Source organism: Delphinapterus leucas, chromosome 8 (assembly GCF_059928025.1).
Source record: "Delphinapterus leucas isolate spDelLeu-1000000601 "Yukka" chromosome 8, BTC_Dleu_Yukka2, whole genome shotgun sequence".
Lineage (NCBI taxonomy): Eukaryota > Metazoa > Chordata > Mammalia > Artiodactyla > Monodontidae > Delphinapterus > Delphinapterus leucas.
Genome location: NC_143136.1, coordinates 18,850,953 through 18,992,288, shown reverse-complemented (window position 1 = coordinate 18,992,288; position 141,336 = coordinate 18,850,953). Strand labels below are relative to the sequence as shown.

The window sequence follows — 141,336 nt, the reverse complement described above, 5'->3', positions numbered from 1 at the left end:
CCTCTCAAATTCCCCTTCCTTTAGCAAGCTTCCTTCAGCACATATACCCAGGTATGGCTACTATATTGGACAGCATCAATGTAATCCTTTTTTGAACATGTATACCTTTTTAAGACTACTCAGTATCCTAGCCCATCTCTTTGAATAGCAATCTCAAAAGTAATAACAACTTCTAAGAACATTTACTAAGAACTTATCATGTGCCAAGCAGTGTTGTAAGTCCTTCACATATATTTTAATTCTTACAACAATTTATGATTAAATGGAATTGCCTTTTATTTGGCCTAAAATTATCTCTCTTCAAGTCTGGGGTTCAGCTCCCTTTTACAACATATTATGCTTTAGTAAACAATTTCATGATCGCCCTTTAGAAAGTTCCACGTTTCCATCAGACACTCTCCCGTCCCCTCCCCACTACCCATTCAGAACAAAAGATTCTGTTGATGCACTTTTTCCTAATTGGCAATATGTCCAAACCCTCTGGAGGGGATTATCTTACATTCACTCATTCATTCATTCACAAGGCATTTACTGAGTGCCTGCTATGTACCAGTGCTAGGCACAGGACAGGACAGGCAAGGCTCCTACGTTTGGTTGTGAAGTGAATGTTCAGATGGAATCAAAGAAATGCAAGCTGGGGAGATAGGGAGGAAGGTCCCATTACTTCTCTGCTATTGGATGGCTTTGTAGTACTTCCCCGGCTCATTAATGCCTGTTACCTTAGGGGATTCTACAGACAGCCCCTGCCTCAAGGCTCTGAAAAAATTTCCAATCAACACTTGTAGGAAAAATGAGAGACAGTGGGATAGAAAGCTGGTCCAGACCAGGTCTTAGGGCTTAGAAGTGAGCACTGGTCCTGGAGCAAGAAAAGCTGGGTTGAAGCATCTGCTCAGATTCGTTTAAGATGGGCAAGTTTCTCCATCTCCTTAAGCCTCAGCCTCCTTACCTGTAAAATGAGGGTTATCATATTTCACAAAATTGATGTGAAGCTTGAAAGAAATAGAGATGTGAAAAAGCCCTAGACAAACCTATGTTACTATAATGAACAATTACAACCTCCACACTACCACGTGCTACTCTTCCAAAAGATTCACACATCTGCAATCATTGTGAGGACACTGGGCAAGGGAGGTGTTGTTTTAAATATTTTTCTAATCTTGAGGATCTTAAAAAAATATCATCAGCTTCCTTTATTTGCCTAATTTCCAACCTAAAAATTCCTAAGATGACCAGTGTAAAAAGTGGCGGGTCGCCGAGTAGAGGGAGGAAGAAAGAGGTAAAAAGAAGGAATAAAATATACTTAGAGCTGTTCCACCATCGTCTAAGAGATCCCCAGGCTGATCTCGCCCAAGTCTTAGTCCCTCCGGGCTCTCTGAAGGACACCGAGGGGATCCCTGGTTACGACTTCCCAAAGGAGACCGTCTCCCAAGACAGATACCTTCCCTGGCCACTCGCGCGGCTCCCCTTGGTCGCTTGGACCAACGCTCAGAACTCACACCGCCGCCATGTTGTCGTCTCTATAGATACAGGACGCGCAGGACACGGCGTCTCCTGGTATCCCAGGGCAACGACGGCTACCCGAAGGAGTCAAGGATCAGAGAAGGCGAAAGCTCCGCCCAACTTTAACGCTCACCACCATTTTTTGTTCTCCGACTTTCCCTGTTAGCAGTAACTGTCTTCTACCAGTCGCAACACAGTTGTGACGTCTTCGCAATCCTAGCTTTAGTTGAAGACCAAATTCAGAGGAGGCTACTACAAGGACTTGTCACACCAGTGGGAGTTGGTTTCTGTTCTTTTCTGATACCCCTCGGTGACATAGGGTCAGAATTTCAACTGGAACTTTATTCTGTGATTGCAATTGTTAACTTAAAAGCAGCCGGTAGTTATTTCTTATTTGCATATTGCTTTTCAAATTAATTCCTTTTGCAGGTGGAAGAGAATGTGTTCTAGGCATTTTCTCCTAGCATTTCCTTCTGCCCAGCCAAAGCTAACTCTTGAAGGGATCTGAAGGTGAATGTATGAAGAAGGCATTATTACACATAATATGGATTTTTGGAAGCCCATTAGTTCATTTGTTTGTATGTCCTTTGGGAGGAAGAGTCTCATTTGGTGAAGACTTCTTAGGTGGGTGAAGCTGAAAATCTCAGAGTTCATTCATGGGCAATTAAAGATGTTTCACTACCCAGGACAGTGATGGAGGTGGGTGTTGGGGGAGAGAACTTAGAGACTCTAGGGGTTAACCCAGAAAACAAACTCTCATTCTGGGAAAGTTGGAGTATATCTGTGAAAGGTGAAAGATAGACTCAGATGACAGTGTTGCCTGAGTTGGCCTGGGAGATCACATGGCCAGAGGCTGGCTGGATTAGAGGGAAGGGTCAGACCAGGGGGCCCATTAAGTTATGCCAGCACAGTTAGGTCTGGAGTTTTCTTGGGATCAAGGAATGTGGAACTCAGTAAGCTTTTCACTGGTTTTAATGTTATTCTCAGAATAGGAAACCTGTACTTTGGACGTTACCACTTTTATTTTGTTTGTGGTTTCTATAATGATTTCTTTTTTGTTTTCCTCTAAGCTCTTTTTGAAATAGTCATCCTGACTCAGCTGGATCTTAGGAACAGGGAAAGGGACCTGTTTGTCCATTCTTAGGCCAAATAGGGAGCAGTGACTCTGGGGACAAGGCTTGGTGGTGGCCTCAGGAATCCCAGCAAGAAAACCCTAAGGGGGTTAGGGTTAGAAAAGCTTATTCTGTGGATTTCCCTGGTGGTCCAGTAGTTAAGACTCCATGCTCCCAATGCAGGGGGCCCAGGTTCGATCCCCGGTCAAGGAACTAGATCCCACATGCTGTAACTAAGAGCCTGCATGCCGCAACTAAAGATTCTGCACGCCACAACGAAGATCCTGAGTGGCACAAATAGGACCTGGTGCAGCCAAATAAATAAATAAAGATTTTAAAGAAAAAAAGCTTATTCTAGGAGCCACACATCCTTGTGCCTCTTCACTGAAGGAGTGTCCCTCCAGAGCTGGCCTGCTCAAACCTTGGTGGATTCTGGGCTTGAGACGGTGAGAAGGGATTCGTAGCTGGTCCTCTGTGGGCTCTACTTCTGCAAGTTTCTAGCTGCCTCCTGGGAGTTCTGCTGGTGAGTGACCTTGACTGGCATGGTGGACTCCCAGGGAGAGGCCCAAGCTGGACTTTGCCCCAGGAAGCAAACAGCATGGAAAGGGGTGTGGCAAGGCGTTGAACCCGAGGAAGGGAGAGAAAGTTGGGTTTGCCACTCATATCAGGATCCCGGAATGTGTGGGAAATAATGGGTGCTGGGTCCTGGTGACCGTCTCCTCCATGGACCCAAGAAAGACAACAGGGTGGTGCTATTTTGTTCAAGGCTATGAACAAGTGTGGGTGATGATTCAGTATACTGATGAAGACCAGGATGTGGAAGAAAGGGAGGAAAGAGGATGAGTAGGAGGACTCTGATGCTCCTGGCTGGAAGCAGAGGAGTGGGGGTAATAAAGATAAAGCACACTCCATGATCTGGGCTTCAGCACACACAAAAATATCTTTTCTAAGCCTTTTTCCCATAGCCATCCCCCCGCCAGCCATGAAATACAGAAGACTCTGGGCTGGGAAATCAGGCAGACCTGAGATTGATCCTGATTGCCACTTACTGGCTGTATGACCTTGGGCAAGTCCCATGACCTCTCTGAGCCTCATCTTTTACCTGGGGATAATTATCAAAAGGCCTATGTAGGGACTGAGTCATCAGTTATGTAAAGTATTTGACACGTGATAGACAATCAACAAAGTTACACACAGACACACACACACACACACAGAGGAGGGTCACTCACTATGTGGGAGGCCCTAGAATTTTGCCTCTCAGCTCTCTGTCCACCCTCGCCTCCTACCACGTCCCAGCCTCTCTGCTGCACACTGGAGAAATGGAAAGTTTTTCTCCTCTCCACAACCTCCTCTTTTGTTTCTCCAAGAAGGAGGCTGCCTTGCTGCTCCAGCGTGGAGAAAGACAAAAAGAGATGCCAGGGTGATCTGCTGTCCAGTTGGCAAGTCACCCAGCTCCAGGACTTGCAAAGCCCTCTCCCACTTTCCTTCCCCTGCAACTCTGACTCAGTTTCCAGTGTTGCTTCTGAAATCAGGTCAACATCGAAGACGTACTTAAGTTAGGCGAGGGAAATGAGGAGGTGTGTACTCCCACAGAAGCTCCTGACCTCTGAAATTAGTAGGGTAAATCTTCTAAGCCCAGCCTGATAGATGAAGAGGAGACTGTAGCTAAGAGGGCCACTGGGGTTGTTCAAGGCTGGATCTAGGAGCAGGCATAGAGCACTCTCTGCATTAGACTGCCGTGGTCCCCTGGGTTGCTTGGTGTGGAGAGGGTGTGTCAGGAGATTGATGGCACCTCCAGCCTGAAAGGGCTGCCAGGGCACAAATTTGGCAGGGGCTGGGGGAAGACTGCCATATGGCAAGGTAATTCAAAAGAAAGAGTTCCATTCTGCCTGAGACCCCTATAGGTTTTTCTAACTCTCTTGTGTCAGTCCAAAGCCCCTCTTCAAATTGCTTCCTATACTCATTGTCCCCATCAAATGGCGAATAGGCACACAGGCCAACAGTAGGGGGGTGGATGGAAAATGACATGAGACTCAATCCCAGAAGACCGAGTTCAAGTCCTGATTCTACCATTTAAGAGCTGAGCTGGGACTTCCATGGTGGTCCCGTGGTTAAGACTCTGTGCTTCCACTGCAGGGGCATGGGTTCGATCCCTGGTCAGGGATCCTGCATGCTGCGTAGTGTGGCCAGAAAAAAAAAAAAAAGGTTAAAAAGAAAAAGAGCTGAGCAATTTGAGGCAAATCATTAAACATTCCAGAGCCTCACTTTCCCCACCTGTAAAATGGGGGCAAACAGGGGTAGCATTCAAAATACTTAAAAATTGGTAAGTTATGAGTACTGACCTATGAGAATGGACACCAGGGGGCCTTAGAGCCAGAGCTGGGTCCTGGGAGGCCACATTGTGCCAGGCCTTAACCTTTTAGTTGCTGGGTTGTGGGGAAGCCTGCAGGTTTGGAGAGAGGACTGGGAGAGCAGCCGCAGCAGTGGAGAACTCAGCCAGTGACTACTCACCAACTAGTACCAAAGTATTTCCAGATTTTAACAACCAGTACAGCTACACTGGATAGTGATGGCATATTGGTTGCAAGTGAGACCTGAGGAAAAATCCTATCTCACCAGCTACTGTATACATGGTTATTTATTTTAAGCCAAAACTTGAAGTTCTAATTCCTTCTAATTCCTCCTGATCGGTAGAGGACCTGCGACCGCGTCTAACTGCTCTGTCCCTCTAGTCTGTGCAGGCTTCTCTGTGTTAGCTCTCCCAGCTGTCTTCCCCTACACCATCTCCTACAGGCTCTCCAGCTCCATGCCCCTCTGACCAGCACCATGGACAGTTCCAGCTGACCAGCCCATCCTAGGCCATCCCCTTCCTCCTGCCTTATCTCTCCTCTTACCCCACCCATGCCAGCACAGAAACCCTGAGGTATGAACTGAATGTAGGTCACCCCTGAGAAAAGAGTACAGTGGAGTGGTTCAGAACAAGCTCTGGAGTAAAGCCGACTGGATTTGAATCCCAAGCCACCAGCTCTCAGCTGTTTGATCGTATTCCTCCATTTCTATAACACCCAGATTGCTCTCTTGTCAACAGTGAAAACTTTAACAGCTACCTCAAAGGTCGTAAGGTTTAAGTGGGATAAAAGGTTTAAAGAACTTAGCACAGTGCCTGGCTCATTATATGTTCTGAATAAATAAAGAGCACCATTATTCTGTGACTTTCTATCCTATTTAATTCCTCAAACCCTTTTCCAATCCATCTCTGATGAGGGCCCTCTCTCAGGTATAGGTATTATAACATGACCACCAGCTTAGTGTAGCTGGCCTCCTTTGGTGTGAAAGTTGGCTTGGACTTCAAAGATGGTAAGGAAGCCAACCTTTGGTCCATGAGATTCTCTCTTTATTAGTTTTTTTTTTTGCATTTAAAAAATTTTGAGTTAATCTTAGACATACACCAAAATAGTACAAGTGGTTCTCATAAACCTTTCATCCAGTTTCCCCTTAGGTTAACATCTTACATGACCATAGGACGCTTATCAAAAAGAAGAAATTAATGTTGGTACAATGATACTATTAACAAAATTATAGAATTTATTTAGATTTCACAAGTTTGTCCACAAATCTCCTTTCCCTGTTTCAGTATCCAATCCAGGATCCCCCCTGGGGCATTTCCTGAGACTTTCCTTGTTTTTCATGTCCTTGATTCTTTTGAAGAGTACTGTCAATTGTTTTGTAGAATATTCCTCAATCTGGGTTTGTTTCTCATGATTAGAGTAAAATGTGCATTATTGGGAAGCATAACACAGAGTTACAGGCCCTTCTCAGGGCATGATATCAGAGGGTACATCGTGTCAATATGTATTTTTGGTGATGTTAACTTTGATCACTTGGCTAGAGTGGTGTCCGCCAGGATTCTCCACTGCAAACTTGCTCTCTCCCCCTCTTTATTAGATTTTGAACATGCCCATCTTTTACTTCTCTAGAATTAAGTGTTCAGAACCAAGAAACCTGTCCTCGCTGTAACCCATCCATCTGTACACTCCCAACCACTCCTGAGCCATACCCATTCCCTATGACCTGCCTGGTCACTTTCCTGTGAGTTTTCTTTGTTCTTTTATATATATACACACACACACATTCCTTTCCTATCTTTCTTTTTTTTTTAACATCTTTATTGGAGTATAATTGCTTTACAATGGTGTGTTAGTTTCTGCTGTATAACAAAGTGAGTCAGCTATACGTATACATATAGCCCCATATCTCCTCCCTCTTGCATCTCGCTCCCACCCTCCCTATCCCACCCCCTAGGTGGTCACAAAGCACTGAGTTGATCTTCCTGTGTTATACGGCTACTTCCCACTAGCTATCTAGTTTACATTTGGTAGTATATATAAGTCAGTGCTAGTCTCTCACTTCATCCCAGCTTACCCTTCCCCCTCCCCATGTCCTCAAGTCCATTCTCTACATCTGCGTCTTTATTCCTGCCCTGCCCCTAGGTTCTTCATAACCTTTTTTTTTTTTTTTTAGATTCCATATATATGTGTTAGCATACGGTATTTGTTTTTCTCTCTCTGACTTACTTCACTCTGTATGACAGACTTTAGGTTCATCCACCTCACTGCAAATAACTCAATTTCGTTTCTTTTTATGGCTGAGTAATATTCCATTGTATATATGTGCCACGTCTTCTTTATCCATTCATCTGTCGATGAACACTTAGGTTGCTTCCAAGTCCTGGCTATTGTAAATAGAGCTACAATGAACATTATGGTACATGACTTTTTGAATTATGGTTTTCTCAGGGTATATGCCCAGTAGTGGGATTGCTGGGTCGTATGGTAGTTCTATTTGTAGTTTTTTAAGGAACCTCCATACTGTTCTCCATAGTGGCTGTATCAATTTACATTCCCACCAACAGTGCAAGAGGGTTCCCTTTTCTCCACACCCTCTCCAGCATTTATTGTGTGTAGTTTTTTTGATGATGGCCATTCTGACTGGTGTGAGGTGATACCTCATTGTAGTTTTTGTTGTTGTTTTTTTTGCGGTACGCGGGCCTCTCATTGTTGTGGCCTTTCCCGTTGTGGAGCACAGGCTCCGGACGCGCAGGCTCAGCGGCCATGGCTCACGGGCCCAGCCGCTCTGCAGCACGTGGGATCTTCCCGGACCGGGGCACGAACCCGTGTCCCCTGCATTGGCAGGCGGACTCTCAACCACTGCGCCACCAGGGAAGCCCCCCCTCATTGTAGTTTTGATTTGCATTTCTCTAATGATTAGTGATGTTGAGCATTCTTTCATGTGTTTGTTGGCAATCTGTATATCTTCTTTGGAGAAACGTCTATTTAGGTCTTCTGCCAATTTTTGGATTGGGTTGTTTGTTTTTTGATATTGAGCTGTATGAGCTGCTTGTAAATTTTGGAGATTAATCCTTTGTCAGTTGCTTCATTGACGAATATTTTCTCCCATTCTGAGGGTTGTCTTTTGGTCTTGTTTATGGTTTCCTTTGCTGTGCAAAAGCTTTTAAGTTTCATTAGCTCCCATTTGTTTACTTTCGTTTCTATTTCTTTTTCCCTAGGAGGTGGGTCAAAAAGGATCTTGCTGTGATTTATGTCATAGAGTGTTCTGCCTGTGTTTTCCTCTAAGAGTTTTATAGTGTCTGGCCTTACATTTAGGTCTCTAATCCATTTTGAGTTTATTTTTGTGTATGGTGTTAGGGAGTGTTCTAATTTCATTCTTTTACATGCAGCTCTCCTGTTTTCCCAGTACCACTTATTGAAGAGGCTGTCTTTTCTCCATTGTATATTCTTGCCTCCTTTATCAAAAATAAGGTGACCATAAGTGCATGGGTTTATCTCTGGGCTTTCTATCCTGTTCTATTGATCTATATTTCTGTTTTTGTGCCAGTACCACACTGTCTTGATTACTATAGCTTTGTAATATAGTCTGAAGTCAGGGAGCCTGATTCATCCAGCTCCGCTTTTCTTTCTCAAGATTGCTTTGGCTATTCGGGGTCTTTTGTGTTTCCATACAAACTGTGAAATTTTTTGTTCTAGTTCTTTGAAAAATGCTATTAGTAGTTTGATAGGGATTGCATTGACTCTGTAGATTGCTCTGGGTAGTATAGTCATTTTCACAATGTTGATTCTTCCAATCCAAGAACATGGTATATCTCTCCATCTATTTGTATCATCTTTAATTTCTTTCTTCAGTGTCTTATAGTTTTCTGCATACAGCACTTTTGTCTTCTTAGGTAGGTTTTTTCCTAGGTATTGTATTCTTTTTATTGCAATGGTAAATGGGAGTGTTTCTTTAATTTCTCTTTCAGATTTTTCATCATTAGTATATAGGAATGCAAGATATTTCTGTGCATTAATTTTGTATCCTGATACTTTACCAAATTCATTGTTTAGCTCTAGTAGTTTTCTGGTAGAGTCTTTAGGATTCTCTATGTATAGTATCATGTCATCTGCAAACAGTGACAGCTTTACTTCTTCTTTTCTGATTTGGATTCCTTTTATTTCTTTTTCTTCTCTGATTGCCATGGCTGAAACTTCCAAAACTATGTTGAATAATAGTGGTGAGAGTGGGCAGCCTTGTCTTGTTCTTGATCTTAGTGGAAATGGTTTCAGCTTTTCACCACTGAGAATGATGTTGGCTGTGGGTTTGTCATATATGGCCTTTATTATGTTGAGGTAAGTTCCCTCTATGCCTACTTTCTGGAGGGTTTTTATCATAAATGGGTGTTGAATTTTGTCAAAAGCTTTTTCTGCATCTATTGAGATGATCATATAGTTTTTCTCCTTCAATTGGTTAATATGGTGTATCACATTGATTGATTTGTGTATATTGAAGAATTCTTGCATTCCTGGGATATACCCCACTTGATCATGGTGTATGATCCTTTTAATGTGCTGTTGGATTCTGTTTGCTAGTATTTTGTTGAAGATTTTTGCATCTATGTTCATCAGCGATATTAGTCTGTTGTTTTCTTTCTTTGTGACATCTTTGTCTGGTTTTGGTATCAGGGTGATGGTGGCCTCATAGAATGAGTTTGGGAGTGTTCTTCCCTCTGCTATATTTTGGAAGAGTTTGAGAAGCATAGGTGTTAGCTCTTCTCTAAATGTTTGATAGAATTCGCCTGTGAAGCCATCTGGTCCTGGGCTTTTGTTTGTTGGAAGATTTTTAATCACGGTCTCAATTTCAGTGCATGTGATTGGTCTGTTTATATTTTCTATTTCTTCCTGGTTCAGTCTTGGAAGGTGGTGCTTTTCTAAGAATTTGTCCATTTCTTCCAGGTTGTCCATTTTATTGCCGTATAGTTGCTTGTAGTAATCTCTCATGATCCTTTGTATTTCTGCAATGTCAGTTGTTACTTCTTCTTTTTCATTTCTAATTCTATTGATTTGAGTCTTCTCCCATTTTTTCTTGATGAGCCCGGCTAACGGTTTATCAATTTTTTTAATCTTCTTAAAGAACCAGCTTTTAGTTTTATTGATCTTTGCTACTGTTTCCTTGATTTTTTTTTCATTTATTTGTGATCTGATCTTTATGATTTCTTTCCTTCTGCTAACTTTGGGGATTTTTTTGTTCTTCTTTCTCTAATTGCTTTAGGTGTAAGGTTAGGTTGTTTGAGATGTTTCTTGTTTCTTGAGGTAGGATTGTATAGCTATAAACTTCCCTCTTAGAACTGCTTTTGCTGCATCCCATAGGTTTTGGGTCATTGTGTTTTCATTGTCAATTTTTTCTAGGTATTTTTTGATTTCCTCTTTGATTTCTTTGGTGATCTCTTGGTTATCGAGTAGTGTATTGTTTAGCCTCCATGTGTTTGTATTTTTTACAGATTTTTTCCTGTAATTGATATCTAGTCTCGTAGTGCTGTGGTCGGAAAAGATACTTGATACGATTTCAATTTTCTTAAATTAACCATGGCTTGATTTGTGACCCAAGATATGATGAATCCTGGAGAATGTTCCATGAGCACTTGAGAAGAAAGTGTATTCTGTTGTTTTTGGATGGAATGTCTTATAAATATCAATTAAGTCCATCTTGTTTAATGTATCATTTAAAGCTTGTGTTTCCTTATTTATTTTCATTTTGGATGATCTGTCCATTGGTGGAAATGGGGTGTTAAAGTCCCCTACTATGATTGTGTTACTGTCGTTTTCCCCTTTTATGGCTGTTAGCATTTGCCTTATGTATTGAGGTGCTCCTATGTTGGGTGCATAAATATTTACAATTGTTATATCTTCTTCTTGGATTGATCCCTTGATCATTATATAGTGTCCTTGTCTCTTGTAATAGTCTTTATTTTAAAGTCTGTTTTGTCTGACATGACAATTGCTACTCCAGCTTTCTTTTGATTTCCATTTTCATGGAATATCTTTTTCCATCCCCTCACTTTCAGTCTGTATGTGTCCCTAGGTCTGAAGTGGGTCTCTTGTAGACAACATATATACGGGTTTTGTTTTTGTATCCATTCAGCCAGTCTATGTCTTTTGGTTGGAGCATTTAATCCATTTACATTTAAGATAATTATCAATATGTATGTTCCTATTACCATTTTCTTTATTGTTTTGGGTTTGTTATTGTAGGTCTTTTCCTTCTCTTGTGTTTCTTGCCTAGAGAAGTTCCTTTAGCATTTGTTGTAAAGGTGGTTTGGTGGTGCTGAATTCTCTTAGCTTTTGCTTGTCTGTAAAGGTTTTAATTTCTCCATCAAACCTGAAAGAGATCCTTGCTGGGTAGAGTAATCTTGGTTGTAGGTGTTTCCCTTTCATCACGTTTTAAAATTTTTATTTATTTTAGGCTGCGTTGGGTCTTCATTGCTGTGCTGTGCTTTCTCTAGTTGCAGTGAGCGGGGGCTACTCTTTGTTGTGGTGCGCGGGTTTCTCATTGCAGTGGCTCCTCTTGTTGTGGAACATGGGCTCTAGGTGCGTGGGCTTCAGTAGTTGTGGCTCACAGGCTCTATAGCACAGGCTCAGTAGTTGTGGCACACGGGCTTAGTTGCTCGGCCGCATGTGGGATCTTCCTGGACCAGAGCTCGAATCCGTGTCCCCTGCATGTGCAGGCGGATTCTTAACCACTTTGCCACCAGGGAAGCCCTCCCTTTCATCACTTTAAATATGTCCTGCCACTCCCTTCTGGCTTGCAGAGTTTCTGCTGAAAGATCAGCTGTTAACCTTATGGGGATTCCCTTGTATGTTATCTGTTGCTTTTCCCTTGCTGCTTTTAATATTTTTTCTTTGTGTTTAATTTTTGATAGTTTGATTAATATGTGTCTTGGCATGTTTCTCCTTGGATTTATCCTGTATGGGACTCTCTGCACTTCCTGGACTTGATTAACTATTTCCTTTCCTATATTAGGGAAATTTTCAACTATGATCTCCTCAAATATTTTCTCAGTCCCTTTCTTTTTCTCTTCTTCTTCTGGGACCCGTATAATTCGAATGTTTGTGCATTTAATGTTGTCTCAGAGGTCTCTGAGACAGCCCTCAGTTCTTTTCATTCTGTTTTCTTTATTCTGCTCTGAAGTAATTATTTCCACTATTTTATCTTCCAGGTCACTTATCCGTTCTTCTGCCTCAGTTATACTGCTATTGATTCCTTCTAGAGAATTTTAAATTTCCTTTATTGTGTTTTTCATCCTTGTTTGTTTGCTCTTTAGTTCATCTAAGTCCTTGTTAAATGTTTCTTATATTTTCTCCATTCTATTTCCAAGATTTGGGGTCATCTTTATTATCATTACTCTGAATTCTTTTTCAGGTAGACTGCCTATTTCATCTTCATTTGTTAGGTCTGGTGGGTTTTTACCTTGCTCCTTCACCTGCTGTGTGTTTCTCTGTCTTCTCATTTTGCTTAACTTACTGTGTTTGGGGTCTCCTTTTCGCAGACTGTAGGTTCATAGTTCCTGTTGTTTTTGGTGTCTGCCCCCAGTGGGTAAGGTTGGTTCAGTGGGCTGTGTAGGCTTCCTGGTGGAGGGGACTGGTGCCTGTGTTCTGGTGGATGAGGCTGGATCTTGTCTTTCTGTTGGGGAAGACCACATCCGATGGTGTGTTTTGGGGTGTCTGTGACCGTATTATGATTTTAGGCAGCCTCTCTGCTAATGGGTGGGCTTGTATTCCTGTCTTGCTAGTTGTTTGGCATAGGGTATCCAGCACTGTAGCTTGCTGGTCATTGAGTGGAGCTTGGTCTTAATATTGAGATGGAGATCTCTGGGAGAGCTTTCGCCGTTTGATATTACATGGAGCCGGGAGGTCTCTGGTGGACCAATGTCCTGAACTTGGCTCTCCCACCTCAGAGACACAGGCCTGACACCCAGCTGGAGCATCAAGACACTTTTGGGAAGTCTGAGGTCTTCTGCCAGCGTTCAGTAGGTGTTCTGTAGGAGTTGTTCCACACATAGATGTATTTCTGATATATTTGTGAGGAGGAAGGTGATCTCCACGTCTTACTCTTCCTCCATCTTGAAGGTCTCCTCTTTCTTTCTTTCTTTTTCTTTCTTTCTTTTTGGCCGCACCATGTGGCTTGTGAGATCTTAGTTCCCTGACCAGGGATAGAACCTGGGTCCTCAGCAGTGAAAGTGCAGAGTTCTAACCACTGGACTGCCAGGGAATTCCCCTGAGTTTTCTTAAGTTGGGCATTCAGAGGTGTGCGCAGAAGCCAGATGCAGACACACCTGGAGTTTATGAGGGTAACAGGGTACTTCTCAGTTCATTTTCATGGACCTTTTGTCAAGGCCCGGCAGCTTTCGGCTTACAGGGACACTCTGTGAAAACGTGGCCAGCAACTGTCTATGGGAATGTCCAGCCCCTTTCTCAGGTCTGGCCCCAAACTTTGAGCACTTTCTTCAACATATAACATTTGGGTTTTTTAAATCTCTAGTAGCATTCGTTTCTTGGCAATGTATAACTCCTTGCTACCCACTAGCCCAGATCCAGGAACTTCCTTCCTTCCAGAAGGCTCTTCACTACTCCAGGAGTTTGCTATCACCAGATATCCTGCTACCAGAGTAAATACATAGCATTCTTTAAATCGAGTGTGGAGAGATGTGCTTTTCCAACCCTCCCCTTTGTCTCTCTCTGCCCCGAGTCTATTCCAAGTCAGTGTGTCTTCTACACACTGCCCCTTTAGAAGATGAAGAAGCACCACACCTCCTCCAGCCTCATGCAGACTCCATTTTAAAACAGCTTTTGTGTAAAAGTATATTAAAGGCTTCTGGAGAGCCTCAGGAGATGTCTTCATCAAATCCCATTCCCTCTTTGCCCTTTGTTCTGGTTACCATGGCAGTGTAAGAAATAACATCGAGATTTCAAACAACCATTTTATTTTACTTATGATTTTGTGGGTCAGGAATCAAGAAGGGCTTGACCAGGCAGTTCTTACTTGGACTCTGTCATACAGTTACCGTCAGATGTTGGCCAGGGCTGCAGCCTCCTGAAGGCTCCACTGGACTGGACCTCCAAGATGGTGCACTCACACAGCTGATGGTTGATGCTGGCTGTTGGCTGGAAGATCAGCTAGGCTATGGCTGGGGACACCTATCTGTAAGGCCAACTGGCCCGAGGCAGGGGAACACAATCAGATTCACAGGTTGCATCAGACTGAAATTCTCCGGACCACCCAGTTCCAGAAACTGCCCTGGAGACATTCCAGACCACCCAGTTCCGGGAACTGACCTGGGGACTTTGAACCCAGCCCAGCCTTCCCGCCTTTCGAGGGGCGGGACTAACGGTCCCCCAGGATACCCAAAAAGACCACCAAATAAGGAATACCCTGTGCCCTCCCAGATTCACCACACCCCTTTCCCTTCTTCCCCTATAAAATCTTGCCCAACCCTCGCCCGGGTGCGACTTCTCTGGCCCCTTTCTCTGGGACCAGTGAACCTCGCCCGGGAGCGCTCCCTAATAAAGCTCACCTGAAGCTTTCCTCTGTTTCCCGGTGCCGTTTGTTAAGATCCGACCTTACACTATCCATAACCTTTCCAGCTTAGCAAGCTCAGGGTAGAACCAGGCAGAAGCTACATGGCCTTTTCTGACTTAGTCTCAGGCCAGATTCAAGGGGAGAGCAGTGTCAAATAATTTATGGACATATTTTAACCATCGCCACTCCCATCAAAATGAGATCCTCTCACAACATCTAGAACATCGTTTTTCCAGGACCACCTTCCTGGAAGGTTCTTAGCCACCCCAGCCCTATCAGATCTTTAGGTGGAGGCTGGGAGTGCATCTGTCCCACTCCTCATGAGTTCCCACCTCCCTCAGTTTGCTGCTGCAGGGGACCTGAGTTCTGGTCTGGACTCTGCTACTGTGTGACCTTGGGAAAGTGACTTCACCTCTCTGGGCCTCAGTTTCTTCTCTGCAAATTAGGAATTGAAAATAACCTCACTTCACAGGATGTTAGGACTTTTAAAGGATTTTATGTAAATAGCAGACCCAGCAATTGATGCTCCTGATTGTGGAAGAAATATCTGTGGACAAGTCATTTTCCCTCTTGGAGACTTAGTTTATTTATCTCTGAAATGGGGGGGGGGTAATTGCCTTATCCTGCTTCCCCATGCACATGAGAGGGGTCTTACACGGACTGCAGGGAGTGACAGCCCAGAGATTGAGGCTCCCCAACCCCTACCTGGGTGGGAAGCCCCCTACGTCTATCCCTGTGCGTGCAAAGCAGCCTGGGTGTGGCTTGAGGCAGCACGGGCTTGCAAGGTGGGGCTGCTATCTGCCCTACCTGGCCTTATCAGATCCGGGCTGGCCACAGCTCGGCCAGTGGAACAAAGAGGCTTTGAGAACAAGGCTGGGGTGTGGGATGTGGGCCCAAGCCCCGGGAGGCGCGCTCCACCCAGGGGACAGAGGGCATGGGTTGGGAGAGCGGCCACCGCCAACACCTGCCAGAAGTTTTCCTGCAGCAGGGGCACCATCTGAGGTGGGGAGCAGGGCCTGTGCTCCCCACTGAGGGCCTCCATTCCTTCTTTGGGGTGTTTCCTGCTCCAGCACTTCCCACCAGGCCCTCACCTCTGCCCCTTTTATGGGGTGAAGAGTTTCTCCTCCCCTACTTCCATTTCCCCTCCTGGCACCTTTGAGCCCCAGTCGCACTGGCTCCCAGTCCTTGAGCATGGCCTACGCTCTCCTCCGCGCATCCGCTGCCAATCATCCATCCACCTACCCTTGCCCAAGTCACACATACCCAGCCCCAAACCACTTCCAGGCAGTGCCCAGACACTGTACATCCCATCCCCACCCCTCGTCATCTCTCCCCACTTCCTCCCGTGCGACACTGTAGGGAACTTCTCTCCAAATTTTCACCACCTGAAGAATCTGACTGAGCCTGGCAGAGGCCGAGGCCCATCGGGGCCAGAGTTTAAGGTTGTACGAGTTATATACTGCACAAGGGCTCTAGGCTGGGCAGACAAGGGGGGGGGCCCTGAAATCCAGACGTTTTGCATGCCCCGCACGACCTCAGTGTGAGGCTTTCTCCTAAACAGACTTTCTGGTGCCAGGCCAGGAGAGTTGTCTTTTCTAGTTGCATCTTCTGAAGGGGCGTTTTGCTAAGATTTTTAATGGAGGGTCACCTGTTTCCGGTTCCCATCCTGGGGCTGCAGGTGCTAACAGCAGGCCTGGCTGCCTAAAGGATTGTTGCATTGGTTCAGCCCTTCCCCTTCCCTTCCCTTCTCACTGTCAGAAGCCACTCCACAGGCATCCCCTTTGGGCAGGAGCTGGGGGAGAGGGCTGAGTGTGAGCCACAGGGCTTTGGAAGAGCCATGCCCAGCAGTGATGGGGTCTTTCCAAACGAGAGAGGAGGCTGCAAGGACAGCTTGGGGCCGGGTACCTGAGGAGAGGTCTCGCACAGACTAGTTGGGAAGGCAGGTGCAATGGTCCCTGTGTTGTGGGCAGTCTGCCCAGGCAGCTTTAGAGGCCTCACAGCCAGGAGGCTCCCCTACTTTGTCTCCTGGACTCCCACAAGCCAGGTCTCCCCAAGCACCTGACACTTCAGCATGGTCTTCTATTTTTTTTTTTTTTTTTTTTTTAGTGTTTCTTTCTTTCTTTGGCTGCACTAGGTCTTAGTTGCGGCATGTGGGATCTTTTAGTTGTGGTATACGGGATCTTTAGTTGTGGAGTGCGAACTCTTAGTTGTGGCATGAGGGATCTATTTCCCTGACCAGGGATCAAACCCGGGCCCCCTGCATTGGGAGCGTGGAGTCTTAGCCATTGGGCCACCAGGGAAGTCCCTCAGCATGGTCTTGCACCTTGCCTGGACTGGGATATCAGGGGCTACTCTGAATCTCCTCCCCATGCACTTCCGGGATGGGGGTAGGGGTGCAGGCAGAGAGAGCAGAGCCTGGAGGGTCCCTTGAACTCAGGTAGACCAGCCTTGGACAATGAAAAGAGAGGATATCTATATGGGCAAGAAATCCCTGGACATCTCCCTTGAAGGTGTGGACACTAAGGCCAGAGAAGGACCAAGGTCAAGGGCGTGGGGGAGCTGGATCTCATGTTTAAAAACCCAAAGTTGATGTGCGCCCCTTCCTTGCCTTCATTGCTCACCTGAACTGGCTTCAAGTCCTGGTCATTCTGTTGCCTAAATGTCACCTTCCTTCTGACCCCACGGCCATTTCTTCAGTCCAGGTCACCAACTTCTCTGCCCAGCAAATGAACTCCCTGCTTCCACAGCTGCCTCTCTGGTCTGTGCTCCACAGTGCTGCTGGGTGAGCTTTCTGAAACAATCTAGTTGCAAGCTTTTCCAGACTTCAAACCTCCTGGGTGCTCCCCAAGCCCCCGAGATAAAGTCCAAATTTGGGGAACACAAAGATCTGTGTTGTCTAACTCCGGCCAGCTCTACATCAGCTTCGCCATATGCCCACCTGTGCCAGATGGCTTTGAGATGCGGACCTAATGCTGGTTCTTCCAAGCCTTTTTTTTTTTTTTTTTTTTGCGGTACGCGGGCCTCTCACTGTTGTGGCCTCTCCCGTTGTGGAGCTACAGGCTCCGGACGCGCAGCCTCAGTGGCCATGGCTCACGGGCCCAGCTGCTCCACGGCATGTGGGATCTTCCCGGACCGGGGCACGAACCCATGTCCCCTGCATCGGCAGGCGGACTCTCAACCACTGCGCCACCAGGGAAGCCCCTTCCAAGCCTTTGCATTTACCATGTCTTCAGCCTGGATCCCTTCCTTTACTTAGCTGCCATGCAAACTTCTCCTTGCTCTACCTGCAGCATCCTCGCCTCCAGGAAGTCTTCCTAGTTCCCAGGATCTCCATGGCACTCTCATAGCCCCTGTGAGGATGTCAGCCACAACACTCAACATATGGTGTGGATACTTGTCTCCCCATGTTGCTCCCTGCTACCCGGGAGTTCACTGAGTACAGGGGCTGCCTCTTTCCCTCATTCTGACACAGTGCCTGGCACAAGGGTGTCCAGCAAACGATGACCAAACAATGACCATTGTGGATGCAGCTGCCTTGGGGGCTGAGTTTAGTCCCGAGAGGAAAGGCAGGCATGGCGCCAGTAGCTACCCGGGCCTGGGCAGTACGGTTGACCTTCCTCTGGGCCTCGGCATCATACAAAGGATAAGCAAGCTGGGCTCTGGTGGGAGGGATTGAGGCCATCGCGCTGCAGAGGTGGAGGATGACTTTCCAGGCTGTCTCTGCTTGTCCAGCTGGCACTGTCACTGCAGTTCTGGGCCACTATTCCCAGAAAAACTGCAGGGCCTCACCTCTAGCCCAAGGTTGGTCTTTTGAGGGTCTGAATTCCAAGTGTTTTTCTGAATCTTTGCAGCCCCCTCTGTCTGAAGAATAAATGTGTTTCGTGAGGAGACTCTTACAGAACAGAAAGGTCTAGGGACACCAAATGGCTCTGTGTCTGCAAGACAAAATATGCCCAGGCCCCGTAGGAGAGGCATGTAGGCCCCCCCCATAGGGGAGAGTCTTGATCTCTCTACCCCGCACCACCCTCTCCCCCAACCATGCAAAATTTCTATAAAAGAACGAATGTGCAAATGAATGGACAAGAGCCTCCTGAACTTGACCTTCTGTTTCTCACTGCAAATGAGTTCATAGATGTTCTGGTCCCTATGAACCTGGTCCATGAGAGTCTGCCACAAGGTGATGAGTAGTATACTCTATGTGGTCTGACAAAACAGATTTCTGGTCCTGAAATGCTAAGAGTACCTTCTGGAAAGGACCCAAGTTCACCAAGGGAAAAGCCCTGTGGTAAGAACAGTGGACCTGCGAGCAAGATGCATGAGTTCAAATCCTGCTCCTGTCCCTTGCTGCATAATCTTGGGCGAGTTACTTAACCTCTCCGTACTTCTGTGTTCTCACCTGGAAAACGGTAAGGTTACAGTATACACCATATAGGGTTGCTATGAAAATGAAGTGGGTGCTACATGTGAAGCACTTAGAACGATGCCTGGCAATGGTTAGTCTTCATCAGATGATAGCAGTTGTCATTCTAGTCTGCGGGGGCCTATTCCTCTCAGATGACACAGTCTCCAGGGCAATGAATTTTTCTCTGGAGTTTTCCATCATGGAGGGGGGGATGGTACGGTAAGAGTCTGGGCAGTCATGCCCCCCCACTTCCAACACAGAAGTCTGTCAGAGGATAGAACCTGGGCAGGGGTGTCCTTTAACAATTGGCCCTCCATGGTCAGGGGAGCTCTGATTTGTAGCATATGCCAATTTCTGTGGTGTAAATATGTCCACTATGGCCTATTTCAACTGGCTCACAATATTCCTGAAAATTTAACAACTGTATCAAAGGACCAGGGAGTCTCAGATGGTCTATAATGAGTACAGAAAAACCTGCCATGGGATACAGAAACCAAGAGACAAGGAAGAAGGGGGTCATCTTGTCTTGGCAATAAACTGGCATCCTTTAGACTAAGTTCCTGGGCCTCAATCTGGATCTATTAAAGCAGAATCCTGGAAGTGGGACCAGGAATCATTTTTAAACAAGCTGCCCAAATGATTCTGAGGTTTGAGAACTGCTGGGTTAGGGACCCCTGACTTACCCAAGAAGTCAGGATGGGCCACAAGGCAGGTGTGAATTCTACAGAATATTTTCATACCACGGTTCATTATCCACTGTGAAAAATCAGAAACCCTGGCCCTGAGAAAGACCAGAATAAGCAGGGAAAGCACCTTAAATCAGGCACAAGGAGATGGTTCTAGATGAGGGAAATGACCATGGACTAGTTACATCAGTTCTTTCTCTGGTCTAACTGTTTAGGGTAAACTTTGGAGTCAGCATGGAAAGGCCTTGCCTGGCACAGAGCACAGCTCTCTGCTGAGGCTTTGCAGACCTACTGGGTGAGAAAGGGCCCACAGAGGGGGTGGGAGCTCTAGGGGTTTTGTCCTTGGAGGAAGGTGAGCACAGCCCTGGACAGCCCCACCCATGGCTCCGGGCTATCTGTGTATCGGCCCTACTCGGCATCCTGGACACTAGGGCTCTAACAACTTAAATAATTTTTATTACAAAAGGAAGAAAAGACCAAAACATCCCCAAAATTTTCCCATGGGCTTCCCCCTCGGTGCCAATAAATAAGGTGGGGGAGACTGACCGGAGGAGGGGTGGGGGGTCATGGTTCAGCAGAAGTGGGAATGCAGAGCCTGGGCAGGGATGGGAAGGACATCCAGCCCCTCACCCAGTCCTGGCACTACGATCACATTGGCCAGAACACGGAACTCTGTACACTGATAGCGACAGTCTCTGGATGTGTCCCGAGGAGCGTGGCCAGAGAGGAAGGTCATGCCTCAGGATGGCCAGGCTGGCTGCCCCACCCTGCAGCCTTCTGAGTTCTGGGCAGCCTTGAGTCCAGCCGGCTCCCTGCTGGCTCCCAGGGAATCTAGCAGCATCAACTGAGGTGCAAGCCCACTTAAGAGGGGCCTAAGATGGATGGAATGAGCCCTCCCCATTGCGGGAGGCAAGTATGAAAAATCATAGTGAGAGCTGGCTGGGTTGGGACCCACTGGTCTCTAGGATAGAAAGAGAGGCCACCCCCCACTGCCAGCTCAGCTTGCAGCTTTGTCACTACACCAGGATGGGGGTGGAGGATGCTGGCATTGCCCAAGTCTCAGTGATGTACACCTGTGGTGGAGGAGATGGTAGAAACCAGTGTCCCCGCTCAGGCCCCTTCCAGGGCCAGCGCCCTCCTGGCAGGTAGGCCTTTGGACCCATTTGGGCAGTTCTGGGAGGGCAGTAGAGGGATCCTTTCAGCTCCCTGCCCCAGCCATGCCCAGTGAGTGGAAGTTGCCCTCTTCCAGCAAGAGACGTCCCAGGCGGTAGAGCAGCTGGGGGTACCAGTGCACACCCTCCCCTGGGGTCCAGCTGCCCCACGCCAAGCTGTGAAACAGTCGCAGGGGCCAAAAGGCCAACTGAGCCAGCTGGTGGTCAGCCACGGCCGCGAAGCAAGAGGCCACCACGTCCTCCACCACCAGTGTCCCATGCCTCGTTAATGGGGCGTAGGCCCCAAGGGCCACATGTGTGGAGACGGCTGCCACTCGGGCAGGCTGCAGGCCTGGGACCCCCGCCACCAGCACATACTGGCCGGGCTGCACTTGGCTGGCAAACGTGGCCCGGAAGTGGGTGGCCGGCTCTGTGTGATTGTTGGCCGTGAAGAGCAGGTGGGCGGGTGTGAGTGCCAGTCGGCGCGGGGGGTCCTGGGTCTCGATGACCTGGAAGGCCCTCAGCCTGTCTGGTTCGCGATCGAGGAAAATGAGTACGTCGCTGAAGGTGGGGTTCCCATCCTCCCCCATGGCCAGCACTCGGTCTCCTGGCCTCACGGCTGACAAGGCCACACGTGCCCCACTCTCCAGGCGCACCTGGGCTCCAGCAGGGAAGCAGCCGCCTGTCTTGGCCGCGGCCGAGTGCTCTGTGGGAAGAAGGGACATGAAGGCATTACTGCTGTGGAGCTTGGATTCCCGGTCACAGCATCCCTCCCCAGTCCAGCCAGAGTTCCTCTTGCTCCCAGGCTGCCCCCCATCGCCATATCCTGTCCCCTGCCCCCCACTTTCCATGCAGCTTTGAATCCACCCCAGCCCACAGTGTGACCTCCTGCCCTCCTCCCCAGCCTAATGCTTTGCCAATGAGAGGAGCACACTGAGGCTTCAAGACCCAGTGGGTGTGAGGGAAAGGGCACTCCTGAAGCCCATGTGAAGCCCCCCCATCTGCTCCCAATCCTGACAAGGCTGTGAAGTAGTCAGAGAGGCCAGAGGTCAGCTGAGCCAAGCAGTGGTCAGCTGTGACTTGACACCCAGGAGCTGCAGCTTCGTCGAGAAGGCAAGTTGCTTAGCACCTCTGGCATCTGGATGTTCCATTATTTCTCACCCATTGCTCAGATGCTCCCCAAAATTGCCCTCTCAGACTGACACCCCAAGTTCTGTGCCAGAACCGGCCCTTGGAGTCTATACCCCAAGGGAGAGAAGGACCAGTCAGTGGCGAGAATACAGACTCCTGGGGAAGCTCAGAGTGAATGGCCAGGCTAGGGTGTGGCTCAGTGGCAAGGGTGAAATCACCATCTTCGGTTCATGTGCTGGGTCCTTGTGCGGGGACGGGACACCATGGCATCAGTGGGTGGGATGCAGAATAGTGTTTGGGGGTTAGGAGTTACGAAGGCAAGTGGCCACCCTAGGAGCTGGCACCTGGCCGACGTTAGCAGGTGAAGGGTTGATGTGACTTGAAGCAGACACAGTTGGCAGGGAAGTGCTGAGGGGAAAGGTCAGGGTGGGGTCACCGCTGTGAGCCCAGGTGGGATCAGGAATAGTAAAAGCCTGCCTGGTCTCAGTGTGCCAGGTCTGTGAGTGTGACAGCTGCATGGGGCCGGCACGGAGGGCTGAGCCTGCAGCGAGGGGGGACCACGCTGGCAGTCACACAGGAACCATTTGAGGCATCCATGACTGGGTTCAATGCAGGTGACAGGGACGCTGACAAGATTTGAAGGGGGGGGGACGAGGCCCCAGTGCCTGCCAATTCTGATCAACAAGGCGGCCGATCTGGGAAAATCCACTTTATTAAGTCCACTCTGTTTATTCTTGCCCTCATGGCTGGCTTTGCCCCCAAATGTCCAGCTTCAGGGTCCTGGAGGAGAGGCTGGGGATGCCTGCGCCCCCTGAGAGGGGCGTACACAGTGCCTTAAAGGGCCTGACCTGCAGCTGGGCCGTGGGTTCTGAACCTCTGGGCTCCTGGCTCCCGCTCAGGCACGCTGGTGTCTGGGCACACTCTGGCCCCTGGTCCCACCCCACCCCCTAGCGTTCTGCACCACACTGGGTGGGGAGGCCGTCTCTGTCAGCCTGGCTTCCTCCATCTGGCCAGCTTGCTCTGTCTTGCACCTCCTGCGGCAGGCTCTGGACTGTGGACCGCCAAGTCAGCACCCAGCGTCGCTGGGACAGGGCCCTGTCTCCCTAGGCTCCTGCCATGACACTATCAGGCACGGGTCGAGCAGGTGGTCAGGAGCAGCAGCGGGGAGCGCCGCGGACGTCCTCTTCCCCGGGGTCCCCGCCTCCATCCCTGGGAGGGTCTCTTCACCTTCTTGGCCCCGGCGGGCCCAGCGCCGCCTGTCCACGCCCTGCGGCCCCGGCCCCGGGCCCAGCCCCCCGGCAGCGGCTCACCGGACTTGACGGAGCAATGCACGTGCGCCTTGGACTCGTAATACACCCAGTCGAAGCCGGCCTCCACTGCCAAGCGCGCCAGCAGTCCGTACTTATTGCGGTCGCGGTCCGACGTGGTGATGTCCACCGCGCGGCCTTCATAATGCAGCGACTCCTCCGAGTGGTGACCATCTTCATCCCAGCCCTCGGTCACCCGCAGCTTCACCCCGGGCCACTGGTTCATCACCGAGATGGCCAGCGAGTTCAGGCGGTCCTTGCAGCGCTGCGAGAGGAAAGGAAGCCGAGTTAGGGGGAGGAGCTGGCCCGCGGGCAGGTTACGGCGCAGCCTCGTCCCTCACTCTCCCACTGCACTCGCTGGAGTCGGGAAACCGGGGAGGGTGCTCTATCCCTCTCTCCTAGGAACAGAGAGTCCTAAAGTGCTCCTTCCCTTCTAGCATCAGCTGCCCCAGGGACCTGGCCCGCGCGGCGGCGCCACAAATCTGGAGGGCACATCGATCCGCTCGCCCTTGGGGGCTTTTCTCTAAGCTCTCTCTCTCTCCTGCTGGGATTACTGATCCCTCCACAGACAGGACTCCACCTTTTGAGCGCCGGGTCCCTCGGTCTCACCGCGGGACCGGGGGCCAGGGACCGCCTGCTGCCTGGAGAATAAAGGTGGTAGCAGAGCTGACTGCCGGCCGCCGGCCTGCTAGGCGTGCAAGCCTCGAGGCGCCCAGTAGGTGTCACCGTAGCCCCAGGGCTGAGGTCCCCGAAGCGGCCAGGGCACAGCAGGCGCGGCAGGTGCGAAGCGCCTCAGCAGCCTGGGGGTGGGTTGGAGGGGAATCCCAAGCCTGCCTGGATCCCTCGGCGCCACAGAGCATTCCTGCTGGGACCCTCATGATCCAAAACCGGCCCGCACCCGCTCAGGGGAGGCGACAGCCCGGGAACCAGAAGCTGGTGTAAAGGCCAGCGCCTGGCCTGGCCAGATGGAGGACCATGCGGATGGTCTCCCGCTGCAAGGGGTGCGCTCCGGGTTGATAAACCCAGGCAACGTTCTCCCTGAGTGGAGAGCCCTCAGCACCTCTGCGCCGCCCCTGTCTGGGAAGGGACCCGAGAAACTGAGCGTGTGATCTCAGGGAGCCGGCTTCATGCTCCGCCTCCCAGGGAGTGGGAGTAGAGCTGTGCCCTGGGGGAAGGACCGCAGAGATCATCGTCTGTGCTGGCTCCCTTCGTGCCTGGAGCCCAAGGGACCCCGCAGTTGACTGGGGGGAGGGGCCTGGGGGAGAGGGTCCTTTCCACAGTCCTTCACTTTGAGGTGCCAGGCGCTCCCAAGTGTAGGCAGCACATGTTTCGAACTACCCCCGCCCCTCAGAGCCCGGGCCCCACAGACCCTTGGACTCGGTCTCCCAGGAGCCAACAGCGGCTAAAACCCAAGGCCCTGTCGGTCCTCCCAGGATGCATCCCAGGATGCAATCTAGCTGGGGGTGCTCACTGCCCGGGGAGGGAGCTCCGTGTGTTCCTTGCCGCCAGGCTTCTAGCCACCCACCTATGTCCGCTCCGCGGCCCCTGCTCCCCGCCCCTCTATCCCCCACCACCCCTCCCCTCCTCGGGTCCAGAGCCCGGGCACGCGCTGTCAATGATTGCCCAGCCCGTGGCCCGGATCCTTATCTGCATTCCTCGGCGCCCGGCCCGGCCCGGCCACCAGCCAACCTTCGCCCCGACACCCGCCGGCCAGACCCGGCGCCAGAGCGCATGCTGAGGGCCGTGGTCTAGCTGCCGTTCCCAGAGCACCTAGAAAGCAGGCCGCCTGCCTGCGGTGGAAGCCCCGGGAGACCACTAAGGAAGGGGACGGAGATGTCTTCCCTTGCGAACCCGGCAGCAGGGAAGAAAGTTTGCTCTCCACCCCCCCACCCCCACCCCTTCCCGAGGCGCTTGGGTTGAGTGCTGGTCCTGTTCCGAGCACGCAGAGACTAAAGTTAGCCCTGCTGTGGGGCTGTCCGGCATCCCAGCCCCTCTCTTTCAATCCATCCCCGCCACCAAATCCAGGGACCCCCCGCTCCCCCCCCCCGAAGTTAGGTCTCAGAGCCCGGAGGCCTGGCACCTCACCCTTCAACTGCAGCTGCGCCGCTCAGCTCTCGGGACAGACACGTGGGCTTGCCCTTCAAGTTCCCTTCCCCACCTCCACCTCCTGGCTCTAATATTCCCCGCTGTTCCTTAAACCCAGACCCCGCCGGGGCGCTGCTCCAGGAGGGGGCAGCGCTGAGAACCGAGAGCGCACGGGAAGGAAAGGCCAGTGGGGCCCTCCGCGCCCGGAGCTTCTTCGCCTCAGGGGTGCCAAATCGCCTCGAAATGAAAGGGGCGCAGCCGTGCGGAAGATTGGGCCGGGAGGGACTGGTGCATCCCGGAGGCGCAGGAGGCAGTCAGGTAGAGGTACCTCCAGGTGCCGCATCTGACCTGAGCTGCCAGCACTCCAGGGCAGAGGGGCCACGGCCAACCGGCTGGGCTGTGGCTCTTGGCAGCGGGGAGCTCTTCTCACAGCCTCCGGCGGGCTCGGGGAATGCTAACACTCCGCCGGGACCCCGGCCGGCCCATCTCGGCGAGAAGGGCAGGTGCCAGGGGGCGTGCCAGCCAGTCAAGGAAAGGTGCCAGGGGGCGGGTAGGGCCGGGCAGGTGGCGGTGCTTCGGCGGCGGCGCCCAGCGAGGGCGTTTCGCGCTCACCTGGGTCATGAGGCGGTCGGCGCCTGTGTTCTCCTCGTCCTTGAAGATGATGTCGGGATTGTAGTTGGGGGTGAGCTCCTTGAAGCGCTCCGAGCTGCGCGCGATCTTGCCTTCGTAACGCCCGCTGGCGCCCAGGGTCTTCTCGGGCACGTTGGGGCTGAACTGCTTATACGCGAGCGGCACGAGCTTGCGCGGCGGCCGACGGCGGCTGCCCACCACCCGGCCCGGCCCGCAGCCCCGCGCCGCCGGCACCAGCAGCAGCAGCAGGAGCAGGCAGAACCGCAGTCGGGGCCGGAGCCGGGCGGGAGACATGGCCGGGGAGCCCGGGAGACCGGCGGGAGAGGACGCCTGGTGGGCTGATGGGTGGGCGAGTCGACGGGAGCGCTGCGGGGTCTCAGGCGTCCGGGTGGCTCCGGGGGGCTCCAGGTGGGGGCGCCATGGGCTGCGCGGCGCGGCGCAGGGCCGGCGGGACTCAGGTGCAGGGCGGGGGCCCGGGGCCCTGGCTGGTGGCGGCGCTCTGTCCCCCTCGGCGCCTCGACTCTGAGCTGCCCGGCTCGCCGGCCGCCAATAAATAGGCCGGCCCGTTTGTTTTGGCAACGCGGCGACGGCGGGGGGCGGCGGGCGGCGGGGCTGCGGGCCGCCGGTCTGGGCTGGGCTGTCCGGGACGGCGGGCTGGCGGACCCCGCGGTTAGCACCCCGGCCCGGCGGTCAGGCGGCTGGGGCGGAGCGGGAGCTGCTGCCGTCTGCGGCGCAGCCCGGGGCCGAGTGAGAGGGGAAATGGAAGAGATCCGGGCTCGGGCCCCGCGCAGACCGCACCCTACCCATGTCCCTGCCTCCTGTGCGCTCGACAGCAAACCTGCGGCAAGCGAAGCACAGCCTCCTCCCCCTCGGGCGGGCGGCCGCGGCACTAGCCAGCCCTCGTCCCGCTCGCTCGTCCGCCGCGCGTCCGCCCGCCCGCTGCCCTTGGCGCCCCCTGCACTGCCTGAGTCTGCCCTCCCCGCCCGGACGCGCCCCACCCCGCCTTGGCCTCGCCTCTGGGCTCCCCGCGGCTCCGGGGTGCCCCGCCAGGAGCTGCCACCCCCACAGAGACCGCAACCCACGGCGCGGCCGGACGCGAGGGGCGGGGGGCAGTGGCCGGACCGCATAGCCGCCTACGGTGTCCTTTGCGGGGAAGTAAACCCAAAAGGCAGGAGGCCGCTCATAACCTGGTGCCCCACCCTGGCCCAGGAGGCGCGCCCTCTCAGCTTGCTGGAGCTGAAATTCTGTATCAACCCGGTGCACATCCCACGGCCGTCCGGTCTGAAGCTGGGAGTGGGGCATTTAGCCTCATGAAGAGTAAAGGGGCGGGGGTGGGGGTTGAATTGGAAACACTGTTAAAAGGAGCAAGATGAAGTTGCGAAGGAATAGGCCAAGGTGTAGAGAAGAGAGGCTAAATGGTGACATCAACAGAATACGGGAGAACCCCGACTGACCACGTTGAAGACGGGCAGGCACAGATCGCAGGGGCCGGGGCTTGCTGAGAATGCAAAAAATGATTCAAAGCCGCAGGACACAGGAGCTGCTAAATAACTCTCTTAGTTCTACTTCACAAATGAACAAGGGCAGAGAATGCGTGGTGGCAGTCAGAGATGTAAACATGGGTTAATATGACATTCAGGAAAGCTGAATGAATTAGGATTCATTCTGTTAAAACAAGAAAAGACAAGTGTGTTAAAAACAAACACCACCATCACAAATTATGTAATGTGTTTGCAGTATTTTCTACAAATTCAATAGAGATAGAAATAAAAGGGTGAGAAATAAAACGGTTTAAAAATTCTCATTGCAAGAATATTAATACAATAGGTACTGCTTATGTGCCTGATATATGGAAGCTATTAGATATTACTATACTAAGCATTCTACTTGCATTATCTAATTTAAACTTACAACTCCAAATGAGCTATTATCACCCGCATTTTGAAATTTTGAAGATTGTGCAGTTCAGAGAAGAAAAGCAACTTGCTCCTGGCTGAGGGATTCACCCCATCCCCCACACCAACTGACCCCAGAGCCCGGGCCCTCACTGGGCAGCACTCAGCCATCCAGTACAGCCTGGGTTTTGGACACTGGTAGATTTTCACAGATGTACTCACATTTTCTCTGGATCGATTTTATGAACACAAATTCAGAATTGGAAGGGACTCAAAAGTGAGTGCTTAATTCAAGCACTTCATATTACAGAAAAGGAAACTGAGGCTCACAGAAGGGAATTTAGGACGGCTCCACCAGGGTGGACGGATGTCTGTCACTTGGAAACAAAATGGCTCGTTTCCTTTACTTCTCTTTGCCTGTACTTCCTCCCCACACCGCATGTCCGTTCTTACATTTGCATTCAGATTCTGTGTCTCCCAGTCACAGATTACTGTAACATTGCTTCTTTTCCTTGAAAGCTTCCAAAGTGCTTTAATGTATGTTTCTCGGGGTTCAAGAACTATCCCTGCAATATTCCCCACCCCCTCCCTCTCTCCTGCTCAGATTTCTGGGGCACACTGCTCAGCCAGGTCAGTACCTCTCCCAATCCAGACAAACAAGGCTCTGTTTTTCAGAGGTCCGAAAAAGAAAATCCCATAGGCTCCCATGGTCACCTATCCCGGTGTTCTATAATAACTTTTTAGAGAAGTTTTGCTTTAAATTCAATCTTTCTTTCTTCCTCGTCTCAAATGCAAATTCAACTCCTTTCCTCTTTTTCTGGCCATAGAGATTAGGGCCATTATCCTGCTTATTATCCAGTATGCATGGTCTTGAAGAGTTGTTAAATCCACTTTCAATCTTCTTTTCTCCAAGTGAAAGACAATTTCTTTCAGCTTCCCTCAGAGGTTCTACCTTATAACCATTTATTAACTTTACCATTCTTCCTCTCATTTCTTCTCTTAAGCTGTGATCCTGTTGAATACAAATCTCTGGTAAAGATCTGATCAGTGTCAAATAGGAATTACTTACACAGGGCAGATATAGCTTGGCATCAGGGGTGCTTCCACAGCAGGGCAACCTTGTTGGTTTAGATTGCGCTCCACTAAGTCTAGACCCTCCTCGGCCTAGCAACTTAGGAGCAGTGACCAGGGTGTGTCCTGGGAGAAGCAGATGGGGGGCTAACATTTATTTAGTCCTTTGTCTATGACAGGTGCTTTACGCACTTAGTAAAAACCTTCAGAATAACCCTCTGTGCACAGCAATTATTCTCATTTTGCCAGTATACAACTCTAAAGCTCTAGAAGTAAAGTAATTTGCCTGTGGCCCCACAGTCAAGACTTGAACCCAGAGCGTTTTTGCTCCAAACCTATAATCTTTTCTCAGGACACAATGGCTATTCAAGATCTGAATCTCAAATTTAGGTCGGCTTCAGTCCGATCTCCTTCAGTGGAGGAGGGGGGAGAGGACGACAGAGATTGGAAGCATCATAATTTCTACAGCAATGACCTTGGAGCACTTTTAATCCAATTTGGGGCCTAAGGACCTTGGTCATTTCTTAGCTGCCTATGTTCTTAGCTGTTCAGTTGATGTAGGATAGCTTCTGAGTTGGCGCAATCCATTAGACCTCTCAGACAAAGCCTGGTTCTTTTTCTGGTCACTGCCAGGCTTTTGCCTGCAGTAAAATTGGAGAACCGAGGTGTCCCATTCTGGAGGCACCAATGGCCTGAGGTCTGAGCAGCAGCAATAGAGCCTTATCAGGGCACCTCACATCTGAGTCCTGGGCCTGTTGGTAAAATCACTTTTCTTCTCTCAACTTTGGATCTCTTCTACCCCTCAACCATCTCTATTTTGAAGAAAACAAAGTAAAATCTATTTCTTTGGATAATATGATTTTTTGCTTACAAGAGTAAAAGTTGGGAAAATAGTTTGGAAGGAAAGGGAGGGAGGAAAATACACCATTAGAACCTGATAATTTAAACATCTGTTTAGTAGATTACCATGTTGGCATTTTTAGTCAGTCTTGAATTTAACACCATAGTACAAATACGCTGTACTAATAGCGATACACACACACACATACACACACACACACAGTGTAGGTCCACACTTCTATAATCAACTAGTCTTTTTTCTCCTGATCCTGCTTCTTGACCAGATCTATCCTGCTCTAAATCCACAAGTGCTAAGCCACAACCAGACAAGTTTCAGGAATGCAGTTAGTCAAATATCCTCCACTGATTCAGTGCGCAGCAGCCCTGGCTCAGTAGAAAGAGCACTAAGGCCTGGAGTTGGCAGATCTGTGTCTGAAAACTCTCTTTGATATCTTTTACCTGTGTGGCCTTGAGCAAGTCACTTGACTTTTCTGAATTTTAGTTCTCTCACCTATAAAGTGAAAATTAATATCACCTACCTCGTAGGGTTGTTAAGAGGGTTAAAAATACAAGCCGTAAAATACAAATCTTATGTATAATTCATTTTCATCCTCTGGACGGTTCACTGGCGGTAGCAGTTCTCTGATTCTTATTACTCGTCCACAGGAAATACATCAGGATGCTCATCTATGTGCACCCAAGACAGTGGTGGGGATTAAGAGGCCCTACTTCTTTATATTAGGGAAGTATCTACATTGTGCATGCTAGTGTAATAGGCACAAAAGGATGAAAAATGCAAACAGAAAAGTAGAAGACATAGTTGTCTTCAAGGTATTTACTATCTAACCTCAAATCATGAAAATAAAAGGCAGTTACAAAGCCATGAATGCCATTCATAAATGAGTACAGAATAATGCATTCTAAACTAGATAGGTTAATAGATAAGATGAACTTGATCTAGAAGAATATGGAATTAAGATACAATTAGCGTGGGGTTAGACCTCTTGGAAGAGATGTTTTGAAGGAGGGAAAGGAATGACTGGAAGAAATGAAGAGGATACTCAGGAAAGGACAGTGGCCCAAGCAAAGATGCTGGCATCGTAATCATGAAGAGCCAAGTTGGATGATCTAGTAGAGGGGATAAGCCCTAATATTATCTGATGTAACCTTCACAAAAACCTTATGAAGTTCACACAACCATCTTCATTTTATGAATGAGGAACTGAGGTTCAGAGCTTCTAAGTGAGAAGGTTGGAGGAGTTGGAGTTGGAATCCAGGCCTGTCTGACTCCATAATAATCCAGTTTCTTGGTGAGTGATTCCTAGCGCAAGCATGCTGGGTTGCTGACCTCTGTTCAAGTCACTCATTTTCTCTCTAAATCTAGGAAACTCTTACTATCCTCATCTTGGGCTTTAAAAATTCATACTGTCTTTGACTAACCATTTCCCCAACTGGTTGGGATCATTCTGACTCCTACTGTTGATTTTTTGAAGAGGTTAGCAACTCCACCAAATTTCACCCAAATGCTGAAATGAAAGAAGCATGCCTGTCTTTCAAGCCTCTGATCAGTGCAGAACACATTTGGAGATCCAGTTAGAGCCACTCAAAACTAACAATGCTTTAAAAGCTGGTTATTGATTAGAAATGGGAATGTCAAGTTACCTTTGCCCTAACAATAAGCTCATTACAAGGCACTTCAGAGAGATTCAAGCATTGAAGACCTTGCTTTGATGACTTTGACAAGGTAGGAAAAAGTGGCAGAATTAGTTACAAAGAGAGTATTTTCCCCTCAAGTCAGAGACTTAAAGACTGTGTGAAACTCTCATAGACAGAAAGACACTTGCAGACAGAAAGACATACATATATTTCTGTATATGGATAATAACATGTTTACTAACTAATGGGCTTTATTTCCATCCCAGTGTCTCTATTTGGGAAGAAATTAGTTGCTTAAAGAGAATCTTGGAAGATACTAGTTCAGTGAATGAATGCAGTGGAGGGGGAAGGGGTTCTACTCTTTTACTACTCAAGCGATGCTCCTGACATGCCTGTCAGCTTTCTGTAACTGGGTCTGTACTAGTCCACCCACACTCTCTCACCTGTCTCTCTTGGTCAAGATAGCACCCTAAGGATGCCGGATCTATAGCCAAGGATCTATAGCCAAAGAAAGCAAAAAGGTGTATAGTAACTTACTTTTTAATAACGTGTATTCTTAGTTTCTGTAAAATGACAAATTCATTCTGTTATGGTTATAGCTAACAAAATGGTATTTAATCCCCACTCTCACCTTATGACTGGTTGCCCCAAACAAAAAAGATTACATCCATTGATATCCACAAATTTCTAAAACCACTTCAAGATACTGCTGCTGTGGAGGTGTGTGTGTGTGTGTGTGTGTGTGTGTGTGTGATAATCCTTCTTCATATATTCACTCAACAAGTATTTCTGAGCATCTACTAAGTGCCAGACACTGGAGAGGTGCTCAAGATGGGAGAAAAAAAAAAAAGATTCCTGCCCTTATGGAACTTTATTCTAGTGGAAAGGCATTGGGGAGACAAAAATAAATATAAAAATAAAAAATATTACTATATATAAAATAGATAAAACAACATGGTCCTACTGTATAGCACCAGGAACTATATTAAATACCTTGTAATAACCTATAATGGAAAAGAATTTTAAAAAGAATCACTTTTCTGTACATCAGAAACAAATACAACATTGTAAATGAACTGTACTGCAATAAAAAATAAAATAAAAGTAAAAAAGCAAATATGTATTATAATGTGTTAGAAGGGAATAAGGGCTGTGAACACAAAACATGAAACAGGGTAAAAGGTTGAGAGTACAGCCAGCCTGTGGGCAGCAGTCCGAGGCCAGGAGGCAGGTGGCTCTGTTAAGTAGGGGGATCAGTAGAGGCCTCATTGAGATGGTGTGATTTAAGCTAAGAACTGAAAGAGGTGAGGGCTTCAACCAAGCAGACACCTAAGGGAAGAGCGTTCTGGGCAGAGAGAAATGCAAAGAGCAAAGGCCCTCAGGTGTTTGCATATTAGAGAAATAGCAAGGAGACCAGTGAGATCAAAGATGAAGGGGAGATGGAGTGAATAAGCTTGACTTTCTACTTTCTGATCATGGGAGTGTTTTTCAAACTTTTTATGAAGCTCAGAGTGAAGATAACTTATCCTTTAAAGAGATTTATGTATTGACATGTAAATACAGACACAATGCAGTTAAGTAAAGGCAGGTAACAGAACGGAATTTATCCATAGGATTCTTTTAAATTTTTTAAAAAAGAGATACATACTCATGGCCCTCACTTTCTTCTTCACACTTTGGGGGAAAAAAATCTATGCTTTAAATATCATCTTTGGATTGTAGACTTCTTGAGAGCAGAAGATATATCTTTGTGGCCATAAGACAGCAAGTAGCATAATGCCCCATTGGTGGGAATGCTAGTGAGTAAGCATTCAATATATATATGAGTTAATACATGTCTAGGTATTCCTGTTTCTTATCGAATGTGGGTTTTTCTATCTCATTCCCAACACATTTCCAACAAACCCATGCCATTCCTTTGAATTCCTTTGCAGTGATTTGGAATGTTCCTGTTGGACTTCCCCATTTTGCAGTTCACGTCTCTGTACAGCGTAACCAACTTGGTTTCTTACATCCCTTTCCTGGTCAGGAATATAGCCCATTCTTTAGAGATTCCATGGGGGATCTTTCTTCACACTGAATTCTTCCCACCAGTTACCCAAGTTTAACTGTTGAAATGTTTTCCGTCATCTTTAAATCATCTTGATGTCAGTTTCATACCTGCTTCAATTTGATTTGATGACTGCCATTAAGGTATTTTTGAGATTCCCACACAGAAGCATACACCTCTCTTAGATTCTTAGTCCAAGGAAGTATTTCCCAGATGTCTTTCTGATGGGAAGCTCAGTTCCCACCAAGCAGTCCCTGCTTTAAAATGGCTTTGATGAATGACCCACAGGAGCCATGCTAGTCCCTGAATCATCACATGGCACCCCAGGTGGGAAACATCAAATGTCCTCTGATGTTGCTCCACTCCTGCCCTATATGAAGAGATTAAATACCTGCAGTTTCGTTTGGCACAGCTATGCTATTTTCATTCTTCAAATCCTAAACAATGCATACACTTTGACCGTTCAATAGTCCACGGTGCTGGAACTAGGGCCTCGCTGTACTTCACCTCATTGATGACACCTCCAAAAGCAGTGTGGTGGCAACTTGTGCCCAGTGGGTGTGTAACAGCCAAGTACAAACTCAAAGTTGGCCACTTCGCAAGCTGGGTGCCCTAGGATCTACAACAGGAACATCCTCTGCCTTTTCCTGAACGTAGCACATGTTAATTTTCCCCTTCCGCACAGTCCAGACACTGCATCTTTCTGGTTTTTTTCAAAATGCCATTGCACAGCTTACCTATTCCCTCTGTCCTGCTATTCTAATTATATAAATTACCCTGCCACAGTTAATTCGTACTTATTCAAGAGAGCACCACAATGGACATTACCACTACCAGGAAAGCACTCAAGTTGGGGTATCAGTATCACCTTCATACATCATCACAGCATTATTTATATTGCCGATATATCAGGTTACAAAATGAAACAGAAATATTTATTACCAGCTCCCCTTCCCCCAACCAGTGCCTTCCTATTCCCCCATATGTGACATACGACCAACTGGCATTGCTTTGTGCCCTGGAAGCACCAGGCAGTAGTAATAAATGAAACTGGCGGTCTTTCCTTCTCATCTGGCAGGAGTCTTTTTCTGTCTTGAATAAGGGATCTCTTTACCAACCAGGATTCCCAGCAGTACTGCTCTTGACCCCTGAACACACACCCAGACCCAGCAGGGGCTTCCCCACCAGCTCCAACTTGTTTCACCACCCCCTGCTCAACCTTCAAGGCCTGGAGTGGGAGGGGAAAGACAGGATGGAGTGCCAGTCGAGAGGATTACCCTTCCCCTACTCCATCCTCCCTGCTCTTGTCACCCATTTCTGACTGGCTGTCGATCCTATCAGGGGTCCATAAAGCCAGGAGGACTCTGGCCCAGGAGAGGGGGGTAGGGGTTAGGCAAACAGGCCAGGGAGGCAGCTGGTTGAAATTTAACCACAATATTCTTGGTCTCTATTGTTTTGAGTGAGGCCCAATATTTCCACAGCAGGATTATAGGATCTGATTAACCATGTTAGACAACAATGCCGAGCTGGGATGGGCTTCCCCTTCCAGCTGCCAATATGAAAAAGTAAATACAACACCCAGATTTCAGAAGGGACTCCCTGCAGCCCCCAAGCCCTACTCCCCAATTCTAACCCCAAAGTGAGAGGAGGGTGGAAGAGTGTGACACTGCATGCTCCTTTAACTCCTGGTCCTCAGCCGCCGGCAGGACGAGTAACCTGGCACAATATTCCCAGGTGAGTCAATGGCTGTGTGCTCCCCACACCCTGGAGTTTTCCAATGCTTCTTCCGGGTTCCCTAGGCTGGCCCAGATTCTCACAAACCCATGAGAGTTAGGTGCTGAGAGGCTAGCGCTCACTCAAAGGGTCCAGGAGTGTGGAAAGCACAGCAAAATCTGTTGGGTTCCAGGACAGAGAAACTGAGGGCAGGTAGGATTTCACAGCTTTGAAGAGACTGAGCTTTTGCTAGAATGCTTTGGTGCTACCTCATGACTTCCCATATGCCAGGGTAGAAAAGTGAGACCCAAGAATTGAGGGGAAGCTTAAAGCCCACCATAAATGCAAGTCTCAGGAGAAAAGTATTCCTTGATAGCTCTGGGATGGAAGACAGAGGATAGATGGGCTTCTAGATCCTCAAGTAGAGATGGATTCCCTAGGGTCCCTCGCCCATCACAGACAGACAAGCTACCTCACACCCTGCCTTCTCTGAATGTTTCCCCTCAGGGTGGGATCTTCTGAAGCCCTGTCCAAGAGAACATGGAAGAAAAAGAGAGCATTAAGAAGCCCTCGACAAGAATACCCTGCAGCAGCTTCCAGGAGGTCACAGCAGCTAGGGGAAATCCTCCCTCCAGAGCGTGGACTCCCTTCTCTTCTGGCATTTCTCTCTGTATCTAAGTGCTAGCAGAATCCACCACAGTTCTGTGAGTCCGTGCATTTACTCATGTTGGTGACAGGGACTAGGAACCAAGGGTCTTGAGCTCTGAGTTTAGTGGCTTCCTTGTAGAATGTCACTTGCTCCTTTTGAACAGTTTCTTCTTCAGGAAAATTAAAAGACAGAAAAATACTTCTGGGAAGAGCTCAGAAAAGCATATCGTGATTGCATGAAAACCCAGTGAACATAACGTTGCACCCCTTAGTAGTATAATCCCAACACAGTGATATTTTTTGATTTAGCGTTAAAAACTGACCCTGTTCTCAGAGTATATGCCAATGTAAGGATGAAAACAAAAAGCCCATAGGAAATCTGTATATAAACACTGATTATATTAACAGCACAAATAGCAAGGAGGTGGGCAGAACAGATAAAGTGAGCTTACTACATCACGAGGAAGGGTAATTAAGAGGATTTTAGGTTTCCCCGATACTCTCTGGAGCAAATCCCCTTAGCTTTGTAAACAGGAGGAAATGAAGGACAGAATAATTGGAAGAAGGAAATGCCCCTGGTGACAATGTCAAGAACGAGACCAAATCTAGGACGAGGAGAAAAGGCACGGGCTTTTCCATCCCCACTCCCACCATCTTTGTACAGAATGACACACCGGCTCCCGCTGATCTCCCAGCAGACCAGGGAGGAGAAGGTAAGGGCTTCGGAAAATGGGAGGTTTAAGTGAAAAGGAACGCAAGAAAAGGGAGTTCAAATGGACCACGGGATAAAATTAAGAAGTAGCAGGCTGAGTATTCAGGAGACTTGAGCATCTCTCCCTCCCCCAAGTGCTCACCGAAGGTGAACTGTATCAGACCCGTGGAAGGATCTTGGTCCAACAGGAACAGATTCTTTCCAAGTCCAGAGTACAGGAGCTCAGATCTCACTCTTTGCCACTTTACACCCTAGGGACTCCAGGGCTAGTTCCTCAGGATTCAGTGGGCAGAGACTAGAAGCTCCTTCCTCCCTTTTCAATAATTTTACTACCCCTTGGAGACACTCCTTGATCTGGGAGATTGGATGATTGGTGACAGAACAGAGAATGACCCTCGTGGGGTTTTCCAGGACCCAGCTCGGGCTCTGCCCTCAGGGCTGCTGAGAAAGCCCTCGGTGAGGCCTGAAGAGAGGAGGTGCTGCCCAGCTGGAGTGCTAAGGGATGAAGATTTCTCTCCCAGCAAAGAGCTGGCCTCTCCTGGCTGACCGTGGGGGAGGGGTGAACCACCGGCAGGGCCAAGTAGGCCTTGCAGCCTAGGTGGCGCTATTTCTCTACTTTTTAGGTCAAGTTCCTGCAGGAACTTCCTCGAGGTCCCTACTCCTGCTTCTGGTTTGCTGGCTTGCTGCTGTAAACCACCTTATATTATTTTTTTTTCTAAAAATACTCCAAAGCAATTGAAAGAGTCCCTTCTCCCACCAGCCAGCCCTGGCCCCAGCCCCAGCCCCAGCCCCGGGGAGCGGGTGGGTAGGCGGGGAGGTGGGCCACTGCTTTATTAAACACAGGGAAAACTAATATTTACGGAATAAAATTTATGGAGCAGCCACGAGAATTCGACCCTTTTATGTGCATGTGGAGTGGGGCTGGGCCAGCCTGGGGGCCTCAGGGAGGGGCCCAAGCCAGGGGGCAGGGCTGGAATACAGCCTGGCTAGGCCAATTTGTCAAGGCAGGGATTTCCCTGGAGTTGTCCTGGGATGAATGATTTTCAAACACCACCCTTTGCTTTGGGGGGCAAGAGCTTCAGAGCAAGAATGACTGAGGCAGGGCCTTGGGGAGCAATGTTTCTCTAAGGGTGTGTTTGGGCAATACCCCCATGGGGGCAGCAACCTCTGGGGATAAAGGGGGCAGTGGGCGGGGAGGTCATGAGGCATACTCTTACTTAACCTTTTTAAAAAGTTACACATTCTTTTGAGAACATGAAAAGAAAAATTATGCTGTTAAGACTTTACTTATAATTTTAGGGGATTCTAAAACCCCTGATCCCTCTCTGATTAAAAATGCCTGCTCTTGAGACTGTGCTCTTAGGGCAGAAGGATTATCTAGGGTAAAGAACCCTTATTTTCCCCCAGCTTGCTGCGGAAGTCTTTCCATTTTTCATGTGGTCTCATACCTTGAAATCTGGCCATCTAAATTATGCCAAGAGAAACTAAACAACAAAGTAAGTCATCTGATAGATTGTTTTTACATAGTTCCCAATTCACTTCAATGACAGTCACCACCAGGGCACAGACTGGGTCTGAGGGTAAAGTAAGTTATCAGCAGCAACTGGGAATGAGCCCTGGTGGAGCTCTCTCAGGCTCTGCCAGCAGGTAAAAAGGCCTGGTGGTTAAGTCCTGGGGTCCGCCAAGGCTCCTCCCTTGAAGAGCTAATAGGGAGTAGAAAGAACATCCTCTTTGAAAAGAGGCAGCCTCACGGGAGAAAGAAGGACGTTACATCCTTCCTGGAAAATGTTTTCGGTAATGTATGTAATAATGCAGTTTAGAACTCAGCTGTCTGGGTTCAAATTCTGGCTGTTACTTATTAGCTGTGTGACCTCTGATAAGTCACTTAGTCCCTTCAAGACTCCATTTCCTAGTGGGTTAACAGTATCTTCTTCATATGATGCTTTGAGGATTCAATGCCAGGCACTTATTAGAGTACCTGGTATACATTAACTGGTAGCTGTTTTTTATTGTTATTATTATCATTATTATTTTATGATTACTTGGATCATCCTCTTTCCCCCAAGACTTGACATGGGGACAGACACACCAGTCCCAGCCAGAGAGGACATGTGGACGAGGAGGCCTTTGACCATCGTAAGTAACTGAACCAGAAAAGGCCTCTACCTAACAGCTCCCAGTGAATATCTGAGTTCTACTTTCCTTCCTGTCTCTCCAAGGTAAAGTTTCAGATGGTCTTACCTATACAGGAAAACCTAGCAGAGAAGGCCAAGGAACTCTGTGAATTCTCTTCTGCTAAATCTTCTTTTTTATTTTTTGGCCATGCCATGCAGCTTGTGGAATCTTAGTTCCCCGACTGCGGCCACAGCAGTGAAAGCACCGAGTCCTATCCACTGGACAGCCAGGGAAGTCTCAAATCCTGCTAGATTTGTCCAAAGAGTTCACTTTCTAACTAAGATTCTGCCTATCTCATACAGTCTTTACATATTTTCCTGCTAAGCACTATTCATTCTATACATCAATTCTTTTGGTTCCAGAGAACTCCTCTGGACATATTTCCTGTTCCCTGTCATCCTATCTTTTCTAATTCTTCTAGTTACTATGTTATTTGAAGTGAAGTGAAGGATGGGAAAATAAAATTCCTTTTTCTCCCACTCCGGGAAACTAACTTGGCCCTAAGGCTCAGAGCTCTTTGTAATTTCAATCCCATATTCAGTCCCATATTAACCTGTTGTCTATGCCTTGGAAATAGACCAAAATAAACCCATATCAAGTTGGACCAAAGAGCACAGAAACCATATGTTCTGCTATCTTGTGCCCACCATGGAGAGAGGTCTCAAGATCAAAGCTCCCGATTGGAGGCTTAGCACAGGCCACAGAAGAGAAGTATAAGAAGAACCTGAAGGATTAGACCGAGGGCCTAGACTTCATCCAGAGACAACAATGGGGTGGGACCCAGTAAAGTGAAGTGAGTTGGTTATGTGTTCCACAGATAAGCAATCTCAAAAGCAGGGGAGTGTGAGTGCTTTTTATTCCATGCTAAAGAGAGGAGAGGGTCTCTGAGGAACACCTGGGACTGGCTAGGGACTCTTAAGGAAGGTAGACAAGGCTTCCTAAGCATGCTGTGCCTTTCTGCAGACCTGCCCCATATACCTAAAGTCCATGGTAGATCCTGGGTCTAGAGAACCTTCACCAAAAGAAAGGAGGGTATGGGATTCCCAGAGGTTGGCATCCACTCGGACAGGGAAGGCCAGTGCCCGATGGATTGGAGCCAGGATTCCCTCAGTTAATAGTATCCATGCCTGTCAACATGAACTTCAGTTATCTTGCCCTTGCAGTGGAGTCCCTGACTGTGTAACTCTGTGTCAGAGATGCTGCTGTCACAGGACCTCCTTTCAAGGTGACACTAAGAAACTACTCTCTGAGTCCATCCTCAGCAGTTGAGACAGTGACAGGTTAACTGAAGAGCCCCCTTAGCTTCTTCCTCTTGACCTTCAACAGCTGAGGTCTCTGCATAGGGCCTGAAGTAACCTAGAAAAAAAGGAACCCAAGTTAATAGAGGTTTTAAACAGTTCCACTTAAGTTAGGAAAAGAAATTCCTTCCTCCCATGGCTCTGGTTAAGACGGGTGGCTGACGCAGGAGTTCTGAAGTCCGTGTCAGGCAGTGAATGTGATATAAGACTCTATGCAGGAGATACGCACATCACTTCTCCCCTAGGGAACAACCTCATAGACCATCACTGCAAGTGCGATAAGGCAAAAAAGGAGTCAAGGTCCATCATTCAGAAGAACTGCAGAGAGGAGACAGCAAGGGAAGATGTAAAAGACCATGACTCTGCATCCAGAAATCCACAATTTAGATGCCTGGTCACAAATATCCCCCAGTGTTGTTAAGGCAGTGTCAACTAGGTGACAGTTCCAGGGACCACTGGCTTGGGAGCTATAGGTGCAGACTCTCCCAAATCTTGAAATGCAGTCTAGGAAGCTGCTCACGACTTACTGTGGGCTCTTTTTCAGGCACTGGGAGGGATGGTGCTGAGGAGGCCGGCTCTTCTGGCTGATTCAGAAGTTGGCTATCAGTTCCTTGTGAGGAGGCACTGCTTGAGGTCTGGGGATCTTCTGATCAGAAAGATCAAGGGAAGATAGTGATAACTGCCTTCTTCTTACCAGAAAGGCATTAGCATTTACCAAGCATTCTGATAAAGGCCAGGCTTTGGTACTAATACGTAAACAGACACAAATCCACTTCCAACTAACTTCTGGAAAGCGCTGTTTCTATGATGAAGATTCTCCAGGCCACTTTAACCACGTAGGACAAGAGTTTCCCTGACCCAAAACAGCTCACTGTTCTTCTACATATTGCCTGCCATGTCTCAGGTAGGGAGATTAATTTTTTTCCTGGTTCTCTCACTAATTCTCCTAAGCATGTAGACCAGTTCTAATAAAGCTTTCTGCAGTGATGGAAATGTTCTGTATCTGAGCTGTCCAACCTGGTAGCCATTGGACACATGTAGCTATTGAGCACCTGAAATGTGCAAATGAGGGGATGAATTTTTCATTTTATTTAATTTTTATTTATTTAAATTTAAATAGTCACTATTGGCTAGAGCTACCATATTGAACAGCACAAACCTAGACCCTAACTCTAACCCCAGGAGACCAGGTACCTCTGGAGCTACTCACCAGTGCCTCGAAGCTTCTGTCCCACTTGGATCTCTTGTCTGGTGACTGCCATATACAGACTCTGTAGATTTGTGACAAAGGGTTTTCCATCACCAACACTGCATGCCTCTGGTAGTTTCTACAGGGGAGAGGAGATGCTATCATTGGTGACATGGTATTGCTAGAGAAAAGAAACTTGATATCCCACTGGCAGAACCGGCATCAACCCTAAAAGAATTTATATACAGAATTTAGATCCAATATAGGACATCCATATCCAAACCTGTTAGGACCAATATAAAGACCTCTTGGGAGGTCTTCTCCTCTGAAAGGCAACTCCAAACAAATATCTTTATTTCCTTCAATACTTATGTCTATTATGTTTCCCCATGAATACCTCATAGGTTTGTAGGCTCTTTTGTCCAAAAGGATGACCTCTTAGAGGACTGTTTTATGAAATCATCTTCCCTAAATTGTCCCTGAGTTGTACAGATTACTATTTTAATTAAATTCACTCCTAAACTTCTACACTGGAGAGAGAAAGAGGATGAAATCCAGGAAAGGGGAAAAAGAGCAAAATGGGAATGACAGACTGAGAGAGGAGAATAAATTATGGAGCTATGACATTCAGTCAAAGGAGATGGGAGAAACAAAGTTTACAAAGCTTTGGAGGCTTGCCTGCTATACTATACATTGTGCTTTACTATAATCCATGAACTCACATTGGGGGTGATATTTCCCCCAAGTGGGGAGAAAATTTGCTCTTGGGGGATGAAAAAAATCTTACTCTTTTAAAGTATAAAGCACAGATACACAAATAGTACATAAACAGAATTTTGGTTTATCTATGGTATTAAAATTTCCTGAGGGGGGATGATTAGGGAAAAATGTCTTAAAAGGTTCCTCAGGGAGGTGATAATGAAAAAAAATTGAGGAACACTGCTACAATCATATTATATTTATCTGTTTCCTTCATTATGGAATGAACTGTGGATTTATATCCACAGCAAAATGCTTTGCCTAGTTCAGGTTTCATACACTTGGCTGAACTGAGTTTAAGTAATGGCTGAAGACTTAAGAAAGTGCAATAAAAATGAGATGAAAGAGTATGGTGTCCAGTGGACCTAAACCTGGCTGTACTTCAGAATCTTGGAAAGGGCCCAGAACCACTTCGTCTGTCCCTATGCATGCAAATCGCCATGGCTCCCAGCCAAGTTAGCAGGTTCTCCAAGGGAAGCCAGGCCAGCAGCTCACATGGGAACAAGCCCAGGAATCCTGGATTGGCCCACATCTCATGTCAAGGGCACTCTCTCTGTGCTATAAGGGCATTCATTTCTGAAAACCCACTGTGGGAGAAGGATGGAAGAGAGAAAGTGGGAGAAGCAGTGAACTAGTTGCTGAACCATGGTTAAGATTATACAGCTCTTTCCCTGAGCATGGTGGTAGCTGAAAAACTTATGGATCCCCAGGAAATGTAACATAGATTTCTACTCCAACCCTACTCACATAAAGACTGTATCAGTCTTGGACTTTCACTGGAAACCGCAATCAGTCAGGAGCCTTGGGTGCAGACGTTGCTTCCAGCAGTAATCTCACTAGGAGTATAACAGCCCTCCTCAGCAGCATCCCCTGAGGAATGAACTGAAACAGGCCACCGACCTCTATCTCACCTCACTCTCCTTCCTAAGTTCAGCTCTCCAACCCCCAAGCCACCTCCTCCAGCAGAAGGTCCTCTACTCTATGGCCAGAGAGCCCTGACAGCAGAGAGGCAAACGGCTGTTCTCCGTCCTCACATCTCATGTCTCTGGGATCTCCCTTCATACTGCTCACGACGTGTGGCCTCTCTTAGGGTCACCCACACATGGTTTGGTAGGCACTGCGCTGTCTGTACAAACGGGCCAGGCAGAATCTAGGCAGTCCAGGGTCATCTCCTCCTGCCCTTTCTATGGAACTAAACAGACTCATAAAATTTCCAGGGTGACCTTTAGCCAGTTCATCTATTTAATCTCAAAATGAAGTGCCAGAAATAAAAGGCCACTGGAGCTACTGCTGTCCTGGACCTAAGTCCAAATCCAGAACCTGTATCTTAGCCCTTCCTCCATCCTTCCCCTTCTCAGGGAGATCTGGTCCTGGAGCTGCTACCAAAGGTCATCCCACCCGATTGTCTATTCTCAGAAAAGTACTAGGAAGAGAATATTGGTACATTTCCTGCATATTTACTATGTGCTAGACACTGCTCTAAGTATTTAAAGGTATCAACCCATTCTGTCTTATTCACTGCTATTTCCCTGGCACCTAGAACAACCTGGCCCACAGGGGATGCTCAATAACTATGTATGAATGGAGGACTATGGTTGGCATGAGTATGACCCCTTCTTGCTGAGGCAGTTACAGCTAGTAAGTGGTGGAACAAGATCAGAATCCAGACCATGTGGCTTCAGGGCCCTCGCATGTAACAGCTACCCTATTTACCTCTCTGAAGCATAGAATTTTAGTCTAAAGGGCAATACAGCCTTCCCCAGGATCACAGCCCTTAATTCCTTGCATCACAGACCATCAGCTGCACCCATCCAGCTCAGAAACAAGCTCCCTCAGGGGACAAGGAAAACATGAGCAGATATAAAGGAGGCAACTGGCCCTACCTGGAACTCTCAGAGGGCTGAAGGGCCATACCCTTAATCCTGTCCTAGCTGTTCCCCATCATCAGTGATCCCTTGGGTATCATTCTCAGAATACGCTAGGAAAGACAGGTGGTGAGGCCTGAGCCTGGGAAGGAGAAATACTAGTTCCCTGTGCAGGACAATGGTAGGGGTGAGCTGGGGCGGGCAGCAGAGATCAAAGGGAGAAGCTGGAGTCAGGACTAAGAAAAGCAAATAGCAGTGCCCCCTGCTATAAGTACACCTGAGCCAGGAGCAAGGTGTACCAGCCACAAGCGGGTCATTGCCCAGAATGGGGAGGGGAAGAAGAGCCAGGTCAGTCTACTGTATAATATGTTCATCTGATTAACCCAGAATCAATTCTACTCAGCAGAAAGGTTACTGAGATTCTACCATACGCCAGGTGCTACAGGACTGGGGGAGGGGAAGTGGATGCACCAGTCCTTCCCTCCTCAGAACAGGACAGAGTTAGTATAAAGATAAATAAGTCAGGGCTTCCCTGGTGGTGCAGTGGTTAAGAATCCGCCTGCCAATGCAGGGGACACTGGTTTGAGCCCTGGTCTGGTAAGATCCCACATGCCTCAGAGCAAATAAGCCCATGCGCCACAACTAACTGGGCCTGTACTCTAGAGCCCGCAAGCCACAAACACTGAAGCCCGCGCACCTAGAGCCCGTGCTCTGCAACAAGAGAAGCCACCACAATGAAAAGCCCGTGCGCTGCAATGACGAGTAGCCCCAGCTCGCCACAACTAGAGAAAGCCCGCACACAGCAATGAAGACCCAATGCAGCCAAAAATAAATAAATTAAAAAAAAAAAAAGATAAATAAGTCAGGGGCCCTGCCTCAAAGAGTTTACAGTCATACGTGGGACAGAGGCAGATGCAGGTATCCCCCACTTTTTGAAAATTTGCTTGATGTCACTTTGCTTTTAGGAAAAGCCTACATTAGTACCTGTTCTTGCTAACTGGAAGAAATCCAAAAAAGATTTTCGCTTTTATGAAAGAAGGTAATTTCTCCTTCACTTTACCCCATTTCAGCTTATGAAATGGTTCATAGGAGTGCTCTACTTTCAGATAGAAGGAGGAACCTGTATGTGTGTATGTGTGTTTTTCAGGCATTATGCTATTACAGAGTTATAAACAAAGGGTAATAAGAACCCAGAGAACAAGGAAGGGACAAAGTCTCACTAAGAGTCCTGCAAAACACTTCAGAGGTGGTGACATTGAGTTAAGCCTTTGCAAGGTTAGACTTTGAATGTGGTGGAAGTATTTGAAGCACAAAGGTGTGAAAGGACAGGACAGGTGGACAGATCTCATGGGAAATGAGACTGGAAGGCTAAATTCATATCCACGAGATGGCAAAGGACTTTGTTTTCTGAATTAAGGATATGCCCATGGGAATCCCTTTTGTTTCACAAAGTGGCTTTCTCTGCTATACAACTACTTGCCAAGGCTTCCTTGGCATCAAACTATTACTGATAAAACATCGAAGAGTCAGAAGTTTCCTCAAGGTTTCCCTTTCTAGGCTTTCTGCTACATTTAGAACCTCTTCACTACTTACTGCTGGTACTGTGACCCTTGAAGAGCCTCAAGAGCTACATCACTCTCCTGTCTCCAGTAGCTCTGTTACTCTCTCACCTCCAGTCCACTAGGACTTTGGCCCCTGCTATACGGCCACATCAGAAGCGTTAGGAAAACCAAAGTTACAGAAATCATAAAGGGCATTTTATTTCCCCTTCTTGTCCCTATGGCAGCCCATCTTGGTTGCTAGGCCCCAAACTCCCCTCCTTTAACCATAATTCCCATCTTCACTGAGTCTAAAACTCACTCCCAGTGGTCTGAAAATTCTAAGACCCCCTCCTACCCCATGATCCCAACAGGATCTGTTGGAGCAATCCCAACTGCCACTTTCAACTAGAAATGAAAGGTCTGATCCTACCTCCACTCCCCACCCCCATCTCATCCCTCCTTTCCTCTGAGGCTGCTTCAGAAAAGAAACCTTTAGAATCCTGGGTAAGGAAAGGCTGGACCCGGATATACTGCTCACCCTACTCAGTATGGACCCACTGGTCAAGTATACAGGTTTAAAAGACAGAAGAGAAGGGAGAAATGAGCAAACTGGAGCCCCCAACACTAGCCCTGAGTAGGTCTTTGGTTCTGGCACCAGCCCCAGAAGCTGGCACAGCCCCAAGGCCCTGACACTGACCGTCACAATATCATAACCGCCAGGGCAGGGCCCCCAACACGTGACTTCCCAAGGGTAAGAATTCTCTCCTCTCTCTTGCAATGTGGTAAACTGCTGTACTGGATACAAACTTCCCTCCCTAGAGGGCCCAAGTCAGGTTAGGAAATCACGGTAATCTTCGTCATTAGCTCCTCTTTGCGGTAAAAGCATATACTGAGAAACCCTTCGAACGTCTCAGATTACCAAAGGTTTACCAAAATAAATAGGGAGGAACAAGAAAACTGGTTTGGGAAGGGGACTCCAAGGAGAAAGACTCTTCGGAATAGAATTCCACCCCCCACACACCATCCATTCATTCGACAAATATTTACTGATTACCTACAGTGTTCGCGATGATGTGGGTGCTGGGGATACAGTGTATTGAACAAAAGAGATAAAAATTCCCTGCCCTCGGGCTTCCCTGGTGGTGCAATAGTTGACAGTCCACCTGCCGATGCAGGGAACACGGGTTCATGCCCCGGTCTGGGAAGATCCCACATGCCGCCGAGCGGCTAGGCCAGTGAGCCATGGCCGCTGAGCCTGCACGTCCGGAGCCTGTGCTCCGCAACGGGAGAGGTCACAATGGTGAGAGGCCCTCGTACAGCAAAAAAAAAAATTCCCTGCCCTCCTGAGGTTTACATTCTAGAGAGGGGAGATCAACAACAAACATAGCTAATTAAACCATATTCTCTACCAGATGGTGTTAGCGCCACAGAGAAAAATAAATCAGCACAGGCTGATTACGGGACGCGGCAGGAATGTGTTGCAATTTTAAATAGAGGTCAAAGAAGGCCTCACTGAGAGATGACACTTTAAAAAGACCTAAAGGAAAGTAACAGGATGATCCACTGGCTATCTAGATCAAGTGACCACATTCCCAGTTTGCCTGGGTCAGTCCCAGTTTGTGCTTGTTGTCGTTTATTAGTAGAGCTCCTCTTCTCTCTTATAAGTGTCCCAATTTGGATGATAAATTAGATGGTCACCCTATATCAGAGGAAGAGCATAGCAGGTCTGTGGATATGTGTCTGTGTGTTTATTTGAAATCGTGAGATAATGTAGCATATGATCTTTTATTCTGTAAGATGGGAAACCACTGGAGTTTATAAAGAGAAGAGTGAAATGATCTGATACACATTTTAAAAAGATCACTTTGAATGTAGAAAGACAAGTGGGTAGATCTGTTAGGAGGCTGCTACAATAACCAAGTGGGAGAGGATAGTAGCTTGGGCCTGGGTGGCAACAGTGGAGGTGGTGAGAAGTGATCAGATTCTGGATACATTTGAAGGTATGGCCGATAGGATTCATTGATGGATTGGATATCAATCCATCAATGGATGGAATCCATTGAGAGGAATCAAGGATAGCTCTACTCCAGGGCATAAGGCAGATGTTACAGAGGGATGATCCAGAAACCTAAGATAAAATCAGAGATAACTTGAAATGGCTCGTGGGTCGACAACACAGACTCAACCTGGGTAGGAAAACAGGGAGACTCAGCGGGAAAGGTGAACCCAATGCCCAAGAGAAGTATCAAAACGTTTAAAAAGAGGAAGCCATAAGTGGCTTCTCACTCAAAGAGGACGAAACAAAACCGTCTAGGAATTAGGGGGGAAAATGTCTCAGAAAAAAAAGATAAGCAGAAAAAAGCTTTAAGTTCTGGCTTTAGAGTCACAAAGACTCAGATTTGTACCTAAGGTCTTCTATTTGCTAGCTGTGACACTTCGGGCAATTTACTGTATTTAATCAACGTCCTATTTTAAGAGAAAAAAAGAGATGGAGGGTTGGGTAGATATGGGGGGTGGGGAGGGAGGACTGAGACAAACAATATCTACATCATAGAGTTCATGAGAGGATTAAACAAGCCAGTAGAATAAGTACCCAAGAAATCTCTGTCCCCTCCCTTTGCAAGACAAAGGAGGCTCAAGAAATGCCCTAATGAGCTCTAGTACTTAGAGAAACCAGGGTCTCACCCAAATGTTAACCTTTCCCCACTGTGTCCCAAAGCATATGATCTAAAAATTCAGTGACTACTCAAAGCCCAGGTCAGGGAGATACAGTCACAGAAACCCAGCTAGTAACCTGTGGGTAGTTAGTTCACTGTCCACCATGGCCACACGAGCCCAATCCTCAGTCTCCAGTAAGGACCAAGGTCCTGGCTTGAAACTCTGGCTTTGCCAGTTAGCAGCTATGTTACTAACTTCTTTTAGCCTCTGTCCCCTCACCAGAACAATGAGGAGACCAATACCTACTTTTATGAGACTGATAGAAGGATTATATGAGGTAATACATGTAAAGGTTGCCTGCTTCTTATAAATTATGTCTCCTGACCTCCCCTCAAATGCTCTTATTGCCTCTCAAATATCTCCTTTACTCTCCCAATGTGCAGGACCTACCCAAGACGCCAAGGTTTCACCTTCATTCTCCTCACCCTCCTTTTTTGGGAGGTGGTGGGTATAATAGTGGAGAGTAAAACTTCCTATTCCAGAAGCACACAAAACACAAACAGCTTACTCCCTGAAAAATTTAACTGAAGTCCAACAATGATTCCACCAGGACCCCTTTCTCACTGCCATTTCCTGCTCCCCAGTGAGGTCTGGGCAAGAGGCTCTGCTACGGTGTTTCCATTGTAAAGTAATATACACTCAGTAAAGGCTATTTGGAAAGTAGAAAAACGTGACCTGCAGATATGTCATTCAAACAGTCAGTCATATGTTTTTGATGGGATTAATCTCACAGCTTCTTCAGAGCTTGAGAGGGAAAAAAAAAAACATTAATAGGACAGAGAAAAGAGATGTGGTGGTGATGTCCAGGTTTTCAAAAGACGACCAGCTCACTCTCCCTTCGCCTCCCTTGAAATTTTTCCACAGCAGCTCACTTGGATGAGGTGTTTCAGGCAAGATCTAAGCCCAAGGGGTCCCTCTGTGTTGTCCCTCACAGAATACGCCTCTGAATTCCCTCAGTTCACTGATCACAAACCCTGGTGATTTGGGAGAGACCCAGCGCTCTAAGGATACGAGGCGCGCTGCCCTTGAGATCGTATGTGAAGCCGACGAGACAGCTGACCTGCTCCTGTGTTTCGTCTGGCTTGGCTTTGTTGGGTCTGCGTCACACGAGGCCCACCCTGACCATTGTGCCCTGCCGCAGCTGACCTCACCATGCTCTCCCTTTGGCCTCTGGTTCCTGAGCACCCACCCACTCAGCACTGGGCGCTACTAGGGGAAAAAACACAAACAGACCTGAACTTAATCTTGTGTTTGAGACCTTGCAAATTAATTATAGTCTACCCCAGCCCTCCCCACTTTTAAAACTAGGTGGGAGAATGGATGCATGCGTATACTCACCTATCCAAGCATGCATACATGCAATCCAGTTAAATCATTACAGCACTTTCTTCGTGGTCTGCCCTTCAAAATGGGATAATTTTGCTGCCTCACTCTCCCTCACAGTGCTGGAAATGCAGCCGAGATAAAATAGGTGCAGAGTTCAAAACAGTTTGAGATAAAGTCCAGATTTTTCTGGTTCTGCTTGAGGCCTAGGTAGCTCCCTGAAGTGCACAGTCAGAAGAGAAGGGAGATGGGAAGAAAGACTATAAAGGGAGGTCCAAACAGAAGGCTTGAATAATATTAGAAAGATGAACATTTTGGAATGCTTTCAGTGTACTAGGTACTAGGCTAAGCATTTTAATCCATTATCTCAATTAATATCCACAGTAAGCCTCCCAGGTAGGCACTGAAATCATTCTCAGTTTATACAGGGGAAACAAAGGCTCAGAGAGGTTATGAAACTTGACTAAGGCCACAGCTAGAAAGTTGCAGAATGGGGCAGCAGAAGGCCCAGGAAGCTGAACTCCAGAACATACACTTGAACCACTTCACTGTATCTCCTTGTAAAATCACCCACTGAGACAGCCATTTCTCCCTCCTATCCCCCAACTCCCACTCCCCAGAAGGAGGATGGTCCCTGGTCTGAGACCTAGTGGTACTAGAATGTAGCTCTCTCGCCTTCCTTCTGAAACCTCCAAAGAGCCCAAGAGACTGATAGAGGGAAAAGACAAAATGCCCTCCAGAGAAGGAGAGCCTTACTTAAGTCCTTGACTGTCCTCCAACAGGACTAGAAAATCAGAAAAATGAATCTCTGGTATGGGGAGGCTCTAGACTCTAAATCTCCTTTTAAAATAAGTACAGCCCCTCAAAGTCATAGCAGGAAGGCCCCTCAGCTCTGCCCCAAAAGAAAAATAATGGTAAAGGGAGTGGAAGTGAAGGTGGGGGCAGGGGCCGCCGCTCTCATAAGAGCCCTTTGTGGTGGCTGCCTCTGAAAGGAGGTTTTGCTAGACAAGGTGGAACTTCTCAAGGTGACAAGCAAATGGTACAGCCTGAGCGGTGACCCTCTGCTCGCTTGCAAGCACCCCCTCCCCTCCGGAGGGCCAGAGCCTACACTGTCCCCGAAGCCCCACCCAGCGCCAGCACAAACCACGGCTTTCTAACTAACAAGGAGCAAAGGGGCTGGGGGGACGCAAGTGGTTTCCTGGGGGGAAGGAATCCTCAGAGCCCCTCAGAAAGTGCAGTAGCAACTCTCATTCCTTCTTTTTCTACTCCCACTCCTTCTCCAGGAAGAACAAGCAGCTCCTGTCAGCTCTGGCTCAGGCAGGGGGTGCCAACCAGCCCATCGGGGACAACCAGTCTGAAGGATAGTTTAGCCCCTCTCTCAAAGTCAGCCACCTCACCATCCTTTCTCCAGGTGGAAATGAAACAAGGAGGTAAAAACCAAAAAGAAAAGAGCCTCAGGTTTAAGGACAAAAAGAAAATCACAACAATACAGCAGGCATCTGACTCTGAAAGCTTGTGATCCCTGCCCTGTGCCATGAGCACTACACAGGAGCACATACTTCACTTTTTCCCTGTATCAGTGGAGAAGAGATAACAGTCAACTGGGTCTGTAGGGCACAGAGGTGATTTAGAGGACCCGGCAGTATTATCTGTAGGACCTCTACCACCAAAGGGATTCTCTTTCACTCCCCATTACACGCTTGACAGCTGGGAACACAGCCCACGGCGGCTGTGATCTCATGGGCTCCTCGCCCCCGCCCTTCCTGTCCTCTCCACCCCACGTAACACACACACACACACACACACACACACACACACACACACGCTCATGATAAGGGCCTGATCTTCATGACCCTAGGTAGGCAAAGATTTCTTAACAGGACGTTCATAAAGGAAAAGATTGATAAATTGGACTACATCAAAGTTAGGAACTTCTGTTCATCAAAAGATACGAATAAGGGCTTCCCTGGTGGCGCAGTGGTTGAGAGTCCGCCTGCCAACACAGGGGACACGGGTTAATGCCCCGGTCCAGGAAGATCCCACGTGCCGCGGAGCGGCTGGGCCTGTGAGCCATGGCCGCTGAGCCTGCGCGTGTGGAGCCTGTGTGCTCCGCAACAGGAGAGGCCACAGCAGTGAGAGGCCCGTGTACAGCTAAAAAAAAAAAAAAAAAAGATACAAATAAGAGAGCAAAAAAGCAAGCTATAAAGTGGGAGAAAATATTTGCAATACATATAACCAACAAAGGACTCATTTTCAGAATATTTGAAGAACTCTGAAAAATCAATAAGAAAAAGACAAATAACCCAACAGAAAATTGACGAAAGGCTCGGTCATAGCTAAGTGATCAATAATTACATGAAAATGTACAGAACCTCATTAGTCACTGGGGGAGTTAAAAAGCCACAGTAGGATACCACTACATATTCACTATAATGGCTAAAAAGAAAAGGCAGATAACACAAGTGTTGACAAGGATGTGGTACAACCAGAACTCTCATATACTGCTTGTATGAGTATAAATTGATACAGTCGTTTTGGAAAACCGTTTGGCAGTATCTACAAAATCTAAACATATGCATAACTATGAAGCATCCAACACAAATGGGTAAATAAATTGTGGAATAGTCTTACAATAAAATATTATACAGAAATGAAAATTAACAAAGTACAACTAACATGGATGAATTTCATAAAAATTTTGTTGAGTGAAAGAAGTCAGACACAAAAGAGTACATACCATATAATTCTACATATATGAAATTCAAAACAGGCAAAATTAATCTATCATATTAAAAGTCAGGACGGCGACCCTTTGCAGGCAGTAGGTACTGAGTACTGGAAATTTTCTAGTTCTTGATCTGGGTTCTGATTACACAGCTATGTTCATTTTGTAATTCTTCAGGCTGTATGCTTATGATAGGGGCACTTTTCTGTATGCATCCTATACTTTGACTTTAAAAGTTTATTAATAGAAGAAAAACAATTTGGCAGTTCCTCCGAAAGTTAAACATAGAGTTATTATATGATCCATATAGTTATTATATTGCGCTCCTAGGTATATACCCAAGAGAATTGAAAACGTATGTTCATACAGAAACTTACACACAAATGTTCACAGCAGTTTTATTCATAATAACCCCAAAGTGGAAAATGACCCAACTGTCTATCAACTGACGAATGAATAAACAAAATGTGGTATATCCGTATAAGGGCCTATTATCCTGCCATAAAAAGGAATAAAGTACTGATACTTGCTTCAATGGATGGACCTTGAAAACAATGCTAAGTGAAAGAAGCCAGACACAAAAGACCACATACTGTATGATTCCATTTACATGAAATATTCAAGAGAGGTGAATCTACACAGAGACAGAAAGTAGATTCGTGATTTCCAAGAATGGGGGGAGTAGGGAATGGAAAATGACTGCAAGTGGATATAGAGTTTCTCTTCGGGGGTGATGAAGAGGTTCTGGAATTATATAGTAGTTGTAGTTAAACAACTTTATGAATATTGTAAAACCACGGAATTATATACTTTTGCTTTATACTTTTTTGGTAAATGTTATGGTATGTGAATTATATCTCAATTTTTTCGAAAAGATTTTTTAAAAAAGATAAAGTCTCTACTCTCCCACAGTCCTCTGCCTGTCCTCCACTCTATTCCCTCTGTCAGGAAAAGACTCTCAGGCTCCCAGCAGGCCTGGACAACGTTCAAAGGACTTTAATACAGTCAGTGGAGCAGATTCCTGCCTAGTGGCTGAGTAACTGGCGTTATCACAGAATGGGGACAGAGCACGGGATCTAGAGTCGCATGGGCCTAGCTTTGAAAATAAGCCCACCACTTACATATTCTTTTTATGATCTTGGCTAAGTGTCTATTAATCTCTTTGAGCCTCAATTTTCTCTCTATGAAATGAGTAGAATAATTCCTATCACTGAGGGTTGTTGTGAGGATTGTTAAATGAGATCATGGACGTAACATATTAATTCTGCTCTCTTGGAGTTCCAAGGAACCTCAGCTACCTGAAGGCAGCCAGAAGCACTTTAATTTGGCAAAACAGTGTGGGCTCTGGAGTTGAATTGCTTACACTCAGATCCCAAGTCCATTACTTTATCTTTCTAAGCCTTAGTTTCTCCAGTTATACAATGGGAATAAGAATACTACGTGCATTTTCGAGTAATGCTGAGGATTAAATGAGATAACGCATGTAAAGTCCTCACTACACTGTCTGGCACATAGAAGGCACTCAATAAATATTAACTGTTATTATTAATTCAGCCATTAATCAAAACTGTTGACTATGTCAGATAGTGTGCTGTGTCCTAAGGATAAGATGGAGTTCACTGCCTTCAAGGAGCTCATAGTCTGGTTGGGGAGTCAGACACATAAACAGATAATTGTTCTTATGGCTGGGCACACACTGGAGCCTTTGATTGTCAGTCAGCAACACTAGGTCTAAGGCATTATAAAACCAAGCTGGATACGTACGGGATGGTGTGGGGTGGGGGCAGCGGTGAACAGACTAACCACGAATTAACAGTAGACCCCTTCTTTTTTCTACAAATAGCCTACAAGAACCTAGATAAATAGGCAGGCAGACTTCGACTTCCTCCAGCATTGCTACTAACTGGCCAGGGGCTTAAGGGCATCTCCTGTATGTCTGTCTCCCCCTACTCTTCAAGTGGCTGGTTCCTTCTCATCCTTCAGATCTCAGATCTCAGTTCAAACGGAACTTCTCCTGGTCCCCTCACCATGTCATCTAAAGTATTTGTTCTTATAGCACTCTATTCTTTTTCCTCAAAACAGTCATAATAATTTTCAATTATTTATGTTTACTTGTTTCCTTTCTCTCCCAGTAGACTGTGAGCTCCTAGAGTTCAGGTTCATTCAGCAAATATTTATTATCTACTACATGCTAGGCTCTGAAGTATGTGCTGGGAATTCAGTTTGGGGGTACAGACATGGAGCTTATACTCTATATTTGTTGCAGAGCTTTGGGATGGAAGTATATCCCAGTCCTGGCTGAGGACCTCTTCTGACTAGCCCAGTTAGAGACGAGCCCTTGGCTGCCAATCTCTCAGAGTCCAAAACGCAAGGGGCTGGAACTCTTGGGACATCTTAGTTCTTCCTTTTGCAGTCCCAGATTCCCATGCTCACAGTCCAGCAGAGCTTAAGCGAGGGCAAACAGCACAACCTCAGAGACATTTCAGCAAGTTCTTTCCTTACAAAGCTATTCACATCAGCATTCTAAAAGCAAGAACAGTCAGTATCGGGCAAGGGACGTACTGTCTGGGATGGGGGTGGGATGGGAGGTGGGGATAGGGAGGCAAAAGGCTCCTTTTAAGTCCTGCAGAGGAGGAATAACTCGAGTCCTCAGCACTTTTCAAATTCAGTGCCCTGAGATTGCTGCTTCCCATAGTCTGAGCTTCTCTAGCATTGATCCTGACCATTCCAAGGCTGCTTCCTGCTAAAGCCAGCCTGAGGTCTAGGTATGCTCCATTAGACTTTAGTAAATATATTCAGCAGCAAACTCTCTGGGGATAGGCCAAGAGAACATTCTTTTCCAGGATTGGGAGATAATAAAATTGAAAGGAATATTTAAAAAGCTGCCTCGAATTCTTTGTTAAATGAACAAGAGTGTACATACACACACACAAAATCAATCCTTTATTGATTGATTGATCAATCTATCAATCAGTGTGACTCTGAGCCCCTGGCCCCAGCTAATTAGACCAAGGGTGGACACCTGACCCAAGAGAAGTCAATCTCTAGATCAACCAGATTCTCCTCATTGGGTGTGTGACCCGAAAGTCACAGCATGGATGCTTAGCTTTTTGTGTGTGCTATGGACTCCTTTGCAGTCTGGTGAAGCCTGGGGACCCTTTTTAAATGCATAAAATAAAATATATAAGATTACAAAGGAAATAAATTAATTAAAATGCCATATTCAAATATTTTTTAAATGTGGGGACTTCCCTGGTGGCACAGTGGTTAAGACTCCATGCTCCCAATGCAGGGGGCCCAGGTTCAATCCCTGCTCAGGGAACTAGATCCCATATGCATGCTGCAACTAAGAGTTCGCATGCCACAACTAAGGAGGCCACGAGCCACCACTAAGAGGAGCCCGCCTGCCGTAACTAAGACCCGGTGCGACCAAATAAATAAATATTTTTTAAAAATAAATAAATAAAATAAAATGTGTAACAGAATAATATGTGTACTTCTTTATTAACACATTAAATTATAAGATCTAGTAGTGGGTCAAAGAACCACCAGAATTTCAAGTAGTGATGAGTGTAAATTATATTTCATGATATCTGTAGCAACTATAAAATGATAGGAAAATATCTGTGATTTCTATTGGTGACAAAGTCACAGATACTGCTAATGACATGGTGAATTTTGCTTATATTTGTTTATTTTTTTAATTGAAATATAGTTGATTTATAATATTGTGTTAGTTTCAGGTTACAGCAAAGCGATTCATTTATATACACATTTTTTCAGATTATTTTCCATTATAGGTTAAGATATTGAATATAGTTCCCTGGGCTATACAGTAAATCCTTGTTGTTTATCTGTGTTTTGTTTTTTGGTGTTTTTTTCTTTTAATTAAAAAAATTTTTTAACAGATTTATTGGAGTATAATTGCTCCACAATGGTGTGTTACCTTCTGCTTTACAACAAAGTGAATCAGCTATACATACACACACACACCCATATCTCTTCCCTCTTGCATCTCTCTCCCTCCCACCCTCCACATCCCACCCACCCAGGTGATCACAAAGCACCGAGCTGATCTCCCTGTGCTATGCGGCTGCTTCCCACTAGCTATCTGTTTTACATTTGGTAGTGTGTATATGTCCATGCCACTCTCTCACTTCATCCCAGCTTACCCTTCCCCCTCCCCGTGTCCTCAAGTCCATTCTCTAGTAGATCTGTGTCTTTATTCCCGTCCTGCCCCTAGTTTCTGTTTATCTGTTTTATGTATAGTAATTTGTATCTGTTAATCCCATACTCCTAATTTACCCCTCCCACCCTCTTTCTCCTTTGATAGCTGTAAGTTTGTTTTCTATGTCTGTGAGTCTATTTCTGCTTTGTATATAGATTCATTTATATTATTTTTTAGATACTACATATAAGTGATATCACATACTATTTGTCTTTGTCTGACTTACTTCACCAGTATGATATTCTCTAGGTCCATCCATGTTGCTACAAATGGCAATATTTCATTTTTTACAGCTGAGTAATATTCCATTGTGTATATATATATATATATATATATATACACACCACATCTTCTTAAACCAATCATCTGTTGATGGGCACCTGGGTTGTTTCCATGTCTTGGCTATTGTAAATAGTGCTGCTATGAACACTGGGGTGCTTAAATCTTTTTGAATTACAATTTTCATCTTTTTGGGATACATGTCCAGGAGTGGGATTGCTGGATCATATGGTAGCTCTATTTTTAATTTTTAGGGAACCTCCGTACTGTTCTCCATAGTGGCTGTATCAATTTACATTCCCACCAACAATGTAGGAGGGTTCCCTTTACTTAACACCCTCTCCAGCATTTATTGTTTGTAGACTTTTGGATGACAGCCATTCTGACCTTGTTTACGTTTATAATAGAGGAAATGCTAAATTTGTTACAGGTTAATGAAAATAAAGATGCAATCCCCCCCCCCGCATCCAATTCATGAAACCCTGAATTCTAAGCATGAATTCTCAAGGTATCCATGGATCCCAGGGTGAAAAACTCCTGCTATAAAGACTTGCATTAGATAATAGTGCTTGCTTACTTAGAAAGGCCATGCAGACCTAGTCAGAGTTAGCAGTAAGGCAAGCCAAAGCCACGTGTCAGTCAATAGCTTACAGGAGCAGAAACAAATCTGTCAGTGGGTCTTGAGATGAGCGATCTTGAGATCCCAGAGAAAGACGCTAACTTTCCAGTTCCTGTGAGACATGGTTAGGTAGCCTGAAATTAGACACGGACAGATCTCCTTGTGCCTTTTCAGTTTACCTAAGCTAATTGAAGGGATTTTCTTCCTTACAATTAATTACTGAAATAATTCTTTAAACAAATGAGTGAACTGAAACATGTTTATAATATACTATGTTTATTTGTATACATTAATATCCTACCGGATTATGAATTCTTAAGAGTTCAGAGTATGTGTAATCTTAACTCTGTAAAGCCCGTAGCTGCTGATGTCCATGAGCTCGCTGTAGCAGGTACTAACAATATCAAATGCCTCTGAGGAGGAGGGAAAGCTGCCTTTCTTCTGCCTATGTGGCTAAACCTGGCAGGCAAACATAGGCAGTTTAGATAGTGAGCTCATAGGAGGCTGACGAAATGGATTAGGATGAAAAATCAAGAAAGAGGTCCTGGCACCATCTGAATCATTGTAGAGCTCTAGGTTTAGGGAGGGCAAGAGCAAGTAAAAATATTTTAAAAGACCGTGAAAACAAATCAAATCAAACATCCAAATGAAAATGTAAAAAATATTTAACACAACACTGCAGTGACTACCAAAGTCCAAGCATGGCAAACCTGTTGAGGGTCATGCTCTTCAGACTTGTACCAGTGCCTGGCCCCCCTGAACTCTGAGTTTAAAGAAGGGCACAGATTCCAAGAAATCTGAGGTTCTAAGAAAAAAAAAAATTCTAGATACAAAGTCACTTTCCAGAAAATCAAGAACCTGGCAGGCTTCAAGGTTAGGAAGCTGAAGCCCTAGCACATGAATCGCTAGGCCTGAGTCACCTGCACAGTTCAGCTCAAAACATTCATTCACAACAGGGCACCTGCCTAACACATAGCTGGGGTGGTGACGGAGGGGTGTGACCCAAAGTTGTCCACTCTAAACTCCAGTGCATAGGGAAAACTAGGCAGGCCTAATGAGGCATTAAAGAGATGCCAGAAAAAGATGGAATACTAGGAAAAAAGTGGAGGTTAAAAGATACGCTTCAGGGCTTCCCTGGTGGCGCAGTGGTTGAGAGTCCGCCTGCCGATGCAGGGGACACAGGTTCGTGCCCCGGTCCGGGAAGATCCCATATGCCGCGGAGCGACTGGGCCCGTGCGCCATGGCAGCTGAGGCTGTGCTCCGCAATGGGAGAGGCCACAGCGGTGAGGGGCCCGCGTACCGCAAGAAAAAAAAAAAAAAGATACGCTTCAACCAGACCACGACTCAGAACAGGAGTGTGGTTGCACTATGGGGGAGTTGAGGGTGGTGGGAGAAGGGGGCTGGAGAAACAGAGAAGTGTGACTCTGCAGAGGGGTCAAGGCAGGCTTGATTAGGAGGGAATTTTCCTAAATGGATGTAATCAGGCTTGACGCTAAAAGCTGCTTTCTGAGCCTTTCTAGTCCCTCAGCCCAGAATTTCTGCGTCCCTTGTCCACTCTCCCCGCTGTAGTCCAGGGACCACAGGGACTCGAAGATGCCTGGATCATTTCTAGGTACAGTACATATCACACTCCTTTGGATCTAGGTTTCACTGAAGAGGAGAGAATGCCCTGGTTACCTAATTAAGCGTTTCCTAACTGATACACTCTCCACTTCCTCGTAGGAAGCCATAATCTTGTGGGTTTAAGATTCCCACTGAGTTTGCTAAACCCTTATCCTCAGGTTCACTTAGGAGGCAAGAACAGGCAGCCCTGACACCAGGCTGACCCTAGGGAACAGAACAGCTACTCCAGGGTTCATCTCCAGGTGAGGGGACGAAGGAAGGACCAAATCTAGGCTCTGGTTACAGGGTATCTGCAACACCTGCTGATAATAAAACATTATCTGTCAAGGCTTTGGCCCTCCAACCCACCAAAACAGAGGAAGAGGGTGGGAGAGGAATTTATTCCCTGTGATGCCCACCCCAGGGGCCCCCCCACCCCCACACCACCCCAAAGGCCACTAGCCAGAGTAGAAAGGCACCTAAGGGAGAGTCTAAAGAAAAGACTGACCAAGAGATGTGAAAGGCTGTACTGGTCCCTTCCTAGAAAGGGAAGGTGGGCAGTGGATATGAGAGAAAAGCTAAGGAAACACTTGGCCAAATCAGCTTTCTTCCTTTGCCACTTCCACTGAATCTAGTTACAGAGGTGGCTTTTGTAAGATCTGTGGGAGAATAAAGCAGAGAATGGAAAGGAAATATTCAATTTGAATATGTTGCGTTTGAGATGTCTATTAGACTTTCAAGTGGAAATGTTGAACAAGCAGCTGGAAACACAAGTGTGGGGTTTGGGAAGATCTGGGCTGGAGATACAGGCGTAAAGATGGTATTTGAAGCCATGAGATTGAATGCAATCAGTCAGAGTGAAGGTGGGTAGAGAACAGAAGAGGACCCAGGACTGAGTCCTGGAGGGAGTGCAGAAGAGAAGGAATCAGCAAAGGAGCTTGTGAAGAAGTAACCAAGAAGTGGAAAATAAAGCCAAGAAAGTGCACAGCTCTGGAAGCCAAATGAAGATAGTGTGTCAAGAAGGGTGACCCGCTGTATCAAAGGCTGCTTGTAGATCAAAAGAGATGAGAACCAAGAACTAACTATTGGACTTGGCAGTGAGAAAGTCAGCAGTGACCTTTTCAAGAACAGCTTTGGTAGAGTGAGAGTCAAACCCCACTGAAATGGTTTTAAGAGAGAAAATGAGCATCATGAAAATAGACAGCTCTTGAAAGGAGTTTTGTAGCAAAGGGGGCAAAGAAGTAGGGTAGTAATTACTGGGCAAAGCAGGGTATCAAAAAATAATAGCACATTTGTATGCTAATATGATAAACTTATAGAAAGCAAAAAGTTAAGAGAGGGGAGAATTACCGGAGCAATTTCCTTCATAGGTAACATGGACTCTAACTGCACAAATAGAGGGACTGCTTTTAGATTGGTAGATGGCTAATTTATCTATGCAAACAAGCCAGTATATGAGCGTATATATGCTAGCAGTAAGTAGAAGTGGTGGCGTAAGTCTGTTACCATTCACTTCTTATTGATTCTTCTTTTTCCCCCAGCAAATTAGGAAGCAAGGTTAAGGTGATAGGGACTTAAGGAAAGAGAAGAAGGTATGAAATAGTCATCTAGAATATGATGGGAGAGTGAATGGATTAGGGAAATATAATATGACTGCCTGGCATTATTAAGGGTGCACTTGAAGTTCTTGGTCGAGAATTTAAATTGAAACTAGTCAGCATGCTTGTTTGTTTGGTTTTTTTCTGACTATATCTGGCTGCATATGCAGGTATGGGAGAGGTAGAAAAGTTGGGTTTAACTGTATATGACACAAGAGATGGGTAACAGAATCAAGAGTGCACGCAAGGGGGCTTCCCTGGTGGCGCAGTGGTTGAGAGTCTGCCTGCCGATGCAGGAGACGTGGGATCGTGCTCCGGTCCGGGAAGATCCCACATGCGGCGGAGCGGCTGGGCCGGTGAGCCGTGGCCACTGGGCCTGTGCGTCCGGAGCCCGTGCTCCGCAACGGGAGAGGCCACAACAGTGAGAGGCCCGCGTACAGCAAAAAAAAAAAAAGAGTGCATGCAAGGAAGTGATTATAATGATTGACCATAGAAGCTGGGTAAGGAAAGGAAGCAGGACATCAAAGGAGTCAAGACAATGAAAAGGAGGGTAAGGTCAATGGACTGGAGGTCTCTGTGGAATTAAAGGAATGTTGAATCGAGGTAGAGAAGGAGAGCTAGAATGATAAGAAAAGGAAATGGTTGGAAAGTAGGATGTATAAAATTGAGATTACGGAGGGGTTGCGATAACTGGTGATGACAAAGTCCAGAGGAGACCCTAGAGCAGCTTCTAAGCAGTGGCACTACTGACCCTTTGGGTTAGACAGTCCTTTGTCACGGGGCCCATCCTGTGCACTACAGGATGCTGAGCAGCATCCCTGGATGTTACATACTACACTAGATGCCAGCAGCACCCCACCACAGATGGTGACAACCAAAAATGTCTCCAGACATTTCCGAAGGTTCTCTGAGGGCACAACCTCCCCTTGTTGAGAACCAGTGCTCTAGAGTATGTCCACAGTAATCAGTGAATGAGACAGAGCAGAAGTCAAGGTAATCAGAGAAGACTGGAGAAAGTGGTGGTGAGTCAGGAGCTAAAGTCCCCAAGAAATGAGTTGGAATGACTCAGAGGTAGTGCGTTACAACAACAATGAAGAATAATGGATGATATAATCTTATGACACGAGATTCAAAGCCAGGCTTTTTAGGGAAGAGGAGGGAGAACAGTCGGAAAGCAGCAATTAGAAGCACGGAGGACACGTATCCCACCTTCAAACTCAGTGGTAAGAGGACTATGGGAGAAGAAATGTCTACCATGTGAGAGGGGTGTAAAAAAGAAACATCCTCAGGGGAAAGCCAGGTTTCTGAGCAGGAAGGAGAAAGAAATGCCCAGAGAAGAGACTGAAGCTAAAGAAGATTCTGCTGCTGATGTACTATTAATTCCAGAAGGTACAGTGGAAGGGTTCAGCAACTGGGGAAGAGTGGGAAAAGAGGACAGAATGGAGAAATGCAAGATGTGCTCCTCAAACTGGAAGGTGGAATCCAGTGGAAGGTCCACTAAGGGGAGTGGTGTTGTAGAGGACACAAATCTTCAGAACAGAAAAGAAGGAAGCCTCTGTTATCCTGGCAGGAAGGTGGACACAAGGTAACAATCTGCTGGGAATACAGCACATGCCACTAGGAGCCATGCTATAATTACCAACCGGAGGCTAGAACTAGTCTAGAACAAAAGGATAGATTTCTAAGCTCCAAAGAATAGCACCAGCTTTAATATTAGGAAGTCAACCAAACAGACACATATCTCTCAAGAGATGAGAACAGGGTTTTCAAGAGTCCAGGAGCTAAGGAAACTTTCAAGAAGGGTGAAGCTTGTGTAAGGTTAGTGAAGATAGGCCTAAAGACCTAAGTAGAACTCTTGGGGCCCATTAGGAAAGTGCCTTCCTCATTAGATTAGAAATTAGGGCGATCTAAGAGGGCCAGAGGAGCTCTAAAGAAGCAATGAAATATGGCCAAGAATCCAGAGGACTTGATCTCGTGCTTACACTCTGGAAGAGAATTAGAATTTGTAAATTCCCGGAGGGACTGAGAATTATCCCACCGGCAACACACCCACCAAGCCAGACAAGACTGAGGAAAGGAACAAGGACCAGTGGGCCCCGGAAGCTAAACCAATCAATCAGTCTAAGAAGAGGCAAAGAACTCTTATCAGGATAAGGAATTGGTGCTGGGTAAACTCATCCATTTATTTTTCTTCCTTTTAAAAAGATTACAGAGAAACATACTGACTTAACACTTAAGTTTACACTTAACACAAGCTTAAACACTACAGAAGTATATAAGTAAAAGACTCCCTCTCTTCACCTCCAGTCCATTCCTCAGAGGTAATCACTGTGAACAATTTGGTGTATATCCTCCCAGACATTTTTCTATTCTTATATAAACATACACAGAGGCGATTTTCCCCCTAAAATGGGATCATATTACACATATTTTTATGCATTTTTCTTTTTTCACTTAATAGTATATCATGGCCATCTTTTCAAGGTATAGACAGGTCTACCTCATTCTTTTTAATGGCTTCTTTGTATTACATTGAACGGATAAACCATAATTTTTCTTATTTACAGAACAGTAGGCATTTAAACTGTTTCCAATTATAAAGAACGCTACTTTGAACATACTTGTGCATATCTTTGCATGTTAATAATTCTACAGATTACATTCCTACCTGCTGGATTAAAGGATATATCTGATACTGCCAAAAATTGCCCTCCAAAACTAATGTATCAATTTACCTTCCCACTAGAATTGTATAAAGAATGTCCAATTCCCCACACTCTTGCCAAAACTATAATAATCTATCTTAATTTTTGCCAACTGATAGGAGAAGATCGCATTCTTGTTTTAATGTAAACTCCTTTTTGTTTTGTTTGTTTGTCTGTTTAGATAGGGAAGGATATTTCAGTGTAATGATAAGGAGAACTAATTTCAAATCCATTTATATACATGAACATTGAACCAAGGGATGCCATCTTTATTAATATACTGATTGCTAAATGGAAAGAAATATGAGAATAATAATTATACACATAACCAGTACCTTTGAGGGTTTATGATGTGCCCAGACACTGTGAAAAGTACCTAAGTATGTTATCTTATCAAGCTCTTACATCTCTATAGGGTACATAAATATACCCATATTACAGAAAAAGAAACTGAAGCCAGATAGGTTAAGTATCTTTCTCAAAGTCACACAGCTAGTAACTGAGTAGAACCATGCTTTGAAACCAGATCACTTGACTCTGCAGCCCCCACTCAGACGAGTTAAGTAACTTGCTCAAGCGAAGTTGCACAGCCAGCAAGTGGTGCAGTCAACCCAGACTGTCAAACCCAGGCCTGTCTAACTCCAGAGCACACATATGTAAGGTGTTTGTTTGTTTAGTAGAACTTGCATTATTTATGTGAATAATGTAGTGATGGTGTGGGGAAGAATTTAGTCCTAAGTAAACGTGGGGTTTTGTTTTTTTGTTTTTTTGGTTCTGGTTTTGGTATTTTGGGTTCTGTTTTGTCTAAGGTTTAAAAAAAAAAAAAGTACTGAGATTGCCTTGGCTGAACTAACGGCAGAGCCGCTCAGTGCATGACTCCAGGGCATCATACTTTATGTGAACGGAACTCACTGGAGTTGTGCAGTACACGACCTGCAGGGCCAAATGTGGTGGCCCCAGGACCAGACACAGACTGACTAAAGGAAAAGGGATATTTCTCCCATAATTAGGCCAAAAGAGCTAAGGGAAACAGAGTGGCCCCTAGTGGCTCAGAACGGTGTTAACAACCACAAAAGTCTGGCTAGAAATCTCCAGAACTGCTGAACTAGGGTAGTTGCTGTAGTGAAATCAGGAGATATGAAAACTAATTGCTGCTCTCTCTACCTAGAGGGCTCCCTTATAAGGGAGTGCAAGATATATCAGGACTACTGTTTATAGAACAAATGGTTCCCTAGGGAACAAAGGGGAACAGAGGGTAAGTATCACCCACATCTTGGGTCTCAAGAATAAGATGCCTACAGAATAAATGAAGAAAGGAAAAGAAAATTATTTTACTAATCTAGAGAAGGTGGTAGAGAAGAGGGGATACATAAATAGGCTCAAGACTAGATAGTCAGTCCTGGAAACTTCTTAGCAATCTTATAAAAGGCACCGCCCCCTCCAAAAAAAAAAAAAAAAAACCTAGAAAATTAGGAGAACCTTGAAAATGTTCTCAAGGGGGAAAATGATGCTAAAAGAAACCCAGATGTGGTGAATATAAAATGAATGGAATTTTGGATTCATTCCTACTGTCAGCCTCTCTTAGAATTGAGGCAAAGGCAATTGCAGACTTGGGAAGAAAGGCTTAACTTGACCAAATTAAAATGGCCTAAAGCCATGAAGAGACCATGGGTAAAACAGAAACATACATCAGCTGGGCAGAAGATGGGCCTTGAGAACCAGCACAGTAACTGAAAGAAATGGAGCAGATTCAGCCAAGGTAAATATGATTATAGTATCAATCACATGCTTGGTTGAGAAGCGGATATTCTGGTTAATCATATTTTCTGCTTTAATATTTACCATTTGTAACATATACAGATTATCAATTTTCAAAGAATTCAAAAGTATACTGTAAAGTAAAAATAACAGTAAAATATAAGACATCTCATAATCTTCTAATGATATGGGGTGTTTATCAAAAGTATCCATCATCACTATTGCCTAAGGCTTGTGCAGAATCTGGTCTCTGTTACTGACGTGTCAAAAATCTAGCTAAGAAGAAATCATCTAGAAAGATGGAGATGGCACCACATAGGGAGATGACAATGCCCAGAGGGTTGAGACATGATCTTTTTCAGTTCAAAGGACTTAGTACAGTAAGAAGCATGATGAGTGATAATAGCAATGGGACAGAGGAAAAAGGTACATTCATTTAGACAACTCACCAGACTGTCAGTTCTCTGAGAGCAAGGACTTTGTTTTGGTCAGTGCTCTATCACCGCACCTAGCACAGTGACCGGCACACAGTTGGCACTCACAAATATCTAAAGAAGGAATAAGTGTTGTTCTGTTTAATATGCCCCTTTCGCATTCTCTCAAAAAATATTTCTGGGAAGAAAGAATGAATGTTGTTTGCTGTGTCTAATATCCTTTTCCACATTCTCTACTTAGGGAAATTCTTACCCTTCAAGGTCCAGCTCAAATTTCTTCTCTTTCTCAAAGTCTTCCCTGATCCCTTCCTGCTGCCCACAACCCTACCTCCTTCAAAGAGCCAAAAATCAAACCTACTTTATTCTTTTCTTCCAGAGCACATTAGTTCGACCCATATTTGCTCTCATTTCATTCTGCACTGCATTACAGTTCAGTATATACACATCAGGGGCCCTTCCACCGGGTTATAAACTCCTTGGGGGCAAAGTTCTGGATACAATTATTCTTGAACCCCCACCTTCTAACATAATACCTTGCAAATAAATAGTCATTACCTAAATGTCTGCTAAGTTTAATAAAATAGAATTATATTCTTGGTGTCTAATAAGAAGGAAGCATATAATAGGTGCTCAAGAAATGTTTATTACATGAATGAACTGAAAGAAAGATAATACCAACAAAAAGAAAGTTCCTTGCCTCAAATCCCAGGGCTGGGAGGCATCATGCCTTGAAGTTAGAGAAATGGTCTCTTTCCTGCCTGGTTCATGTGCCCAGTATTGGGCATTCTGGCACCGAAACTGTAGAGATAAGTTTGGGGGAGCTCCAGGAAGAGTCACATAACTGACTTGGGGTGAGGGAGGAAAGGATAAAAAAGGAGTGATTAGGGGCTTAAGCCAGGCAGATGGCCTATGACGTCTGAGACTGGACATGATAACCTTCTGCTAACATTGGGAGAGTGTAAACACCCAAGAGGGGAGGAATTGTTTAGCCTGGTCCAAAGAGCTAAAAGTAGGAGAAAGGATGAAACAAGGGATGGAAGATCAAAGCCCTGGGACAGGAAAGCCAACCAGGAGAGACACTGCTCTCCCTGGACTGAGAAAACAATGTCATATACATTTTCAGATATCAGCAAGTGTTATTATCCTCATCTCCAGGCCTAAAGGAGGTCTACAAACAGACGGATTACTGAAACTAGAAGAACTGAAACCTAATATCAAAGAGCCTATGCTTGGAACAGAAAGTCCTTTTACCATTATGCAAAATATAGTCCCATACTCAGTGTTATTAAAGCAGTGTCCAAAAAAACCACTGCTTCAGACTGCACCCGTAAGTAAAAGCACCTCCAAGAGAAGATGAAAGAAGAAACGGTAAAGAGAAAGAGATCAGCAAAGCAACGGGCCTGGAATCCCGTCGTTCAGTAAAACACATGAAATCTCCCATCTGTGCTCTAATTCGCTATTTTCCATTTTACTCTAACAAAGTCATCTCTCAAAGTGGAGTGTGCTGAAAACATATTCATTACTTCCTATGCCCAATCCCCTCCAAGTCTGCCTGCCGGCCTCTCAGAGAAGTATTAGTGGGCTTTAATGCTGCCTACAACATTCATAGTAAGTGCAGTGAGTGGTAGAGATAGAGAAGATATGGTTTCCTGCTTCAAAGAACTTGTAATCTACTTGAAGAGACAAAATATAAATATGTGAAAATAGCCAGAAAATAATTGCAAAGAAACATTTGATATATGCAAGGAAAGAAGAAAAATATATCCTGAAGAAGAAAAATAGAAATGGACTGATTGAAATCAATACATGGGTTTATAAAAGCTCGAAGGAACCTAATGGGATAGTCTATCAAGATTGCTCACTGACAGATGAATTAAACAGAAGCCCAGGGAGCTTAAATAATATGTCCAAGTGACAAATAAGTGGAAGAACTGGAATTCAAATCAAAGTAACACCACTGTTCATTGCAGCATTCATTACAGTAGCCAAGTTATGCAAGCAACCTAAGTATCCATCGATAGATGAATGGATAAAGAAGATGTATATATATATATATATATATATATATATATATATGGGTGTGTGTGTGTTGGAATATCATATATATAATGGAATATTATATATATAATGGAATATTATTCAACCATAAAAAATAAAATCTTGCCATTTGTGACAACATGGATGGAACTAAAGGGTATTATGCTAATTGAAATAAGTCGGACAAAGATAAATACCGTATGGTCTCACTTATATGTAGAATCTAAAAAGCAAAACAAACAAACAAAACAAAATGAAAACAAACTCATAAACACAGAGAAAAATGGGTGGTTGCCTGAGGGAAAAGGGGTAAGGGAGACAAAATAGGTGAATGGGATTAAGAGGTACAAACCACCAGTTATAAAATAGATAAGCCATGGGGATGTGATATACAGCATAAGGAATATGGTCAGTGATATTGTAATAACTTTATATGGGGACAGAGGGTTAGTAGACTTATCATGGTGATCATTTCATAATGTGTGCAAATGTCAAACCATTATGTAGCACACTTGGAACTAACGTAATACTGTACGTCAACTATATTTCAATAATAATTTGAAAAGTCAAAGTATTCTGACTTCAAATCCAGGGCAGATGACAGGAACAAATGCAGAGAAGCAAGAATTAGCAATGCCTGTAAGGAGGAAGGTGAGCAGATTGGCTTAGCTGTGACAGAGGGCCTGTTTCATAGAGTGCTGAGAACTAAGAAGCCCTTGTCTATTCCCAGATAACGAGTGGCTCCATGTGAGACCCTACTTCTCTCCCTCCTCAGGAACACCCACCATATGTTAGTGACAGGGGCCCTGCAGGACTTCCGCATTTCCCACACAGCATGTCCTGCTCTGAGACCTTATCTTCTAGCAGTCACCATTTTTACTCCCAGATGCCCGCTAGTCCTGAGGGCCCCAAAAGCTCCAAGATACACATATGGCAAAGCTAACCCAGAAGCTACTCCACATATGAACTTCTGGTTCTGCTCACAACCCCACCCTCCTCCTTTGCCCCCACCAATGCTGAGGAAACCAGATGTACAAATGGTTAACGGAGAAAAAAAATCCCACCCAGACCACTTGAAACGCGGCTAGTCTGGCTGGGCTTCGAGTCCACTCAGCGACTGCTCCATGTCTGCTATTTATAGCCTCTGGGTGCCCAGCCCGGCTTCCAGGTCACTAATTGTGGCCCAGCCCCGAGCCAACCCCCACTCCTCCCCCGCCCTGCAACACAGGGAACGAGAAGCAAACCCAGCTCTATCCAGCCCAGGAAGAACAGCCAGGAGTGAGATCTGAATCCAAGACCCTATATTATATGTCCCGTGGAAGGTATCGAAACTGTCCCAAAGGGTCTGCCCTTGTACTGCATATCGTGGAGAGCTGAGTTGTATCTCTTCCTTCTGTAGCAGGCATCCCTTCCTGAATTCTTCAAGATCATCCAAAGTTGAATCCTGAGTTCAGCCTAATCCATTCAAACACTAGAGAGGGGAGGACATCAGCCAACAGTCCATAAAGAGCATATCTCTTTGAGTAAGTGTCTAAGCATCCATGGATTGGTAGGCTTGCCAATTCTTAGGGTCTATTTGTTAGATTATCTACCCATGTATTTGAATTACTACGCCACAACAAGGCAAGTACCCGAGTACTTTTTAGTTTTATTAGAGTTCTATGTATTAAAAATCCCTTCTGACTCCAAGACGCTATTGCTTGAGTATTATTCCATAATGCAGGTGATTCTGAGGCGGACAATGACCATTGTTTGATATGTGAAGCTTTGTGAAGTCACCCTGAGTGGAGAAAAGGGGTTTTGGGTTTTTTTTAAAATAAAGGCACAAAGATTAATGACAAAAAGACTTGGCAAAAAGACTCAGTGAAGCTTTCTGAGTTACACCTGTATCTGTGCCGCACTGGGACAACCACCAATGGGCCACATTCTCAACCATCAATTCTAATCTGAAGCCTTGCCTCCATCTCAGTTAAACCTGACCATTGTCAATGATGTTCATATTCAGAGCAAAGGATTACAACTAGAAATAAAAGAAGAGGTAAGGGCTTAGAATAAAAGTGAGAAGTCTCCTTCCTTTCCTGGTGCTCCAGTGCCTCGACTACGGTTACCATTCTTCTCAGACAGCCCAACAAGTTCCCAGCCCTCTATATCCTTGACCGATACTGCCCAAGACTATACATCCCAATGTCAGTCTTCTCCTTCTCACTTTGGGGTTCATTTGGGCCACTGGGTAATATGCCATAGATTCTGATTATTGGAGCCAGAACCAGAATGCTGCTGTGCTATCTCATCATCACCCACAAATACCAATTCCCAGCCCCAAATGGCCCCAAATCTTTCCTCCCAAGACCACAAGGGGGAAAAAAGTTTCCAAATTAAAAAACTAAAACTGGCAACAAAGGTGCCCCATGGCGGTAACCTTTAAAACTGGCCATTAAAGTTTATAAGTCAGACGGGCACCAACATGAACGATCAAGAAGAGAAAAACAGCCCCCTCCCTTGGGGACCTGGAGCCACAGCCTTCCCCCTAAAGCCACAGAGCTGATGTCACAAGAAGGGCTTGCCGCCGTCAAGGGCTCTCTGTGTCCTGACTACAACCACTCACAATGTAGGCAGCCTCTGTGTGCTGGAGGTGGGTGGGTGTCTGGCTGAGAATAAAGGAAACAGGAGGGGCAAGGAGGCATGGGTTGGGGGTATATAGGAGGTAGGGAAAGGTGAAAAGGAGGAGAAAAACAACAAACAACAAATCTCCTACCATGAGGGTTGCCTGAAATTCCCAGGCCAGGAGGGGACAAGCCTGTCAGCCTGCCTAGGACAGTTGTTCTCGACCTTTTTTTCCCACCCCAACACATATGAGGCATACCAAGTATTTTCATCAGTAACTACAGGTCATTATGCAATGATCCTAACCATCCTGGGGTTGGCGGGGGCACATATTGGAATTTTTTTTTGGTAAGGGTATGAATGCTCGGAAAGGCCTCCAAATCATTCTGATCACCTCCCCTGGGGGCTATGTACCCCCTATGAAGAATCATCGGTTTAGAGAGCCTACTTCTCCTTCCCTCCCTCCCTTCCTTCCATGTATTCAACAAATACATTTTGAGAGCTTACACGTGCCAGGCATTGTTCTGGAGGCACTGGGTAGATGGCAATCCCTGCCCTCATTGAGAATACATCCCTTCACAGAGGAGGAAAACAACATAATAAAAAGGTAAAAAGTAAAATCTGGGGTACACTGGGTAATGATAATTACTAAGGAGAAAAACAGAGCAGGGAAAGGGGACAGAGAGTACTGGTGGGGGGGGGGGTGGGGGTGGGGGTGGGTGGAGTTTTAGATAGGGTGGCCAGGAAGTCCTCAACTAGAAGGCACAGGGAAAAGGCCTGGAGGAAGAGGAGGAACCAGCCATGCAGGTATCTGGGGAAAGAGCATTCTTAGCAGAGGGCCCAGCGAGTGCCGAGGGCCTGAGGTGGGACACATGTCTAGGATGTCCAAGGAAGACTAAGGAGGTAGCCACTGAGGCTGGAGCCCACATCCCACTGTTGACATCAGAGTTCTTCCTCCACCTCAGATCCTGCGGCTCTGATCACCTGTTGGACTAAATTGTCGAAGCCAGGAACGTGATCACAAGCAGAAAAAATGTAAATACCTTGGTGAAAGGGGGCACAGGTCAGTAGGTAAGATGAGCTTAGTATTAAAGTCTTTCTCATTATTTAAACAGCTCAGAGTTCTTTTAAATAAAATCTCATCCATTTGCACAAAATCCCTCCAAGGAACAAAGGTCATATCCCCTTAACTAAGGACCAGAGGGAAAAATGGCTAGCTCAAAATCATTTGTCAAATGATTTTAAAGCTAGAAACTGGAATAGAATTTACTCTTGATACCCAGTCCGATGCTCCATTATTCATCAGATCATAGCATATTAAAAACTGGAGAGCCCTTAATAGATTATATTACGCATTCCCCTCATCTTACACAAGAAGCAGCTACCAAATTAGAACCCAGGGCTCTTGGATAAGGGTTAACACTCCTTAGAAAGCAAAGGAGGGGGATAGTGCAGATTTTAAAAGAAGGGACCATTTCTCTCAAATCTCACATTTCTAGAGTCTCTCCTGCAGAGGGAGGTGATGGTGATGACATTAGGATTACCGAAGACTAAATAGTGTTCTCTGTCCCCTGACCCCTAGAAAAAGTCTGTTATCTCCACATGCGAGGCCCACTCCCCTTTACCTAGCTCTCTTCAGCCCAAATGTCCTTTGTGAGACAGAGCCTGGCCAAGCCAGTGGGCCGCAGGTCTGGAGGCCAGATGAAGTCTACAGCATGGATACAGATACATACACACACACAGACCCACACAGTCAGGGGGAAGGAGGGAAAAGGAAAGCACACACAACACAACACACCAGGGCAGCTGCAGAAAACAACTGCTTGTTAAGTTAAAATTAAACTCTGCACAAATATTGACCTTTGGAGGGGACAGAAACCGGTCCCATATTTACCAGTTTTATAAATGGGACTGACCACAGCTGCCCCACGCGCTTGGCCAGCATGATGGCAGGATGGGGCGAGGCCATGCTTTGGGGGTGGGGGATGAATGAGAGGGGCAGGAGACGTTTTAAACACTCTCTTAAACGTAGTTACTACTGGTAGGTCAAAGTTCCCAGAAGCCTTAAAAGAGGAATTTCTAGGAAAGCAAATAAGGCAGTCTCTGAAAGTGGGGGGTCAGAGAATTAGGAATAGAGAGGAAAAAGGAAGTGTCAGAAAGAAAAAATTGCTAAAAATAGTAAGAAATATAACAGAGATTGAAACTGAATGGAGAAAACACTGGGGAGCTTATCCTTTTGAACCCTGGCCCTTGGTCAAACTAAGAGTCATAAGGTAGAAGACCAGGTGACCAACTTAACCCAGTGGAACAATCTAAACTGACTTGGATTGAGTCTTGGCTCTGCTGCTTACTTGCTATGTAACCTTGAGAAACGCAGGGACCCCAGCTTCTTCATCTGTAAAATAGGGGTAGTAATATAAAAACATTGTCCTAATTCACAGAGACCACAACCAGAAGACAATGTAAATGTAAGCACTTTGCCAACTATAAATACCACACAGATATAAATCATTACTTTTATCAATTCTATTCCAGCTAACTATGCACCTTTATGCTCCAAACTGGCCAATAAACTGCAGTCTCTCTAAGAGCAAAGTCAGGAGGGGTCAGAAGGAAGAGCCTGAGCTTCCCCTGAACTTGTTTAAAAGCCTCCTAAAGGCATATACCTAATCCTTCCCTTGCTGCAGGATGACAGGGAGGCCAGCTTGCTGAAATAGTCCCCAAAAGCCACACTCACAGCTGCAAAAGGCCTAGATAAGCAGGAGGAGAAAGGACTCATCAGTATTATTTCCCTGAAAGCTGATCTCTGGCAACCTAAGGTTTTGCAGGAACAAACATCACAGACGCTGGGCAACTTAGTTCTGTTCCAAACTCTGATGCCTTCACCCTCTTTTATCCTTTCCTTTACACACATGACTTTCATGATCAATAATAATACACATAAAAGGCCTGGATCCAATCTCTACACAGGGCATGATAACACCCTCTCCCCCAGTTGTGCCACCAAGAATCACAATTCTGAAAGTATTTCAACTTTGAACAATACATGAAAAGATTTTGCTGAAATTCGTCACCAGTTTTATAGAAAGCTCCTGTGCCTTTGTGTGGTACACTGTTTACACTCCACACCTTAAAAGCATGGGGTAGACAAGCGTCTATCACTTATGGCACATGAGAACGGTAGTGATGAAATTAAAGTCCTTTACCTCCTCCTCTGTACTAACCAGACACGTCACTAGTATCTTCCAACTCCGCTTCACTTGTTCAATGTTTTACCTTAATATATTACAGTTTATATTGTTAAACGTGTGTCATAAAACATAAACAATGTACAGCACAACCATGTCAGCAATTCAGGAGGAATTTCCAACGCTGCAGTCTCTGTGGTCACAGGACAGGAAGATGTTTTTTTGGTTTGTTTTTTTGCGGTACGCGGGCCTCTCACTGCTGTGGCCTCTCCCGTTGCGGAGCACAGGCTCCAGACGCACAGGCTCAGCGGCCATGGCTCACGGGCCCAGCCGCTCCGCGGCATGTGGGATCTTCCCGGACCGGGGCACAAACCCGTGTCCCCTGCAGCGGCGGCAGGCGGACTCTCAACCACTGCGCCACCAGGGAAGCCCAGGAAGATGTTTTTTATTTGGTGCACCAAACACGTGCTGAGGCAGAGACTCCAAACAAATTGGGGAGGGGGAGACAGGAAAGAAAAGGGGAAGAGAGTGGGGAAATTACACTCCACGTGGGGAACCAGCTTCCCTGAACTGTGATCCAAGAACTTATTTTAAAATGGAATCATTGTGAATTTCCATAACCCTCTTCCTATGGCTTTATCCTTCTGCAGGGACAAAGAGAAGTGATATGCCCCCAGGTCCAACTGCTCAGGGCCTCTAAGAGCTTTTGTTATTCTTTCATAGAAAAGAGTTCTCTCCTCACTCCCCCCACCCCCCTTTCCCATAGGCAAAGGACTCCTCCTCTGTAAGTTTTAGTTCCATCTTCCGTGAACTTTGGAGAAGCCAAGCTAGCTGAGCTAGCGGACCTTCTCTGCAGGAGCCTAAGATTCCTTACCTATTAAGCTATACCCAGAACTGATATTGTTTTCAAGTATTCCCTACTTCTAGAAAAAGGGAAATAGACGTTACCGTAATTAAGAGTGTCATCCATTTAATACTCCAAAAAAGTCCATCCTCACTCTAAGTGCCAGTGCTCCCAGGAGAAGCCCTGAACAGAACGTGTCAGTCTGTCACTCTTCAAGATCCTCCTGCCTCAATGCTCTCATCCAAATAAAATCAATGCTTTAGATAGGGAGGTATCTAGGCTTGGAAAATGGTACAGGAGCTGGAAACAAGTATCTTCAAAAGCAAACTATTCTTAAGGAGAAAATCACAGCTAAGTAAATCTCCAAGAAAATAATAAAGGGCACAATGGGACAAGCGATTATTATCCAGCAGTTAGAAGTGACGTGTCCAAAGACGCTTGACGAGGGGGTCTCTTGACCCTCCACCCACAGCTTCACCTGTGAGACCCTGGCGATCCCCTCTCAGACTAAATTCAGGCTGCCCAAATTCAACGGAATGCAGCAAAATGCAGCCCCACTTAGGATTTCTCGTTGAATACTGCTTGTTTCAGTGATCTCCTGCTCTCTCCTAGCCAAACTGGGAGACTGACCTCTCAGAGCAGCCCCTGAGCAGATCACGTGCCAGGGCAGATTCCCACTTAGAATGCCCTGGCTTGACCAAGCAAGCAAAATGTCTTTCTTGGGGGCTTCAAGACAGAAGGGCACTTTAATATCAAAGATGACAGCTCCGCAAATGCTCCAAAGGCCTATTCAGGCCTTTGAGCAATGCTTATTCAGGCCTAAGAAATACAAAATGAAGCCAAGGTCCCCAGAAATGCTCTGATGTAGCCCAACAGTAAGGTCAAGACGGGGACTCTTACACAGGGCCTGGATAAGGCTGGGAGCAAAGTGAAAGCACAAAGAAGGGACCCACAGACCTGGAGAACAGCTCCATACACAAGTGCACATCTATTTCCTGTCTGAGGCTCAGACACTGCAGAAGCTTTTGACTGTGTAAGAACTATGTCTGTTACCCAGAAACAACTAAATTTCAAGCACATTAGGCAGCATCCTTCTCTGGGAATCTCTGAAGCCCCTAGAGAAGTAAATAAGGAAACACTGCTACCGGGTACCAGTGAGTGCTGCCGACTCACCAGCCCTGGGAAATGTCTGAACAGAGTCTTATTCAAGCCAAGGGAAAGCGCTGTTAAAATACACAAAACTCCTTTGACTAATGTGAGGGGGAAAGAGCGTCTATAATTAACAGAAACTGTCACAGGCATTGGGGGCTCCGACATGTTCAACGCAAACTGCTTGAAAAGACCTGGTCTTCTAGAAGAAAGCTGGGATTTGTGAGTGGGGAATCCAAGAGGCTGGGGATAGCTTTTCCAAAAGAATCCCACCATATTAAAAAAAGAAGAAGAAAAAGAAGAAGAAAGAAGAAGAAAAAGGAGAAGAAAAAAAGGCGGGGGTGGGGTGGGGTGGGGGAGAAAGGAAAAACCCAAACCTCAGCTGAATATTTTTCCACCACTGGAACTAAAAAGCAGAACAGAAGGAGAAAAGTCTGAATGCAACCAGTTTTCAATCAGGGCCTAATTAGAAAGAAAAGTGGCAGTGCTATTATTACAGATCTGGGGAGGAAGAAATGCAGTCAATGACTTTCGCTTGGGCTGAGCCATCCACTTGAAAGCTGTGATGGTTAGAGGGACAATTTATGGTGAGAGATGCTGGAGGGGAAGGGAGCAACAGAGACAGCGGGCCTAGAGGCTGACTGCTCGTGCCAATCAAGAGCCAAAGCACATAGTCAGAAGCATTTATTGATCACTCGCAGTTTGCAAAGCATCACATGAAAGGCTGTACGGAGGAATAGAATAAAGATCGTAACAGATGTAGCTCTGACCTGAAGAGGCTTATAAACACTATCCCTGCAATAAGCACCCACCTCTTAACTCTCAGCCACTATATACACATGCACAAGTCTTCAGAGAAAATTTAACCTCGACTTCTTTTACAAAGTCCACTCTGACCACTCATGTGGCCTGACTCTGCATTGCTCCCAGCTCCCTCCTCATTTCCACACACGAGACACAGAGACCTCACGAGAAAAAACAGGCCGTCATGGAATATACTTCCTGAATAAAGCTACCTGGATTCGCCTCAGCCCTCAAAAGAAGCCAGTCAAGGTCTACACCCTGGCTCAGGCAGGCTGAGACATCAAGGTGGGGAACCTGAGAAGAGCTGGAGGAGTATTTTCTGCTTTCCTTATAATCCTGAAGGATTCAGGTCCATTTTCTAGGTAAAAGTCATAATGCATGAGAACAAGCAGAAAGGAACTAGGGATGGGCACCCTCATATACACACGGCTATAGGAAGGAAGGGGTCAGCTAGTTCCATTCCATATTTACAAAAGAACAAAGCAGTTTGATTGGTAGAAGCGTGAAGTACTTTCTTCCCGTGCTCTGGGGTACCCTCTCCTTTGTTGATTTAGTTCAGGCAACTTGGAGGAGGGACAGGAAGGGCTAGGGCAAACATGTCACAGCCTGCAGTGAATAGGGCCAACAGAAAGGAGAGGCAAAGAACAGAGCTGAGAGGAGAGGAAAAGAGGAGAGGCCTCTCTTCCCATCCCACAACCTGGGCTCCATCCAACACAAAGTTAATTCCTAACCTCGGCTCACCACCCTGCCCACTGCTTGCATGATTTATCCCCCTATCTGCCTGCGTCGCCTTTACAAGCCTCCTAGCCCTGCACACCATTATAAAAGCTGTCTGTGCTGCTGGCTCGACCTGGCCTGGCCCAGGCTCTTGCCACAGTAACCCTTCCCCACGCCTACATTTTACAAGCCTTCCACCATCATGGAAATCTGAAATCCCACGAAAGAACAGTAAACATAGCAGGGAAAAGAAAATACCTAGCCAGGCCACTCTGGACAGCAGAGTCACAAACGGACTGATGTCTATAAGCCACGGATGAAGCCCTCTAGGCAATAACAATGAGCTGCCTTCTTGCTTGAGCTCAGTTGGATAATAACAAAGAGATGTACACCCAGATGTGCCAATCCTTCATGGGGCACAGCCAAGCATCCTGGTGCCCTGGGAATTCCCAGGCTCAAAGAATCAGCCAGAATGTCAGGGAAACTCACGAGTAAACACAGGTGTCAGGTTTAGAGAACCACGTGGAAATGTGAAATTTTAAATAACATAAAGAGACTAAACATTATTCAGACCACAAACTAAGTCAGAATCAGCTCTATCACCTTCTTATGGGCTCCTTAGGGAGGCAGCATGGCGTAGTGGAAAGAGCATGGGCTCTGGATTTAGCTGACTCACTTTAAAAGCTGGCTTCATCACTTACTAGCTATGTGACTTTGGGAAACTTACATTCTCTGAATCTCAGTTTCACTCTCCATACCATGGGAAATGCCAACTCATGAAAAGGTGGTGAAGAGCAACAAGATTTGTAGCCAGAGGATCTAGCACTCAAGAGGTACCCCAAACGGTAGCTATTATGATCATTGGGGATGTTAGACATCCTAAAACGGGGCTGGTGGGGGTTCTATTGCTTCCTCACGCAAATTTTAGCCTGCTGAACAGGTTTCCCCTTTATTCTAAGAAAACTTTCCCTTTCTAAACCAGATTCCACCGTTTCATCTCCTGGCCAGAGAATGAGCCAAAAGGGAGGCCCCAGGGGGAGTATTCTTTCCTACCCACTGTCTTGAGTACCCTTGTCACTTCATCACTTTGAACTCATATGACCCAGTTGTGCTCCAGACCCTCCTCACCAGGCCCCCGTTGGCTCCTCCGGCCTCAGTTCATAAAGGCTCTTCTTCTTTCTCTTCATATGCCTCAAGGGAACCTCCCACTGGGTTCCATTCTCTTCAAGTGCCTGACTGCCCTATTATAGCAGAGTCTAAGCCAGAAGTCAGGGTTCATACCTTCCCCAGCTAACTGAGTGGAGAAATAGACACTAAAGAATTCTCCATGAGTCTCTGGAGTTCCAAAACGCTCTGCCAATGAGGCTGAGTGCTCCCCAGAGCTCTGTTACTCACTTGGGGGTAGGCAGTAGGGACACGGAGGGGGAGGGACGGGGGAGAGCAGGGAGAGAAGAGAGCCTTGATTCAGGGGCCAGACTGAGTCCGTGCCACAGGCCAGGCTCCGCTGAGGTTTCTCGGGTGAAACACGCCTCTGTGATGGCTGTGCCTGTGAAGCGGATGGAAATGCCCATAAAGCCGTATCAAACCCTGCGCAGAGAAGGACAGGGATATATATAGAACCAGGAACCAAAGGGGCCACAGGGGATTCAGGCGGACAGCTCCGCCCAGCCCTTAAACCCTCCCCGGAGAAGGGGGAAGGCCCAAGGAACAAGCTCAAGGAATGAAGGTTGGAGACAGCCCGGCGGGTTTGCGAAGGGAGTGGGGAAAGCAGGGGTGTCGGGGACAATGGGAGAAGAGAGCTAACGACTGGGCTGTGGGAATCAGTCAGGGCTGGGGAGCCGTGCCTGCTCCAACACCTGGAGGCCAAAGAGCCGGCCTCTGAGTTTTGGCAGATCCTGAGGTGACTTCTAACACTCGCTTTGGTGTCCTACAGTCTGGACAGTGTCCTGCCGCCTTCTCAGAACCAAAGAGCCTCTCATGAACCAGATTTCCCTGTCCTCCTCTGCCCTCCTGACCAGCACCTCCGGTTTAAATTCATCCAGGGGCAAGTGTTCTCCATTCCCCACTCCCTTAACCCCACTCTTAGCCTCCCAGAGAAACTGGGGTGGGGACAGGTCGAAAAAAGAGATCTACCCATGAGGAAAGTGTCCCAAAACAAGAAAGGTATCCCAAGATGGGCATCTGTCAAAAGACAGAAAGAAATTCACAGAAAGGCTCACAGAATGAGGCGAGAGCCTCAGAACCCACGGCATCTGGTAGAATCAGGCCCTGAAGAAGACAGTCTTGCCAGGCACAGAAGGTGAGCTGGCCCTTCTTCCACTCTTGGATTTGCTGGGATCCCCCTCTCCTCACCAAACCTCTGGTCAAAGTAGGACATTGGAGGTACAGTCCCTGGGTGAGCGGGAGTGAGCAGACACTGAGCCCGCAAGGATTTCCTACCTGAGCAACAGCCGGGGCAGCCAGTCCCCCCTCCCTGTCCCCAAGAGAACCCTTCCCTCTCTCCACGTCGCGTCTTCCCCAAGTCTGCGTGAGAAGTAGGACAATGTTTTGGCGCCACCTGCTGTCTTTTCCTGACATCTGAGTACACTAGACCCTAAAACTGGATGGACCTCAAATTCACCTTCTTCAATTCGTCACAAGCCCTAAAGGAACGGAGTCCAAACAATGGACAAGTCCAGAGCTCCACGCTTCTCCCATCCCTTTGGACTGATGTCTTAGGAACCCCAACTAGCCAGAACCTTCTTAGTGGGTTCTGAGTTTCAGTCTTAACAGCCATTAGTCTGTGAGGTTCCTTCTCCAAGAAACTTGCTGATTTGAGAACTGTGAACACTCAACAAGCCCTTTCTCTAGTTAATAAATTCCATATATTTAAAAAATATTTCTGTATCACACTGTCTGGTTTTCTTGGTTTTAAGGAGAAATTCTAATTTTGCACCAAGATGACATGATCCTTTGTCATCAAACAGTAGAATGAAAGCAGTGTCATCAACGAGCAGTGACTTAGATATTTCACACTGCTCTACCATTCCTGTGGTACTCACTATGGTCTGGGCAAACATTCTAATAAGCAATAAGCTCATTGAGCGGTCAGTTCATCTCACAAATATAAACATTTGTTCATCCACTTAACAAATATTTCTGTAGCACCTACTATGAACGAGGCACAAGCTGGAGGTACAGTGGTGAACAAGACACACAAGCACCCAGCTCTCATGAGGCCTCCATTTTAGCATCATTTATCTGATTCTTTAAGGTAATCTAGCAATTTCTCACCCATCTTAAAGAATATCTAGGTGAACAGCAAAGATCAAGAAAAAATGTAAACAGACTTTGTAAAGAGACAGAATGAAGAAATATAAGAGAAAGGATATAGAAAGGGACAATGAATGTGTATAGAAAAAGGACTGTTAATATTATCCCTCCCTCATATCCCTTCTGAAGAAATGTTTTTTTCCTAAAACCCATTCCTGGACCTAACTCTAGGCACTGCATGCCAGCTTCCAAGGTCAGCTTCCTCAGACCTCAAGAAGGATCTAGTAGGTCTTTAGTAGAAAGTATGGAGGGATGCCTGGGATTGACAGCTTAAATTATATGCAAGTATTTCCCCAAATGTCACCATAGGAAATATGTGTGGCTCCATAAAAAGTATTGTCATCTGGTAGAAGAGGGAGAAACTTCTGCTAGGCTGTAGTACAAACCAGCAAATCGAGGGGAATAGAGAGTTAACCATAGAATCTTAGGGCCAGCCATGCCCTCTCCTATTGCTTTCCAATTGTTTCCAAGCAGGGACAACACCTGTCGTTAGGGAAACAGTCTTAAAGAATTCTACGGAGATAGTTTCCAAAGCTTCCCTGGTAACATTAGAGTCAGGTAAAAAATTCTTCTCTCCACCTCAACTATATCCTTATTGCTATAATTCAAGTTTATCCTTTCTTGTAATATCGTGTATGAAATGTAGAAAAGCATATCCTACAGATGATAAATTTTCATGTTTAAAAAAATGAGCTACCACTCAATCTACTCTCTCAATTAATTAATCCCATTTTCCTTGAATATATTTTTCTTTTTTTTAAAATAAATTTATGTATTTTTATTTTTGGCTGCATTGGGTCTTTGTTGCTGTGCGCGGGCTTTCTCTAGTTGCGGTGCGAGGGCTTCTCATTGCAGTGGCTTCTCTTGTTGTGGAGCACGGGCTCTAAGCGCGCAAGCTTCAGTAGTTGTGGCACGCGGTCTCTAGAGAATAGGCTCAGTAGTTGTGGTACACGGGCATAGCTGCTCCGCGGCATGTGGGATCTTCCCGGACCAGGGCTTGAACCCGTGTCCCCTGCGTTGGCAGGCAGGTTCTTAACCACTGCGCCACCGGGGAAGCCTGGATACTTTTTTAAGAATTCTGTTTCCATCCCTTTTATTATTGTCCTGATCTTCTTATGGGCACTAAGGCCCCATGCATCTTTCAAACATGACACCAAAATCCTAAGTGGCCAACTAGTGCTACAATGGAAGGGTGGCCTCAGGCTCTCCTACTCTTCTTTTAATTATGCAATCTGGAATTATGTTCATTTTTTAAATAACCAAACTATGCCAAAACTATATCACAGTTGGGAGCTCTTACTAGTTAAATCTTTCAGAAAAAAAAAGGGAAATTTTCCCACCTAGGAAGTAGTAGGATACTTTCTAGGAAAGAAGTTCTATTAAATAAGATACTGGAATAGCTGAAGCATCTGACAAAAGGTGTAGCAGGCAAGGCTGGTAAGCAGGGCACCCGGGGGAGGTGGCATTTAGAGGGGCTTTACACCTTGTTGAGGGTTATTAAAGGAATCGCAGGAAATTCTATTTTTATTTCCTTTCAAGAGCTCCCTGGAAATCCTTCACTAATTTCCTCACAGAGAACGACTTCCTCGTTTGTCTTCGCTCAGCGCTTTGTGTACGTCTCCAGAACAGTACTCTCACTTTGGATAATAGATATATGAATACCTAACTGTCTCCCCTTCTCTTCCACGTGCCTCTTGGGGCAGGAATCCCTAGCACTCACTGAGTATTTACCAATGCTAGCTTCCTACCCCACATAGTACCTCATGCAAGAACCTAAACCCAGCAGTACTCAATACACACTGGACAAGGACGATGGCATGAACAGCCGTCCAGCGCAACTCCGCTAAGTTGTCAGACCAGTTCAGGATATTGGCATGAAAATTCCTCTTTCTCTTGGCCCAGACACTTACTCTTAAGGTTTGCCTTCTCCTCAAGAGACTCCAGGAAATAGAGCTAGTTTTAAGTTCTAGAAACTCTAATCATTCCTGTTTTCTCCAAGCTGAGGGCCCGAAGGAAGGCTGCAGATACCTCATGAATATTGATGAGCCTCTGCGGTCACATGAATATTAACAACACCCTGTGGCTTTCGGGAACAGCAGCCCAGCTAGAAGGTCTAATGTTAACCTTGGCTAGTCCCTCAAGGTGGGAAGAGCATATGCCCATACGACTCCGTGACGAGTAAAGAGCGAGTGGCAGAGTCTAGTTGGGGGGTGGCCCCTATGCAAACGCTGGGCACAAGGGCAGTTAAGAAAAGACTAAACATTGTGCCCACGTCCCTGGCACTGAGGACTCTGTTATCTGCTACCCAGGCAGAAATCCCCAATTCTCAAGCTCTACAGAAGTAAGGATGCAGAAGCTAAGTCTTACTCAATTCAGAGAAGAACTGGTAGGGATACCCTGACCTAGATCAATCAAGAGCTACAGTAGAGGGGTAGGGAAGGTTCAAAGTCAGATCTCATTGGACAGAAACCAGAATCAAATAATAAGGCTCAATTAGGCACCAAAATACACAGTTAGCAGGTCACACATTAACAGTAATGAAAGACCTACAGGCTGTGGAATTTCCAGCCCTACACCTTCCGTGAAACAAGCAGACACAGAGACCAATGACTTGGGTTTAAGGGAAAAGATGTTCTAACATTGAAGGAGCAAGAGATAAGAGTGATTGGGTTCCTTAAGCACCTACAGATTCTGAACCCAGGAGACACCAGTAAGAATGATGACTGTTATGAAAAATATATAAATAAAGGAAAAGTACCATGAATTGAGTTGACCAAAGAAACCCAGCCACCACTGGCCCTGGGTCTAAGCTCAAAACCTACTTCCATGGCACATGACAATACTATTAAAAGGAAAGGCAGGTTAAGTGCACCATGCGAGGATTGGAATTAATGCTAATAATAGGATTCCTGCTGTACTTGACCACCAAAGCAGACTTTGCTTAAAACTAGAAAACACCTCTTTACTCCTCTTGCCTGATCCTACCCAAAGGCCTTGACCCCCAGCTCTGTCTGCACACCTGACCCCGCCCCCTTTGCACACACTCCAGAGGAACAGAGAGGCCTGTGGGCCTAACCCCAGCTGAGGTGGTGGAGGCCACACCTAGGAAGAGGGTGGGGACTGCTCACGGAGCTGTGTTCTGTCACACAATTACCATATTATGTAGCTCTAATAAAAAGAAACACTTGAAGCTTTACTAATGCCATATAATAAAGTATTTATAGAATCCAGGGGGTGGGGGGGGCGGGGGCGGGGAGAGGAATCAGAATTGTAATTGTTCGCAAGAGCCCTGGCAACAGCACCCCCAGTATTCATCACATAGCTCAACTTCAAAGGGTCAGCCTGGGCCACCTGGCTGGCTCTCACTAGCCCCGATCAAGGTGGCTCCACTCCCTCTCCAAAACAGTCTGCCTCTGACTTCTTCCTGGTTAACAAAGAAAGAGATGAGAAATTGAAAGGACTGGGAAGGAAGAAGAAGGAATGTCCTCAGAACTGTGTGGAGGCCTGAAAAGGCTGGGGACCAGAGTACAGGGGACGGCAGTTGAAAGAATGAATGGAATGTGAACTCTAAAAGGTTCTATTCTGAGGCTAACCGTCTACATCTCACCATCCAACATACCTGACAGTTTCGAAATTTGCCAAAACAGGGTTCTCTGTCATTGCTCTCTCCCCTCTGCAACCCCTCTCACACTCCCCATGCCGACCCTACACTCCACTTTTAGCCACTTTTAGCAGTGCGCTTCACATGTATGACAACCACAGCGTGGCCCATACACACCCCCCTCACACACAGTCCCTACGGCCACAGCATCTCACACACAACACGCTCACCACAGCACACTCCTCCCCACGAGCTCTCACTGGCTGCCTGGATTTCCTGGGCACCTTCCCAACTTAAGACACATCCTAGATAAAAACATTTTCTGAGTCTACAACCCTCTTTAACATTTCAAAATTTCCTATTACCCAGAAAATCTCCCCAAAGAGAGAGCAGTGAGGGCTGTGGCATTATTACAGAGGAGACTATAAACAGAACAAATATAGAGCTGCTTTATTACAAGGCAGTGTGGGGTTGGTGGCTGGCTGATTACAGGGACACTCCCCAGAGCTCTCTGCAGTCCCAGACCTCAATAAAGGCCAGACTAGAGTCGCTTTCAACTGAGGGGCAATTGGATCCGGGGGGCCCCTAGAATCTCTTCAGATTCCAGGCCAGGATATGAACCTGCCTTGGTTGAAGATAAGAAGGAAAGCAAACACAATCTAAGAACAGCCATGCTTGGCAAAGAGCCACCAGACCATCTTCTCAAAGGCAAACACAATTAGTAATGGTTTGGGTTTCTTGAAATCAACAGATATCAAACTTCAGATTAAAAGAAAACAACTATTAAAAATCAAGAGCAGATCGATAGATTTAGAGACTACACACATCAGGGATGATGTAGAGTGAGGAGACAGAACGGATTCGAAGACAGAAAGAGAAGCAGTGCAGCTTGAGTGACTAAACCAGCCCATATTACGCATAAAATCATAGAAGGAAAGAGTGGGAAATCTACAAGTCTTCTCCTCTGGGCTCCGGGCACACGGCGTCCCTTCCTGGGTGACTCACAGTGGGATCACCTTCACCCCTGCTTCATGTGGTAAGGGCCTCTTTATAAGGAGACACACCGCGAGCCTTCTCCTCCATCGCTGCAAGCCAGGGGGATTGCGTCACTGACCTCCACACACACTCACTCCCTCCTCTTTCCAGCCGGCCACCACACAAGGGATCTTGTCTTGTGGTCCCCGCGATCCTTTCATCTAGGCTCCAAACCCACTGTCACCTTGGCCCTGAATCACTCCCCAGGAGACACTGGGAAAACATTGCTGGACAAAGAGCGTCTGGGTCCTATATGGCTAGAATTTACTGATCCCTGCTGGTGAGAGAACGCGGGCCACGCTCTTCCCTGCCCAAAGGCCAGGGCGCAGGAATAATTTTGAACCTAGCCTTGTGGCCAGCTCTGCCTACAGACTAGGTTTCCGCTGATTTGGGTGATACCAATTCCCTCCAGCCCCCAAGAGCTGAAGGATAAAAAGGGCTGAGAGGCAACCTTAATGGTTCTAGCTCTGCCTTACTTGTTCAGTGGCTGAGAAATTGTTAGAGCTGGAAGAGGGCTAGCAAGTATCCCACCCAGTTCTGTTCTCATCCCACTTGGCTATCCTGTTCCCAGGGCGGCCCCAAGGGAAACATTTTGGCAGCTGAAAATGTCAGTGTTTCTCAGATCCTTCTCCAAGATAGAGGATTCCCCTCCAACTGCGTCTCAGCTCATTTCTATGTCCCATGGTCCTAACATTTTTCCTTGACCTTCTGTGTGATAATACTCCAGTTTGGTGCTTGGCCGTTTTTTTCTATAATTTCAGACCTGTGTTTCAATGGGCAGAGTTAAGAAGAGTTACAGGAATGCTTTTTACTCTGAGTATCCTGCCTTCTGAAATATATTTCATTAGAACAAGAGTCTCTGAGGCAGTGTGAGATAGTGGAAAAAAGCTCTGTACTAGAAAGTCAAAGGATGAGGTTCTGGCTTCAACTGCAATTACTTGTGGGACACAAGGTCACTTAATTCTCTTAGCCAATCCATCATATCTCCTTAATCTGAAATGGCACTAGTGGAGTGAAAAATATTTTTATGTAAATTTGTTCTTTCTTTTTAGCCTTTTTAAAAATCTGAGTAGGTGATCAATATATTATGTTGAATTTTCCTCAATGAAACCTGCTCATTTCATCAGATAGTTATGAGAATCAAATTAAATAACAAAGGCAAAAATTCTCTGCAGAATACATAGCACCACAAAATTTGCTGAGTACTTAAAATGGATGAGACAAGTTAAACAAGACCAATAATATCCCTGCTTTCAGGGGCTCCCCTGGTGGCGTAGTGGTTAAGAATCCACCTGCCAATGCAGGGGACACGGGTTCGAGCCCTGGTCCGGGAAGATCCCACATGCCGTGGAGCAACTAAGCCTCTGCGCCACAACTACTGGGCCTGCGCTCTAGAGCTCGTGTGCTACAACTACTGAGCCCGCGTGCCACAACTAGTGAAGCCCGCACGCCTAGAGCCCGTGCTCTGCAACAAGAGAAGCCACTGCAATGAGAAGTCTGCGCCCCGCAACGAAGAGTAGCCCCCGCTCGCTGCAACCAGAGAAAGCCCGCGCACAGCAACAAAGACCCAACACAGCCAAAAATAAATAAATTTATTAAAAAAAAGAAAATATCCCTGCTCTTGGGGAACTTACCGTGTAGTGGAAGGAGCCAGAAAAACCAGTAAGTACAATGCAGTGTTGATAGGGCCTATGATAGAACAAATAAAGTAGCACATAAGGGCTTCCCTGGTGGCGCAGTGGTTGAGAGTCCGCCTGCCGATGCAGGGGACACGGGTTCGTGCCCCGGTCTGGGAAGATCCCACATGCCGCGGAGCGGCTGGGCCCGTGAGCCATGGCCGCTGGGCCTGTGCGTCCGGAGCCTGTGCTCCACAACAGGAGAGGCCACAACAGTGAGAGGCCCGTGTACCGCAAAAAAAAAAAAAAAGTAGCACATAAGAAGGGCAACTAGGGAATTCCCTGGTGGTCCAGTGGTTAGGGCTCTGTGCTTCCACTGCTGGGGGCCTGGGTTCGATCCCTGGTAGGGGAACTAAGATCCTGCAAGCCATGCGGTGCGGCCTTCAAGAAAAAAAAGGAAGGGCAACTAGCCTGAACTCAGAGGGCCAGGGAAAATTCCCTGGAGGAAGTGACATCTTCACTGAAATCCAAACAATAACAGGAGTCATCCAGGTGTGAAGGTTTTGCTGACGGTTGGCAGGAGGTTTCCAGAGGGAAGAGCATGTGCCCAGGACTAGAGATAAGAGAATAATGGGCTCTAGGAACTGACAGCCGTTCACTGCGACTGAAGTGAAGATCTGGGATGGGTTTGGGGGTGTAGATTTGGAAGTGTAGATTTGGGGGTGAGTGTGGCCTAGCAAAAGAGTGGGAGAGGTAAGTAGACGCCAGATCATAAAGGGCCATAATGGTTTTACTAAGGAGTTTGGACTTTATCTTAAGGTCAATAGGGAGCCACCGATCAGTTTTCAGCAGGAACACGTGACCAGATTTACTTTAATCAGGAGCTTCCATCTGGTTTCTTGTCCTTTCTTGAGTATCACCCCCCACTCTCCAATGAGGGCTGTCGGGTAACCCAGGCAATAGTCCACATTTCTAACCCAAGGGCCATTTCTTATCTCTTACTTGAATTCCACCAACTCTGCCAATATTTACTTTTCTCCTCAATCCTAGATCTTTCAACCTGTAGAAACAATTTGGTGGCCTCCTAACAGAAGGCTAAGATAATGCTGCCCAAACACATGATCGATCTGTATAAGAAAGACCTCATAACTGGATGATAATGACAGACTAGCAAATGAACTGTATGAAAAACATCCCCTCCTTTTCTTTCTTTACCTCATTAAGTCACCTAGAGCCACAGTTTAAGGCTTAGAATCAATACCCTAAGGGAAAATCATCATGGTCATTAACTTTATCTCTTCGCCTCACCATTTAACCTTAGAATTGCAGAACCTTGGCACTGGGAAAGAAACCTTTAATCCTCTAGCCCAGCCTTCCACCTGAGTGTCAGAGCTCTTTGGCATGACTTGGCAATTGAGATCAGATTATTTCTTACTGCCTGAAATTTCCTTAAGAATTTATTTTTAGATTCATCCCCCATTGAACAGGTTTAGGGTGGGACCTCTATGTCCAATAAGGAATAGCTCAAACTCACTACGTCTTAAGGTTCTAGAATAATGCTATTCAAAGTGTTATCAACAAATTGCTCCTGGTCCATGGACTCCTTGTTACCAGCCCACACATAAGGTAAGTACAGAAATCAAGTGTAAGCATTTGAAAACTTTTATAACAACCTGATATTGCCATGATATCCAAACACGTGTTCAGAGGACTCATCTCAATGAACAGGGTATAAAACAGTTTGAGTATTATTGGACTTGTCACATGTGACACCTGCTGCATATGAGTTATGCACAGTAAGACCATGTGTCAGATTACTTTGAAAAGCACTGTTCTAGAAGGTTCCATGGGAAGAGAAGAGGAGCGGTCTTGGGGTAGGAGGGCTAGATCTCCTCCTCCCCCCCTCCCTTCTGGGTACAAGAGAGCGAATCTGCTGCCGAGGATGAGGAACAGGAAGCTGCTCCCACTAAGCCACTGGCTGTGTGGGGTGAAGAGGAGGGCAGGAGTTGGTGGCCAGGTTATCAGGCAATAACAAACTCAGCATCCAAGCACGCGACTTCCAGCAATGCAAGGAGTTTCCTTTGTTTTGGGAAAACAAGAGCTGCAAGAAGCCTCTCCTTGACACGTTCTTGCCTGGCTTCGGGAGGAGCCCAACCACTCCTGACACACAAACAGGACAGTCCTGGCCAGTGAGAGACAAGCCAGTACCCTGACCACAACCCCTGTTTGCTTTTCCTTTTCCACCACTTCCTCAGTTGGAGGGCCACTGTGGGGCCATAGGGAGCTGCCAGCCTAGGTCACCACTCAAGAACTTCACCCCCAATGACCCAGTATCTACTCCATATGGCTCTTCCGATGCCCTTTCTACAGCCTACTTTCTCTCCCCAATATGGTACTTTTGGTCTGAGACCAAGGGCATCCTTCCCTAGAGTTGTAAGTAAAGCTAAGCCTCAGAGCGCCACTCTGACAAAGGTCATGGTATGCTCTAGCAAACTATGCTATCTTAACTCTAAAACCAAGAAAATCAGCACCTATACGAGTGCCCAAGAAGAACAATATTTGAGCTTTCAGCAAAATGTTCTGAACAAGTATTTTTAAGTTATCTGAATAGTCACTTAATTATATTAGGTTCTCAGATTCAAGAACCCAGTTATCACCAAGACTAACATATATAAAACAATGCACCTCTTCATGATGCAGAATGTTGTCAAAACTAAACTTCTAGTAGCTAGCTAGGGAGTGAGGACCCAAGACCCAAACATCTGACACCACCTGGAAGTCTAGCTCTTGGGGTATAAACAGAGTAAGAGCGTCAACCTCTCAGACTCACAGGAGAGCACCTTCTAAGACCAAAGACTTAGGAACATTTTCTCCAAGAGCACTGAAAAGTAGGGCTGGCAAGTCCTATTTATGACTTTACTATGATCAATCAAGAGCCTTGGGGACCAGGAAACCTTCCTCCCCTTCGGATTAATCAAGGGAGCTTACTCTTTACCCTGGCTCAAGAGTCCAAGTTTCTATGAAGACTCATTTGTCCAGTAAGAGGAGGGGTGTAGCGGCGGGACTCCCCCCACTCCAGGCCTCCTTCATGCCAAAGAAGGAGGAAACAGAATAAGCAAAATAAAATTCATAAAGCGAAGCAGTAATTATGGTGTGGTCAACAAGAGGCTGTCCTCAGGCCCATCATTATGTGGCTAAATTTAACGCCCTGCGCGGCCAGGGGAGCCGTGCGCCCCGGGCACCGTGTGTCCACACAGACGCCAGCTTCGCCACCTTCACCCGCTCGACAGCCGCCAGGGCTGCCAGAAAGCAGGTCACAATTTTTTTTATAGTCTGTTTACCAAGATGCTGTTTTTACTGCGAGGTTTCTCTCATTTTATCTCTTTTTCCCTTTTCCCCAAACAGACTGGCCTGTATTTTCTGTCCTGGTTTTTTTTTTTTTTTTTTTCTTTCTCCCTCTCTCAGTACTATTTTCAGAACTCTAATTTTATATGGTATGTCCCTTTTTTTTTTTTTTTTGGTAAATATTTGCCATGACTAAGCCAGGCACATCCAGTTTAAAAGGCTCCATCCCACAAAACATGGGGTCTCTAATGATATGCATCTCATTAGCCTTCCCCATGAAAGGGCGTATAGAAAAAAAAAAAAAGCAACTTACAGACTCTCTCACTTTTTATATCTAGAGAGACCTATATTTATATATGAGGACAAGCTGGAAACTGACATTCTGAGCCTCGATATGAGGTTAGTACAATGGCCATTTGATTCAAGAGAGAGGAGCTACTGGTCTGTGTGTCAGTTGATTGCTAGTTGATCCAGGCGGTTCTGACCAGATCAGTACAGCCAGAAACAATGCTCGAACTTCTGAGATATCAGGGCTCACTAGACCAGGGGAACAAAACTCCGGGAAGTTCTCTGACACTACATTTTCTAAAATGGAACAAAGAGAGTCAAAGGGGCACCGATATTTCCCTCCTCCACCGGTGGATGAAGTCAAAGAAAAGAAAGCTATGAGTTAAGAGAGCGCTGAGAGAGACCCCCCGCTTCCAGTTAGAACTTCATACCTCCCTTCACCAAAGGGCTTCTCCAGCTGGGCAAAGCCCGAGAATTGATGGGAGGATTTCTTACTGTACACGTTAGGTTTGACAAAAGGGGCCGTGTGTACATTTACTGCACTGAACAAAAGGCACAGCATCCAATACCCACTCTCCGAGGACTGATCTGTGATGCATTTAAAATCACCTTAAAAAAAATAAAATAAAATAAAATCACCTTGATCCTCCAAGAGGGAGTCAGATGAGCCCCTGCTGTTGACAGTTTTCCATAAGAAATGTTGGGGGAGGGAAATAGATACATGGATTGAGACACCCTGAGTGGCTGCCGAAGCAGCATCTCATGGGCAGTCTCTACTTTGTTGGCATCACCAAAGGTCCAGAGTCTTTAACTTGGTTTCCATTGGTTAGTTTAGGGATAATCAGACTCCAGAGGGTTAACTGATGCTAACTAAAATCGTAAGAGACCAATTTAGAAAGTAAAGTACCAATGTATTAGTTTACAAGGTGAGGGCTATACTATGCCAGTGACTGATATATCTTCAGCCGATTTTTCCTGGGACGCTGAATAAACACTGAGAGTGCTACTTGCTAAACACAGAGAAAAGGCAAACACAGCAAATGACTTTATGTGATAGTTCATATACACTGCGGGAAAACTAGCCATTCATCCTCATTCCACGATAGCACTGCTCTGGCGCTGCGCCAGACAAATTAATCAATGGTCACTCCTTGGCTTTTCTTCTCCTAAGTTCTATCCAACTCTGCTCCTCTGTTAGTACATCTCCTCAGACCTCATGAATTAACTATATAACAGTTTTTCTCAAATTGCTTGTAAGAGCCAAGAGGTGTGCAAGACGAAGAGTTGGAAGAAAGGGATATGGGGTAAGAAATGAGGCAGTACTTGGGGCAGAGCTCTCTAGCCATGGACCACTTCCCTAACTCAAAATGAAGTTACGGAGCTTCCCTGGTGGCGCAGTGGTTGAGAGTCCGCCTGCCGATGCAGGGGACACGGGTTCGTGCCCTGGTCCGGGAAGATCCCACATGCCGCGGAGAGGCTGGGCCCATGAGCCATGGCTGCTGAAGCCTGCGTGTCCGGAGCCTGTGCTCCGCAACGGGAGAGGCCACAACAGTGAGAGGCCCGCATACACCCCCCCCCCAAAAAAATGAAGTTACGAGATAGTTACGAGTCTCCCTATTGCTCATAGATGGGTCTCAGTCTTGCCTCCTGCCCACAGAAAGTTCCAGGTGTAGCTGTGTAACATGCGGCAAGGCAATGGGACATGATGGACGAACACTGGGCTGGAAGTTCAGAGCCCTGGGTCCTGGTGCTAAATTCTGGGTCCTGGTGCCAAAATCTACCACTGTTTTTCTACGTAAGAGTTCTTTTACCTTTGTAGGCCCTAATTGCCTCATAAGTAGAACAAAGAGGCTTGATATATCCTTAAATTGATAAAGTCCCTTCCAGCTCTTAAAATTCTATGGCTCTAATCTTCTGAACAAGATATCTGAGATGCCATAATTTCCTTCTTAGGTACTAGCCTAGGCCCTTGAGATCTATAACCTCATCTCATAAGCAATATATTTACAAACAGCTGGGTGGATTACTTCTGTAGGTAGCTAATCTCATCCACTTTATATTGATTCTTATTTATCTCAGTATCAGAAGTGATCCCAAATTGGGGGGGATATTCTGCTTGAGACCTGCGTCTCCTTAGGCACCCACTAAATTCAGCAGCTTCACTCTGCTCTTCCCCGGCTGCCGGGTACTACAGAAAACTAAATGCTAAGATGCTCATTGACTATTCTTTCTTTACACCGAGCAGTATCATCATCCTTGTCTCAAAGCTCCTCTTCATTCCTAGCTTCACTCACACCAAGTTGGAAGGAGTTCTTTGGAATAAATATTCGAAGAAGACAATGTACAGCATCAGAACTGCTTAGGCTTCAAGGGTAAGAGTAACAGTAGCCAAAGAGCTTTTGAAGGATTCCCTCAAACCACCACACTTAGGGAAAGCCTCTCAGATTGTATAAATGAATAAAATCCTTAGATGTGTCTTTCCTTCAGCAGCTATTCACCGTACAAAATCTCTCTGAACTTGTAGCTCAAGAATCACCTCTCCCAGAAGTACCTTACCCAAACTAGCCTGGTATGAACCCCAGATCCCATCCAAATGAATCTATTTCTTCCTCCTCTCAGACAACATATATTTTATGTATTTAGAATATTCTTTGCATATGTGTAAACATGGTCTAATCTCTCTCTTCAAAAGTCCATCTTTCGGGGGTTCCCTGGTGGCGCAGTGGTTGAGAGTCCGCCTGCCGATGCGGGGGACACGGGTTCATGCTCCGGTCCGGGAGGATCCCACATGCCGCGGAGCGGCTGGGTCCGTGAGCCATGGCCGCTGAGCCTGTGCGTCTGGAGCCTGTGCTCCGCAACGGGAGAGGCCACAACAGTGAGAAGCCCGCGTACCGCAAAAAAAAAAAAAATGTCCATCTTTCAAGGGCAGAAACCATGTTTTAACTTCTCAGTATGACTCCACGATGTTTAATATTTCACTGGTGCTTAATAAGTACTGTCCACACAGAGTTTAAATTTCCAAATAAAAAAACAAATAGACTAAAGATCACCCACACAGAATGAAAAAAATGCTTCCTGAGACTCCGGGGCAATTTCCCCTTTGACAATTCCCTTACGGGAGAGAACAAGGATGCCCACGAATCCTGCTGTCTTGTTCCCTAAACATTGGACAGCTGAGCTGCCAACCTACAGGACTCAGGCTCCCTCTCATGTTTCACTGTGGCTCATTATCCAAAACAGGTTTCACCCACAAGCGAAGGCCACTTTATATAAGGCTATATAAAGTCAATAGATCAGGCAAAGCTTAAAGGTAAGTCGTTGGATACTTTTGTTTTCTCTCTTCCTTTCTATAACCAGAGACATTTACCAATGTGAGAAACTTCTCCAATGCCAAGACCTTTGAGCTACAAGCACTCATTATTGTGTACCTCCTACTACAGGGCGCTGCAGTAGGTTCAGAAGAGGAAACAAAATGAGCAAGACAGTTTTGCCCTGATGGAATTTATCACCTAACAGGGGCGATAAGTACAGAAATCCTTATATACAAGGCCAAAGTGATAAGAGACACAGGAAAGATACAAAGCATTGTGGGATCTCAGAAGAGGGAAAGAATATAGCTTATACCTTGACTTCTGTCCGTTTCACTATTTCTAGCATAACAGAAACGTCACGGAACCATCTGATTCTCTTTTTAAGTAAGGAGAATTAAATGCCCTTGGAAAGAACTGCAAAATTCCTGGATGAAAGGCTACATCCCCCGGGGAAAGAAGAGGGAAATAGGCAGAAATCAAGTCATCTATCTTCAAAATATCGCCTGTGCCTTCATGCCACCCACAAATCCCAGAGGAAGGCCTATCCCCTCGCTTTGCTCCACTCCGTAGGTCCTTGCTTTCACACTGTCATTTTCCCTTCACCACCGTAAGTTTCTCCTTCTCCAGTGGCTTCTTTGTTTTCAAACACGTATGTGTCTTCTCTTCTTTAAAGGGGAGTTTTGCTGGGCTACTTCTAGCTCTCCAGCTAGCTCTCATTTCCTTTTCATTGTGAAACTTCCCAATGAGAGTTCTACACTCATTGCCTCCATTGCCTTATCAATCGACCCTTCTTTAGCTGCCTACAATCTGCTGATATTGCCCAAGGTTCCGAACTGCCTGATGATCTTTCCTCGGGCAGTCAGTCTAGTCTCTATCCAGCACGTGGCACGGTGGACGACCCTCCCTGGTGATGGGAGGAGCATGGGATTTGAATAGAGACAAATTCTGTGACCTGAAGTGACCCTAAGAAAATTACCTTGCCCTTGAGCTCCTGCTTCTTTATCTTTAAAATGAGGATAATATCACCAACCTCATAGGTTTGTTTTAAGGATTAAAAGTTATAACTTAGCTGAAGCACCTACTGCTGTATCTAACACACGAGCAGTATGTACTTGATAACTGCTAGTTCCCCTTTCTTAGCTAACTTACTCCTCTATCCAGATTCTCTTCCTATCTCACGTTTCCTTCACTGGCTCCTACTACCTTCCAATTAGGATTGTTCCCCAAATCTCAATCATTGGACTTCTGTTCTTTTCTCCATGCTGTTCCCAGCAAAAGATGCTTCCATTCTCATGCCTTCAAATGCTGCTCCTTTGTAGAACATTCTCAATTCTATTTCTAGAGGTCCTTTTTCAACCTAAGCTTCAATCCTATTTTTTTAACTCTTTCCTGAACATTCCCACTTGTATGTCCTATAATCAATTTAAATCCAACATGTATTGAAAAAGATTTTCATCTTATGTTTTTAAATTAACTCTAATTATATATAAGGCTTTTTTTTTTATTTTAATAAGCTAAGGCATCGTTAAGTGGTCACACTGGAATGAATGGGCTTTTATGAAACCCTTCCTCTACTAGGGGACGACAAGGGAGACTCAACTGTGTGAATTGTGGCAAAATGTTCCAGAGGTATGTGAAGCTTATAGGTTAGACCTAAAAGGACTCGATATTTGCCAGAAATAAGGTATCAGTTATCACTGCCTCACTACTCAATTCTCAGCTAAGTGGATTTCTCAGACCAGAGATTGAAACCAAATGAGAGACTAGCAGTGGATTTGGTGAAGCTAAACAGAAAAAAAGAAAAACAGTTTTCATTTTAGAAGAGTTGGTAACTTCCTTTGAATGAAATAAGGTGCACAGCCCCTGCGGCAGTGTCTGTTAAACTGTGTTAGCCAATCTGGGTCTAGATGTATCTAGACATGCAGGATTTAGTTTTCCACAGGCCCCTACAAACTCTGTTGTCTTTTATCCAGCTGGATACATGTTTCTGTTATATACCTACCCCCTGTAGTCATCTGAGTTTGTAATACCTGGTTTTGAGCGTTTTAGGATAAGAGAATTTAAATGTGATAAAGCCCTTTACTACTGGGATTCTCAGAATCAGAAAGCCCAACTTTTGGAAATGAGTAATCTTAACCCATTGGTATTCTCTATATTGATTTCCTTCTTGTTTTCCCACAGATTTTTGGTGGTTTTTTTCCCCTCAGACTTTTAATAAATTTTCTTTTGAAAGTATAAGCCCTTATAGAGCTTTGTAAAAGGAAAATAAAGAAAGAAGCCTTTTTATACATTCTTGGGGCAAAAAGAGAGAAGTGGTGACCCCTGGTAGCAGGGCTCAGTGGTGACTACAGGAATCCCAGTGAGAAAACCCCAAAGAGAAGGCAAAATTCAGAAGAAATATGGTTGAGAAACATGTGCAGCCATCCCTTCCTCCCTGGAGATTTTCATTCCAGACCTCAAATACTGGTGGACTTGTGTTTTAAATAAGGAAAACCATTCCTTTATATGCCCAAGATTAGATTTAATTGAGCCCCACCCATGATTTTTCCAGTCTGTCAATGGCACCACTATTCTTCAGATCACATAGGCAAAGCACTGACAGCCTAATCTTCCTAAAAGATCACTTTCATATGTCACTTCTCCAGTCAAAACTTCCAATGGTTTCCCACTCTCTATAACAGTAATTAACTGCAAGAAGGAAGCGCCCCATCACCCTCCTAGGAGACGTGCCGCTGTTTGAAAATCACTGCATGTAATGATAGATGTTAATAACTGGACTGAAACAGGCAAATAAATGGATTACAGGCAGAAAAGAGCTAAAAAACATTTACCTTCAGAACAAAGCACCAATCTTCCAGGCCAGCATTTAAGGCCTCCCCACAACCTAGCCTCAAGTTATTATCTTGCTAACTTTATCTTCTACTAATCCTCACCCACTCTTCTTCTTATTTTACATCCTTTGCCCATGTGTTTCTCACCTAAAATGCCTTCCACATAGTTCCCTAGCAAAATCTGAAAGAAAGACTAAAGTCCAGTTCAAGTCATGCCTTTTACAGGAAGCTTTTTCCAATCACTCCACTACTGTGGCCCCTGTAGCCATTCATTAAGTACAGCAAGCTCTTTGATGGCAATTTTGCCATTTATACTCATAATACATATGCACAACACTGAATACTGTAAGGATGAACTAGCTGCAAGTCTTGCGAGATCAGAGAACTGACACACACACAATCGTATGGAGGATGTTCTCATGCATGTAGACTTATCCTTCTTTGTGATGCCCATGAAGAAAACTGAAAAAACATCCTCTGAATGCTATGTCTTCCTCTACATATTGAAAAACAGATATATGGCAGAGGAGCAGCCCTTCCAGCCTTGGAAGTAGAGCCCAGAGAGAGGAAAGGCTGAGGAAGGAAGACACTTAATAACTTCTTTGGGTTCTATGACTAACGTTCTTCCCAGGATTTTGTCAGGTTCTTATTCCTTTGGTTTTTGAGATATTTAATTTCTTAACTGGCTCTAAAAAAAGAGGTTCTAGGATCTCTCAGTAATAAAAGATTCAAGGTTTATACTTCATCCCCAAATTGGGACTGTCTCCCAGTAAACTAAGTGTCAAAGAAACAAGGCAGGTAGTAGAATGGCAATCTGACAGTGATCTTCTCCTTAGGCTACTCCTCTGTTTACAGCAGGGCTGTCTAAGTCTCAGGCTACCAACAGGTGATGGCTTCATGGCCTAGTCATAAGACAGTAAAAATAAGGAAGAATGGGAAGATATGATTCCTTCATCCATCAACAAATACTTCCTGAGTGCCAACTATGTGTGGAGGCACTGCTTTAGGCACTTGGATAAACCAGCACGCAAAACACACATCCTTGTCCTCATTGAGTTTATACATTCGGGCAGGGGGAAGACAGGCCATAAACCATAAGCATAATAAAATAAGTAAACTTGATGGTAATATGGAAGATAAGTGCTATGGCGAAAAAATAAAAAGTAGAGCATGGTAAAGTGAAATGGGAGTGCCAGGTGCAGAGGGGCAGGGATGTGGCTTACAATCTTAAATAGGATAATTAGGGTAAACCTACTGAGAAGGTGACATCTGAACAAAGACATGATTGTAGTCCATGTAGATATGCCGGCACATTTCTTGACATGCCTCCCCTTAAGAGGTGGAGCTTAATTACCCTTTCCTGGAGTGTGGCCTGGACTTAGTGACTCACTTCTAACGAAGAGAATATAACAAGACGGTGATAAGGTGTCACTTCTGAGATCAAGTTATAAAGAGACTGCAGCTCCCATCTTGGTCTTGGTCTTGGTCTCTCAGCCGCTCAGATTATTGGCTCTGGAGGAAGCCAGGGCCGTGTCATGTGAGCGGCCTTATGGAGAGGCCATGTAGCAATGAAGTGGCACCTCCTGCCAACAGTCACATGAGAGAGCTTGGAAGTGAATTCTCCAGCCCCTTATGATGACTGCCTTTCCAGCCGAGATCCTGACTTGCGGTTTCAAGGGAAACTCTGAGCCAGAATCACCCAGCTAGCTGCTTCTAGATTCCCGACCTTCAAAACCATGTGAGATAATAAATGTTTATTGTTTTAAGCCACTAAGTTTTGGAGTAATCTGTTATACGGCAATAGATAACTAATACAGACAGAAAAGAAGGGAGGGATTTGGCCATACAAATATCTGAAGAAAGAGCATTCCAGGCAGAGGGAATAGGCAGTGTAAAGGCCTAAAGGAGGTGATGCTTAGAGTATAAGAAAACCAGCAAGAGGCCAGTGTGGCTGCAGTGGAGTGGGAGTGGGGGGAGAGGGAGGAGATGAGGTCAGAAAGGTAATAAGATCCAGATCATGTAGGATTTTGTAGGCCATCATAAGGTCTTTGGGTTTTACTCTATAAATGAAATGTGAAGCCAGCTTTGAGCGGGAGAGTATCATGATGTGATTTGTGTTTTAATAAGATCACTTTGTTGGTAATGGGCCCAGAAGGGAGGAGAAGTAGCAAGAGGGATACTAATAAAGAGGTTAATGCAAAAATGTGGGTAAGAGACGATGGTGGCTCAGACAAGAGTGGTAGCAGCATAGGTGAAATTACAGGTGTACTTTGAAGGTAGAGCCAAGAGGCTGATAAACTGGATGTAGGATGTGAAAGGACAGAAGTCAAGGATGACTCCAAGGTTTCTGGCCCTAGCAAGTAAATGGATGAAGTTTCCATCAACATGGGGGGCGGGGTTTAGAAAAGCAAATATGGGGGTTAGGATTAGGAGTTCAGTTTTGGACATGTTGAATTTGAGATGCCATTAGACTTCCATGTAAAAATGTTGAGGAGACAGTCTGAAGTTAGGGGCAAGGTCTAGAATTAAGATTAAACTTGGGATTCATCAATAAGATGATATTTAAAGCCATGGGACTAGATGAGATCACTAAACGAGTGAAAAAAGATCAGAGCATCACAGACTGAGTCCTAAGGCACTCCAACATTAGGAGGTAAGGGAGAAGAACCAGCAAAAGATTCTGAGAAGGAACAACCAATGAGACGGGGAGAAACAGGAGAGTATTGTTCTGTGGAAGCCATGTTAAGAAAGTATATTGAAGAGAAGGAACTGACAAGCATTATAAAGGAAAAACCTAAATGGGAAAGGATTAGCCAACTCGATTGTCCTCTGTCTCCCTACCCTTCTTTTCATTTCCACATCCTGCCTGATGTCAAATTCTACAGCAGTGATAAGTACAGGGGGCTGTGGGGCTAGCAGGGTAGTGTACTTATCCCTGGAGGAAGGAGAGCAGACTGAGAAAAGGAAAAACTGTCATGGAAGACTCACAAAAGGGATGACACCAGTGCAGAGTTGGGAAAATTGAACAGGAGTTTGGCCTGAGGACAAGAGAATACCCGGCAAATGGATCACGAGACGTACGGGCAGGAAGCTGTCAATACTTGAACATGATGAAAGGGTGGGGTGCTACTGGGGAGTGACAGAAGGTCAGGCTGAAGAGGTCAGCAGGACCAAATCATGAACCATCTTGTGTGGCATGCAAGGAGTTTGAACTTTACCCTGCAGCCTGTTGGGAACCACTTAAGGACTTTAAGCGAGAGCGTGACATCATCATGTTCCTGTTTTAAAGAGATCACTCTGACATAACTGCAAGTTCAACTGGAGGAAGATAAGTATTGACTGGTAGACAAGTTAGGAGGCTGTGGCATAGTCAAACCAGAAACAGGGTGGGGAATGGCTAATCTAAGGCAATGGAAGCTGGAATAGAGAAGAAGAGCAGATTCAAAAAAGGGTTGATAAGTTAGGCTCTGGAAGTAAGGACGAAGAGAAGAGGGGATAACTCCCAAGTTTCTAGCTTAGAAAGCTGAATGGATAAGGGTACAATGCCCCAAGACAAGGAATATAGACGAGAACTGGGTTTGGGGGTAGCATATGATTAATTTTGGACACGTTTAGGGTATTGCATTTGGGACATCCAGGTGGGAATGTCAAATATGCAGAAAGAAATATGGGCCTGAAACATAGTGGAGATATAAAACTGGTACTCAGGGGTGTACTAGTGATGGCTGGAACTGGGTTCTGGATGAGATCACCCAGAGAGAAAGAGAGTGAAGGGTGGGAGGATGGAGGACCCAATCCTGGGTTACACTAACATTTGAGGGTAGGGAAAGGATGGAGAGCCAGCCAAGGAAACCAAGTAGAAGCTGTCTGTGAACTTAACAGGATAGCAATTTTCAGGTTAAAGAACTCTGCATCTTCCCCAGGTGTCACTGATACAAGCTCTAGCTTCATAAGAACAGCAGTGAATATCTTCATAGCTTGAAGTCTCTGCTCTAGAATCAGGCTGCAACCAGACAGGGGATGAAAATACTAACAAAAACTAGACAGGACACAAAGGCCATGGCTACATTTAGGATGCTGAGTCAAATCAATGTTAACTATAGTTGTAGAACTATAACTATATAATAGAAATTGGTTAAGATATTACACGGAACAGATTCTTTAAGTCTTACAAGGCATTCGGAAAGCAGTTAACGGGAGTGACTGCTATGCTGAATATTCTCTTCTGAAGATAGAGAAGGAGAGAACTGCAAAAATCTCTATCTCTGCTAAGGCCTCCCTCCCCAAGGAAGCCAACTTCACGCAACTGCCCAGGTTTCGGTGTACAGGGCTGATTCCCAGCCAGGGGTTGCCAGCTGCAGAGGGCGGGGCTCTATTTTGGGCTGCCTGCTGTCCCTGAGCCCAGCCGCGTCTGGTTTGAGCAGCATGCAGCCCCAGTGACTCACACACCCATGCAAACCGCCTGTGGCTCGTGGCATGGCCTCGGAATGCCAGCTTTAGGCCAGCTCCCTCCTCACCCCATTATACTGGGATAAATAAATAAAGAGCACGCCAGCAGCCGTACAGCCTGATGGCAACCAGATGAAGAGAGGGAGGCATGGACGCGGCCAGGGGAAGGAACTCCCTCCAGTGGACCCTGCTGAGCGTGGGCCATGCCAGCCCACTCATCCTAAACTTCCTCTTCAACACTGTTCATACTGGCATGTAGTAACAGCCCTCAATTCCTTGACTGGCCTTCTATTCCTAGCCCCTAGTCCTAGGAAATGCTCTACATGGGGATGTTGCCTTCTGTGAGAACAGTGCCAGCCCTGACTTGAATGGGCACTGCCAGGAATCCCCCTCTAGTTAGGTCACCATCGATTGTCCCCCTTGGGCTCCCTGGAAATGAAAATCAGGCTCCTAAGGGGAGAGGAAAAACAAAAGGACTAAATATGGAGAAGTAACCCCTGTTCGATCCTTAAATATTCTTCCTGGCCTTAGTATCCTAGAAACCTCCCATCCTACTGCCTCCTGTGCCCTATCTCGATGTCCTCTTGCCTAGCAATAGTCCTAATGAGAAGTAGGAAAAACAGACCCCAGGCACTGACCGCATGGCCCTCTGACATCAGCCCTGGCCCCCCTGCACCTTCATCCCGAGCTCTCTGTCCCTGGTTTGTTTATCTTCCTATGTTGCTTATTTTGATGGCACATCCTTTCAGCTCAGTCTTGGGTGACCCCGTGACCCTTCTGTGTCCTGTTTGTAGGACCCCAGGCAAGCAGAGTAACTGAAAAGATGCACTGGCCATAAGAAATGCTGCAGTCCCGGTAGGAAACCTTTCAGTTCTAGCAGTTCTACAGGACATTCCGAGGACAGGGCAGTGATCCCAGAAGTCACAAGAATTCTACATTATCCTAGCCCTTGACTCTCCTCTAATTTGTGTGTACGACCAGTAAAAGTAGCAAAACAAAATAGGGATAATCCTAGACTATGAGTCAAGAAGTGTGGATGGTCCGAAACATACAGCTACCACCATATGACCTTAGGCGAGTCACTTAACCTCTCTGAGGCCCAATTTCTTAATCTATGAAATGGAAAGCTACAACTATCTATCGTCCAGATCCTTTCCAGATATAATAAAATTCTACAAGTCTATGCAGTTTGGATGTGATCCACCCAGAACCTAGAGGACCAGAGTTCTTGAAGTAGTTGGTTCCAAACACCAATCCCCTTCCTGGGCTAGCACCTGTATTCCGCATGCTTTCTCATTCGGTTCTGCAGTGTTCCTCCACCCCAATAGCATGAAAGAAATGAGACTTCAGTTCTACAAATGAGAAAATAGAGGCTCTGAGAGAAGTGATTTATCCAAAGCCGCAAAATAAATCAGGAGAATAACTGAAGATCCCAAATATGGGTCTAACAAGCAACACTATATCCACAGCCCACACCACTACAATTTTCATAAAATCCCTCCAGTGTAGGTTTATCAACATATTCACCCACAAACTCGTTGAGAACCTATTACTTCTAAGCACTATGTTTGGTGCTGGGAACATAGAAACACATTCAACGTGGTCCTTGCCCTCAAAGAGTCCATAGATCAGTGGAAAAAGACATAGCCTTGCAGACATACAAACAGCATCATGACAAAGTTATAACTAGTAAAATAGAGGCATGAACCAAGGCACTATAGTAGCAGGAAAGAAGGATTATCTTTACAAGGACAGTCCGGAAAGGTCTCCCAAAGAAGCTGAAGCTGACACTTGAAAGATTAATAGAAGTTTACAAGGTAGATAAGACCAGGGCACTGGGCATTCTAGATAAAGGAACAATGTGTGCAAAGACACAAAGGCTAGAGAAAACAGCATTTTTGGTAATTCAAAGCCATTCTGCGTGGCTGAAGCATAAAATACACAGAGAAAAATGTTGAGAAACCAAGCTGGATACGTATGCAGGCACTAGATCAGGAAGGGACCTCCCTGCTGAGCTAAGAATAAGCATCTCATTGTTTGACTAAGGGGCTGAGGTAGGGAACTAGTATGCCATCCCAGCCTACATTAACCTCCTTAATACCCAAACCTATCTGAGAGAAAGCTATCTGAGAGAAAAATGGGGGAAGCTATCTGAGAGAAAAATGGCCTAGGAAATCTCTCTCTGTCACAAGTTTAGGTTTAATGATCTCTCTTTCCCCATGAAGACCTGAAACCTATTCTGCTTCAGGACTTAGCAACACATGCTTTCCTTCTCCTCCAGAGTTACAACTGCTTCAGTAGATGGACCGAACGCTCAACTCACATGTTTTGTTCTCACTGTTGAGACCTCAAGCATCATGAGGCTACTGCTCAATGGACAAAGGCAGAACAGAAGGTTCCAAATCACCTGCTTTGCTCAGCCCTGTGAAAAGCACTAATTTCAGGTTCAAAAGAAGTAGGAGTCACAGTCCCTGTCCACAACAAGCTTACAAATTAGCCTAGAAGACAAGACAGAAATATAAATAATCTATACATAACACAATATTTGAACAGCATTATTTACTTACACAATAAAGTACCAACCTGGGTAACATGTATAATTAGAAAATAGTGCAATAATACTAGGGTACTAACTGTACAACCAACAAGTCTCAGAAGAGTTAGAGAAAAAGATCAATATTGACTGGTATTATCAAAGGTCACTACTATTAATATTACCCCTGCTTGGCATTTAATAGATGTTTCTTTTGGCCAAGCTCAATCCTTAGAAGGGAAACCTAGGCAGGAGCTTCTGACAGGCCACAATTATCTACTCCCCATTCATTCCTTTGCCAGTCCCCTTGTATAAACACTGTGATTTTCCACAGCCTACTGTGCCCACAAGACAGTCCCCAAATGGTAGCCCTGTGCTTTTCACCTTCCTCTACTGTGGGATGTCGAAGGGGCCCAGACAAGTAATAATGACTAGCCCCCCGCTCCACAATCCAGACCTGGGATCAGATCTCAGCAAGCAAAAATTTAGCAACTGGTCAACCAAGGTTTCCAAGAGAATTCCAAACAAAATCCCTAGGTACCTTAGCAGAGATGTTTTACAAATGTTAATCAGCTCACTTTTGCCTTTTACATCTTTCCCCCTACTTCTCCCCATCTTCCCCAGGTACATCTTAAGCTTTATCAGACTTTCTATAGGTAACTTTTCCACAGAAAGGGCTCTCCAACGATACAAGCAAACCTAACACCCAAAATGCAAGTCACCACTCAGGCACCTGGAAAGAGGAAGTAAAGCAAAGCTGCACAAGGAGAAAGGAAATAGCAAATACTCTACCTCTACCATAAACTGTTCCAAGAAGGAATTCTCTTCAAATGGCTCTGTCTTCAACCGATCTGTAATAAGAAGGGAGGCAGAAAAGAAATATGAGTCTTAGAATGAGTTTCCTACCTGTGAGATGGAAAGGGAACAGAGCCCAGGACTTCTTGGGAAAGAGGATAAAGATGCAACACCCAGAGACACCTAGTCCAGTGGGAGAAGAGGACAAACAGGAGGAGGAAAGGGTGATTAGCAATAAATGACAGGTTCATTGGCAGCATGCGCTCTAGAAGGTTTTCCCACCACAAAGACAGGTGAAATTGAATTTTTAGTCTGAAGTTGGAGCTATGCAGCTTCCTAAAGTCCCAGGTCATTTTTCCCTCATGCAATTTTATATAGCTGTTGGCCCTTTCCAGAGTCTTTCCTTCCCATTGTCTAGGGCATGTCTGGACTCAGTTACAGCTTCTATTGGATACTTGGGCCCCAGCCAGGTACTTGATGCAAAAGAAGTGTCATCTAGTCTCCAGTCCTGGTCAGCACCCAGCACCCACCCTCGGGAAAGCACCTCCCTAATGCAAATGAGTCTCCCCCTTCGCTAAGGCTCTTCGACTGTCTGTACCACTCCCGACCAACTCCTCAAAGAATGTCCTCTCACCTCGGCTCAGCGTAGCCCCACTCTCCTGGTAGTCCTGGATCTCCAGATCTTTCATACGAAGCAATGTTGCTAGGTCCCTCACCTGGCACTGCAGTGCCAGACTCATGCCCATCAGAGGACGAATCAAATGTTGGGAGACCTTCCATGGAAGAGATACCAATTAGCCAACAGATAAACACAAAGTACTCCCTAACAGTGTATAAGGTACTAGGAAAAAATACTGAAAAACAGATGTTTTCACGGGAACTTGTATTTTCATAGTCAAGCAACCCATTTACATGAATGTAAACACAAATATAATAATTAAATAAGTATATGAAAGAGGTTCAAGGATTTTCTTTGCGGCACAGATAAAAGGATGGGAAGAATAAAGGAGAACATGTATGAATAGATAACCTAGAGCTGTGATTTAAAGAGAAGGATGTGGGGTTCCCTGGTGGTGCAGTGGTTGAGAGTCTGCCTGCCGATGCAGGGGACACAGGTTCGTGCCCCGGTCCGGGAAGATCCCACATGCCGCGGAGTGGCTGGGCCCGTGAGCTATGGCCGCTGAGCCTGCGCGTCCAGAGCCTGTGCTCCACAACGGGGGAGGCCACAACAGTGAGAGGCCCACATACCGCAAAAAAAAAAAAAGAGAGAGAAGGATGTGATACAGGTGATAAGAGGTAAGTGTGGACTCAACTCTCAGCAAAAACTGAGAGATGAAAGCAGAAGATCCAAGTAACCTCCAAGCAAGTAGGTGCAACTAAAACAGAGTATGCTAGCTGGAGTGTAATAGAAGACAAATATCAACAGAAAGTAGAGAACTGTGAAAGTCAAATCAGACCCAGACACCAATTATGAACCATTTCAGGGCTGATGATAGCCCAGAATGAGGCCAGAGTTTCCATCTGTTCCCACAAATGCAGCAAAGTCTAAGGTCACTGTTGTAATAGAAACAAGCCAGTCACCAAGAGACCAGCCTAGGAAGGAATAAACCACCCCTCCACACAGCTTGCTCTTAACCAGAGGTAAGAAGGATGTAAGCATGGCTACACTGCAGCACAGCTAGAGTGATGTTCTCATATGATAATGCATAGCTATATAGAATAACCATTCCATTCACCTATACAAGGTGTCCATTAGCCGTCCAAAAAATTAGCTAAAATCGATAATTTGTGGCTGGGGGGTATTATGAAAGTTCCTTTCCCTTCTCCCAAGGAGATGAACTAAAGGAGGCAGTGAGAAGAAACGCCCTAGATCAGAGGTCAGCAAACTTTTTCTGTAAGGGCCAGAGAGTCAACATTTTCAGCCCTGTGGCCCATATAGTCCCTGTCACAATATTCAACTCTGCTGTTGTAGCAAGAAAGCAGTCATAGAAAACATGTAATAAATGAGGGTGGCTGGGTTCCAGTATAACTTTACAAAAATAAGCAGCAAGCCAGGTTTGGCCTGTTGGCCATAGTATGCCAACCTGTACCCTAGACCTAAAAAGGATAGCTTTTAGACAAGAAACCCCACAGAGGCTTGAAGTGAGGAAAAGGTACTAAAGTGGCCCATAAGATGTGCAAGCCAGACTCATCTGGATCAGGATCAGAAGTCTGGACTCTTCAGACTTGTACGTTTTCATTTCCATTAATTTTCAGGTAAAACTTATTACTAAAAATGTCAGGTGTATTGTGGCTCAAACTAACAGGAAATGATTCTTTTTCTCTAAAGACAGAGTAGAGGAGAAGACACTGGGTGTGCGTTAGGGTTGCGGGAGGTTAGGGTTTAGTGGCAGCAGCTTTTGCACCAGCACTAGGACCCAAGAAACGCAGGGTAACAGTGCAGAGTGGAAGGCCGGCAATCAGGTCCAGCTATAGACACCTGTCACTTCTTTCTGTCACATAGCACATCCCAACCTAGAACTGTCTCCCAGCTCAGTCCTTAGTATAAACTTAAACCTCCAGGAAGTACTGTTCAGAATGTGACAGCAGCTCTGCTTTTGGAAAATGTATCTGCTCTAGACTCAACTCTCTTTCCTAGGAATTGTTTTAAGTTTGCTCCTTCTCAAGGGAGATCAGGAGGAAAAATAGGTGAATACTTGTATGAAAGCAAGCCAATGTTTGGTGAGTTGAATTGAAAATAATTGCCACTACCAACCAAGCAGCATCACCATCCATTTGCTGGCAGCACTCAAATAACAGAAATTCCTAGAGTTAATAACCAACCTTTCTCTGGGGGCTACTTTCACAGCAATTCCTTTGAGTAGTGGTAAATATAACAGCATGAAACATGATGAGAAACAGTTTTTAATCAATGCTATGTCTAATTAAATGTGGTAATTATTGAAATTATTGATAGGACTCCAATGTCTATAGAGCATTTTTTAAAAGCTTTTTATCCTTAAATATTTCAACTTCTCAAATAATTTCATAGGATTGGGTTACACCACTCTGACTCATTGGGGTATAACTCATTTCAAAGTTAGTTGAACCCTAACTTAGATCAATTAATTAGAATAAAACATTGTGGGTGAAGCAACAGATTTCAAAGCAAATCCACAGACACTACAAAGAAAAATCTTGAAGTGCTTTACGAGGCTGGGACACTCCCTCCCCTTCATTTACAGACAGCAACATATGAAAAGATGCAGTTCAATAAATCAATTCAACAAATACCTACTGAGTGCTGAATACACGCTCTGACCCTGTGAGGCTTCTGCCCTCAAAGAGATCACAACAGTTAAGGAAGTCAGGAAGTGTGGTGGATACAGAACAGGAGTCGCCAATCTTCTCCAGAGGAAAAGTTATTTATAATTTTCCCCAGCATCTTCAGATTTCCCATAGAAATGTTCATAAGTCATAGGCAGAAGAGCAGGATGGCAGTTACCAATCCCAAGATGAAACGTATCATGTTTGGATATAATGAAAAGAATAGTAGACTGGGAATTAGGAGACCAAGATTCTAGCCCTGGCTCTCATAGCACCTAGATGTGAAAATGGCTTAACCCCAAGTACTCTCATGGTCCTTGTCTTTTTTATTTTTATTTTATTTATTTATTTTTAAAATAAATTTATTTTATTTATTTATTTTTGGCCGCATTGGGTCTTCGTTGCTGCACGCGGGCTTTTTCTAGTTGTGGCGAGCAGGGGCTACTCTTTGTTGCGGTGCGCAGGCTTCTCATTGCGATGGTTTCTCTTGTTGCGGAGCACGGGCTCTAGGCACGCGGGCTTCAGTAGTTGTGGCTCACGGGCTTTAGAGCACAGGCTCGGTAGTTGTGGTGCACGGGCTTAGTTGCTCTGCGGCATGTGAGATCTTCCCAGACCAGGGCTCGATCGCATGTCCCCTGCATTGGCAGGTAGATTTTTAACCACTGAGCCCCCAGGAAAGCCCCTTGTCTTTTTTTAAAAAGACAAATTATGGAGTTGGACTATTTGCTCTCACAGGCCCACTATAATGCTAAGGTTAAGTAATATTACATATGTTCTCTTATTTAATCCTCACGTCTCTGTGGTAAGGTCAGGATTGGTATCGCCATTTTACAGATGAAGAAACTGAGTCTCATAAAAATTCAGTAACTTATCCAAGGTAATACAAGTAGTCAAAGTGATGGAGCTGAGTTACAAATTCAGGTCTGCCTGTGCTCCTTCTACCACCCAAAAAACCTTCAGATGTGACTCCTGGGAATCATAATCTGGCCAAAGACGTGACAAATTTGAAACTCAAAATATGGAATATAAAGAATTACACTAGAAAAAAAAGATAAGAATAACAACAACAAAAAAGAATTACATTTGATACTAGGAAGAATAGACAGTGGGAAGGAGGAGGGGGTGATGAAGAGAAGTTGGCCAGAAGTGGAAATGGGCTTAGTGTTAGAAAGCTTTGTATATTCCATAATATCCTGCAGAGACATAAAAAGTATTACATTATTAATGTGAATGTGGTAGGGAGTGTGGGGAAATAGGTACTCTCCTACTCTCCGACATGACTTGGAGGAGTTAAGCTGCACAGTCTCTCTGGAAGACAACACAACATTACGTTAGCGAGATCAAAGATGCAAATACTCCTTGATTCAGCTATTCCCCTTCTAGGAAGTTACTCACACATTTACACATAGAAAAAGTAAATGCAGGGCTTCCCTGGTGGCGCAGTGGTTGAGAATCCGCCTGCCGATGCAGGGGACGCGGGTTCGTGCCCTGGTCTGGGAAGATCCCACATGCCGCGGAGCGGCTGGGCCCGTGAGCCATGGCCACTAAGCCTGCGCATCCGGAGCCTGTGCTCCGCAACGGGAGAGGCCACAGCTGTGAGAGGCCTGCGTACCGCCAAAAAAAAAAAAAAAAAGTAAATGCAGGATATTCACTACATATAAAAACAAAAGAATAGAAACAATTTAAGTGTCTACTAGCAGCAGAGCAATTAAACACACGTTGATAAACTCATTCATCAAAACGCTATGTTGCCATTAAAAAATATTAAGGCAGGTCTTCTAAATGTATTGCTGTGAATGATTTCTATGTTCTAAAACTAAGTGAAAAAAGCAAGGTACTGAACACTGTGAACAGAATGTTGCCATTTGTGAAAATACATATATCTAGATATGTATTTGACTATATGAGTATATTCATATGTACTGATATATATATATACTGATATATATATGTATATATACATACATATACACACACATATATATGTGGCTTTGCTTGAGAATTCACAAGAAGCTGACAGCAGTAATTGCTTCAGAGAAGGAAAATGAGGGACTGGAAAGGGAGTAGAAAGAAGACCTATTTCTTCCCTACATACCCTTAAATGCTATTTGAAGTGTTTGCCTTTTGCATGAGTTACTCATTCAAAAAGAATTAAATAAAAACTATGACAAGAATGAGTAACAAACAAAAATTATGACTGTGTGACCTCATAGACACACACACAAGCCTGAAATAGTATCCGCCTACATCCTCACCGGTGTCCACTGGCTCTAACTTTTTCCCTATAAAGCTTCCTCAGGTACAGGGATTTCCCTGGGATGGCATTCTTCTTCTTTTAATAATATACCTTGAAGCATAATTATTAATAAATTGTTCTCCCCATGGTCAACCAAGATTCATTCCACTCTAAACACTGTTGCCTCTTTTTATTTATTTATAATTTATTTTACTTATTTATTTATTTGGCTGCATTGGGTCTTCATTGCTGCATGCGGGCTTTCTCTAGCCGTGGCGAGCGGGGGCTACTCTTCATTGCAGTCCACAGGCTTCTCATTGCGGTGGCTTCTCTTGTTGTGGAGCATGGGCTCTAGGCATGCAGGCTTCACTAGTTGTGACATACGGGCTCAGTAGTTGTGGCTCATGGGCCCTAGAGCGCGGGCTCAGTATTTGTCGTGCACGGGCTTAGTTGTTCCGCGGCATGTGGGATCTTCCCGGACCAGGGCTTGAACCCGTGTCCCCTGCATTGGTAGGCGGATTCTTAACCACTGCGCCACCAGGGAAGCCCCTGTTGCCTCTTTTTAAATTGCAGCTCTCCAATTAGAGGAATTTGCCTAGAATAGCTAGGTTTTCTTCACCCATTACTTTCAATTATAATATCATTATACAAGTGTTCTTTACTGTATTCTTTTGAAAGAAAAAACTATTAGAGCCCATCAGCTTCCAACAAGAACTGCCTCCCCAATCTCACTCTTCTGAATTTCCAGGGCTGTGTGATATAAAATGAGAGTAGCTATTGCTAGGGCTTCCCCAAGGCTGCCCTAATGTTTTGGTGTCATAACAAGCATTATTGAGGGAACAGTGCCTCCTGGTGTTACTTAGAAAAAGTTACAGGGGTTTTGAACAAGATAAATTCTACCTAAAGCAAGGTGGAAATTTTCACAAGAAGTTCAATTAAAATCAACAAAATTGAGTGATTATTATTTGCTAAGCACTGTTAATGGGCCTTAAAAAATTCAGAGGTTAATGTTCTCTGAACACTCAAGACTAGCTTGGGTCAAAAATACTAGATCAAAAACAGGGAACAGTTTATTGAAAAGCACTTTGTTTCATCACCCTATTGTTGCCAAAGCATCATACTACCTCTGGGAAACTAAAGAAGGGAGACAGGAAATGATGCCCATTTGTCTTCAGATCCCTCTGCTGATAAACCTACAACCTTAGGACCGCCAAAGAAGACCCTGTCCTCTAATGCTAAAACAAGCTCTGTTTATATAAAAGGGTAGAAGGACAAGCAGAAGTAATTCCTGCAAACTAGTTCTTCACTCTCAACTAACTAATTGCTAATAAAAGCTCTTGGGGCCTAGAAAGCTACAAGTGAGCAGAGGACATTATCTTCTGAGTCCCTGAAAATGGGCTCTTGAATCAGACCTACCTGGGAGTCAAATTCCAGCTCATTCATTTATAAACTGGATGACTTTGGACAAATTACCTTCAATCTCAGCTTGCTACTCTGAAAAATGGCAATAATATTTATCTTGCAGGACAGGACAGTTGTGAGGATTAAATGACAAGATAATGTTCAGAAAGGTACTCAACACTGGTATGTAGCCTACCCTACTACCAGAGTGATCTTGATAAATTACAAATTGGATCGTGTTAAACCCCTGCTTAAAGTTGTTCAGTGAATCCCTGTTGCCTTTTGGGTAAAATCCAAACTCATTAGAATCCTTCAAGATCTGGCCACTGTATACCTCATTTCTCACGGCTCCCTGTAGTCATGAAGTTCCCCCACTCGCCCCACACTTATACATCTCCACAACTCTCAGAATGCATTCATGCCTAGAATGATCTTTTTATTTTCTCCCAGTTATTTCCTACTCATCTTCAAAACTCAGCTCAGAAACTCTCTCTTCAAAATCTCTTTTCAGATCCTCAATCATCCTGGGCTTATCTCAATCAAAGTATATACCATAATTTATCCTGTTTCCTGTCTGTCTGCCTTCTCATTAGATTATGAACTCCAGGAACAGGCTATATTGTTTTAGATCTGGACACCCAACAATTAGCCCATAGTAGATGCTTAATAAATGTTGAATAAACCAAGTAACGAATAAAGATACCCGGTAAAGCATGTAGGCCCAAACTATGCTCCTTTTGTAAGGAAAGAATGTACCAGTCAAGAAATCTTTTTGCCTTCTTTCTAGTCAAGGAAAGTTTTCTAATTGGAGACAAATGTCAAATGGGGTTTACCAAAAAAAAAAAAAAAAAAAAAAAAAAAACCACCTAAAGCTTCATTTGAGAAGCTTTGAGAAGGGGAAGCAGCTGGCATCCCTTTCCCTACCCTGTATTTGAATTGCACTTACCAGCGAAGGGCTAGCTAGGATGCAGTGGAAATTCCAATAGAATGGGAGACCAGAGAGCTCACTCCGCACCCGGAGTATCAGCGCCTCTGCCACACGATCACAGGAAAATGTAGCTTTGCCAGGGCAAGCAGTGTCCTTCAACAATGGGCAAAGCAGATCATCCAAATGACAAAGAAAAGCCGCAGGAGGAGCAGTCAGGCGCTTGTTCAGCTCCTAAGAAGAGAGCAAGCGTTGCACAGGGTGAGAGGGCTAAAAGGAAACTGACTCCCTGGTAAGTAACAGCAAAGGAAAGCGCTGGTTAACATGAAGACAGTGGGCAGAAGAGGAAGGGAAGGGAAAATAAAAACATCAGGAAAGAAGAAAACAAAAAGAAGAGAGATCAACTGGCCTACTTCACAATTCTGCCTTCCACTGAATGCACTACAGAAACACACATACACACACACGCGCACACACACACAGACACACACCCATATGGAAAGATCCTAGGGCTAGAGGTAGAAGTGCAGAACATTAATGGGAATTGTAGCAACCTAATTTGACCTTCCTTGGCTACCTATAGGCCAATGAGCTGGGTGATGTTAATGCCCCCTGACCTTCACTAGGAAAGAAATTATGTCCACTGCCACTCATAGCAGTACTTCTCTTCACACTTACCTTGGCTCGCTGGCTGATCACACTAGTGTCCACCTGTTCATGCCACACCTGTTGAAGATCTGAAACCAGCAAGGCATAGCCCTGCTTGGTGATATAAGCCTTGGCCAAGAGGGAATTCTCAGCAAGCTGTAGCCATGCCCACGGCTGCATCAGCAGGCCTTGCTCCAGTTCCTCCATCTGCAGGAGAGTCTTAATTTAGCAAAGTGCCCCCAGGGTGTTGTAGGCCTGGGGGGACACCACTCAGAGAGTTCTCTATCAAATACATCTTCTGAAAATCCTCCCTAAGAAAACAGAAGGCATTGATTTACATTCTACCCCCTCTCCTTCACCCTCCCAGTATATAACCAGCTGAGCACCAGCCTTACCACCTCTTGCCACTAAAAATCGATTTAGAATTTTGAGGGGTTTTTTTCCCATATTAAATTCCTAGAAAACATAAAATATCTCCTTCTTCTATAGCGGTTAAGCCTCAGCATATTGGTACTAGTATTTCTGCTTTCTAATAATATAACAATATGGAAACCTAAACCATTCTTGTTGCATCTTTATCACATTCCTAATAAATATGTCAATGCTATCCTTTCCCAGAGCTTCTAGAAGAGAAGAAATAGTTCTTGTTTTACAAAACATCATGTCATAAGTGTCATGCGCAGGAAATTCAAATTATTTGATCATTATCTAAAAGCAAAACTCTGGGCTTCCCTGGTGGCGCAGTGGTTAAGAATCCACCTGCCAATGCAGGGGACACAGGTTCGAGCCCTGGTCCATGAAGGTCCCACATATCGTGGAGCAACTAAGCCAGTGTGCCACAACTATGGAGCCTGCGCTCTACAGCCCGCGAGCCACAACTACTGAAGCCCGCACGCCTAGAGCCCGTGCTCCACAACAAGAGAAGCCACCGCAATGAGAAGCCCGTGCACCGCAGGGAAGAGTAGCCCCCGATCGCCGCAACTAGAGAAAGCCCGCATGCAGCAACGAAGACCCCACACAGCCATAAATTAAAAATAAATAAATAAATAAAATCTAAAAGAAAAAAACTCTGGAAGCTCTCAGAATTTTAAATATGTGTGTGTGTGGGTATATATATATATATGTATTCCCTAAACATATATATATATATATTTCCTAAATGAATATATGTATGTATGTGTGTGTGTGTATATATATATATATATATATATATATACATTTATATGCCCCCTAAATATATTTTTTCCCTAAATATATATACATTCTCTAAGTTAGAGATTCTTAATCTAGAGTCTATGCATGTAAACCCTCTGGAATTATGTGCAAAATTTGTGCATACCTGCATATACCCATTTGGAGGGAAGATGTCCACAGCTATGGTCAAATTCTCAAAGGGATCAATGAGACACAAATAAAGAGCTAATAACTCTGTGTCCAGAAGCAAGGAGAAAAGCCCCAACCCCATTTCAAGAAGACCCTGAATGACTAAGAAGTCAATACAAGGCACAGCACATCACAGAGGTAGAGACCACGAATTAACTCCACTTGACTCATCCACACCCACATCCAAGGCACTGCCATCAATGATATCATGCCCTGCTGCACATCCTGGAAACCAACCTTTTGACTTCAGCAACTAAATTTGTAGCCTTAATCTAGTAGATGTTCAGTAACTATAGCTACTTTACAGGCAGTTTGATCATTTTTCCAGAGGGTAAAAAAAAAAAAAGGGTGGACCTCCCTGGCGGTTAAGGCTCCATGCCTCCACTGCAGGGGGCACGGGTTCAATCCCTGGTCAGAGATCCTGCGTGCGGTGCGGCGCAGCCAAACAAAAAAAGTGATGTAATTTCAGTTTATAAACACAAAGTGAAGTTGGGGGGGGGGGCGCAGATCTTAGAATACAAAGAAAACAATGAAAATCCTTGGATTTCATTAACGTGGTTAACACGGTGCTGTTCTTCCAGTCATTTTCATCTCAATCTAAGCCATTATTCTTCCAACCATAACCTAGTTTTTGAAGCGTGGCCTTGTAACATAATTTGTACAGTCACTAGACAGGTGAAATAGAACTATATATATTGTGATTTTTATCTGCAGCAGCCTCAAAACCTTGTGTTCAGATGATGGTATTTCAGTCACATTCCCACCTGCTGTTCCTACTGGGAAGACAAGATCTTGGAATGATTAAGCTAGTCCTCACGGGACCAGAGTTCCACATTGCTCAAGGTCAGAAACAGCAAGTCGGTCACAAACAGCAAGTCGCCAAGCCCTTCTCTCCCTTACAGGCACTCCCCAGCGTGCGCTCTAAGAGTCACCAAAATTGGGTTGACTATCCGAGCCTGTCACTTCGGAAAGCCTGGAAGCTCAGGACCCTCACACAGTATGTTTTGTTCTGCGGGCGGGGGAGGAGTTTAAAATGTGGGATCTGGGATCAACAAGCCCCCTAAAAAGGTCTGAGAAATTCAGCATCAGACCTGGGTTTGCTGCTCCCACCACGCGTGTCCTGCTTTGAGGCCTCTATATCTCACCTTTCTCATGTTTCCTTCAAGGATGCCTTTAACCCTCACGTTAACCAGAGTCACCCGTTTATTATTTTCAATGAGGATGGGGAAGCGCCGAGGGCCAACAGAGGAGTCGGGTGGCCTAAAGCGGGTCGGCACCCAGTCCCGCACCTTGGCCGTGAGCCCCTCCCTCGGCGCAGTTCCTCCGCCATCCTGCAGAGGGCAGCAAAACCCCGGCGACCGTCCGGGCTGGGCCACGCCCCGCCCCTCGGTCCCTTTACCACAGCTCTACCCCAGGAGACCCGCCTGGCGTCCAGTTTCCATTCGCCCTCACTAGAAAGGCCTTCACCGTCCACGTTTCTATTTTTACAGCACCGGCTGCATGAGGCGCGGCTCGGGACCCCCTCAAAGGGCAACAAAGCCGAAAACCGGCTACTTGGTGGCGCAGAGCGGCCCGCATAGGAGTACCCGCACAAGCCGCGCCGAGCGGCCCGCATAGTAGTACCCGCACAAACCCCGCCTCGCGGCCCGGAGGCAAGCTGCGCACGCGCGGCCCCCCGGCCCCGCCCACGCCCACCCTCGGAGGCCTGTCCCAGAACCCCGGCCGCGCGCGGATCCCTCCTGGGAGGAAAATTCTTGGAGGAAGCGCGTGGCCAGGGCCAGTCCGCAGAGTCCGAGCAATCTCTCGCCGCCCGGCCCCGGCCCTGGCCCCGATTACAGCTCGACCCCACCTACCGTGAGCGGCCTCGAGAGCTCTCACTCTCCCCGCGGCAAGCTGGCCCGCCCGCGCAAACCGAAAGGCCTAGAGTAGGGGCATTTCCCCCCAACCACGGGGAGGCGGGGTCTTGGGACACTGGGGCGGAGCCCAAGCCTGATGTGGGCGGGACATCTGGGCCCACGGAGCTGATAAACTGGATCCGTCAGAGGTGGAGGGACACCATGGCCTGGAAAGCGAGAAGAGAGGCTGGAGGACTCCCTGGTAGAGAGGTGGAGGGGTAGTGCCGCCCCTCAGTGTCGCGCTGGCAGAGTAGAAAGAATGCCGGACGAAGTGCAGGAGAGGGGACCCCGGATTTGGATTTGTTGATAAACCCAAAGTCATTTCCCTTCCCTACGCGTCCAGCCTTTTTTGCTGTTGTTTTGTTTTTAAATAAAACGAGGGGATTGAACTTCACTAGATATCTCTTTTGGGTCTCCACCAGCACTCGAGTTGTTTAAGAGATGAGTCTCCCAGGCATAAATCCCATGGTCTGACCTCATCCTTTACCTCTCCTGTCTCATTTCTCCCTCCATGCACCCCCAGTTTATGCTCCATCACCACAGAGAAGCTTGAAATCCTTCAACTCATCTTGCACCTTGTACAACTTACTGTTTTGCTCGAGCTGAATACTTGAGCCTAAAAAATTCTCCCCATCCCTGTTCCACAACGAAAAATCCTCTTGTTAAGGCCAGCCTCAGTGCTGCTTCTATGTAAAGCTTTTCCCACTATCCCCAATCAGAATTCATTATTTCTTCCGCTTTGCTCCCATAGCATTGTTTTGATCTTTATTGCAGACTGCTTTCTGCTTTGGATTTTAGTTGGTAATTACATGTCTTTTTAAACCATAAGTGTTTGAGAGGGCAGGGACCCTGCCTTATCCATATCTGTATTTCCAGGACCTTGCACATAGGAGGCATAATAAGTATCAGTTAGTGAATGCTGGGGTTCGAGTATAGATGGTTCACAGGCAAAATATCATTCAATCATGGCCCATAAACCATGGCCCTGCTCTGGAACAGTTGGGCCTAATTAAGAGAAGGAAAGGCAAACACACCTGTTGGGAAATGAGACCTTTAGGTGGGCCCGTGTGAAACACACACACACACATCCTCTCCCTGGGAGAAAGTAGAGCCTGGGATCTGGCTCTCCAGCAAGCTGAGAGATAGGGCTAAAGTAATCTGGAAGCTGGAGTCCTGGTAATTACTGGGACCTAAGTTCTTCTCTGCTAGACCCAGGGCACTGCTCCCCAAAGCCAGGCAGCAAGTCGGCTGTCTCTTCTGGCTCAGAGGGCACTCCTTCTTCATTCCCAGAGTCTTCGGGAAGTGGGCAGAGGCAACGGAGGGGATGGGGAATGCAGGGACACAGGTTTTGGATGGAGAAAGGAAGCTCATACTCTTGAGCAGGCTTCTCCCTGGACTTCTGAGGCATCCGAACCTCTTGGGCAGTGAAAGAAGATGGCAGCCCTTGACCTAGGCCTCGCTCAAGCTGTGTGCCTGCAAAAGAGAGGGTGGTCAGGGCTTCCCTGGTGGCACAGTGGTTAAGAATCCACCTGCCAATGCAGGGGAAACGGGTTCAAGCTCTGGTCCGGGAAGATCCCACATACCGTGGAGCAACTAAGCTTGTGTGCTGCAACTACTGAGCCTGTGCTCTAGAGCCCACGAGCCACAACTACTGAAGCCTGCACGCCTAGAGCCCGTGCTCCACAGCAAGAGAAGCCACCACAATAAGAAGCCCGCGCTCACCGCAACTAGAGAAAGCCTGCATACAGCAACGAAGACCCAACAGAGCCAAAAATAAAATAAATTTAAAAAAATATTTTTTTTTAATTCAAAAAAAGAGAGAGAGAGAGGGTGTTCAGGCCATTGCCCAACCCAGGAAGTGATGACTTCCTGGCCATTCCCCAGTCTGCTGGGGCCTGGCCTCAACTTACCAGGAATGGTGTTCTCTAGGAGGAAGCCCAAGAGTCCCGCCAGGAAGATGGGCTCTGTGAGCAGTGAGCGTAGTAACACATCCAAGGGGCTCCAGCCTACAGGGGGTTGGGGCCAGGCAGGAGGGGAAACTCTGATCCTATGCAAAGGCAAGGAGCCTAATAGTTCCAACCTAAGCCTAAGTCTTGGACCAAGGACAGGTCTTTCTGAATTGTTCCATGCCCCCCCTCCTTTGTCCCTCTGCTCTCTATTTCCCACACCCAGTCCCTTCCCACAGGGTCCCTGCTCAACACCCTATCTTCTGAGCATACACATGCCCTCCAGATATGCTTCGATAGTTCCAGGCTCCCTGTCTCCTGAAAGTTTGGTATTAAAAGCCGCAACCTTATTTCCCATTTCTTACCTTCTGTGCTCTAGCCTGGGTTCCTCAACCTCAGTACTACTAACATTTTGGACTAGATACTTTTCTGTTTGAGGGGGCTGTTCTGTACATTGCAGAATGTTTAGTAGCATCCTTCTACCCACTAAGTGCCACTAACAATCACCTCTCCCCTGCTTATAACAACCAGAAATGTCTCCAGACATTGCCAGATGTTCTCTGTGGGACAAAACCATCCTCAGTTAAGAACCACTGCTCTTTGCTAAGCTAAGCTAACTAAGTTACTTGCCACTCCCGGGACATACCCTATGACTTCCTACTTCTATGTCTTTGTTTATGGTGGTTCCTCCACCAGGAATGACCTTCTCACCAAATATGTTTTTAAATCTTACCGTCCTTCAAGACCAGCTCAATGTTACTTTCTCCATAAAAGTTACCCAGATCATCTCCAACAGAAGCCATCTCTCTCACCGCCGAGCACCATAGCTCTTTATCTAAACCTTTCTAGTTATGTTTCTACACATCTCATCTCTTTTTCTAGACTGTCACATCTACAGTCACCTTTGTATCCCAAGGGGCTAGCACAGTATTCAATAAATATTTGCTAAACAAATGGATGGACTATACCAAAGCTCTTCTCTGGGTGCGGGGGCCTGGAGTCCAGAGAAACTCAAGCCTTGAGCCCTTGCTTTCCCACTGCAAAGCAACTTCTCTTTCCATCCCCCCTCTTCCCACCTGTGCTCAGTAGGACTGGAGCTTCCCGAAACCATCTTGGCAGCAACAGGGCCATGAAGATGGAGAAGCCAACAATGAAGACATTCCGCCCAGAGTCAATGTCAGCCAAGTGGAAGCTGGAGAATCCAGTAGACAGAACCACGGCCTGGGTCACCCCCAGCACCCCACCTGTCTCATACAGAAGTAATTGAAGATGTTGGGAGAGGGCTGGCACAGCAGAGAGTATTGTAGGCCAGGGCAGGTTGTAATGGGCAGAGATCACCAAGAGGCCCAGGAGCAGAGAAGGCCAGTCAAGAGGCCAAGACATGGCTGAGAAAATAGGACAGCTGACACGTACATCCATATATTAGGGAGGCTATTCAGAAAGAAAGGGTGCTGACCACCAGCAACCAGTTGGGCCATGCTGGGGGGTACTGGTTCAATACCAGTCCTGCTGATACATCCACTCACCAAACACAGGCAGTGGGATGGTGGTGATGAGCTGGACCAGCCTCGGGGAGAGCCCAAGCACCACGCAGAGCAGCCCCACCAAGTGGGCCACTCGCCGAGATCCAGCCTAGAAAACACAGCCACCTCCTCGACCGTTCAAGGTTTTCACCTGGCCGACACCTTCTCATCGTTTGGATCCCAACTCAAATGTCACTCTCCCAGGAAGCATCCCCCAGCACTCTACCTAAAGGGGCTTCCCTTACTCAACCACTATCCCACCCCCACTTTGTTTTCTAAATAGCACTTATCACTCTTGGAAATTATCTCTTTTTTTTTTCTTAAATTGTCCACCTCTCTCTCTCGAAGTCCCCAAGAGAGCAGGGACTTCATCTGACTTGTTTCTCTCTAGAACCTCAGCCCTGGTACAGTGCCTGAGGCACAGAAGGAGTTCAGTAGTGATTTAGTGTCTTCCTCACACTCCTAGCCCTTACCACTTCTAGGTACCTCTCTAAATGAGATCACTGCTGTGAAGTGCCTGGCAGAGGGCTGGGCACAGCTGGCAATCAGTCCCCTTCCCTCTCCTGCACCTCCGGCTCCTCTCCCCCCACCCCCGTCCACATACCTGGAGAAGGCTCACCGTGCCCACGTTGGGGAAGCTGGATGCAGTGCCCATGGGGCTCCCCAACAGCCCGGCCAGCACACTTCCCAGACCCTCCAGGCTCAGCCCTCGGCTACAGGCATGCGGAGGTGGAGAAGGCAAATGCAGCAGCTGGCCACATAGGGCGTAGCAGCCCAGGGAGCTGGTGGAAGCTGCCAAGGCCATAGAGGTGCCTGCAGCCAGAGCCCTGGGTGTCAGCAAGGGCCAGTCCCACTCAGCTGGGGAGGGAGAAAGAGCTGCTTTGGGGCCAGACTCACGTCTGAAGCATCCCCCTGCCTCTGACAGCCTATGACACAAGAACACTAAAGGCCCCATTGTCTCTGAAGATAATGTCTTGGGACAAAAGCATCAAACTCAGGGTAAAGACCCATCCCTTTACTGTGGTCTACAAGGTCCTCTTTGGTCTGACCCTTACCCATCTCTCTAGCCTCATCTCCCACCACACTCTGCCTCACTTCTTTCACTCCAGATACACTGGCCTTGTTTCAGGCCCTTGTACTTGTGTTGCTGGCCACTAGAGGGCCTTTGCATATGCTGTTCTCTCCACCTAGAATGCTCTTCACTCTTGCCTTTACCCAATAAGCTCCTACTCATCTCTCACATCTCAGCTCAGTGATCACTTCCTCAAGAATGCCTTTCCTGGGAATTCTCTGGTGGTCCAGTGGTTAGGGTTCCATGCTCTCACTGCGAGGGCCAACGTTCGATCCCTGGTCGGGGAACTAAGATCCCACGAGCCACACAGTGCAGCCAAAAATTTTTTAAATTAAAAATTAAATAAATAAAAACATAAAAAAAGAGTGCCTTTCCTGAACTCTCCAATAAAGTCAGATTCCCCATTATGAACTTTCATCACACAAGGTACCCGCCCTTTTTAATTTACCGCGTGCAATTTTACATTTACTTGGGTGACTATTTAATTAGCATCTGTATTCCCCAACAGATTATAGGCTTCATGAGTGCAGGTACTGTGTCTGTCATGTTTATCACCATGTCCCCTATCACGTGCCTAGCACATAATAAGAACTCAACAGACCATTATTAAATTGATGAGAGAGCAAATTTCATATACAATGCCTCCTCAAAAGCAATCTTTGTGCACAGGTCACCAACTCAAATGTCTGTGGGAGTAAGTAACATAAATGTGTAAATTGGTTAAGGAGTATCAACACACAGTGGTGGGGCTTACAGATGTCTCTGAACAGTAACAAAGACACCTGTGGTGAGCGGCTGGCATTGCCCCTCAGACTGGCAATTTCTCTCCCCTGTGTGTTTTGAAAATCCGTACAGCTAATTTCATTAACTCAGAGTCCAAAGAAAGAGACACCTTTATTTGAGTAAGAAAATGGAGGAGGAGAAAACCTACCTGGGTGAGGCAGCCAAAACCACGGTGCCTCGGCGGACAGCTCCCAGGGGGTGATGCTGAGACCCAGAAGGGCAGAGATGATCCACACACAAGCTACTGGGATCAGCACCTGAGGGACAAGACTGAGACGGAAAAGAACCCCTCCCCCAGAACTTTTCAAGCTAGCCTTGGAGGGGTAGACAGAAACCAAAAGGTAGGGGGCCAAGCGAGCATTCCGTGCCAGCCCTTCTAACTTCAACTGCCCCTGCCCAGACCTCCACATACCGAGAGGAGCCTGAAGACAGGGATGTGAGTGTGGGTTGAAGAGTTTGAAGCTCGCCTCCAGGGGTGAGGCGGTAACAGGCGGGCGCCCAGGTGCTGAGAACAGACCACCATGAGCAGGATAAGCCTAGGAGAGGGAAGGAGCTTTACGAGCAAGAGGAAGCAGTGATCCTGAGGCGGGGCAGTGGAGGTGGGAGTGGCAGAATACCATAAAAGGGGGTCCCGGAGAAGAAAGCCCCCCATGGAGGGGGAAGGAGGGCACCCTGGGGGTCAGTGGAAGACAAGGTGAAAGTCAGGGTGAACAAATGAATCCAGCAAAAGTCCTGGATTCCAGATCCACAAAGTGTTGTCCCTTTCAAGATGGCAGCTAAACCTGGTGGAGCCAGCACCTCTGCCCTCCCCCGCTCCCACACACCCCACCGGGCACCACGCCTCTCAGGACTTACGTACAGCGATGCCAGGCCCCAGTGAGCAGAGCAGAACAGGGCTACCTCCCTGTGGGCCGAGAGCCCTGCCACAACTAGGCTGGGGGCCAGCACCAGGGGCCCACAGTGGGGGAACAAGTGGCCAGGACCCCCGAACAGCCCCAGCATGACCTGCAGCAGCCCGGAGACCACCACGGCCCCGGACACCTGGTGGAGTGGAGAAGTGGACAAAGAGAAAACATTCTGCTCAATTGAGATGACCTCAGCCTGGACATCTTAACTAATTCCAGGGAGTTCTCTGGTGGCCTATTGGTTAGGATTCCGGGCTTTCACTGCCGTGGCCCGGGTTCAATCCCTGGTCGGAGAACTGAGATCCCGCAAGCCACGTGGTGTGGAAAAAAAAAAAATTCCAGGAGAGGTTCCCCCCACGCAACTCTTTGCCCTAGAGCCTCTCAGTCCCTGTAAAGTGGAAACAAGAGCTTCCCCAGTCGGGCACCACTCTTAGCTTTCCTCCTCCGCATCCCCACGTACTCACTTCTCGGAGAGAAGTGTTCCAGAGTTCCAGGCCGTGGCAGCCAGGTCCTCCACACAGGCGCAGCACAAGGGAGGCTGGGAGAAGTTGGGGACGTGGAGAGGAGAGAGATAAACAGGTTGGAGACCCATTGCTCTACAGTTCTGCCTGGTGCCTGACACAGCTCCAGCACCCCATGGTGCCTAACCCTCCCATCATTGCCCCGTCTCAATCCTGCACCCACTTACAACTGTGTGCTCAGGTGAGCACCCAACCTCACCCTCACCCTGTGCCCTTGCTCTGTGCTCACAGTTTCCAGGTGTCCGGGTGGTCAGAGGTAGCTTCTGACTGGTCAGCACCAGACCAGGGATAAGAAACTCTAAGGATGGAGCCTGGATAAGAGGCAGCCTGTAGGAACAGCAGCCCAGGCAGTTCTGGAAACATGGGGCAGCTGAAAGCCTCCCCGAGCCTCTCCTCTGCGCTGGGACCCTGTTCCCTTCTCTCCAGGGATTTCCCCTCACCTGCTGCCCATCCAAGTTTGCAGGGCTGTAGACACGCCACATGAAAAGAGGCTGGAGGCCAGGAGCTGGGCAGGGGAGGAAGAGAGTCCTCCTGCAGGGAGACATTGAAGCAGGAGCAGGTGGGAGGCGCAGAGCAGAGAAGCCAGGACCAAGATATGCTGCAGGCAGAGGAACAGTCTTCAGAAATAGGCAGAAATACCTACTTCCAGAGGGTTTCTCATGCCACACCTCCTCCCTCCAAACACCCCCTTCAGCCAGCACCAGCTCCTGCACCTCTGCTCCTACCTGCAGAGCCAGAAGACAGCTGAGGCCCCAGGGAGGAGACCCACACACAGAGGCCCAAGAGTGAGAGGAGGGATTTTGGACAGCAGACGGCTGCGGCAGGGAAGCCATGGTACCCTGGGAGCCCACGGATCGGAGTTGTATGGCGTTGGGGGGTGATCGGCTCATGCTGCCCTGCCTTTCGTCTTGTCTTGCCTGCCCTGGAGTTAAGGAGGGAGAGTAAGAGGTCAGAGTTTGTGTGAAGTTAGCTGCCTGGAGCGGGCAGGGGGCGGGAGTGTCAATGAAGCAGAGCGAAGGGATGAGGGATTTGGGGCAGGACACGGCCCTTTCACCTTTGCCCAGCTCTTGCACAAATTCCGTCACCCATTAACCGGGGAGCCAAGTTCTGGACCCCTCCCCCCAAGAATCTCCATCTAGAGCCCCTGTCCCGGGATAGGAGTGGTGGGGAGGAAGCCTCTAAAATAGGCTGGGGAGATTTTACAGACTGTATTCCCTCCTCACCACTGCCATTTGGAACCATCACGATTACACTGCAGTTCTCAACCCTATTAGGGTCCAGCCCCGTGGACTACCTCAAAAGGAAACATCCCTACATCGTGTACGACAACAGTGACCACAACTCCGTATAATGTCCTCACTGTAATATAAAGGAGAAATACAAGTAATTTATCCTTTCAGTGTGTGAAAGCTTGGGCCCAACTAAACCAGAAGACAATGAAGTAGTCCAGTGCCCACCCCCATATGTGGAATCAACGTGGATGTGACAACTGCAATGCCAACTGATATCGGTGCTTTCCTGATGACACGTGTACCACAGGCACTGCTGCCATTAGTGACCTGATGTTTCAAAATAGTGAACAAGTTCTTGGTAAAGTGATGAACAAAGCATAGTTTTAATTTACACAGAGGTGCATTCCTAGCAAACTGAGTCTTTTTCCAAATGTGCAAAATCTATTCTATGTTTACATGTAAAACACTGCATAATTCTAGGCTCAGATAAACAGGCTTTTCATATACGTGACGTACATCCGGTGGTTCAAAAATTGTCTCAGGAATTCTTCATAAGAGGTGGGGTTCCTGAGCATTTCAGGACGTGTAGCATCCTGTACAGGGCGACTACATGCCAGCGAGTTCCTTCCCTTCAAATTTTTGTCAATCAAAAAATGTCCCATAGGGACTTCCCCGGTGGTCCAATGGTTAGGACTCTATGCTTCTACTGCAGTGGGCATGGGCTCCATCCCTAGTCGGGGAACTGAGATCCCACATGCCACACGGTGCGGCCAAAAACCAAACAAAAAGCCCCATAAATTTCCAAGATGCACCCTAGGTAGCAGCACCACCCCTGCTGAGGATCTTCTCCCATGGTCCCAAATAACCCTAGTCCAGCTGGCTGCTCGGTTTTCCTTCTTCCAGTGATAACCCAGCCTTGGTCTTCTCTTTAATAATGACGACCTAACATGTCAGACCAGAAAGACGACCACGTGTCAGACCAGAAAGGATGTCAGGAGAGAGATAAGGTGTCCTTGGGCTTGCCCTCAAGCTCATGGGGCTCCGCTGGATGCTTGGCTTGGCCTCTCTCCACGAGATGTGCTTAGGGATCCACAAAGACGGTGCTCAATCAGAACTTGTGACAGACAGGGCTACGACCCCCTGGCGTGGCACAGTCACCTTCTGGGCCCCACTGCATCCAAGTCGAGCAGTGCTTGGGGCCCCAGGGTGCCGGGAGCAGGGATGAGGGAGAAGCTTGACATGGGAGCCTATGACCATCAAACAACAGGGAAGTTCTGGAATGGGGCTGAGAGAATGAGTTGCAAGATGATGGCATCAGGGAGTAGGGAGGCTGAGAAGGTAGATATGGGGAGGAGAGTTCTTCGAGGGCTGCTGCAGAAGGAAGAGTCCAAGCCACGCAACTGAAATTGTTTATTGAAATCTTGGTTCTACAAAAAGCGTGAAAAACCCAGATACAAAGCAGTGGCCAGAGAGGCCTGTGAAGAGAACACCCGGGAGAGGAACCAGAAGAGAGGTAAGCCCAGGAGCGGGAGACTAAGAAGAGAAGGGTGGAAGACGAAAGGGCCAGGTTGCAGGTCCCAGCAGTCCCTGGCTCTTCTAGACTAAGTCCCAGGGACGGGTGTGGAGAGGGTTTCCCACCTCACCCCACCTGCCCGCAGCAGCTCCCACTGTGGGTGGCCCTGTCAGTCCCTGCCTCTCCTGCATCAGGGACATCACACAGACCATGGCCAATGTTTCCTCCCTCCCTCCCCCCATCCTAGGTAACTCAAAAGTCTAAAAGAGCCCAGGGGAAATGGAGGGACAGGGGCTCCTCCCCTGTCCACCTGTGACACACCCCTGGTCGCTGAGCTGAAGCTTCTCCCGGCACCACCACTGCCCTGGCCAATCAGCCAGCCACTGAGGGACGGAAGAGCAAGTGACCTTCAGTCCTTCTGCCCCACAACGCCCTTAAGCTCCATCACTCAGGAGGACAGGGGACCAGCCAAGAACCCAGATCACGCTTTGCTCCTCCAGGTTCTCAGGGACTCCCAAATCCTCTTAATGCGTTCCTCAGAACCCTACCTAGCCTGGAAAAATGAAAGACTTAAGGCGGGCCAGTTCCATGATGCCGAAGAGGGAACACTGCTGGGGCTGTGGGAGCAGCGGGGGCATCGGGCTCCAAGGCCAGGGGGGAGCCAGGCCGTGGGAGTGGTACCAGGGGCTGGGGGGCCCAGTGGGGACGGTATGGTTGGGGTGGTGGCAGGTACGGCAGGCTGGGGAGTCCTTCTGGAGCTTCTGGCAAAGGGGGCAGCTGTGGAGAAGAGCGAGAGGAGCCGGAGCAGCCGGGGGAGGCAATGGTGGCGGCGCCCGTGAGGCCAGAAGGCTGCCCCAGAGTGGACGCGGCCCTACGTCGACTTCCAGGCAGCTGGAGACGTTAGCAGGAGAAGGCAGGCACCGTGGCACCGAAGCAGGTATGCAGGGTTCCGAAAGGCACCTGGAGGCCAGTCCAAGGTCTGGGGGGCCAGGTGGGGGGCTACAGGACTGCCCCAAGGACTGGTGTATTACGGCCATCGATGCCACAGCCAGGGCCACACTGCTCACATATGCCATAGCTAACAGGCAGGACACCTGCAGGAGAGGGATTAAGAAAGGTCAGTGCCCAGATCCCCTTCCCCCAAACCCGCTTCTCACTGCCCTTAACACACCCACCCCTTATTTCTGGACACCTGGACTCAAGTGAGAGCTCTCTATCACCATCTACTCCCAAACCTCATCTCCTGAGCCTTTCCGTATTTGCTTTCCATCATCCCACCCTACACCGCAGCCGGCTCAAGCTCCCTATCCTTCCTGACCCCTCCTCACCTTTGCCAGCCACTGGCAGAGGGAGCCCAGGGCCAGCTGCCAGGCAGGCTGCTCCAGCAGCACACACAGGTCTGTGTAGGTGTACCAGCCCCGCCGGCGGCCCTGCTGCTCAGCCACGCTGCACAAAGAGGAGAAAAGACAGAGAGAGTCTGCAACCCTCCTGCAGCTGGCCCACTGGCACGCTCTTTCCCCTGGGGACCCACCAGGAAACACTAGGGAACTTGTTAAATGTACAGATTCCTAGACTACCCGTTGATCCAGAAACTGAGAATGAGACCAAGATCTGTATTTTAAATAAGCTTCTCCCACCCTCCCAAAGGTTATTACAAAGAGGACCGCAGACAGCTTTGGGAACCACTACCTTGGGCGATTCTTTTTCCCGTCTTCTCTCTCCCCCAGTTACACACACCCTCATCTCTGTTTAGCTCCTATGGCTGAAGCCTCCCCCCAAATCCCTCGACCTCTTCCTAAATCCTGGAACCTACCAGCTCTCCAGCCAGCTCAGCACCTCAAAGATCTCCCGAGGGTCAGTGTAGAGACGCCAATCCTGTGGGTAGGAAGAGAAGAGCGTCGAACCAGGCTTGGATATGAGCCACAGTCAATTAATAACCAGACCCAGAGGAGCAAGTACAACCATTGCTACGGGTAACACTTGGCTCTTACTGTGTGCCAGATACTGTTCCAGAAGTTTTTATTATTATTTTTTAAATATTTATTTATTTATTTTTGGCTGCATTAGGTCTTCATTGCCGCGCACGGGCTTTCTCTAGTTGCGGCGAGCAGGGGCTACTCTTCGTGGCAATGTGTGGGCTTCTCACTGCGGTGGCTTCTCTGTTGCGGAGCATGGGCTCTGAGCACGCGGGCTTCAGTAGTTGTGGCACACGGGCTCAGTAGTTGTGGTTCATGGGCTCTAGAGCGCAGGCTCAGTAGGTGTGGCACACGGGCTTAGCTGCTCTGCGGCACGTGGGATCTTCCTGCACTAGGGCTCGAACCCGTGTCCCCTGCACTGGCAGGTGGATTCTTAACCACTGCACCACCAGAGAAGTCCTGTTCCAAAAGCTTTTACGTATTAACTTACTTAGTCACCACATATCTGGTTTCATATTGCAGCCTCCATTAAAAGCAAGGGGAAAAAGTATTCTTGAGGATGGTCCATACTCATAGGGAGCCCAGCACCTAGGGACAGACAAAGTCTGGAAGCAAATAATCAGAGCCCAGTAAGATAAGCTCTGACCCAGAGTGTCCCCTGTGGTGCCTGGAGGATTGGTGATGAGGGATGCTCCATTTCTGGCTTCACCATGCCAGGAACCTCCAAAGGGTGTGCTTATTCCAGAAAAGCTAGAAGGGAAGACAGTAACAAGGGAAGGCACAGGGAGGACAAGCAAAAAGAGAAATGAAGAGACGGCAGAAAGCTAGGACATAAAAGACAAAGGGTGAAAGAAATATAAAGATGGCCCAGGAAAACAGAGCGAGAGAGAATAGTTACTCACCATGGCACTCAGGAAACCCCTCTCCAGGGCATTGAGAGTGGGCACGGCCACACCCCCAGCAGCTCCCCATTCATCACTGAAGACTTCCTCCTCCTCCCCTTCATCATAGAGGTACTTACTGGCCACCATCTGCAGAGGAACCAGAGGTGGTGTCAGTAGAGCTCACACCGGGCTCCCGGCTCACCAGAGAGATGAAGGGAAGAGGGCATCTTACCATGGAGATCAGGAACAAGTCAGACGATGACACATGCTGTAGGTAGTCTGGGTTTCGATGCCGGAGCCGCTCAATGTACACCAGAGCTAGCATCATAGCACACGGGGAAATGCATGCCTCCCTGGGTGGCGAAAAGGATTAGTAATTAAACCCAAGGGTCTTTCAGCTCTTGTAACTCTTATGATGCTCATCCCTGTATCTTTACAACTTCTCCTTAGAAATAACCGTTCCCCTCTCTCTAGGGCCGAAACACTCTCACTCCATCTCTCTCAATTGCAGGCTCACCGGGACACATGGGCTACATATTTCTTCTGAAGCCTGCGAATAGGACTGGGGGCTGCCTTCTGGAGCAGTTCCACAGCGATGTCTGCAGGGGGCAGAAGGAAAACAGTGAGCAAACAACTCCTCCAAAGTTGTCCCCACTGTTATCACCCAAAACTGTATTATCTGAGGCCTTGGGGGCAGAACCATAATAACAAAATAGACATCGAATTCTCCCACACTGAGAAGAAAAGCCCATTCCAGGTTTGAATTTCAGCTTCTTCCAGGAGGAAGGCTTATTTCCCTGTCACCTGAAATTATCTAGATTTGTTCTTTACTCTAATTCATTTGAAAAGGTACACATGCGTTGTTTCAGAAATATATGACATGTATCCTTGGAAAATTTAAAGTTTCTGGTATACAAATCAAGAATGATGTAGACTTGTAAAACAGCCATGTCTCCTCCTCATCTAGGCTTAAAAAAAAAAGTGAAACACAAACCTGGTGCTTACACCAATCAAATGCACCAGCTATGAAGAGACAGTGCAGTTCCCAGGGTACACCTAGAGTCATTTTGGTGACCACTGACAACCCCATTTTCAGGCTTCTCGTTGGCCCATTCGCACAACACTGTCTAACCTGCCACAGGGCTGGAGAGCTCCTCCAAGCTACAATCAGCTTCCCAGTCCCAGCCATAGTAGAGTCTCCTTCGGATCCGGGCACTCAGCTTCTGGTGTCCTGGGAGGAACTGAACAGGGCAGGAGGGTGGTGGAGTGCGAAGGGCAGGGAAAGATATGATGGAGATCGTGGATCCCGGCTGGAAGGGGGGTGCCGGGCGAGAGGCCTGCCTCACCGCTAGCGCGGCCCATGCCCCACCCAGCCCCGCATTCTCCGGACTGTTTGCCAATAGCAGTCTGTCCACAGGGGGTGGAATCCTCTTCGCTGAGGGCTCTGGAGGAGAAGTTCTCTGAGAAAGGCCCCGGCTGGCCACCTCCTACTCCATAGTCCTGTACCCCGCGGCTCACCCCCGGGGCCCAAGCAGCCAGGGCCTCGAGTAGGCACGGTTAGAGCGACTACCGCCTGGCTCCCCGGCAGAGCCATCAGGCGAGATCGCGGCCCCGCTCGGGCCCCGACGGGAGCGCCCGGAGTCCCGGCTCCAAGCGCAGGGAGGCAGGGGAGGGGGCGGGCCGCACGCTCACCGTGAAGTCCTGGAAGCCGGTGAGGGAGAATGTGCCTTCTTCGTCCAGCAGGAGCCCGGCCAGGTCCATCGCGCCGCCAGCCGCCGCCCTGCGAAGGTGGAAGGAAAGGGAACGAATTGTAAGGGGGCCGCGGAACCGCCCCTGAACGCCTGTCCACCTGCCCGCCGGCCTCCCTCAAGCTGGCCCCCACCCTCGCCGGTGGAGCAACCCCCGCCACTGGCCAGAGGCGGCAGGCGGGGCCGGGCAGGCGGGAGCCTCTTCCTGTTCCGCTCCGGGCGGGGCTCCGGGCTCCCAGCTCCGGGATCTGGGCTCCGGACTCGGGGAGTGAAGCTCAAGGGCCAGGACGTCCACCTCACCCAGTAGAGGAGACCCGGCTTCGAGGCGCGTGTTGTGCCTTTCCCGCGCCGCGCGTCTGCCCTGCGTTTAGAGGCCGCGGGGGCGCCGCTGGCCAGTCAGCGCCCGAGACTTCCTGCCTCCCGCTGGCCCGAGCCGCCGGCCCCGACCGCCGGGAAGGAGCCGGGCTATTATTCCTGGTATCGCTGAGCCCCAGCGTGCCCTCGTCTGAGAAATCGGAACAATTCTTAGGGGACCATGGCGCAGTGAGGATGAACGAGCCCGGCTGAACTTTTCATACCGATGTAAATAAAACAAAGACTCAGGACAGGGAGTTTCTCGCAATTGTTTTTTTAAAGAGGAGATAATACGCACACACAGAATAATATACATAAAAAAGCGTCAGGAAGAGTACACAAAAATTTAACAGTAGTGAATTGTGTACAAAAGGCAAGAGCACTTTTGGCTGTACATCTTCCTTTTGTACAGCTTGGAATTTTAGACCTAATTAAACACGAATTTTGTAGGATTATTGCAGAGATTAAATGATCTCAAGGAAACACAAAACGCTTGCTATATTTTAAGCCTCAACAAATGGTGTTGGCTTCCCTGGTGGCGGAGTGGTTGAGAGTCTGCGTGCCGATGCAGGGGACACGGGTTCGTGCCCCGGTCCGGGAAGATCCCACGTGCCGCGGAGCAGCTGGGCCCGTGAGCCATGGCCGCTGAGCCTGCGCGTCCGGAGCCTGTGCTCCGCAACGGGAGAGGCCACAACAGTGAGAGGCCCGCGTACCGCAAAAAACAAAAACAAATGGTGTTAACATGCCCCCCAAACAGTAAACAGCACCTAAACAGGGTTTTATTTTTAAACTCACCCCCAGACCCCAATCTCTTGCTTAAGCAAGGGACTGGAAGGAGTTTTCCATGCGTAAAGGCGGGAGAGCTTACAGAAAGATGGGAAGGAAACTACTTAATAGCTGGAGCTGTTTTTGAGTCTGTCGAGTCACGCGCTGCTGTTCGTTTATTCGCTGAGAGGGAACTGGGAGGACTAGTACCGTCGAGTGTTGCGTAAAGGAACGGTCGCCACCCTACCAGAGCAGAAGCAGGTCTCTCGGGGTATACCGGGCATCTGAAGCCCACTCCCTGACCCTGTCGGCCGCATCACGCCAGAAATACCGGGCCAAGACCAGCCTCCCTAGCCGCCCTGACTACACAGGGAGAAGAAAATTGGCTGGGGTGGGTAAAGGCGGAGATTTCCGTCCTTCCGTCCGAAAGAGACAGACACCGCTCGGCGCAGCCAAAACACGAACCTGCGTAAGAGCAGGATCACCGGCAACCGCCTGCGCGCAGGCTCCGGCCGCCCTAGCTCGGCGGTTAGGGCTTGTCACGTGACGGATTCGTCGCTCCGCCGTCACGTGACGCCCGTCCTCGGCCTCAGCGGCCTTCTCCGCTGCGTGCGCCCCCTTCCGCCTGACGCGCCCCCGGCGGCGGCCGCGCAGCCCTGGCTCCTCGCGGGCTCGGGCGGCGGCTGCGGCGGGGCCATGGCGAGTGGCGGTGGCGGTGGCGCTGGTAACACCGGCGCAGGTGGGGGCTCGGGGCTGGGCCTGAGCCTCGGCCTGGGCCTGAGCCTAGGCATGGGTGAGGCCACCGGCGAGGCGGAGGAGGAGGCTGCCACGGCCGAGGCGGTGGGACGCCTGGCCACGGCTCTGTGGCTGCGACTCCGCGGCTGGGAGGCGGTGCTGGCGGCAGCGCAGCGGCTGCTGGTGTGGGAGAAGCCGCTGCACAGCCTGGTCACGGCGGCCGCGCTCAACGGCCTCTTCTGGTAAGGGCCGCGGAGGAGGGGGGCGGGGCCGGGCTGCGCGGTAGAGCGGGGGCGGGAGAGCCCGGATTCCTCTTTCTGGGGAAGATGCTTGTCCTGGGGGACTGACCCATCAGCTGTTTTGTAAAGGTCGTCGTCCGCCTGGGTTGCCCCATTTCTCTGTCTTCGGGTGTCGAGTTAGGCCTGGAGGTTCCCATTCCCCCATCAGTGGGCGCTTTTCCGCCTTTGCGATGGATGTGGGAGCCTCTCTCACCCACTCACCGCTGAGCTGCCTGTCTCTCCCTAAGGTTGCTGTCTTCTTCCTCCCTACGGCCCTTCTTCCTACTCAGCATCTCACTTTTGGCCTATTTTCTGTTGGATCTCTGGCAGCCTCGCTTCCTCCCTGACATCTCAGGTGAGTGTTACTTCATTCATTCAGCAAGCCCCGTTGAGCACTTGCTTTGTGCCTGACTCACCTGGCTGGGTTGAATGGTGAGGAGAGCGTACAGCAGGCCACCTGCCTCCCAAAGCACAACTGTTTCCCCAGATGGGAAATATAATTTCCCCTTTCTCAAAATTAATGTTATTGTGTGTAGTAGTTAAGACTGCGGACTCTGCAGCCAGATGGCCTGGGTTCCATTGCCTGCTCTCCCATTTACCCTGTATGTGACCTTGGAAAAGTCACTTGATCTCCGATTTGCGTTTGCCTGTTTCCTCAACTATAAAACAGGGACTGTAAAACTTATTTCGTAAGGAGGTGGAGAATAAAGAAGTGAACTCACTTTATGTGACTGTGGTAGGGCTTCATATATGATAGGAACTATAGGAGCATTAGCTCTTCCTGTGTTTTTTGTTGTCCACATACTCACTTAATTGACATGTTGGAGTAACTAGGTGCCAGACAGTGTGTGAGTTGTTTGGGGTGTAAACGTGAATAAGATGTCGTTCCCATTGTGGAAAAAGGTAAAGTCTAAAGAAGGAGACAGACATACAAACGACAATAACAATGTAATACTTCCTGCAAATGGCATTTCAAAAAAGCACTCTGGGACTGCAGAGGAAGGGCAGCTGTTTCTGGCTTAGGGAGTGTTTCCCAGAGCTCTACACCTCAGTAACTTGTTTTCCTTCTCTCTCTAAAGCATCATCCCCAGAGGAGCCACACTCTGACAGGTGAGTGCAGGCCACCCCTTGAAGACAAATGCCCAATCCCTGTCTTGCTTTCGTGCCAGTGTCTCACCGCCACAGTGCATAGCAGTACTGCAGCTTCTGCAGGCACAGGCCCCAGCATAGTGAAGGCACTGGTAACAAGCTTGGTCCCAGGTTCTTGCGTAGGTGTTTGTGTGCCTGCTCCTTTCAGGGCAAAGGGTTGGGAGCTCTGGGCTTTGTTCCCCAGGACCCAGACGGCCTCCCTCTGGGAGGTGGGGTTGTCCACTTCCTTAGACTAAAGAGCTCATTGACATTCTCAGAGGGATTTGAGTGCCTAGGAAGCTGGTGTCTGAGGCCTCCAGGGGTCGTGTCATGTCTCCCCAGTGAGGGTGCGGGGTCAGGCGCCCGGCCGCACCTGCTCAGTGTGCCCGAGTTGTGCAGATACCTGGCTGAGAGCTGGCTCACCTTCCAGATTCACCTGCAGGAGCTGCTGCAGTACAAGAGGCAGAATCCAGCTCAGGTAACCTCCCCCACATCACACAACAGTTCTCTACGCTGTGGAGAAATAGAGGCGGGGGTGGGGAGGAGTGACTCGAACTCCCCAGCTGGAGACTGAAGGATAAGGCCTGGTGCCTTCTTGAGGCAAGATGTACGGCTAGTAGTCTGGTACAGGAGGCAGAATAAGCTTCTGCCATTCTGACACGGTTTCTTGCCGAGAGAGACCAGTTTGAATTATAGGTGTTCGGCAATGTTTGTTGCAAACTTCCTAGTTGGTGGTCCTGGGCATCCACTTGACTAAACTGGATCACCGCATTCCTAGAGGGCGTTCGCCTCGCTCCAGCAGCTGAGCAGTAATATTTCTTACCCAGATCAGTGGAGCGCATGCCTCAGCCTACAGTTCTTAGACCCTGTGCTCTCCCCTGCAGTTCTGTGCTCGCGTCTGCTCTGGCTGTGCTGTGCTGGCTGTGCTGGGGCACTATGTTCCGGGGATTATGATTTCCTACATTGTCTGTGAGTAGGGTCTGGCCTCTCCCCTTTCCAAAGCCCTGTCTTTGTTTTCTTTCCATGGGCTGACCCAGGGGTGGATGGTACACTGTCTGCCCAGTTACCCATTTACAGAGACCTCCAGGGGATGCTGTAGTATTAGTAACAGTGGAATAGTCATCTGGGGAGGGCAGTGGATGTGGGAAGAAGTTGGAACAGCCTCAGGAAGGGACTCTGTCTTCCTTCAGCCTTTTCTGTTTAAGCATCAGTTGAATGAGGGCCCTTGGGAAATAGGCTTAGGGATCTCTGAGTGGACACTCTAACCCCCAGTGCTGAGTATCCTGCTGTGGCCCCTGGTGGTTTATCATGAACTCATCCAGAGGATGTACACTCGTCTGGAGCCCCTGCTCATGCAGCTGGACTACAGCATGAAGGCGGAAGCTGATGCCCTGCATCACAAACACGACAAGAGGAGTAAGGGGATCCCATGACCCAGAAAGGGGGGGAATGGGGGAGGACCTTGGCCTGTAGCTTGTGAAATGCCCTGGGATTTAGATACTTTCCATACCTTTGGCAGTGTTTGTCCCCCACCACTGTTGCTGCTTGGTCACTGCCCAGCTGTTCTTGGTTCTCTAGAGCGGCAGGGGAAGAATGCACCCCCCGGAGGTGATGAGCCACTGGCGGAGACAGAGAGTGAGAGCGAGGCAGAACTGGCTGGCTTCTCCCCAGTGGTGAGGTCCAAGGGAGGTGGGCTGGGGGAGAATTGCTCTGCTTTAGAGCAGCCACCTCTCCACGGGGTGGGGGGTGGTGGTGGGGCAGGGATGCTCCTGGAAAATGGGCTCTCTTAGCCCCTTGCCTGTGACATTGATCCTGGTTCTCCTGCAGGTGGATGTGAAGAAAACAGCACTGGCTTTGGCCATTACAGACTCAGAGCTGTCAGATGAGGAGGCTTCTATTTTGGAAAGTGGTGGCTTCTCTGTATCCCGGGCGACGACTCCACAGCTAACTGACGTGTCGGAGGGTATGGTTCTTTGTCCCCTCCAAGCTTCCTGTTCCCTGTCGTGGGATGCTGGCTGTGCTCTCTGGCAGTTGCCCCCATAAGTGTTTTCTGTGGGGAGCTGATCCTCTAGTTCTACTCCAAACCCCTGAAAGACCCTAATGCCTAAGGCCTGGCCCAGCCTTCCATGTCTTGAGTTCTCAACCTTGAGCTGATTGGCCTGTTGCAGCTGCTCAGCACAGCAGGCCCATTCCTGGCCCTTCGTTTTCTGCCCAGATTTGGACCAGCAGAGCCTGCCAAGTGAGCCAGAGGAGGCCCTGAGTCGGGAGCTGGGGGAGGGAGAGGAGACAGACCTGGCCCCTCCCGAAGACCTGCTGGGCTCCCCTCAGGCCCTCTCAAGGCAAGACTTGGACTTGGAGGAGGGAGAAGATGTGGCATCCACGGAAACCTTGCTTCGGCTGTCATCCCCCCTTCACTTTGTGAACACGCACTTCAATGGGGCGGGGCCTCCCACAGATGGAGTGGTGCTCTCCCCTGGAGGGCCAGTGGAGACACTGAGCCCAGAGGCAGTGAGCGGTGATCTCATCACCCCACCTAGTGCCCTGTCACCCCTACTTTGCCTTGCTGAAAATGACCCGGCCCCTTCCCCCGCAGCACTCCCGCCTCTTCCCCCGGACTCACCCCAGCCCCTGCCTGCCCCCGAGGAAGAAGAGGCACTCGCCACTGAGGACTTCGAATTGCTGGACCAGGGGGAGCTGGAGCAGCTGAATGCAGAGCTGGGGTTGGGGCCAGAGACATTCCCAGAGCCCGCTGATGCTCCCCCCCTAGGGCCCAATACCCCGTCTCTGGTACAGTCAGCCCAAGAGGCTCAGGCCATGGCAGAGCCATGAACCCCAGGGGAAGGAGTTGCAGGCACAGTAGGGCTTCTTGGCTAGGGATGTCACTGCTTCCTCCTTTCCCTACTGCCCTGGGGAGGAGCAATATGTGGGGAAGCTGGCTATCAGATGGAGCCAGTCCGCCCTCTGCCTGCCTGCCTGCCTGCCTGCTGTCCTGGGCCTGGTACAGTACCTGGGATTGGTTTTAAGCTTGTAAATAATTTTACATTTGGGTTAGTGGATGTGAACAGGGCTAGAAGAGTCCTTCCCACTTGCTTCCCTGCCTCAACTCTAGTCTCATTCCACAATGCCCCAAGCCCTGGTGGTCTGTCCCTTTCTTTTTCCTCCTATCCTCAGGGACCTGTGCTGCTCTGTCCTCGTGTCCCACTTGGTTGTTTAGTTCAGGCACTTTATCATTTTTCTCTCTCTCCTGTGCCACGCTCCTCTCTGCTTTATTTCCCTGCTGTGTCCTGTCCTTAGCAGCTCAATCCCCACTCTTTGCCAGCTCCTCCTTCCCAGCAGGCCCCGGCGAAGCTTTAGGGAGGCTCCTGTCTGGGAGGTGCAGACGAAGCCCGGGGTGGTGGGTCAGGTCAGTAGTTACGCACTTAGTCGCTGTAGCCCGTGTATCCTCCACTGCACCCTTGCCCTGGTTCGTCCCAGCCTTTCCCAATGCAGGATGGGAGCAGGGATCCCACAGCACATGCGCCAGCACTGCGTTAGTGAGCAGGAGCTCTGTCTTGTGGGGCGAGGGGCTTTCTTACTATCTTAGGGAGGAATAAGGAGGCCTGCTTCTCTGGGCCATGGTCCAAGTGTGGTGGGACCCCCTACTAGGGTCAGGAAGTGGACAGTAACATCTGTGCAGGTGTTGACTGGAACAATAAAGTATTGATGGCTAGAACTGCTGCTGCCTGCCTGCCTGCCTCACTGTGAGCTATCGCCCTCACTCTGCTCTGCCCTTATTTCGTTGTCCCCCACCTCGCTCCTGGCTGTTTATTTACCTTCGTGCAAAACAAGGCAAGAAGCAAGGATTTACCCTGACAGACGTAAGTAACCTGCCCTTAGCCATGTTCTCTGATGCTGTGATATGCTTGGTGAGATTGAGCACGTCCAAATAAATTGTATGCAGGAGGAAATTGCTTTGGCTTCCCAGTCAGTAGAAATTTGGGACCGTAACAGTTGTTTTCTAGTGTTGCCCACAACCTTAACACTGTCTTCTCAAGAAGTCCTTACTCGTCTACATGCTGACAATTAACTCCTTCGGTCCTCATTTATCTATCCTGGGAGAACCAAACAAGCGGGACCTATACCTGTATTAAAAGTGATTCCAGGCCCAGGAACATTAAAGAAATGGTGTCTAGTGCTAATTGAATGCAAGATATGTGCTTGGCACTCCTCTAGGTGATTTATATTAACTCGTTTTTCCCTCATGACCCTGAGATAATAGATACTGTTATTTCATTTTACAGATGTTGACTTTCACAAGGCCACGGCCTTAGTACGTGGTGGAGCCAGAATCCAAACCCAAGCAGTTTGGCTCCAGCAATCACCCTGGAACAGGAAGCCCCTGTCCATTAGTAGGGCGCAAATGGGAAGATGCTCAGGGCGTGGGAATGATAGAGCACCAATCTGCATACTATCTCAGCTTCACAAAGAGTGGTCTCTTAACAATCCTTGCTCTTTGGGGGAGAACAACGTTAAAGGAAAGCCCAGAACTGGGCAGGTGGCCTTTTTTATGAGTTCACATCCTCGGCCTTCAGCTGGAGACACCATATGGCAATGCTCTGGCTTTTTGAGGCTGACTTCTGTGCTGCATCTCTCTTAAGTGTGTGAGAAATTTTTCTTTTCCATTTGTTTTACATTTGCCTGAAAGACTCAGGGTTTCAATGGCCCTCCCTGTCTTTTGTCACTGAAGGCATAAGAACTTGTAATCATCGAGAAATTTCTGAAGAGAATGAGAAAACAGTTATAATCATCAAACAGGCAATTCAGGAAAAGTAGAATTAATCAGAAAAACAATGGCTGCCGTCTGCCCCACCCATAAACTATTTCCTTGTTAAACTTGCAGCTTGAAGATAGAGCCAGAAGCCTGTAGTTGGGTCAAAACATTAACCATATGTTTGGAGTTCCATGAGAGTCCATTCTTGACACTTGCCTTGGTCTGATGGTTGCTATATGTTTGTCTACAAGTTTTTATTATCAGGTGTCCTGGCCACTTCCTGCCCCATGATGAAAGAGACAAGAAGCAAGCTTTTCATATGAGTGAAAGAAAAATGAGCAGAAATGTGAAACCTACAGTTAGGCTAAAGAAAAAAATGAAGTACAGGCTGGGGGAAAAAGGGTTGGTTACATGTTTATGTTTGCAGGGGGAGGGCAGTGCACTTCAGTTAACTACACATTCAAACAGCTAATAGTGTAATGTTGCTGCTCCTAAACTTAATTTTAGGCTGCATTACTGGAAAGAATATAATACCTAGAGGGTACTGTGCACAAGTGAGACTACTTCCAGAGGATGGCTTGCTATGCTTGTGGACAAGTGGGCAAATAGCAGAGTGCCAGAAGAGGATCACCAGAGATGAAGGCTGAAAATGTCATCACGTGGAGCATATGGGGAACTGTGAAGTAACAACGTTCAAGCCAAGAAGGGAATGCTGAAGTAAGTCACGTTAGCTGCCGTCAAACTTTGCAGGGTTATCTGTAGTACTGCAGAGGGCAGAAATTAAATCTTTGAGAAGAGTTTGATTAATAATAGTGTAGGCAGAATTTGTTTTTCTGGTCAGAGATTTTGCAAAACAGATTTAAATGATCTTTAAAAGTACAAAGATCGGGCTTCCCTGGTGGTGCAGTGGTTGAGAGTTCGCCTGCCGATGCAGGGGACACGTGCCCCGGTCTGGGAAGATCCCACATGCCGCGGAGCGGCTGGGCCAGTGAGCCATGGCCGCTGAGCCTGCGCTTCCGGAGCTGTGCTCCGCAATGGGAGAGACCACAACAGTGAGAGGCCCGCGTACCCCCCAAAAAAAAAAAAAAAAGTACAAAGATCAAGGACAGAGTATAAGAATTTTCCATCATGCAAGGCCAGTATATCACCATGCTGTTTTGCTTTTTGTGTCCAACTAAAGTCTCTTGGACTTCCTCCTCCTGCTCCCTTAAATGTTGGTTTTTCACTGTGTCTATCACTGGCTCACTTTTTCCTTGCAGTCTGCCTGGGCAATTTCACTTGTTCACCCATTCAGTTTCCACTCATATGCTGATGACTTCTAAATCTTAGCTCCTTTCCCAGAACTTCCGACTAAGCATCTCTCCACTTGAATGTCCCACGAGCACCTTCTGCTCAACATAACAAAAACTGAACCCATGCTCTTTCCACTCTGCGTTCCACCCCACTACTCCCCTACACAGATAGGCTTTTTCTGTATTTACTATCATGCTTGTCGTCACCACCAACTCGGAAGGTCTGCTTTTCTCTCATCCCACACCGAGAGTTGGGTGTGGAGTTACTGCTAATTGGGTGTCCTAATTATTTCTTGATTCAGCCCCCTCACAGCCCTGATTCACAACCTCCTCATCTCTCGCTTGGCCCAATGCAACAGTTTCCCTGCCCACACTCTTGACCCCCACCGAAATTTATGCCCAATAAAGTAGCTAAATAAGTTAAAAATACAAATTGGATGAGCTTTCTGCTATTTAATAGTAATCAAGGCTCTCCTCCTACAAGGTATCATTCAAGCTCCCTGATATGGTTAACAAGCCTTCTGAGGGACTTCCCTGGTGGCTCAGTGGGTAAGACTCTGCACTCCCAATGCAGGGGGCCCGGTTTTTTGTTTTTTGTTTTTTTTGCGGTATGCGGGCCTCTCACCGTTGTGGCCTCTCCCGTTGCGGAGCACAGGCTCAGGACGCGCAGGCTCAGCGGCCATGGCTCACGGGCCCAGCCGCTCCGCGGCATGTCGGATCCTCCCGGACCGGGGCACGAACCCGTGTACCCTACATCGGCAGGCGGACTCTCAACCACTGCGCCACCAGGGAAGCCCAGGGGGCCCAGTTTTGATCCCTGGCCCGGGAACTAGATCCCACGTGCATGCCGCAACTACGAGTTCGCATGCCACAACGAATACCCGACGCAACCAAATAAATATTTTTAAAAAATAATTTCAATTAATTTATGAAAGAAAAAAGAAGTCTTCTGAGATCTGCCCTTGCCCTGTCTTGCTCTTTACACTACAGCATCAACCCCAGACAGATTCTTTCCTTGGCTCAGCTGCACTGCCCTCCTCCACCCCTGCTCTACACCCACACCCCTCATCCCTCCAGTTGCTAAACATTTCACTTGTCTTTTAAGATGTACTTCAGACCACGTTCCATTTTCGAAGCCTTCCCTGATGTTCCACATCACCCACCCCGCCCCCCATAGCAGACCTGCTCTCCTAGTTCTCCCTCAGTGTACTGCTGTTTTTCCACAGATCACGTAGAATCTTCATATGAGTACGGTGTATGGAGTACAGAGGTGTATGTGTTTATGGATAGATAGCTGTTGACAAGAGGCCTCAGTTCCTCATCACACTGACCTCTTCCTATGGCTGCTTGAGTGTCATCACGACATGACAGCTTCCTTCCCTAGAGCAAGTGGTCCAAGAGAGCAAGAAGAAAGCCATAGTGCTTTTCATGACCTAGTGTCAAAAGTCACACTCCATCACTTCCACTGTATTCTATACATTAGAAGCAAGTCACTGAGTCCAGCCCAAGCTCTTTAAGGGAAAAGTAGAAAAAAAATTGTGGACTTTTTTTTTTGGCTGCACCGCTTGTGGATCTTACTTCCCTGACCAGGAATTGAACCCGGGTCATGGCAGTGAAACCACTAGTTCTAACCACTAGACCACCAGGGAGTTCTCTTGTGGACATATTTTAAAACCACGACACCAAGCTTATCTGGAAATTATATTCAAGAATTTGGACTGGCAATCTACCCATTATAAAAAAGAAAGACAATGTATCAACACATGGAAAATGAACAAATTTAGTAATAATGAATAATATACACAGTTAAACAACTAACAATACACATGTTAGATTATTTAGTATATGTTAGTCGTAGGTCTAAGTGCTTTACATGTATCATTTTTGTAATCTTCACCATCATGCTTGGATGTAGGACCCCTTCCCCATTTTACAGATGAGGAAACTGAGGCTTAGTGAGGTAAAATGGCTTGCCCAAAGTGTGAGGGCTTCTCATTGCAATGGCTTCTCTTGTTGAGGAGCATGGGCTCTAGGTGTGCAGGCTTCAGTAGTTGTGGCATGTGGGCTTCAGTAGTTGTGGCTCACGGGCTCTAGAGCACAGGCTCAGTAGTTTTGGCCCACGGGCTTAGTTGCTCTGCGGCATGTGGGATCTTCCCGGACCAGGGCTCGAACCCGTCCGTGTCCCGTGTTGGCAGGCGGATTCCTAGCCACTGCGCCACCAGGGAAGCCCCTTGAGCCAGATAATTATTTTTTGGTGGTGATAGGGGCTGTCCTGTTCATTGTTGAATGTTTAGCTGCATCATCCTTGGCCTCCACCCATTAGATGCCAGTAGCACCCTCTCCCCCACTATCCCCTTACCCCTCTGGACATTGAACAACTGTGGGGTAGAGGCCATAAGTTATTCACCTCTATGTCCAGGGCC

At 47.1% G+C, this 141,336-nt stretch overlaps 5 protein-coding genes across 8 annotated transcripts; 1 reads left to right on the top strand and 4 right to left on the bottom strand.

Moving 5' to 3' along the window:
• Window positions 1-20,365: 20,365 nt before the first annotated feature.
• IHH (Indian hedgehog signaling molecule) lies at window positions 20,366-26,576 on the bottom strand. Its single transcript, XM_022568313.3, has 3 exons — window positions 25,897-26,576; window positions 23,203-23,464; window positions 20,366-21,467 (listed from the first exon to the last, which is right to left on the bottom strand). Exons 1-3 carry the CDS (start codon window positions 26,206-26,208, stop codon window positions 20,809-20,811), a joined length of 1,233 nt encoding a protein of 410 aa, XP_022424021.1. The 5' UTR covers window positions 26,209-26,576; the 3' UTR covers window positions 20,366-20,808.
• Window positions 26,577-39,513: 12,937 nt separating this feature from the next.
• Window positions 39,514-115,632, bottom strand: NHEJ1 (non-homologous end joining factor 1). Of its 4 annotated transcripts, none has more exons than XM_022567712.3 (8): window positions 115,527-115,632; window positions 112,321-112,497; window positions 111,664-111,876; window positions 104,409-104,547; window positions 103,772-103,830; window positions 41,183-41,300; window positions 40,500-40,618; window positions 39,514-40,030 (listed from the first exon to the last, which is right to left on the bottom strand). In XM_022567712.3, exons 2-8 carry the CDS (start codon window positions 112,495-112,497, stop codon window positions 39,956-39,958), a joined length of 900 nt encoding a protein of 299 aa, XP_022423420.1. In that variant the 5' UTR covers window positions 115,527-115,632; the 3' UTR covers window positions 39,514-39,955. The 4 variants fall into 4 exon arrangements, with proteins under 4 accessions (XP_022423420.1, XP_022423422.1, XP_089772477.1 ...); XM_022567714.2 differs by having other exon boundaries at window positions 40,500-40,615; XM_089916351.1 differs by lacking the exon at window positions 115,527-115,632 and adding an exon at window positions 114,435-114,896 and having other exon boundaries at window positions 112,321-112,501.
• A 1,036-nt stretch (window positions 115,633-116,668) lies between these two features.
• SLC23A3 (solute carrier family 23 member 3) lies at window positions 116,669-124,840 on the bottom strand. Its single transcript, XM_022568314.2, has 12 exons — window positions 123,044-124,840; window positions 122,759-122,916; window positions 122,524-122,645; window positions 122,262-122,335; window positions 121,752-121,933; window positions 121,305-121,428; window positions 121,041-121,149; window positions 119,642-119,895; window positions 119,041-119,146; window positions 118,591-118,758; window positions 117,479-117,574; window positions 116,669-117,041 (listed from the first exon to the last, which is right to left on the bottom strand). Exons 1-12 carry the CDS (start codon window positions 123,206-123,208, stop codon window positions 116,749-116,751), a joined length of 1,851 nt encoding a protein of 616 aa, XP_022424022.1. The 5' UTR covers window positions 123,209-124,840; the 3' UTR covers window positions 116,669-116,748.
• Window positions 124,841-124,945: 105 nt separating this feature from the next.
• CNPPD1 (cyclin Pas1/PHO80 domain containing 1) lies at window positions 124,946-129,827 on the bottom strand. Its single transcript, XM_022567729.3, has 9 exons — window positions 129,746-129,827; window positions 129,556-129,643; window positions 128,996-129,104; window positions 128,381-128,462; window positions 128,096-128,216; window positions 127,882-128,010; window positions 126,877-126,938; window positions 126,392-126,509; window positions 124,946-126,157 (listed from the first exon to the last, which is right to left on the bottom strand). The coding sequence occupies exons 2-9, from the start codon at window positions 129,622-129,624 to the stop codon at window positions 125,612-125,614; spliced, it is 1,236 nt and encodes a 411-aa protein (XP_022423437.1). The 5' UTR covers window positions 129,625-129,643; window positions 129,746-129,827; the 3' UTR covers window positions 124,946-125,611.
• A 1,128-nt stretch (window positions 129,828-130,955) lies between these two features.
• RETREG2 (reticulophagy regulator family member 2) lies at window positions 130,956-137,059 on the top strand. The gene is made up of 9 exons (XM_022567727.3): window positions 130,956-131,707; window positions 131,992-132,098; window positions 132,823-132,853; window positions 133,214-133,349; window positions 133,756-133,840; window positions 134,144-134,287; window positions 134,450-134,544; window positions 134,699-134,834; window positions 135,087-137,059. The coding sequence occupies exons 1-9, from the start codon at window positions 131,427-131,429 to the stop codon at window positions 135,698-135,700; spliced, it is 1,629 nt and encodes a 542-aa protein (XP_022423435.2). The 5' UTR covers window positions 130,956-131,426; the 3' UTR covers window positions 135,701-137,059.
• The last annotated feature ends 4,277 nt before the right edge of the window (window positions 137,060-141,336 follow it).

What these genes read in the sequence shown, in the direction of transcription:
- IHH (XM_022568313.3), bottom strand. Translation starts at nt 26,208, where the DNA reads ATGTCTCCCGCCCGGCTCCGGCCCCGACTGCGGTTCTGCCTGCTCCTG. An exon ending in CCGACCGCCTCATGACCCAG is followed by an intron (nt 23,465 to 25,896) that starts GTGAGCGCGAAA and finishes TTCCTCTCGCAG; the next exon opens with CGCTGCAAGGACCGCCTGAA. An exon ending in GCATTGCTCCGTCAAGTCCG is followed by an intron (nt 21,468 to 23,202) that starts GTGAGCCGCTGC and finishes TTCTTCCCACAG; the next exon opens with AGCACTCGGCCGCGGCCAAG.
- NHEJ1 (XM_089916351.1), bottom strand. Translation starts at nt 114,508, where the DNA reads ATGTGGAACTCTGGTCCCGTGAGGACTAGCTTAATCATTCCAAGATCT. An exon ending in TGATCAGCCAGCGAGCCAAG is followed by an intron (nt 111,877 to 112,320) that starts GTAAGTGTGAAG and finishes CTCTCTTCTTAG; the next exon opens with GAGCTGAACAAGCGCCTGAC. An exon ending in ACAGAAGCTTCGAGGCACTG is followed by an intron (nt 40,619 to 41,182) that starts GTGAGTAGCTCC and finishes CTTTCTGATCAG; the next exon opens with AAGATCCCCAGACCTCAAGC.
- SLC23A3 (XM_022568314.2), bottom strand. Translation starts at nt 123,208, where the DNA reads ATGAGCCGATCACCCCCCAACGCCATACAACTCCGATCCGTGGGCTCC. An exon ending in GGAACACTTCTCTCCGAGAA is followed by an intron (nt 121,934 to 122,261) that starts GTGAGTACGTGG and finishes CCACTCCACCAG; the next exon opens with GTGTCCGGGGCCGTGGTGGT. An exon ending in CTGTCTTCAGGCTCCTCTCG is followed by an intron (nt 121,150 to 121,304) that starts GTATGTGGAGGT and finishes CTTGTCCCTCAG; the next exon opens with GTGCTGATCCCAGTAGCTTG.
- CNPPD1 (XM_022567729.3), bottom strand. Translation starts at nt 129,624, where the DNA reads ATGGACCTGGCCGGGCTCCTGCTGGACGAAGAAGGCACATTCTCCCTC. An exon ending in GCTCTCCAGCCCTGTGGCAG is followed by an intron (nt 128,463 to 128,995) that starts GTTAGACAGTGT and finishes TGCCCCCTGCAG; the next exon opens with ACATCGCTGTGGAACTGCTC. An exon ending in ACTTGTTCCTGATCTCCATG is followed by an intron (nt 128,011 to 128,095) that starts GTAAGATGCCCT and finishes GTTCCTCTGCAG; the next exon opens with ATGGTGGCCAGTAAGTACCT.
- RETREG2 (XM_022567727.3), top strand. Translation starts at nt 131,427, where the DNA reads ATGGCGAGTGGCGGTGGCGGTGGCGCTGGTAACACCGGCGCAGGTGGG. An exon ending in AGAGGCAGAATCCAGCTCAG is followed by an intron (nt 133,350 to 133,755) that starts GTAACCTCCCCC and finishes TCTCCCCTGCAG; the next exon opens with TTCTGTGCTCGCGTCTGCTC. An exon ending in TCACAAACACGACAAGAGGA is followed by an intron (nt 134,288 to 134,449) that starts GTAAGGGGATCC and finishes TTGGTTCTCTAG; the next exon opens with AGCGGCAGGGGAAGAATGCA.